The sequence below is a fragment of the Diabrotica virgifera genome, chromosome 10 (genome assembly GCF_917563875.1).
Source record: "Diabrotica virgifera virgifera chromosome 10, PGI_DIABVI_V3a".
Taxonomy (NCBI): domain Eukaryota; kingdom Metazoa; phylum Arthropoda; class Insecta; order Coleoptera; family Chrysomelidae; genus Diabrotica; species Diabrotica virgifera.
In genome coordinates this window covers 110,044,879-110,168,226 of record NC_065452.1, presented here as the reverse complement: position 1 = coordinate 110,168,226, position 123,348 = coordinate 110,044,879, and the positions used below count along the sequence as shown (strand labels likewise).

The window sequence follows — 123,348 nt, the reverse complement described above, 5'->3', positions numbered from 1 at the left end:
ACTTCACTCGTTTTTCGCCAGGCACACTAAAACGCGAGGAAATTTTAAAATGTTCCAATATTTAGTTGTCAGCAGTTTTCGATTATTAAACAATTAATTGAACAGTATTCAACATAAAATATATAATTAAACAATAGAAATAATTCCATACATCATAAAAAATGTTGTTAATTTCATATTTACATTTTAAAAAAATGTAAATAAAAGAATTTCGGTAAATTGGCATTTTATTCGCCAAATAACTGCTTGTTCCAACATATAGTTGTTAGGGCTCGTAACTTCAAATAAAAAGTATCAACTCAGATACCGCAGGTAATGACAACTTGGCTTCGAACGGACCAATCACTGGGAAGCATCCTTGTAGGCCGCGCAGTAGACATCCATGTAAAACAAACTCATTTTATTTTCAAAAGCATCGATGTAAACCTCCTGGATGGCATCGCGCTAAACCTCCACCGCGACTTACCTGCTCTGTTCGCTTTCATTCACTACAATGTGTTTGTTTTACATGGATATCGACCTCCCTGCGACCCACTTGTTCTGTTCTTACCCTTAGGCTCTTAGGGCTGTAGCACCAAGATGATGATGATGATGACATAAATACTGTACTACTACGAAATATATACGTGCAATAGATACTGAAGAAGGGGTCCTCAGTCCCGGGCGCCCTTTAAGTGGGGAGAGGGTGCTAAGAATGCCCCAGTTAGTCGTGACTGTACCAAAAGTGAAAAGGATCAGTATGTGGAACATTCGAAGCATATACCAAGCAGATCAGGCAGAAAATATTAATCATGAAACGACACGCCTGAATAGAGATATATTAGGATGCAGTTAAGTTCGATGGGAAAATTCCGAAGTAATAAATATAGATATAACACCATATCTATTATTCGGTAGATGACAGAAAAATAAACAGAAATGACGTAGCGATAATAGTATAAAAGGAAATAGATAAAACAGTGATAGGATTTACACCCATATCAGACAGAGTTATGTTATTGAAGAACTCAAGTGCCTATAATACACTAAGCATCAAAATTAACGCACCACCTTAAAAATGGGACATTTTTGATGTCTCGAATTTTCTAAACCTGTTGTCCGATTTGACTCAATTTTTTTAGTATATTATAGCTTTATTCTTCAAGAATATCGATGTAATAATATTGTTCCTAAAACACGTAAGTGTCATTGTATACCGGGTGTAACAATGATAGTGTGTTTTTTCCTCAAAGTTTGGAACACCCTGTTGAATATTCTAGCCTATATAAAATATTGAAATTAAAACTCAAGTGTAGTCTTAAGGCCGCGTCTCACCATCAAATAATTTGATCAAACAGTTTGAGCAAACTTGACGTACTTGAGGAAGTACGTCAAAGTGACGTCACAATTGCAGTTTTTTTAAAATTCTAAAAATCTGTGCTCTCACTATCAGCCTAGTTTGATCAAATTTTTTGTATTGAGTTGTCTAACTTGTTTGTACTTTATTTAAAATTAAAATTTTTCATTATTATCCACAATGAACACTCAGGATGTGACGTCACTAACTGTCACTTTCAGTTTGCTCAAACCAGTTTGATCAAATTATTTGATGGTGGGACGCGATCTTTAGGCTTTCTTAACATTTTGCTTTTTGATTCATTTGCTTATGTTGGATAATAAAAAAGGTAGGTACTTTAACAACTAGCAACGTTCTTCATCAATACAGGGTGTTTCTAAATAAGTGCGACAAGCTTTAAGGGGTAATTCTGTATGAAAAAATAATTACTGTTTGCTTTATAAACATATGTCCGCAAATGCTTCGTTTTTGAGATACGGGATGTTGAATTTTTTTCTTACAAACTGATGATTTATTTATTGCTCTAAAACCGGTTGAGATATGCAAATGAAATTTAGTAGTTTTTAAGAGGTAGTTATTGCGCATTTTTGATATATGTACAACTAAGAATTTTATATTCACCATTGGCGTGCATACGGGTCGCATTACCCGGTCATATTACCCGTATGCACGCCAATGGTAAATATAAAATTCTGAATTGTATATCAAAAATGCACAATAACTACCTCTTAAAACTTACCAAATTTCATTTGCATATCTCAACCGGTTTTAGAGCAATAAATAAATCGTCAGTTTGTAAGAAAAAATTCAACATCCCGTATCTCGGAAACGAAGCATTTGCGGACATATGTTTATAAAGCAAACAGTCATTATTTTCCATGCAGAATTACCCCCTAAAGTTTATCGCACTTGTTTAGAAACACCCTGTATTGATAAAGAACGTTGCTAGTTGTTAAAGTACCTAACTTTTTTATTATCTAACATAAGCGAATGAATCAAAAAGTAAGATGTTAAGAAAGCTTAAGGCCACAATTGAGTTGTATTTTCAATATTTTATATATGCTGAACTATTCCACAGAGTGTTCCGAACTTTGAGAAAAAAAACACAGTATGATTGTTATACCCGCTATACAATGACATCTACTTTTCCAGCAAAACTTTTACGACATCGATATTGTTAAGGAATAAGGCTATAACATATTAAAAAAATAACTAACATCGGACAACAGGTTTAGGAAATACGAGACATCAAAAATGTCAAATTTTTAAGGTGGTGCGTTAATTTTGATGCTTAGTGTATAAACATCATTTAGATGTCTACGCACCGACATCTGAATCTACTGATGAAGAAATAGAAAATTTCTATCACACTCTAAAACTGACAAAAAACATGAACTAACTATTACCATGAGCAGTTTTAACGCCAAAATAAGGCTACAGGTACAGAGTACAAGGGCTGTAGGTACAATCAACGATAAGGTACAGTCTAGAATGTTGTGGGGAGCATATGGTCTTGACATAAGAAATGAAAGAGGAGAAGAGCTGATACAATTCTTCCAAGAGATGGATATGGTTGTAACGAATACAATTTTTTAAATTACATCCAAGAAGGCTTTATACATGGAAAGCACGTGGTAGTACCCCAGGGAAACTCGTAAAAAATCAAATTGATTTTATCAACATAAACAAAAGGTTTCGTAATTGTATCACCTCAGTAAAAACATATCCAGCGCAGAGTCTTCTCGGATCACAGTCTATTAGCTGCAAATATCACATATCTTATACCCATTTCTTATAAAGGAAGAGAAAAAAGATTTTATGAGGAAAGAAAAAAGTTTAGAACTATATGTGAACTTCATAGACTTCGAGAAAGCGTTTTATCGTGTAGATCGCAAAGCCATATGGAAATTACTAGAGAAATACGGAATGCCTCCCAAGTATATCAAAATTATAAAACTGTTCTACGAAGGGTCCACAGCACGCATAGTCTACGAAGGGAAGTTAACAGAATAAATAGATATTTGTACAGGAGTAAGGCAAGGCTGTGTGCTCTCTCCGACCTTATTCCTGATAGTAATAGACTGGATCATGTCCAAGGCTAGTAGTAATAAGACTGGAATCAGATGGAATGTTTGTAACTAATTTGAGGACTTGGAATTTGCAGATGATGTATGCCTTTTAACAGAAAAAAGAGAACACATGCAACGCAGAACTGAAAAAGTAGCAGAGGCGGGGAAGAAGATTGGACTTAACATAAACGTCAGAAAAACTAAGATAATGAAAATAAATACACCAAGATAAATGGGAATATCACTGGGAGGCACGGAGTTAGAAACGGTAGAGAAATTTAACTACTTTGGCAGTATTTTGAACAACAAAGGAGGGACGGAGGAGGACGTAAAACGGAGAATAGGAATGGATCAAAACGCATTCAATATGCTAAGGAAAATGTCTTCACACGTCAGATGACAAGTAAAACCAAAATACGATTATTCAACAGCAACGTGAGGACTGTGACTATACGGAGCAGAAACTTGGAAAGTGTCAAGAAAATGTATCATACAGATGCAGGTGTTTATAAATTAAAGCCTAAGGAAGATTCGTAACATTTACTGGCCAAACCGAATATCAAATCAAGTGTTATGGACAAGAACTAACCAGGAACCTATATCTAGGACAATATGGAAATGGAGTTTGATGGGGCACATACTAAGGAGACCTGACACAGACATAACGAGGCAAGCCCTAGAATACGCACCACATGGAAAGAGAAGACCAAGTAGACCCGTAGAAACGTGGAAAAGAAGTGCCGAGAGAGAAATTAATGATATTGGGAAAACCTGGGCAGAAATAAAGATCAGTGCAAATGATCACGCAGAATGGAGGCAGATAGGGTCGCGCCGTCCATAAGGGCGGAGAGGGGCAGTGCCCCCCTGCGCCGAAGTAAAAAGGCGCCGGCAGGTGCCGAAAAAAATTTGACAATACTGAAATTACCAGAAATATTAATAATATTTTATTATTTTGTGAATTTGAAAATTTACCAATCGTAGGTAGATATATAAATACGTAGCAGTTATTACCTATTACTTTGATCCCCTAAGTCCTAAGTGTACGAACCGTTATTTCTTTCAAAGGGCAACGGAGCAAAATGAAAAACTTTTGACGCATGTCAAAATTTTCAATGTGTTTTAAATGTATTTATTTTTTTTTCGAATCCTGAGATAACTAATAAATATTTTTGAAAAATTTAAACGCAGAATGAAAAATTGCATTATTACCGAGGGCCGAAAGTTCCTAAAAATTTCTATAATGTTTATTTTAATAAATTACAGGGGTGAAAATAAAAACGAAAAATTTAGTGTGATTTTTAATTGCAAATATTTCATTAAAAAGAAACTTTTTATTTAATCTAAGGGACTTTTGGCCCTCGGTAATAAAGTAGTCTTTCATTCTGCATTTAAATTTTTCAAAAATACTTATTAGTTTTTTCAGGATTAAAAAAAAAATGAATACATTAAATTAATCGCATCGCATTTTGCTCCGTTCCCCTTAAAATTACTCCATTTACTCACGGTAAAATATTGCAAAACCTCTGAATTTTAAAGGACAGCTTGAATTAACATGAAAGGACCCCGCAGAAACCCTATGGGAGATGGCTCTCTGTCAAATGCTCTGAAACTTTGGTTTCTGGTAGTCCTTGGTGTGTAGAACAAAAGACTCAATGGGCGCGTAGCTCCAAAAAATCATGGTTTTAAAATATAAGCCTCTGAAGTTATAGGTAACAGTGAGGACGTTTGAGTTGGAATAAATTCATTTTCTCGAGAATGGGCGACTCTGGAGATAAATTACGAATTAGGTCGACTTTTATTTTTAAATTAAAATTGTTTGGCATATATATCATACTAGTGACGTCATCCATCTGGGCGTGGTACGCAATGGATGATTTTTTAAATAAGAATAGGGGTCGTGTGGTAGCTCATTTGAAGGGTTATTCAATTCTATATTCACTAATATAAACATTAACATAATTATTTATACAGGGTGCCCAAAAAATGTTTTTGAATTAAATTAATTGAGACAAAAAGAAGAATTTATATAATTTATTTGATTCGAAATACATTTTACTGTTGTCTGAAAACAAGAAAAAATGTTTATTTGATAAATAAATATTGTTTTTCGCTTAAATTTAATATTAAAGCTGCCAACCCATCTGCCTCTTAGCAGTTTGAACATTTAATTTAAGCGAAAAGCAATGTTTATTTTTCAAATTAACATTTTATTCTGTTTTCTGCCAGCAGTAAAATGTATTTCGAATTAAATAAATTCTACACATTCTTCTTTTTATCTCAATTAATTTAATTCAAATAATTTTTTAGCACCCTGTATAAATAAGTGAGTTAATATTTATATTAGTGAATAGAGAATTGTATAACCTTTCAAATGAGCTATCACACGACCCCTATTCTTATTTAAAAAATCATCGATTGCGTCATCACGCCCAAATGGATGACGTCACTAGTATGATATATATGCCAAAAAATTTTAATGTAAAAATAAAAATCGACCTGATTCGTAATTTATCTCCAGATTCGCTCATTCTCAGAGGCTTATATCTTCATATAACTTCAGAGGCTTATATCTTAAAACCATGATTTTTTGGAGCTACACGCTCATTGAGTCTGTTGTTCTACACATCAAGGACTACCAGAACCAAAAGTTTCAGAGCATTTGACAGAGAGCCATTTCCCATAAGGTTTCTGCGGGGTCCTTTGGCATACACCTAGCTAACAAGTCAAAGAAGAAAATGATATTGTGTCGACGTGTGCTTTTGCCCTAGGTGAGAGTACCATTCCTTCACGGGGGAAAAGTATAGTTAAGTTGTTCTATAAAGTTTTTATATTACTTAAGTCAATATCTACTTTTCGAGTTATTTGCGAGTGAATATGTTCATTTTTCAACAAAAAACCACGTTTTTAGACAGTTTTTCGTCTTCTACCGTTTTCCACCAACAAATTACTCAACAAGTAAGTATTTTACCGAAAATATATTCTTAGGAACAAATTAAAAAAAAAGGGATTTTCTTTAAAATTTCAAATTTTTTTTTTATTTAAAACCATTTTTTTAAATAAGCGTTTTTAAATGGTGAAACTCCCAGATCATATAAATATACATAAGTGAAGTAAATTGTAAAGCTGTAACGATTAATTTCATTTGGGATGCTAATAATTAAGCGGAGATTTTTACGATGTTTTTACTAAAAAAAAAAGGACCAACATTATTTTCAGCGTTACCGGCTTACTTTTGCTTCTAGAAACTTTTTAAAAAAATAAAAATAAAGCTTTTTCCAAAGACTTTAAAAAGTTGTAATGATTTTTGCCCGAAAAGTGATTCATTTTTTGGTTATTTCACGTTGAAATGTTCGATTTCTAATTTGACGAATAAGAACCCACTTTTCTCGAGCTACAACTCTTCCTGTACTTTATGCGTGCATAAGTTTTTTAAATTTTTTTGATAAGCTCTATTTTTGCCAAGAACATTTTTTTCAATAAAATAAACACTTTTTGTGTTATTTGCGAAAAACGGTCTAAAACCGTGGTTTTTATGTTGAAAAATGAACATAAGTACTCATGCGCAACATACTCAATCGCAAATAAATGGAAAAATGTTGACTTAGTAGAAAAAACTGTATTTATGGAACAAAAGTTGCTTAGAATTAGTCAGTGTATTCACTTCCTGACTTAATTTTAACGTATATTTTTTTCATTCCCGACGACGCAATATCAATTTTTTTCTTTGTTATAAATTAGCTATGCGCACCTATGCCAAATTTCATGTCAATCCAAGCGGTTCTTGAAAATACGGAGCAAAAACCGTGAGCAAATGGACTATAGTAATATGTAATTATATTTTTATTTGTTCTCTGATAATGTAATCGTTGTTTTTTGTAAATATTTATACCTTTTCGTAATAACTTATCAGTATATTACTTCCTGCTCTACTGAAAATCTAAGAGCAGAAGGGTTAAGGTACGATTCCGACATCGACGGTAGGCGGTAGACTACAACTGCAGACGGCAGTTGCAGCTGTCGCCGTGACAGACGTCACTACTTTGCACTATTTATTTGTATGAGACTAATTCCGACATCTAACTTCAATTGCTGTCCGGCAGAACGTCAGTTGCTAATAATTATACAAATTAATAGTGCAAAGTAAATACGTATGTCATGGTAACAACTGTAACTGCCGTTTGCAGTTGCCGCCTGCCGTCGATGTCGTAATCGTATCTTTACCCAGAGGGACATGCTAATAATCACAAGGAGACAGAATACCAAATAATATCAGGCAAAGAACAAAAATCAAAGACTTGGTAGAACATGTAGCAAAAAAGAAATGGAGATGTGCAGGTCACGTGGCAAGAACACCGAACAACAGCTAGACTAGAAGAATATTGAAATAGCGACAGCGGGTGGACAATCGGATAAACGAAGCAGAGATCGACCACCAACGCGCTGGAGTGACGATGTAAAGAGAACTGCGATAGCTGGTAGCTCAAGATAGGGAGACATGGAGAAACTTAGAGGAAACCTATATTCAGCAGTGGACGATAACGGTTAGATTATTATGATGATGATACTTTCCTAACACATAAAAAATAGTTTGTAGGTATACCGTATAACGATTCACTAAGCTACAAAAAACTACTTAATAAGGAAGGAGGAGAGGGGCGCCTAAAATTACTTGCCCGGGGCGCTTGAAAGCCTTGGCGCGGCCCTGGAGGCAGACAGTTGACGCCCTATACTCCGCATGGAGTGAAAAGGAATAAGTAAGTAAAAAGTTTAGAAACCTTTTACAGAATTCATAACTGGAAAGAAGAAGCCAGGTTATGGTATGATGTTTGGGCAGAGAAAGAGTGTTCGGAAAAAAAGAAGGCTTCATGATATATTGGCAGGAACAAATTTTTACCCAGCACTGAGAAATTATCATATTGTACTTAACCATAACCCCCACAACTTGTACCGTAGAGCGTTCATTCAGCACACTGCGTAGAGTGAAAACTTGACTGAGAAGTACCACTGGAAAGGATCATATTTCAAGCTTGTGCCTGCTAGTGTCCACAGGAGAAAAGCGAAGACACCTGACTTCGAGGACAAAGTTATTGACTTGTTCGGCAGGAAGAAAAGGAATCTACAATTTTCTTTTTCAAATAAATATTAGATTCATATATTTTGATAGTTTAAGTTGGTTTAAGGCATAATAAAATAAAGTTTAGTTTAAGAAAATAAAATAAAGTAAATTTATTGTTTTAAGGTGGTTCAGTGCAGAGTAATGGGCTATTTTTCATTGATCTTAAATGCCTTCGTCTAGTATTTGAATGTAGGAGTAAATTCTCCAATAGAGTTCAAACTAGGGTTTTTTAGATGCTTTAAACTAGATATTGTCATTTCCAAAGTATACAACATGTAATGCGCAACAGCTTCACGTCTGCCTGCTTTAAAAATTTTTATATGGGCGCCCATGCAAGGTGGTTTTAAAGTTATGGATCCAGAAAGAAATAGGCAAAATCGATCGAACTCTGTAACTCGGTTTTAAAAGTGGGTGGGGCAATAAATGTAGTGTATCTGGAACCGCCTCAATGACCTCTATTCACCATCCAAGTATTTCCGTCTCCCAATGAAACACCCTGTAGATATTCCGAAGAAGAATTGTGTACCTATGATCAATATTGCACTCTGTAGGAACTCTTAACACGTAGCTATCCTTGATATATAATACCTATATAACTTATCAAATGTATTGATATCAAAAGGTAGTAGACAAATAGAAAAATGTATTTTTTAAATAAATGTAGTATATACAATAACAATATCAGTTGAATATATTTAAATTGGATTTTACATGATAAAAATTTGTTTTATTGTAATGTCATTTTTAACAGCTCCGTGAGGTTTTCACTTTTAAGTAATAAATTTAACAAGTTTAATTTCAGCCCTCTTTACAATGAAATAGTATTTAAAATTACATATATCTTCCATTCATTTTATATTACATAAAAATGACACAAATGTATCAGAAAACTGTTAAAATTCAGAAGTACCGCAGTCATCATTTTTAAATAGACCTTAAATAATATTGTTAATAATATAAATATTGTCGTAAGTAGATTATTTGTCATATAAACTTACGTGCATAGAAATCGGCGCACTTAAAAATTTGGTCATTTTTGATGTCTCATATTTCCTAAATCTGTTGGCCGATTTAAGTGATTTTTTGAACATGTTTTAGCCTGATTCTTTAGCAATACAACTGTAATAATATTATTGCTAAACAGGTAAGTTTTCATTGTATACCGGGTGTACCAATCAAACTGTGTTTTTTTCTTAAAATTCGCATCACCCTGTGGAATATTCTAGCATTTATAAAATTCTGAAACTAGAACCCAACTATAGCCTCCGGTTTTCTTAACATTCTGTTTTTTGAATCATTCGTTTATGTTGGATAATAAAAAAGTTAGGTACTTTAACAACTAGACATGTTCTTCATCACTGTTTTTAAATAAGTGCGATTAACTTTAAGGGGTAACTCGACATGAAAAAATAATGACAGTTGGCTTTATAAACGTATGTCCGCAAATGTTTCGTTTCCGAGATACGGGATGTTAAATTTTTTCTTACAAACTGACGATTTATTTATTGCTTTAAAACCAGTTGAGATATGCAAATGAAATTTAGTAGGTTTTAAGAGCTAGTTATTGTGGATTTTTTGACATAAAACTAAGAATTTTATATTCACCATTAGCGTGCATACGGGTAATATGATCGGTCATATGATATTACACGTATGCGCGCTAATGGTGAATATTAAATTCTTAATTGTATGTCAGAAAATGTGCAATAACTACGACTTAAAACCCACCAAATTTCATTGGCATATCTCAACCGGTTTTAAAGCAATAAAATAAATCGTCAGTTTGTAAGAACAAATTCAACATCCCGTATCTCGCAAACGAAACATTTGCGGTCATACGTTTATAAAGCCTGTCATTATTTTTCATGCAGAATTATCCCTTAAAGTTTGTCGCACTTATTTAGAAACACCGTGTATTGAAGAAGAACATGTCTAGTTGTTAAAGTACCTAACTTTTTTATTATCCAACATAAACGAATGATTCAAAAAACAGAATGTTAAGAAAACCGGAGGCTATAGTTTGGTTCTAGTTTCAGAATTTTATAATTGCTAGAATATTCCACAGGGTGATGCGAACTTTAAGAAAAAAACACAGTTTGATTGGTACACCCGGTATTCGGTATACAATGAAAATTTAGCTGTTTAGCAACAATATTATTACAGTGATATTGTTATAGAATTAGGCTATAACAGGTTCAAGAAATCACTTAAATCGGCTAACAGGTTTAGGAAATATGAGACATCGAAAATGACCAAATTTTTAAGTGGGCCGATTTCTATGCACTTAAGTTTATTTATATCCTACATTCACATACATTTTTATAATAACAAATGACTCTAGCTATCATGTATCCTCTACACTAGTCTGTCCGTCGGTAAAAATACTTTCATCTGTTTGTGTTGCTTTGTCTGCAAATGTTTTAATAGTCATACTATTAGCTATTTTAATCTTTAGTTCTCTGGACCTCTGTAGACGGTAACTTTGCATGTACTTGTTGATAGGTGTCATGTCTCGTATAGTATTCCTACATCGAACATCAGTTACTTTGTACCGTTTAGCGTTGGGCATCTGATCCAAATCCTGGTCGGAAATAAATCTTTTTAAAGATCCAGGAGTAGAAGATGTACTATCAGCGAGAGTTGTTGAGAGACCGTGTAAAACATTTTTAACTAGATTTGTAACAGAAGACCAAAGCCTAGCTGGCATAGAGTTGTCAAGACTAATATCATCTTCTTTACTCTCAGTAAAGCCAAATTTGTCGTTACTATGTACGTCAGCAGAGTTCCAGTTTTCTGAGCCACCTTTTGAAGTGCTTGGTCTATTATGAAAAATATCTCTCATAGTGGGAGCTGATTTTATTGGTATAATAGAGTTGTTGGGGGTCGATGATATTTGCACTGGTCCTTCTAATCTAACATTCATTTCCTTATTTTTTACCATAGAAGAAGGTGCCACTATGTTTATTTTTTTCTTTGGAACCATTGGTGTAAAGAATTGGTTATTTGATATATGAAAGTCAAGTGAACTTTCCTCCTCAAAACTACTGCAAACTTCAGTTGTAGATATCCACACAACCTTCTCTTCTTTATGTATGATTATATTAGCTTGCTTTACAGATGGTTTTTCTTTTTCTTCTTTTTCCTTCTGTTCATGGAGAACGAGAGCACTTTTTTCGTCTTTAGTGCTTTCTTCCATAATCCCACTTTGATTTTCAGTTGCAGAAAAGTATGCACTTCCTCCTAAAAATAACATTATATAATATACAGGGTGTCCAGAAACTCTACCGACAAACGTAGACAGGAGATTCTTTAGATAATTTTAAGACAATTTAGCTCAATTTACCTAGTCCGAAAATGTCTCCCTAAGGGAGCTAGAGCTCTTTGAAGATGGCGTCTTGTAATTAGTTTTTCTTAAATACGTCCAGAACGCTTTAATTTAGAAAAACAAAAAGCGGAACATATATTTATCTTCCAGAGATAAATCGATTTCATCCATTGCCAATTTCTAGTACCGATCATAGGCGTCCGTTTTGGGTAGGGCAACGGTTATTTTATCACATAACTTTTTTGTCTTTAACTTTTAAGCATTTTTGACACTGGATTATTAAATTGTGAGGTATTCTAGTACTAAAAGGTACTCTTGGTTTAAGTCGGTAGGACACACGGTTTTCTAGAAAAATCGATTTGAAAATTTTTCGTTTTTTGAATTTGAATAAAAATTGAAAATTTTTTTCAAAAAAACGGTGTATTTTACCAACTTAAAGCAAGAGTAACTTAGAATGCCTCATAACTTAATAATCTAGAGTCAAAATGCTTAAAAATAAAAGACAAAATAGTTATGCGATAAAATAACCGTTGACGTACCCAAAACGGACGCATATGACCTGTACTAGAAATTCGCAATTAATGAAATCGATTCATCTCTGAAATATAAATAAACGTACCAGTTTTCGGATTTCTAAATAGTTTTTTTTGAAATTTCTTTTGGAAATTAAAAAAAAATGTTCAAATCGATTTTTCTAGAAAACGGTGTATCCTATCGACTTAAAACAAGAGTACCTTTTAGTTGTAGAATACCTCACAATTTATTAATCCAGAGTCAAAAATTCTTAAAAATTAAAGATAAAAAAGTTATGCGATAAAATAACTGCTGCCCTACCCAAAACGGACGCCTACGACCGGTACTAGAAATTCGCAATGCATGGAGTCAATTTATCTCTGGAAGATAAATAAGTGTACCCATTTTCGTTTTTCTCAATAGAAGCGTTCTGGAGTTATTTAAGAAAAACTAATTACAAGACGCCATCTTCAAAGAGCTCTAGCTCCCTTAGGAAGCACTTTCGGACTAGGTGAATTGGGTTAAAATATCTTAAAATCATCTGAGGAATCTCCTGTCTTCGTTTGTCGGTAGAGTTTCTGGACACTCTGTATAATCTTAACCGCAAAAGTTTTGCGTCTCCAAAAATTATGCTCATTTTAGATGATTTCTCGTGAACGGATTAACGGATTTCGCTAATTTTTTTTGTAATTTTATATTTTTTTGGTATTTACACTGTTAGGTAAATGTTTACTTAAACTTATTTTTTGAGCTTATGCCGGGTCGAATAAAAGAAATATTATTCTTATGTTAAGTTTGATGCAACCTGTAGGGAGGATAAGCTACAAGGGTGAGTATACGTCGAAATCATATTGTAATCTTAAATTTTGTGAACATTTTGTTTTTAGAACTTCCCTGATGTCCATTCCCTGACAAAGAGAATATATATGGTTTTATTCTTTAACATGTGTGTTAACTGAAACAATACTAAATTAAAAATAAAAAATAACAGTTTACAGTAACAGTAACAGTAAAAACTCTAACAGTAAAAATAAAACTTTAAAAGCAGAAAGACACATAACGTAAACAGTTCTCGTCGACACTTATAAGAGTTATTTGTCGACCAGGTGAGCGGTATGTACAGCGCAACATAAGAGAGACGAGATTGTTTAATTGAGGCTTTGTGAAGTTTTGGGGTGAAATTTCCTTGAAAGCACAAAGGATTCAATGCCTTTACGTGAAGACTTTTTAAATAGCGAAAAGTACTGTAACGAAAGAGAACTCTTGGCCGACCCCCGTATAAAGGTACACAACAAGAGAATGACGTAATCGAATCTTCGCGGCGTCGGCGATAGTTCTGGAACGTACCTCACGTAGGCGTGCTGACAGACAATGGATCGAATGGTATAGAGATGGAAGATATATCGAGATGGGCGCGGATATTTCTGGAATGTTCCATAATAACTGTATCGCATATATAAATACGCACAGATTTGTAAATAGGGTTAGTTTAAGCTAGATATTTGTAAAGAAACCATGTATAAATAAATAATAAAGTCGTAAATAAATACGAAATCGTTCGTTTTATTACAGTTGTGTCAGGTGTGGGGTAAACTTAGTGCGATATAAATAAGTGAATTAGAGAAAGACTTTTGAACTTTATTCGTCGGGAAGAATTAAAGTGCGTTAATTGTTCGGTATTCGGAAGAACTTTTAAAAGACATTGTGGAAAGTACGTGTGTGCCGACCGAAGATGTTGCTAGAAGAACTTTCCGTAAAACAGCTCCGTGAACAGTTAAAAGAGTACGAGTTAGATGCCAGTGGGTCCAAGAAAGTCCTGAGAGCATAGGCGTAACCAGGGGGTGGATTTGGGGGTTATAACCCCCCTTTTGGATGTACTTTGAGCTCTATACGCTTAACACCATTATTATTCCATACCCCCAGAGACCTTCAAGTAGATGTAACCCCCTTAGGATCATTCTGGTTACACCTCTGACTGAAAGCACGACTCGAGAAGGTCCTCAAGAAGAACGGAGATAATCCAGAGACGTTCCACTTCCAGTCAGCAGAACAAGCAATCTTATCGAAATTAAAAACTGTTTCACAAACGATTGATGAGTCTTCTCAAAAGATCAATGAAACCTCTAGAAAAAGCGATGAGAAATTCGAAAACGTTGCTACAAAATTCGACGAGACTTCTCAAATAATTAAAGACGTTTCTCAAAAGATCGATGAAACTTCTATAAAGAACAACGAAAAACTTAAAGAAGTTTGTAGACAGAACAACGAGAAACTTGAAGAAGTTTGTAGACAGAACAACGAGAAATTCGAAGAAGTTTCTAGAACATTCGATAAGATGCAGAAAAGTGTAGACGACAATAAAGAAATGCTAGAAAAGAAGATCAAAGAATTAGAGAGCATCATAACCGTTACAAAAGTACATAACCGTCAGTTAATGCAGTAGCTTTAGATCCTTTACAGTGAAAGATGAACTAACGAGAGACGAAACGTCGGATAATATGAGATTCAAATTACCACCATTTGATGGAAAGTCCTCTTGGTCCATATACCTTAGACAATTCGAAGCTATTGCGACCGCCAATCATTGGACCGAACAAGAAAAGGCTGTTTCCTTGACTGCTGCTTTGCGAGGTGATGCTGCAGATATATTAAGATCAATTCCTAAGGGTCAAGAAAAATGTTACCAGACCTTGTTCACTCGTCTAGAAAAACGCTATGGAGATGCCCATCTACAACAAGTATACAAAGCACAACTGCGAAGTAGAAGTCAACGAGCAAGTGAGAATCTACAAGAATTTGAAGCAGATGTGGCTCGTGTGGTGCAGTTGGCTTATCCAGAGGTGCCAGACAGCGTTCTAGAAGAAATTGCAGTAGACACCTTCGTCAATGGGCTGAAAGATAGTGAACTACAGAAAGCTTTACGACTAGCAAGACCGAAAGTTTTAGACGAAGCACTTGCTATTACCTTGGAACACGAAGCAGCTAGCCAAGCTTCACGAAACAATCAAGTACTAACCGTGGAAAAAGGCGATAAGAGAAAAGATGAACGTTTGGTGGAAATGGTACGGAGGGTGATTCGTGACACGATGCCGAAGAGACGCGTGAAGAGGGCTGGAAGAGTTCGTTCAAATACAGATGCTTCCTCGATACGGCCATGCGGTGAAAGTTGTAACCACCGGCTTATAGTAGAGGAACAGCTTTGCCCTGTGAGACGAACTACCGTCGTTAATGAGCAATGGCAGCCCCAACAGTTACAAGACGCCCAAGAAGATGATCCATGTATAAAAAGAGTATTGGATTGGATGCGGCAAGGTGAGAGACCTGGTTGGCAGAACATTAGTGCATGTAGTCCAGAAGTCAAGGCCTACTGGAGCGAATGGAATTGCCTGGTACTAAAAGATGATCTTCTGTACAGAACCTTTGAGAACGATGATGGTACAGAATCTAAGCTGCAGTTGATTGTACCTAAAAGTAAAGTGTCAGAAGTATTGCGTCAGTTGCATGACGGTACATCAGGTGGACACTTTGGTATTACGAAGACTCTGCAAAAGGTTCGAGAACGGTTCTATTGGGTGAACTGTAAAGATGATGTAAGAAGATGGTGCCGGAAATGTGAACTGTGTGCATCCGGTAATGGTAAAAAGAAAGCACCCATGAGACAGTACAATGTCGGCAGTTCTATGGAAAGAATAGCAATCGACATTGCAGGTCCATTTCCAGAAACCGATGCTAGAAATAAATACATCGTGGTAGCAATGGATTATTTTACGAAATGGAATGAGGCCTATGCATTACCAAATCAAGAAGCTGCTACCGTTGCAGAGGTACTTGTTAAAGAATTCTTCAGTCGATTTGGTGTTCCCTTGGAGATCCACTCCGAATAAGGGCGAAACTTTGAGTCAGCCCTTTTCCAAAACGTTTGTAAATTGATTGGTGTCAATAAGACCAGAACGACTCCCCTGCATCCTCAATTAGATGGAATGGTCGAGAGGATGAACCGAACGATGGGTAAACACTTGTCCAAAGTTGTATCTGAACATCAGCGAGATTGGGACCAACACATTCATTTATTCCTGATGGCCTACCGCTCGGCCGTAAATGAAACTACAGGTCAGACACCAACCTGCCTGACGTTGAGTCGTGAAGTTCGTTTGCCCTGCGACCTAGAGTTTGGCTGCAGGCTTTTCGAGGAACATGTTGCAGGCGAAGAATACTTCGACCACCTGAAGTTACGAATGAACAACATTCATGAACTTGCCCGAAAACAGATCCAGATAGCCAGTGACAGAATGAAAGACCAATATGATTCTCGATGCAAGAATGAAAGCTTCGAAGTAGGTGATCTTGTCTGGCTTTATAATCCACAACGTCGTCGAGGCTTGTGTCCTTAACTGCAAAGACAATGGGAAGGTCCGTATGAAGTTAAGAAGAAAATAAATGACGTAATATACAGAATTAAGAAGTTTCCAAACGGCAAACCAAAAGTTATTCACATAAATCGTCTTGCACCATATGCTGGCTCAAATGAAACAGAAGAAGCCCGAGTCCTCCGACAGGGGATGAAAGATGCCGCACAACCAAGTTTTAAGGAATTTATGTCAAATTACGCAGAGAGAAAGAGTGCTAGATTCGGCGTGACCACAGAAGTTCAGCAAGATCTGTTTAGTGTTCCAGAAAACGTCTCTCTAGCCCACTGTGTTGCCCAAGACCTCAAGATGACTAAGGGAATCTCCCGTATTCAATAGAAAATTCGGCCGCCTGGACGAGTTAAGAAATCAGCAGCCTAAAATTGGAAGAGTACTGCGATTGGAAGATGGTCCTCGATCGTTGCTGTATATGGTGACCAGGAAGTCTTATACGGACACGCCAAGCTACGAGAACATATGGCGTACTCTGGCTAATTTGAAGAAAATCGTGTGTAATTATGACATCAAAGATTTGGCTTTACCAAAAATAGGCCATGTAATAGAAAATCTCGATTGGAAGATTGTGAGAAGCATGCTTGAAGTGATCTTCAGAGAAACTGGCGTACAAATCACTGTGTGTTGCATGAACCCGAAGATGTCGTATTCTTCAAAGATCAAAGACAGTAGACTGTTATTTCTTCTTGAAGGGTGTACGAAGAGCTGGAGAGTCGTGTAGATTCCTCCATCTTGGGCCTTCATCTAGAGTTGCTGATCGGGACGCTCATATCTTAAGAGGGGAACAGTGTAACGAAAGAAAACTCTTGGCCGACCCACGTATAAAGGTACACAACAAGAGAATGACGTAATCGAATCTTCGCGGCGTCGGCGATAGTTCTGGAACGTACCTCACGTAGGCGTGCTGACAGACAATGGATCGAATGGTACAGAGATGGGAGATATGTCGAGATGGGCGCGGATATTTCTGGAATGTCCCATAATAACTGTATCGCATATATAAATACGGACAGATTTGTAAATAGGGTTAGTTTAAGCTAGATATTTGTAAAGAAAACTTGTATAAATAAATAATAAAGTCGTAAATAAATACGAAATCGCTCGTTTTATTACAGTACGTTACAGAGATTTTCTTTCTTTGAAAACTTTGTTTCTTTCGCACCTTATATGGGAACTAATTTCTTCTTAATGCATGAAAAGGCAAGGCCTCCTCGCTTATCGCGTGTCGTTACTCAATATTTAAGTGAAGTAAATATTCAAATATTGAATTGGCCCTCTGATAGTCCCGACATGAATCCTATTGACCACTTATGAGATATTGTCGGTAGACAATTAAGACTTCGTCAGCCCCTTCCTGTTTTCCTTCAAGATATAGAAACTATAGTTACTGTCTGAAACTCCATAGACCAAAATCAATTAGCCTGCTTAATATCCAGTATGCCTAGACGATGTAAATATTTTCTTATAATTAAAGGAATTACACACGATATTAGATAGTTATTGTTAATTTAATATTGTTTCAGTTAAATAAAACACATGTTAAAGAGTAAAAACGTCTATTTTCTTTGCTTTGACCTATAGGGAAATTAAAAGTAAAATCAAAAATGAATAACCATTTTAAATGTCGTTGCAAAACGAAAATACAGCCGCACCATATTCTAGTCCAATCAGAGAGTGCAGCAAGCACCTCTACCGGTTTCGGAACTTATTAGTCTCTCATCAGGAGGCACATATGCTGCTCTCTCTGATCCAACCAAAACAAACCCCGGATTGTTTTGTAAAATTCCCTCATCTTCCTTAGTCTCAGCATCCGTATGCTTGCAAATTGTAGAAGCCTCGGAGGTGTAACCAGAGAAGGTTTCCATTGTTTTCAGTCTGGTGGGATGTAGAGTAACATTATGTTGTTTTATATGCCATTCGAGTGAAAACTTAGTCTTTTGCTAGCAGTTGCCGCTAGAGCATCTATGCCGTTTCGTTCGTTGCAATCCGGGACTGCACGCCGGGGTTTGTATTGGTTTTATGAGAGAGAGCAGCATATGTGCCTCCTGATGAGAGACTAATAAATTTCGAAACCGGTAGAGGTGCTTGCTACACTCTCTGATTGGACTAGAATATGGTGCGGCTGTATTTTCGTTTTGCAACGAAATTTAAAATGGTTATTCATTTTTGATTTACATGTTTACTCTGATTGGAGTACGAAGGGAACCATTCTCGTTGGAACTTTACCACGCTGAGCAGATGGGACGTGAATTATAAATTGTAAAATTCCCTCATCTTCCTTAGTCTCAGCATCCGTATGGCTTGCAAATTGTAGAAACCTCGGAGGTGTAACCAGAGAAGGTTCCCATTGTTTTCAGTCTGGTGAGATGTAGAGTAACATTATGTTGTTTTATATGCCATTAGAGTGAAAACTTAGGTTTTTTAAGTAAAATGTTCACAAAACATGAGACTACAACATGATTTAGATGTATATCCACCTTTGTACTGTTTCCTCACTACAGAGTGTCTCAAAAAGGTAGTAAACAGACTAGAGGAAGAAATAAATAAAAGGCTAAAGAATCCAGCCAGTTAGAGAAACAAGAAATAGAAGAAGAATACAGATAACCATATAGGAAGCAGCGGAAAGTGTATAGGAACAATGCATGTAAAAAAATGTCAACACTGGTTCGATGAAGAATATAGGAATGCTTTAGCAGGAAGAAACAGGGCAAAACTACAAAGACGCAGAGAAAATACCCAAAATTCGATCGAAAATTATGTAGCTAGAAGAAGAGACATTAAAATAATTTACAGAAAAAAGAAATAAGAAGAGCTAGAAAAACATAGAAGAAGTCTGTATAAACAAAGAGGTCTAGAAGAAATAACAAAAAAATTAAACAGACGGGCTGAATACTTCGAAGATCTATTACATACAGACCAATAAGAGAAACTATATCTAATAGAGGCAAATGAGAATTGGCAAGAAGATAAGGAAGAGGAGGAACCAACTTCGAATGAAGTCAAAGAAATAATAAGAGACCTAAAAAATAAAAGCTCCTGACCTTTGTCCCAGTGGTATGCCAGATGAGATTTTTAAGGAAGGCGGCAAAATACTGAAAGAAATCATATTGCGCTTGATATTATCAGTTTGGTGAACGGAAAAAAGCCGAAACAATGGAATAGCGCTTTTGTTTTATCTATAAAAAACCCGACAAATGGGCCAAAACTATAGATATAGCACTATTAAAAGTTGTCTATAATATACTTGCAAAAATTAGTAAGAAAAGAATAATGAAATATACCAGGGAGGGTTTAGAGCAGGAAGAACAATTACCATTCAGATAAGTAGATATGTTAAAATTAATACAAAATAATAGCTACGAAGAAAACTTAGTATTACATATGTTTTTATAGATTTTAAACAGGCATACGACTCCATAAATCGAAGAATGCTATATGAAGCCATAAGCCATGAGAATAATAAAAATACCACAAAAGCTTAAAGGCTAGTGAGAATGGCGTTTTTGGGAACACGTAAATAAAGTAAAAATATAATGAAAGCTTGTCAAGGCAGTTTTCAGTGAATAGATGTTTAAAACAAATGGATCCGCTATCAACGAATTTATTCAACTGTCAACTGCCATCACTGTTTAATGCATACTCAGAAGAAATATTCAAAAAAGCATTAGAAGATGAAGTAGCAGGCATAAAAATAAATGGCCTACCCATATGTGAAATTAGATACGCCGATGACACAATACTAATAGCAGAAACTATTACAGATCTATAAAGAATTTTAAATAAGGTTGTTGCAACAAGTGAAGAATTTGGTCTCTCACTAAACATAAAGAAAACGAAATTCGCATGGTTATATCAAAGAAAAATATTAGAAACATCAATCTACACGTAAATAATAAGACGATAGAACGAATTCAGAATTATAACTATTTAGGGACGAACATTAGTGAAACAAACGATTATACCAAAGAAATCCGAATTAGAATAGAAAAGGCTAGAAGTGCATTCACTAATATGAAACAAATATTGTGTAGTAGAGACCTCAGCCTAGATCTTAGAAAGCGAGTACTAAAATGTTATGTATTTTCTGTTCTTTTGGATGGTGTGGAGACAAGGACTCTCAATAAACAATGCCTCAATAGATTGGAAGCATTTGAGATGTGGACGTATCGAAGAATGCTGAGAATCTCCTGGACAGACAGAATAACCGATGAGGAAGTACTAAGGAGAATACAGAACAGCAGGGAGATACTGGATTCCATCAAAATAAGAAAACTTCAATATTTGGGTCATACAACACGTGGTGACAGATATGAACTCCTAAAATTAATTATGCAGGGAAAGATTCAAGGAAGGCGCAGCATAGGTAGGAGAAAAATGTCCAAGCTGAGAAATCTCAGAGAATGGTTTGGATGCAGCTCAACTGAACTCTTTCGGGCTCTAGTGTCGAAAGTGAGAATAGCAATGATGATTCGCGGAGATAGCACGTAAAGAAGAAGAAGAGAACCGAAATGTTAAAATAATACTGACTGAAGGAAGTTGTCAAACAAATATGCAAGAAACATACATTTGGAAAATGTACCGATAGAAAGGGTTGATAAAACCTAGGAACCTGGATTTCAGACAATAATAATCAAACAAGAGAAATAAAGGCCAGTATACAAATAGCAATACCTAAATGGATTTGTAAAAATGAAAATAATTCTCTGCAACAAAGACCTTAGATTAGAACTGGGACTAAGAGTTCTGAGATGCTACGTGTTTTCGATACTGCAATGTAGACTAGAAAGCTGAACAACTGAACATTAAAGTAAGAACACATAATTAAGCTACAGTCCTTTGAAATGTGGTGTTACAGGAGGATGCTTAGAATAGCATGGACACAAAAGAAAACTAACACGGAAGTATTGCGGGAAATGAGCAAAAAATACGACATAAACACAATAAAAATAAGAAAGCTTACAATATCTGGGACATGTAATGAGGGGACACTGGGGACAGCGATATGAACTGCTAAGACTGATAATACAGGGAAAGATAAGAGAAGGAAGGAGTATTGGAAGGAGAGTGTCCTGGTTGAAGAATTTAAGAGACTGGTTTAAATGCAGTTCCATATAACTCTTCAGAGCAGCGGTTGGTAGAGTAAAGATAGTGATGATGATATCCAACCTCCGATTGGGAGACGGCACTCAAAGAAGAAGAAGGAGGTTGTAATGGGGAAAACAAGACGCAGAGGACGTCCAAAGAAGAAATGGTAATGACTGTATAGCTTACCTGAAAGTCCAACTGCAGTAAAAAATTGGGTGCAAATGACTCTTCCTTCTGAAAAAAGACGTCGTTAATTAACAACAATTTCTCCTATTTCAGTTTATATTAAAATAAGACAAATAACAATCAGTGCCGGTTTAACCTAACTTCGGGCGCTGGGCGCTGTAGGTTTAGGGCCCCCCCTAGTGTCAGTTTTTTAACAAGAAAACACATGCAATTAACTATAAAGGTTTCTTGTAAAATCCATAAAACATTTTTTTAAACAATCAAGAAGAATAGCAAACGTAAAAAATAATCCAAAAAATACATTTAAAAACATAAATAAAAAACAGAAAGTTCCACAAAACAACACATGACAAGCAAAAAAAAACATATTCTAAAAAATACATAAAGACAAAAATTAGATCACTTTTTTTCTTGACTTGGCATTCGCAAACTGCCATTATAATATTATCACAATTCAGTTCTTCATTCATCATTCTCTATATATACAATAGTGATAATGCATCTAGGTTTTCTTGACCCAAATTTGACCTTAAATATGTTTTTATTCTTTTTAGAGCCGAAAATGAACGCTCGCCTGACACATTAGAAATTGGTATCGTCAAATACCTAAATTTGGAAGAATCAAATTTTTCATAAACTGTATTATGTTATTCAAATTTTGGCATAACGTTACAAAATGGGTAATTTCATTATGCAAGTTCTCTTTGGTTTCATCAACATCGTTTTTATGTTTCTCGCATAAAGTATTAATTGACGTCTTAACTTCTTCTTTATCTCTAGATTAAAAAAAACATCTAAAAGATGATGTTACATCCTTGTATAATTCAATTCGCGATTCTGAAAACTGCGACTAATTTTCTAGACTATAGATTTTCTGCGACAGCGATTTTTTTGTCGCTGCGACTACAAATCACTAGTGGAGTCTAGCCTTAGAGGCCACTGTATAATGCCAAATTGCAATTTTTGTAATCGCTTTACTTTTGAATGTTTGAAAGAGTGTCTACCTATTGTTTGGATATTGGAATTTTCGAGAATAATCTATTCTTTATCTATAAATTAGATTTATTTATATCTATTTTTGTCTTTCGTTTAACTATGTATTTTAAAAGGACTTATTTTGTTCCAATTTTAAAAGAACTTATTTTAAAGCCGAAAAGTGAGATAAATTATTATTTAAGCCCCACAATTCAAAATGAAATTATTAGAAACTAAAAAACTCCGTTTGTGCGATTATTTTGGATACAATTCGAGACATGGCCAATGATTAATAACCTACACAGTTTTTAATCATTACCTGGGTAGTTTTTAATCAATGACATGGCGAAATCTGACAACTTTCTGTAGTTTTTGGAAAAGGGCCCCGCCACAAACACTTACACGGGGCCCCTGTGGGGCTAGGCTACGGCACTGTGTATATAGTCCAGGGTAATAAGGTTTTTTCCATGACACTTGAACAGCCAGGGCACTGAAGCGTTTTTTCGACAAGTAATACCTATAAGACAAATTGTAACTATTTCCTGCGTAGGATCTGGCGGCCATTTTTATTTATAAACAATTAAGTGTCAAAAAATGGCATTTTTCACTTTTTTTCAAATCAATGAAAAACAGGAAAACTTATGGTTTTTTTAGTACAAATATCTTCGAGATTATGGAAAAGCTTTAAAATGACGTATTACAAAGTTTGATATACTCATTTTTTGTTAATATAATTGCGAAAAAAGGTCGGAATTGCAAAAAAAAAATATTTTCGCAATAACTGTTGTAAAAATTAGTGTAAAGCTTTAAAATTTGTCAAATAAGGGTTCTTTGGTGCTTAATATGTGATAAAAATTTCAAAGCGATTCATTCAATTGTTTAAATTTTATCAAATTGTTTATCCCAGAGAGCCTTTTTTTTTGCAATAACGTAAGTCAGAAGAAAATGACGTTAGAACTATTCCACAGGTGTCAAATGAAATAACATGAGCTATATTTTCAACTTGGTTTAAAAAAAGTGAATAAAAAATGCATTTATTAGTAATAAATAATTATGCAAAAGTATCGTAAATCTTTCCTTATAAACTTTTTATTTTGTTATATAAGAAATTATACATATTTATTACAAATTTTTATCAATTATGATATAGATAACATTACTTGGTAGTTGTGCACTTAAAACAGGGTAAAAAAGTGAATTTTTTTGGAAAAAGTTATTCAAAAAGTTTATAAAGAAAAATTGACGATACTTTTGCATAATTATTTATTACTAATAAATGCATTTTTTATTCACTTTTTAAACCATGTTGAAAATGTAGCTCATGCTCTTTCATTTGACACCTGTGGAATGGTTCTAAGGTCATTTTTTTCTGACTTATGTTATTCCAAAAAAAATGCTCTCTGGGATAAACAATTTGAATAAAATATTTGAACAATTAAATGAATCGCTTTGAAATTTTTATCACATATTAAGCACCAAAGAACCCTCATTTGACAAAAATTTCAAAGCTGTACACTAATTTTTACAACAGTTATTGAGAAAATATTTTTTTTTTGCAATTCCGACCTCTTTTCGCAATTATATTAACAATAAATGAGTATATCAAACTTTGTAATACGTCATTTTAAAGATTTTTCCATAAATCTCGCAGATATTTGTACTAAAAAAATCATAAGTTTCACTGTTTTCCGTTGATTTAAAAAAAAGGGGGGAAATGCCATTTTTTGACAGTTAATTGTTTATAATTAAAAATGGCCGCCAGATCCTACGCAGAAAATAGTTATAATTTGTTCCTATAGGTATTACCTGTCGAAAAAACGCTTCAGTACCCTGGCTGCTGAAGTGTCACGAACAGGGCATATTTTTGTCTTATTACCCTGGCCTAATAGGCGTGAAGAGATGTAACAATAGAACAAACGCGTTTATATTTTTTTTATAATTAAAAGGAACGGGCCCCTCCGAGGCCCGGGCACCTAGGCGCCCGCCCCAAGCGCCCAGCGAATAGGGCTTTTCATTCACAGTCATTTGTTTCTAGCTTCTGTCATGTGTCACATAATATTAATATATATACGTCGTACGTTATTGGTATATACCAATGATACAAACCAAAGACGTATGACGTAGATACAGTGCGTAAATATTTCAGCTGGACATAGGGAACATACATTGTATATATTTAGATACATAAATACATACATTGTATTCTATTAAGATAATTGTGGCAACTTCGCTCTCGCAATGACAATATAGTTGTTAGTATTCAGGAACGTTAATCTTAAAATTGACAATTAATTTCAGGTGACACAAATAAACGTGAAAACATGACATTGTAGTAGAACTATTTTTGACCTAATGGGAAAACTGTGTCTGATTAATTTGGAAATTAATTTTTAAATAAAAGATATTTTAAAAATTAAAGTAAAATTATTAATTCATCAGTCATAATCTTTGTTTTTGATTTATTTATGGACTGCCTTGCATTCAAAATCACTCATTCTATTCGTTTTAACAGCTCTATTGCACCAGAAACTCATACTCGAACAGAAGTTTCAACTAACACAGGTTAGCTCAGTTGCCACAATGATCTCAATGTATATTCCCAATGTCCAGCAGAACGATTTACGTACTGTATATTAATATTATGTGACACATGACAGAAGCTCGAAACAAATGACAATCGATGAAAAGCCCTATAAACCGGCACTGATAACAATCCATTACAACACGTAAATGAAATATATTACGTCTATTCTCTGAGCACATCCTGAACTTACACAGATGGAGAACGCCTGCGCATTAGCTGTTCAGAGGTGAAAATTCGACCTTACCGTTCTGGTAATTTCAGGATGTTCTCCGCGAAGAGACCTATAATGATTTTTAAAAATTTTCGAACTAGGTGATTGTGACTAGCAGTGCAGAAGGATAAAAATAACGAACAAAGATAAGTAAAAGTAAAACCATCGTACAAATGAGTTAATTATTTTAATGAGACACTAAACATTTTTTAACGAATCGTAATAAGCAAACATTGTTAAAAGTAAGAGACTCCCTGCATAGATCATATTTATACTGTTAGGGTAATAATGGAACAATCGGTTGAATGGAACACACCCCTATACATGGTTTTTGTTGATTTTGAACGTGCCTTTGACAGCTTGTTTCATGCTGCTATATGGAAAATTTTAGGGCTAAGAAACATCCCGCATAAAATAATTTCCATTATATAAAGTCACTGTACACTGAGGCGAAAAGCAGCGTGACGCAAAATGGGATCAACAGTGACGAATTTGACGTACTTACTGGAGTCAGACAGGGATACATGCTTTCTTCGTTTCTTTTTAACATAGCTATATAGACTTTGTTATCTCCAAACTAGACTCCGACACAAGAGGGATACAATTGACGTTAACCACACGCCTAAGCGATCTAGAATACCCCAACGATATCTGCCTCCAAGATATGGCTCCAAGGAGAGTCTCCAAGATATGGCTGAGATATACATGAGAATAAATGCAAGGAACAACGCGCTATTTACTATCGACAACATGCAGATTAAAAATGTGAAAAACTTTACGTATCTTGGAAGTGTCATAACAGAAAACGGAGGTACAGAAGACGATATTCCTATGATACGAAAAGCTCAACAAGCATTGAACATGATCAACCCTGCTTGGAGGTCTGGCGAGTATACTACAAGGACAAAGATCCAAATATTCAAGTCAAATATCATGTCTGTTCTACTCTACGGATGTCAAACCTGGAAAGTGAGAAAAACCCTTACAGACAAACTGCAGTTCTTTGTTAACAAATGTCTACGAATAATTGTTCGTATTTTCTGGCCAAACATCATCAGAAACGAAGATCTACTACACCTGACCCAACAAAAGCGGGTAGAATTGTCCAGAAAGTGGGGTTGGATCGGACACACTACAGTCCGAAAAAATAGTTCCAGTATTGTAAAGACTGTAAAACTTATCTTCCCGTACAAATATGAAAAACAGACAGAAGAAGTGAAGCAATATGACAGAAAAAAACACAGAAACAAACCATATTGGTGGGATGAAGAAGTCGAATCAGAATTAGAAGAAAAGCGACGCAAATACCAGAGATACATGAGTACAAGAGATGTAGTAGACCAACTAGCTTATAAGGAAGCACAGCAAACGTGCGCAGAATGATTAGGCAGAGCAAGAACGAAAAATGAGAAAAGCAGTGTACACGAATCAATACATACATCGGAGGTAGGAAATCCACTGAGAGCTGGAGAATTCTTAGAAATCTACGTAAAGAGAAAGGAAAAGAACATATAATGGCAATATCACCGGAAGATTGGAAGGGGTATTTCACTCTGACAGAATATAAACTTACGTGCATAGAAATCGGCCTACTTAAAAATTTTGTCATTTTTGATGTCTCATATTTTCTAAACCTGTTGGCCGATTTAAGTGATTTTTTGACCATGTTATAGCCTGATTCTTTAACAATACCACTGTAATAATATTGTTGCTAAACAGGTAAATTTTCATTGTATACTCTGTTTTTTTCTCAAAGCTCGCATCACCCTGTGGAATATTCTATCATTTATAAAATACTGAAATTAAAACTTAACTATAGCCTCAGGTTTTCTTAACATTCTGTTTTTTGATTCATTCGTTTATGTTGGATAATAAAAAAGTTAGGTACTTTAACAACTAGACATGTTCTTCATCAATACACGGTGTTTCTAAATAAGTGCGACAAACTTTAAGGGGTAATTCTGCATGAAAAAATAATGACAGGTGGCTTTATAAACGTTTGTCCGCAAATGTTTCGTTTCCGAGATACGGGATGTTGAATTTTTTCTTACAAACTGACGATTTATTTATTGCTTTAAAACCAGTTGAGATATCCAAATGAAATTTGGCAGGTTTTAATAAGAGACAGTTATTGCGGATTTTTTGACACAAAATTAAGAATTTAATATTCGCTATTGGCGTACATACGGGTAATACGATCGATCATATTACCCGTATGGGCGCCAATGGTGAATATTAAATTCTTAATTTTATGTCAAAAATCCGCAATAACTATCTCTTAAAACCTACCAAAATTAATTTGCCTATCTCAACTGGTTTTAAAGCAATAAATAAATCGTCAGTTTGTAAGAAAAAATTCAACATCCCGTATCTCAGAAACGAGACATTTGCGGACAAACGTTTATAAAGCCAACTGTCATTTTTTTTCATGCAGAATTACCCCTTAAAGTTTGTTGCACTTATTTAGAAATACCGTGTATTGATGAAGAACATGTCTAGTTGTTAAAGTACCTACCTTTTTTATTATCCAACATAAACGAATAAATCAAAAAACAGAATGTTAAGAAAACCAGAGGCTACAGAAGGGTTTTAATTTCAGTATTTTATATTTACTAGAATATTCCACAGGGTGATGCGAACTTTGAGAAAAAACACAGTTTGATTGGTACACCCGGTATACAATGAAAATTTACCTGTTTAGCAACAATATTATTACAGTGGTATTGTTAAAGAATCAGACTATAATATGTTCAAGAAATCACTTAAATCGGTCGACAGGTTTAGGAAATACGAGTCATCAAAAATGACCAAATTTTTAAGTTAGCCGATTTCTATGCACGTAAGTTTATATAACTGACAGAAAAACGAAAGGAATTCGAAACATCAGAACCATCTCAGAACACAGTAGGAGTAACAGGATCTCCAATAAGGCTATCCACCAATGAAATAAAGAAAGTATGTACCGAACTAAAAAACGGTAAAGCACCAGGACCTGGGGGGATTCCAGCCAAGTTAATAAAAAACGAAACTCCAAGACTTTACGAGCACATAAAGGAAACTACTACGAAGATGCATCGACAACAAAGAAGTCCCACAAGAATGGAAATTATCGTATATGTCAGCAATAAACAAAAAAAGAGATCGAAAACAAAGTGATAACTACAGAGGTATTTCCGTTACACCAACAATCATCAAAATATACGGAAATATGTTAAAAAACCGAATAGAAGACGAATACAAGGAAATGGAGGCAGAAGAACAAGCAGGATTTAGAGCCGAAAGATCTACAATTGATTATATTTTCGCAATCATTCAAGTCATGGAAAAGAAAACAGCGGTCAACCAAGAGATTCACTTCGTCTATATTGATCCGAAAAAGGCATACGACAGTGTCATTTTGGTAAAGTTATGAGATGCAATGGAGAATACAAATATAAACATAAACATCATAAAACTAATTAAAAATTTTTATAACAACACGACCACGAGAATTAAACAAGGAAACAAACTCACTGAAGGGTTTTTGACAAATAAAGGGGTCAAACATGGATGCTGCCTCTCTCCAACACTTTTTAAAATATATTTGGAACAAGCTCTGAAAAATTGGTAACGGAAATTCAAGAACATGGGACTCTCATTGAATGACCATACACTATACTCTTTGTTTCGCAGACAAACCAAATACTAATAGCACAAAGATTACGATGATATCTGTTACATAACAAGAAAGCTAATGGAGGAATACAGGAAATGGGGACTAGAGATCAACACAGGAAAAACCAAATACATGAATATCGGTGGAACGCAGCAGGACTTGATACTAGAAGGAGGAGAAATAATCAGTATTTTACCTAAATGTAACGAATAAAAATACCTGGGTATGAAAATCACGAATGATGGAACACTGGACGGAGCCATTAAAGAACAAAATATTCAGGGCAAGAAAGCAATTAGGTACGCTTCTAAACTCATTACCCTGGGACAAGCAGATAAACAATCAAAACAAAAAAATATCTAGGGGAAAGTCGCCTATGATGGCGTATCTAATTTTAACTCAGTTTTTAAGTTTATTTAAAATTTTCTACGCATTTTTGTGGTGCCAAGTGATTCCAACTTAAGGTAGGTACATTTTAAGTTCTGCACAATATAATATTGATTTTGAACGTTTTTTTTTCACGCTTTTAATTTTTTTTTTGAATTAGCAAGTATGCCATCATAGGTGACACACGTTTCCTATGATGGCACACCATTTATTTTGAAACAAAAGAACTTAATTTTTTATGTTTTAATAGGAAAAGTGACAACGAAAATTTAAAAAATAAATGCGTAATATTCTACTATCTTAAATAAAGGATTATTAAGCAAATAATATTATTTATAAGCACAATTCCCATATAAACTGGTTTACTTTTTTCCACATCCGCTCATTATGCATGGCACCATGAATGGCATGTCTGACACCGAAATCCATATTTCTTTTGATTTAGATAGGGAGTACAGTTTATTACAATACAAACAATCGACATCAGGGTTGTCGTCTTTAAGATCATTCCAGAATTCCGCTTCTTATTCTCCTTCTTAATTGCTAGTTTTTCCACGAAAACTTTCTTCGTGACCCTTCTTGGCCGTTTTTTCTTTATTAAATTGCTTTTTCTTCTTACCTCTGTCTGAGCTCAAATCAGGTCTACAGGTTTACAATTTTACAATACTGATCCTTATTTTTTGTACAAATGAAGGTACAAACACATTAGCTTTTGGCATTTTAATTTCAGATTTCGAAGATATTTCATCATTAGTATTTTTGGAGTGAATAATGGATGCTTATAAACGCTTTCCTTCTGGACTATCTATGATGGCATACCTATGCCATCATTGGATACCCCGAAGTGTGCCATCATAGGCAAATATCGGCATTTTATTAAAAGAAGACAAAAAATATTAAATCGAAAGGTAACTTCAAAATAACGTACAAAACAAACATAATATGTCTAACAAATATATTCAAGGCGTTATTTAAGCTTTTCTTCTATTTACTGTACTTGATTCTAAATTTTAATTTTGTAAAGTAATATTACTAATGGACTTGATGAAAAATGTATAATTTTCCTGCTCTCACAAAAAGCATCAAAGCACCATAAACTTTATATGAAACTACAAACCGACTATCTAGCATATACTAATACATCAGTTTTCAGAATACACTCAAGAATTTTAGCTGCGTTCCAAAATACACTCACTATGCCATCATACGCACTATGCCATCATATGCGACTTTCCTCTATAACGCTGTAAGCTGTAGTGAAAAGCATTATAACATACACCTGCGAAGAATGGTCTATGAAGGAAAAATCAAAACGAATGTTAGAGGTCACCGAAATGGATTTCTGGAGACGAGCTGCAGGAAGATCAAGAAGAGAACGTGTCACCAATAAACGGATACGAGAAATAATGAAGGTCACATATACAATAAATGACGAAATCAACGAAATACAACTAAGATGGTTTGGTCGCGTACAAAGAATGCATGAGGACAGAATCGCAAAACAAGTACAAAACTGGAAACCGCAAGGTAGAAGAAGAGGTAGACCGAGGAAAAGTTGGCAGGCAAGAATAAACAAAGCCATGGATGAAAGAGGTCTGCAAGTAGATCAATGTGCGGACAGAGAGGAATGGCGAACGGGTATCGGACAAGAAGAGGTAGAATGGCGAACGGGTATCGGGCAAGAAGAGGTAGACCGAGGAAAAGTTGGCAGGCAGGAATAAACAAAACCATGGATGAAAGAGGTCTGCAAGTAGATCAATGTGCGGACAGAGAGGAATGGCGAACGGGTATCGGAAGACGGAGAACGTTGTAAACCGATAATATAATAAATAATTACAAAGACTGCTCTAGAGCGGAATCTCCAAGGAAAAAGAAAAAGAGGTCGCCCAGCTCAAACTTGGAGAAGATCTATCATGGACGAGATAAGAAGTCAAGGAAAGTCTTGGAATGAGGTGAAGGCCTTAGCGCAAAATAGAACCCAATGGTGCGTTTTACTGAAGCTATATATATACTCTACTTAGGAGTTCAAGAAACTTAAATAAATCACGAACAAAAATAAGTAAAACCATAGTACAAATAAGTTAAAATTAGTTATGTTACTGAGACACTAAACATTTATAACGAATCATAATAAATAAACGTTAAAAGTCAATATCCTTCAAACAGCAAAATAAATTTTCAAGTTTTATCTCTTTGCAAAAAAACAAATATTACTTTTTGTTAATGTTAATGTAACGTACCTTATTGTTTAAAAGGATGCTATATTTTTGTCCACTTATACAAAATAATTTTACACAAATGTTTTTGCGTAAGTCCTAAATTAAATTCACGTACTTATTAGTAAATATCTCTTAAAACTCAATTAATACACTATCACAAATAGTGGGACAAAAAGTAGATATATGCTTACCAAAAGCAGACGAGTTTTTTAATTTTTTGCTGAGACTTTCTGTGATTGGAGTGTCGGAAAAAGTAACCTTCCTCTTTAGACTTAGCGAATTATGTTCAACTGTATCTCCGTTTTTCTCCACAGAACAATCCACTGGAGTAATGATAACTTCCTGAATTCTTCCTAATGCTATATTTGCTTGATCCCTTTGCATTGGAGTGCTAGTAGCTAAATTAGTTAATATATTTACTTTATTTCCATAGTCCAACTTTCCTGGAATATATGGCGTGCAGGCCTTCTCTGAAATGCCAGAATTATGCGGTGTATAAGGACTTTTTTGGCTATTATTAACTAAGGGACATCTAGTATGTTGAAACAGATCATTTATTGACTCAAATAATATTTTACAAACTAAACAGTTAAGCGGCCAATGTGCAGCTTTTATGTGTTCTAAAACCACTTGAGACATAGATGAGATTCTGGTTTGGCCAAAAATGCATATATCACAATGAGGAAACACTTTGTGCACTTCAATTTCATGATTCTCTCGACAAGTTTTGCAGCAAAATACTTTTTTACACAAACGGCAGTTATTCTAAAACAATATTGGATTTATTGATATACCTATATATCTAATTATTTACTCACAGCTATAAAATCTTTCATTTTCTTATGCTTCAACTTTTTATTTGGCTCAAACACTGATTATAAAACATTCATACTTAGTTGACTATTTATTGCAAAGTAAAAGTTCGAACTAAACTCAGGATTCAAATTTGGTGCCTTTTCCCGGCAACAGTTGTAACAATCGTTTTCCCTAATTAATTTTATTATGATATCAAAGCTTTTAATGCAAAATATATACTTTTTATTTGAAATTTATATTTTTATTTACTCCTACATATTTTTACAATGTTAACAGTTCTCGTATAAAAATATATAAACTAATAAAATATGTAAAATATAATCTTGTCCATATTAGGAGTTCGTTTCGCACGTTGGTAACACTAGCGCAAATCAATGCAAAAATAAAGTTGGCGCGACAGAATTAGCCATGTTTGTTTTGTAAACAGGAATTCATCCGGCAAATTTTTACAAAAATTGTTTCTGTGTTAAGTGAAGACTGTCTAATTTAGAAGAAGTGCGAATAACTATTTGTAGTTAATTACAAAATGAGCGGTGCCGTATATGGAGGTGGTACGTTATTAAAATTTATATTAAAAATGTTTATATTTTTCATAACCTTATCTTTTCTAGATGAAGTTGGGGCTCTTGTATTCGATATTGGTCATAATACTGTTAGAGCAGGGTATGCCGGTGAAGACAGCCCTAAAGTCGATATTCCTTCGACAATTGGTGTTTGGCTAGATAGTGATGAAGATATTCCTGTGACAAGATACAATATTGGTCTTCTTGCCATCCATGTATGGAGACCAGGTAAGTGAATAATAGGTAAAATCCGCAAGGAAAAATTTTTAAAATGCTTAAAGGGCTACATCAAATCATAGAATGTTTTCAATCTAAAAAGATCACCATTGGTGTTGATATAGGTTGATCACATGCTGAACCACCAAAAATACATTGGAATAAACCCTTTAAATGTTTTAAAATTATGATAAATTTACATTATTATGTATAATTCCTAGAGATGGATAAAATATTCCTAGATTAGGCATTGCATGACTCCCCACATGACACAGGGATTGCTGATCTGAAGGATATGTGATATGTCCAGGTCCAGGCATATCCTACATTCAATTCAGTACAAAGCATTGATAAGAAAAGGATTGGAGAAATCCTACATTTCCTTAACCAAGAAAGTACTTTTTTCAGGCATTGTTGGTTTAGGGAGGCATGTTGTTAGGGGAATCCCAGATTATTTGTATTTTTTTAAGTACTGAGGACTTTACTATGCATATGCATTCTTCATTTGATTGTTGTGACAATGGGTTATTTGTGACTTTGATTTTTCATAGTTTTATTTTTATTGAACCTGCAAATAAAGGCAAAGTAAAGTAAATTATTGTGAAAGTTAGATATCAACATGACTAGTTCTAGAAAATATGAGTGGGAGCGAAAAACGAAACAGAAAAAGGGAATCTGAAGAAAAAAAACAACAAGTTATCCAAAATTAGTCAGTACTTAATAATGAAGAACTAAATGATCCAAGTAAAACAGTTCTTTCCTAGAAAAATAATAATATATTGTTTTCAAGTCTGGTGTGAAACTTTAATATTATATGGCTATCCTATTTCTTAATACTCTTAATCATCATCATGGCTTACTCACTCCTGACAGAGTGTTTGCTGCCCTTTTGGGCTCTTTTGTTGCAGTGAATCAGTCTGCTCTTGTCTTTTTATTTTTATAGCAGCATGTTGTGTGACTTGGCCCTGTCTACAATTTTCCTCCATTTTTTCTAGACCTTACACTGCTCCTTCAAATTGTAGATTCATAGCTTCTTTATATCTCCTAAGACTTGATCTCTCTTTGACTTGATCTGATTTTGTTTTGGGTCTTCTTCTTGGTCTCCGGGCAGTTATTCGCTTTAGTGTAGAATCTGGGTTAGCTCGTTCTGTGTGTCCCAGCCACCCAAACCTTTGCGCATTTCATCATCATCAGTAGCTCGACAACAGTTTTTGGGTCCTGGCTTGTTCTAGGATTTTCCTCCATTCTGTTCTGTTCTTTGCTTTGTTCTTCCAGTGGGTAATCTCAAGTGTTTTCAGATCTTGTTCCACTTGTTCCATGTATCTAAGTTTGGGTCTTCCCTATGACCTTTTCCCTACTGGTGCTTGCCTCATTATATGTTTTGGTGTTTCGGTCTCCAACATCCGTTCAACATGGCCCATCCAGCACAGACGTCCGATTTTTATGGATGTTATGACGTCGGGGTCGTTGTATGCTGCATATAGTTCAAAATTATATCTTCTGCGCCATACGTCATTTTCTTTTCCTTTGCGACTTTACGAACTTGATTATATCTTCACCCTGGATGGCTTCTTTAATTTCTACCATTTCAGTGGTTAACTTTCTAAATTAGCCTACACCTATCCTCACCGGTCCTATTATTTGTCGAATTATCTTTCTCTCTAAGATTTCTAACTTCATTTCAACTTTTTGTGTTAAGCACATCGTTTCTGAACCATAGGTGCTAACAACTGGTCTTATTGCATTGTCTTGTAAATTTTTAATTTGGTTGTCTTACTAATGTGTTTTTCTTTTAAGAATTTTTGGTAGTTCCAGTAGGTTTTATTACCCATTTATTTCATCCGTTCTATCATTTCTGCCATGATATTTCTATCCATGTCTCTAGTAACCAGTGCAATATCATCTGCATACGCTACCAGTTGAGCTGAAGATTAGGTAATAGTTCCCATAGTTTTGGCTGCTCTTACTGCACCCTCTAATACTTAAGAAGACATATTATGGAGTATTAGACAGCCTTCTATTGTTCCTTCAAGTGCCATCTCCACATCCACAATGGAGGTCGGCAATCATCATAGCTATTCAGACTTTAGAGACAGCTGCTCTGAAAAGTTCATTTGATGTACATCCATACATTCTGAAAATACAAAACATTAATGTTTGAATTGAGTCACAATTTGATTTTAAAATAAATTTATTTGAAGTTTATTTCCATTTTAATTATGTAATTCAGGGGTCAGAACTACAAAAATGTAATAGCATTAAAGATTTAGGAGTTATATTTGATTCAAAATTAACCTTTAACAACCATTGAACAGAGAGTATCCGATGCTATGAAAATGTACGGTTTTATCATCAGAAACTGTAGAAATTTTAGCGATATAAGACAGATTAAACTGCTGTATCTATTGCTGGTGCAAACAAAACTAAAATATTGTAGCTTAATTTGGTATCCTATTTATCTTTTAATTTAACTTTTAAAATATTTAGCATTTAAGGTTGATGGAGTATATCCTGCCCATGCTGCTGTGCTGAGCAAAAACGCAGCATCTGCAAAAATCTGAAAAAATGAAATTTTTACTTTTTTCTAACCCAAATGTACATCTATCTTATTTGCTTACTAAAAATGACAAGTTAGGCCAAAACACATTAAACACACCGCATCTTATGCCGTATTCTGTGTAAATGTATACGAATTCTTAAACTAAAATCGATTTTACTCGAATGTGATGTCTCTGCATATACAGCGTTTTTGCTAAGCACGGCAGCATGGTTATGATTACGATTTGTTATGTAACAGGTTTAATATTGTAAGTTTAGAGTTGAGAAGAATCATATTTTCGGTTTCATTTTTATTTAAGTTGTTACACAACTGTATTGCCTGCAGTGATATATTAGGCCAATTTAGATTTAATGTGCCACGAATAACTTCCAGGTCAACTATTGTGTTTACTTGTCTGTCCACATGCGAGAACAAACATGTTACTGAAGTCACCCATTTATGTTATGTGAGATAATTATAACAAAATATGCAACCATTGTGATATTTTCTCATGCTCAATTAATCATCTAGTATCTAGTTGATACCACATTGGTTTATGGAGTATGGAGTATTTTTTTGTATTCTTTTTTATTTCTTATTTACATAGTGATTTGTTTAATTAAATTGTTCTCACTCTTTATTTTTAACATACTGATTGTATACTAACTAAAAATGTATTTTAAATTTTTACCCTAGAAATGGGAAACTGTTATGTTATGGAAACTGAAATGGCAATAAAGCTATTATATTTATTTATTTATTTCAGAAATCTTTCTCAAAATACAAAACATTAGTGTTTTTGTATTTTGAGATGAACTTAATTATTATAGTACTACACGATGCAATAAGAGAGATTATTCATAGACATTTTTTTAAATGGTTCAACAAGTTTATAATTTTTTTGGTCATATTATCAAACGATGGAATATCTTATCTATCAAGTATTATAATGTGTGATAAAGAAAGGAAGTCTTCAACTTATTAAAAACATTGAACTCTACTAGATGGGCAGTATGTTATGATTTTATGATGCTATTTTTGCTTTAAAATTTGGATTTGTTGAAGTCCAAAAAGCTCTGATGAAAATGATTGATGTTAAATTGTAAATCAGATGAAAGAAATAAGCTATTTTACTCACGGAAGAATATTTAGAACTACAATTTTATTATGTTATTGTTTTTTCACTGCAAAATTCCACAAACTAACGACTCAACCTCAAAAGTACTTCACTCGAAACCTACCAATCAAATGCCTTAAACATTATTTGTTTGGAAGAATTGCAAAAGGTACCTACTTAAATGTGAACATTTAAAAAAGAAAGCAAATAATGTAGCAGAAAAGTGGTCCCCAACCCTGAATTTTTTAAAACTCCTCAGAGGAAGGTGAAACACCATGTTGATGAACTTTAAGAAGTCAATTAATTTATTCATGGTAATATACAAAAGTACTTATACAGTGAAACCTCGATTATCCGTCAGGGCGCCGGACCAAGGGTATGACCGATAATCGAAAAGACGGTTAAAAGAACATTAAAAAAAAATTGAAAATTGATAGTACAACTCTCAAATTTTATTTACATATATGTTTTGTTTTACAAGATAAGAGAAATTTTTGTTCGTACAATCAAATCAATTTGGTTTAAAATATTCTGAAATCATTGTTTCTTTTACTGATGCTTCACATTTTTCTTAATCCTTGTAAGCTCATGCAATCTACTTTATTGGCTTCTTCTTGTCAAGAATACCACTCGATGAATTGTTGCATGTGCGATGCAGCTTCTCTAGCTTCTTTACGCAAATCTTTGTCAGTTGCAATAACATTATCGACATTTTCAGCTTCTGAAACTGTTTCGTCCGCCTCTTTTGCCATTTCAATGATTTCATCATCTGTCAGCAATCGATAGCTGTTTGCACTCTTATCACAAATTACCAATTCGTTTATGTCATCTTAAGCCAATAAAAACAAAACAGCCATTCAGCCATAACTTCATTTGTTACCACACTGTACATTTCAGCGAATTTCGTTTGACTTATCGCAATGCTCAAACAAAATGAATTGATGACCCAATTTTTGCTTATGTAGTCAATACAACTTATGTACGGACCCTGACGGTTAACAGAGATGACGGTTAATGGAGAGACGGATAATCGAGGTTCCACTGTATACATTAAACAATAAGGAACAATTTTGGTTCACAAATATAAAAACACAAGGCATAGTATAAAATAATAATAAAGGTCTGTAGGGCGGCCTAGAAAAAGATGGAAAGATGCTGTCAAAGAAGATCTAGAGAAAATGGGAGTACGACAATGGGAATTAGTGCCACAAGACCGACAAACATAGAAGGCAATAGTAAATGTGGCAAAGACTCACGAAGAGTTGCAGCGCCATTGATGATGATGATAATGATGATGATGATAGTATAAAATAATACATACATTAGTTAATACAAACCGTATGTTCTGGGTTTCCAGGTATAAACAGAATACAATTCAACAATTTACAACCCAGTTCCAGACATTAAAGTTAAAATTTAAAAATTCATCTTCTTCATGTGCCTTGCCCGTTGTGGACATTGTGGCTATCATCATAGCAATTTTAATTTTGTTTTTGGCGTTTCTGAATAACTCAATCGATGTTAGTCAAAACCATTGATGTAACTTTCGAAGCCATGAGTGTCTTCTTTTTCCGGGTTGCTATTGATATGTTGGTTTCTATTTTACCCAGTATTATCAGTTGGGGTATATGATATTTATCATGTTTCATAATATGACTGAAGTATTCAAGTTTCCGTTTCTTAATTTGTGAAAGAGATTTCTTTTTGTTTTCCCATTCGGCGCAATACCTCTACATTGGTGGTGTGGGTCGTCCAGGATATTTTGAGGATACATGGATACACCCACATTTCGAATGCCTCCAGCTTCCTCATTAATGTTTCCGTTAGTGTCCATGCCTCTGCGCCATACAGCAAGACTGGAAAAATTCATCATTGCTGTAAAATGCCTGACTAATGAACAAATTCTTTATTGTTTTTTTAAATTATAAAATTGACAATTCAGTAATTTTAGAAGGCAGCTTGTTGTAAAATGTTATACCATAAGAGTATGGTCCATCTCTACTTCTTTGGAGGCTGGTGTAGGGCAGCATTAAGGCATGCTTATTTCTGGTTTCATATTGGTGTACATCCTCATGTCTTTGATGACAATCTATATTTTATTTTACATGAACAATACTCTCTAAAATAAATAGCGAAGGTATAGTATGTGTGCAGTGCAACAAATGCTTGCCAACATTCTTTCTGATAGGACAGGCCAGCAAAATTATCATTACTTTTCTTCTCTGAATGCGAAAGACATCTTTGGCTCCAGCATTGTGACCCCATACCAAAATTGTATAGCTGATGTGTGAATGACAGTGCAAAATAGGCCTGTTGTAAAGTGAATTGAGATACCCATTCAGAAAGTCTTCTAATCAGAAATGTTGCAGATCCTAACTTAGCAGCAAGGGACCTTGTATGAGCTTTTCAATACAGTCCTGCATCCAAGTAAACCCCCAAAAATTTTATTTGTTTGTCTGCATCTCCAGAAGGAAGCTGTCTTATTGAAAAAATCAAAGATTGGGTTTTATTGAGGTTTAGAAGCATATTTGCAGCAAACCATTGTTCTGCCTTATCTTGTGCTTGTTTTGATGCCTCTATTGCTGCTTTACGATCATGATTCTTGCAGATAATAATAGTAGTGTCATCAGAAAAAAAAGTAAATGAACTGATAAGGTCTATCTGTGGAAGATCATTAATATAGATTAGAAATAAAAGTGGTCCCAATATTGACCCTTGAGGTCAAAGGAGAAAATGAGCGTTTTCAAGGACCAGAAAGATTGTTCAAAGTGAATATAATTTGGCGAGTATTGGACATCATTATTAATCAACTGAAATCACATTTCCTTCTAATGAATTACATTGTTTCTGATTTTAGTGTTCTGCAATCTGCCACTTTGCAACATTTCTCACTGATTTACCTTCTTCTTCACATGCCATATCAGAATTATCCGACATTGGCAATCACAACTGTGAAAGCTTCTAAATTTTCTACAATATGGAATAATTGTGCTGCACTTGATATCTGAGTCCATTCACAGGGCCAATCGCATCAGGCTGCATCACAAGGGGGCGGCATAATCAGAAACTATAGAAAAAATGAAAAGTTACAGACAGTCTGGCTATGACCAAATGAAAATTACTGCTAATGAAATTGCAGAAAACGAGAAAATGAAATTCGAGCCAGGAGAAAAAAGTGTTTGTTTCATCTATATTTTAGACCTTGCCCTAAATTCTTTGATTGATCGATTTTCGCTTCTAGAAACTCATAATAAAAATTTTAAATTTTTATATCATATTTTTAAATTGAGGAAAATATATTATAAAACACTAGAAAAATATTGTATGCAACTTCATTCAATACTTTCAATAGACAAAGAATCTGATATAGAGGCAAATGATCTTCTGGAAGAATTGTGATATATCCCAAATTATGATACCATACTTGATGAAATCTTTGGAGATTTGGAACTTTTTGTGAACTTCTTATCACTGAGAATTTTATTAACACTCCCTGTCTCGGTAGCTAGTGGGGAAAGAAGTTTTTCAAAATTAAAAATTATTAAAAACTATTTACGAAGCTCCATAAGATTAGACAAACAAAACTAAGAAATTTAGCACTCATTGCAATAGAGTCCTAACTATCTGCTACTTTAGATTACACCAATCTGATTGATGAGTTTGCCAAAATTAAAGTCAGAAGGGTAAAATTGTAATTTTTTAAATGTTATTTAATGTAATGTTAATACATATTTCATTTAAGAGCGTAGGAGCAAAATTTCGGTCTAATGCTTTTCAAAAATGCATTCATTCTTTTCGAATCCTGAAAAAACTAATACATAATTTTGAAAAATTTAAACGCAGAATGAAAGACTATATTAGAATAAACAAAAGTGAAAGTCCCATAGACTCAAAACAAAAAGTTCCTTTTAATGAGATATTTAAAATTAAAAATCGACACTCAATTTTCTTTTCTTTTCACCCCTGTAACTTACTGAAATAAACATTATAGAAGTTTTCAGGGACTTCGGCCCTCAGTAATAATGTAATCTTTCATTCTACAATTAAATTTTTTAAAAACACTTATTCGTTTTCTGCGGATTCGAAAAAAATCAATGCATTTAAAAAGAATTAGCCCGAAATTTTGTGCCTGTGTAAGTATATTTTGTTTTTAAAATACAAGTTTTCGTTCATTTTGTGTATTTTCAATTAATAAAAATAAAAGTTAAGTTTCAATAATATTTAAGGGGCGGCATTTAGAAGATTTGCATCATATTTAAAAGTTGTACCGCATGGCTCTGTCCATTCATGAATGTTTTTAAACAAAAAACTTGTTTTCTTCCTACACTTCTACGACTCTCTATTTTGCCTTTAAGGATCAGTTGTATTCTATATCGATTTCCCCCCACTATATGTCCCAGATAAGGGATTCTCCGGCGTTTAACAGTCTTTAGCAGTTCTCTATCTTTGTTGATCCTCCTTCGTACTGCCTCATTAGTTTTTCTTGCGGTCCAAGATATCTTCAACATCCGTCTATGAATCCACATTTTCAATGCTTCAATTCTGATCATTGTCGATACTTTTCGTGTCCACACTTCTGCACCATACAAAAGTACAGACCAAACGTAGCACTTAGCCATTCTTTGTCTGAGTTCTAAACTGAGATGATTATTGCAAAGAAATTACTCCATTTTCATAAAAGTAGTTTTAGTCATTGCTATTCTGCGTTTTATTTGTATATCTGGATCTACACTCGGGTGCAAAAAAATTGATCCACTGAAAATTTTGTCATTTTTGATGTCTCGAATTTCCTAAACCTGTTGTCCGATTTAAGTGATTTTTTTACCATGTTATAGACTTATTCATTAACAATATCGCTGTAATAATATTGTTGCTAGACAGGTAAACTGTCATTGTATACCGGGTGTACGAATCAAACTATGTTTTTTTCTCAAAGTTCGCATCACCCTGTGGACTATTCCAGCGTCTATAGAATACTGAAATTAAACACCAACTATAGCCTCAGGTTTTCTTAACATTCTGTTTCTAGATTCATTCGCTTATGTTGGATAATAAAAAAGTTAGGTACTTTAACAACTAGCCATGTTCTAGGCGATTCTAAGGTGTTTCTAAATATGTAAGTGCGACAAACTTTAAGGGGTAATTTTGCATGAGAAAATAATGACAGTTTGCTTTATAATCATATGTCCGCAAACGCTTCGTTTCCGAGATACGGGATGTTCAATTTTTTGAAATGAAAACTTCTTTAGGGACGTTGTGCGATTTTTGGATAGGGGAAAAAGCAGCGAATTCGCGACCGTCATTGCGACCGTCATCACGACCGTCATTGCGACCGTCATCGCTTATGCTATACATATAATATTTGTATGTATATATAAATTGTATAGAAGTATTTAAATCTAAAATAAATGTAAAACCTATTTTAAGATGGGAAAAAAGGATTTATTTCGCGACCGTCATCTCTTCGGCGAAATAAATTTTGTACGTACATATTTGTATTGAAGTGAAAACTTCTTTAGAGACGTTGTGCACTTTTTGGATGGGAAAAAGTATTAAATTGGCGACCGTCATCGCTTCGACGAAATAAATTTTTGAAGTGAAAACTTCTTGAGGGTTGTTGTGCACTTTTTGGATGGGGAAAAAGTATTAAATTAGCGACCGTCATCGTGACCATCATCGCTTCGACGAAATAAATTTTTGAAGTGAAAATTTCTTTAGGGACGTTGTGCACTTTTTAGATGGGGAAAAAGTATTGAATTAGCGACCGTCATCGCTTCGACGAAATAAATTTTTGAAGTGAAAACTTCTTTAGGGACGTTGTGCACTTTTTGGATGGGAAAAAGTATTAAATTAGCGACCGTCATCGCTTCGACGAAATAAATATTTGAAGTGAAAATTTCTTTATGGACGTTATGCACTTTTTGGATGGGGGAAAAGTTGAATTAGGAACCGTCATCGCGACCGTCATCGCTTCGACGAAATAAATTTTTGAAGTGAAAACTTCTTTAGGGACGTTGTGCACTTTTTGGATGTGAAAAAGTATTAAACTAGCGACCATCATCACTTCGACGAAATAAATATTTGAAGTGAAAACTTCTTGAAGGACGTGGTGCACTTTTTGGATGGGGAAAAATATCAAATTAGCGACTGTCGTCGCTTCGACGAAATACATTTTTAAGTGAAAATTTCTTTATTAACGTTGTGTACTTCTTGGATGGGGAAAAATATTGAATTTGCGACCGTCATCACTTCGCTGAAATAAATTTTGTACGTATATTAATTATGTGTATGTATACATAAGGGAGCGTTCAAGTATTACGTAACGCAGTTTGGGGGGAGGGGGGTTTTGTAAAAGGTTACGGCGCGTTACATGGGGGGAGGGGGGTTCGAACAGCGCGTTACGTAACATTCTTTTTTAATTTAAATAAAAAAAACTACATAATTCTTTTATGTTTTACATAGACCCCTGAATTGTATTATGATTTGTCTACTGATTTTTCAGCAGACCTACTGATTTGAACTCCGATCTACTGAAAACTGTATAAAACCTACTGGTTTGAACTCCAATCTACTTATCTACTGAAAACTGTATAAAATCAACCGAAAACTCTGAAAAAAATTCATTGCTCAAATATAAACCATTTCTCATTCATATTATACAACCCAAAGCCCAACATCCAACAGCGCATAATCTTCTTTCGTTTCACTTCACCTAAATTATATTTGATGGTAAAGTTAGCGACATAGGATTTTCAGGGTAAAAATGATGTCAAGTGCCTAACCTAAGATAACAAGAGATTCTTTCATTGAGAATTGTTTTGTTTTCAAAAGACCATGTGTCATATATTATGTTTCCAATATCCGGAACTGTTCCCTCGGAGTTATTTATGGGTTTATCTGATGAATAGATAGGTAGGTACTTTATATTTTGGTAAAAATTAAATGGGTAATTTAAGTCCATAACATGCAGTATCGTTTTCAGCAGTAGGTAGGTATTCACTAATGTTTTAAATACGCAAATTTTCAAATTATTTAAAAATGTCTTTAAATAAAAAGCATTAAATACAAAACCCACTATATTGATACTTAGTTTAGAAAAGTGATAGATATTTTAAAAAATAATACCCTTATTTAAAGTGTGATTCCTGAATTATTAATTTCAAAGTTTTATGTGATTAACATCTTGACGAAAATTATACATAATTTCAAAATTTCACCTTGCCTTATTCACAATAAACCCTACATAATACACATTTTTGAGATGAGGTTGTTAGCAGCTTCTAAAAACAAAAATATACAGGGTGTTTAATTAAAATTAAAGATAATGGACTACGCTAGGCTTGCATGAATCACCCTGTACATTTAAATTTATGTTTAAAAAGCACACATTTTTATATATGAAAATCTACAAGTCCCAGCGTTTTTTAAAATTATTTAAAACAAGGACAGAAATAATTTTATTCCATAAGTGCCTTCTTATATATATACAAGGTGTTTCAGAAAAAGGTAACACGATCTCTAGGATAGATGAAAAATTAAAAAATAATTGGGGTTTGCTTACTAAATAATTTATGTAACGGCATGCGTTTTCACGATACAGGGCGTTGAAGAACAAAAAGTTTTACACATTTTTTTCACTATTTTTCCGAAACTACTGGTAACATCGTATAATATTCGTTATACAAAAATTTTTACTAAGCAAAATAAAATATTGAAATAATAAATATGTTATTTTATTTTAAGCTTTTATTAAAAAAGATAAAATAGAAGAATGCATGAGAAGAACAATAAAGAATGAAACCAAAAATGTATGTAAGGATGGGGCCAAGTAGGGAAAATGTAAATGTAAAATTAATAATAAAAGATTATTATTGTAAGTTTTGAACATATTTCATGTCATGGGACATGAAATTACGAGTGGCAGGGATAACCAGACACATGAACTGAATAGAAGAATCGTTCTTGGGTGGGCAGCATTTGGAAAACAGAGAAACTTTTAAAAGTGAGTTGCCCACATGCCTAAAGAGAAAGGTATTTGATCAGTGCGTCCTCCCAGTCTTGACGTACGGATCAGAAACACTTACTTTAACTAAAGCCTCGGCTACCAAACTAAGAGTAACGCAGAGAAGAATGGAGCGCTCAATGTTAGGAATAACTCTGCAAGACAAAATCAAAAACGAAGAAATCAGGAGAAGAACAAAGGTGACTGACGTCATCGAAAGGCTAGCCAGGTTGAAGTGGAGATGGGCAGGACATATTGCCAGAATGACAGATGGGCGATGGACAAAAAGGTTATTGGAATGGAGGTCAAGCGAAGACAAGAGAAACGTCGGTCGACCGCCTACAAGATGGACTGACGACTTAAGAAAACTAAATAAAAACTGGATGAGAGCGGCGCAGGATAGACGTGGTTGGAAACGAGGGGAGGAGGCCTATGTTCAGCAGTGGACATTTAAGGCTGAATGATGATTGTAAGTTTTTATTATTATCTCAAATGCCATTAAAATAATAACAAAGTTCTTTTACCGAGTTTCCGGTACTGTTCGCAACCTCGTTTTCCATTTAGGTTCAAATGGACACCTGGGTGTTACGTAACGTTTAGGTAGGGGGAGGGGGGTACAAAAAAACGTTACGGTGCGTTACATGGGGGGAGGTGGGGTCAAAAATCCTCAAAAATTGCGTTACGTAATACTTGAACGCTCCCTAAATAACATAGGGCATACGCTTCGCGTATATGATATAGGTATAGCACTTCTTTTTGGATGGGGAAAAAGGATTGAGCTTGTAATTTATATACTATAAGAAGTTTTCACTTCTGTCGGCACTCCCACGAGTGCCTTCAATTTTTTTTTACAAACTTACGTTTTATTTATTGCTTTAAAACCAGTTAAGATATGCAAATCAAATTTGGTGGGTTTTAGGACGTAGTTATTGCACATTTTTTGACATACAATTAAGAATTTTATATTCACCATTGGCGTGCATACGGGTAATATGATCGGTCTTAATACCCGTTTGGGCGCTAATGGTGAATATTAAACTCTTAATTGTATGTGCAATAATTACGTCTTAAAACCCACCAAATGTGATTTGCATTTCTCGAGAAATTTTTTAAAATTTTTTTAAAATAAAATGGTTTTTAATTTCAGTATTTTATAAACGCTAGAATAGTCCACAGGGTGATGCGAACTTTGAGAAAAAAATACAGTTTGATTCGTACACCCGGTATACAATGACAGTTTACCTGTCTAGCAACAATATTATTACATCGATATTGTCAATGGATAAGGCTATAACATGGTAAAAAAAATCACTTAAATCGGACAACAGGTTTAGGAAATTCAAGACATCAAAAATGACCAAATTTTCAGTGGATCGATTTTTTTGCACCCGAGTGTAGTTGGTCCATTAAGACAGTTCTCAAATATGTCATTTTGGAACTTTTTCAACTTTGACTCCATTTAACTGAAGCTCTACATCTGGATGTTAGTTACGACTAAAATCAAATTGATTTTGTTTGAGTTTATTTTAATGCCCATTTCCTCTCCTACTTTGTGAATACGACAAGCTGAATATGACGACCTTCAATATTATCTGACAGAATTAACTAATTCTCCATTAATTTTTATTTCATATAGTTGTCTCTGACTGATAAATAATTGGACCTAATAAAATTAAATTACACTGTGACAATTTTTCTTGGGGCCCCATCCTATGAATTTCCAATGGGCCTCAGATGGTACTCTAAGTATTCCAAGTTTCTAGTCATCCTAGCTGACGTGCATTTTTAATTAATTAATAAAACAAAATTTCATAACCAGTAATAAATTTTCTGGCATACAGGATTTTGTATTGTTCAGGTTAGGCTTTGTTTTATTATAAAGTGTGGGCAACTACCAAATTTCTGTTGTACACAGGATTCTAGCTTATTCAGGATTTACTATATATGTATTTAACACTACCTTTCAACTATCTTTTTTTCTTACATCAAATATTTTTTTTCTAGGAATGGAATTATCCTCTTTTTTGAAAGAAGGCATGGTGGAAAATTGGGATATGTTCGAAAATTTCTTGGATTATATCTATAACCAAGCTCTACGGGCAATTCCTAAGGACCATCCTATACTCCTTACAGAGCCTCCATGGATTACTCCAGTAAAGAGAGAAGAAATGGCAGAATTAATGTTTGAGAAATATGGAGTACCAGCATTATACTTAGCCAAGAATGCTAGTTTGGCTGCTTTTGCTAATGGAAGGCCTACCTGCCTAGTGGTGGATAGTGGAGCTACCCACACATCAGCTGTACCTGTTCATGATGGGTAATATTGCATTAATACACTTATGACTTAAATTAGATACTCAATAATACCCCGAACTGAAGAGATAGGTGAGACTGAGTGATAATCGCATAAGTTGAATTTGTGTAAGTTGGGGTATAATTTCGTTTATGTATGTATGTATATAAATTATTTTATCTAACAATAAAACACTGAAAACGTTTGTTTTCTATACTTCCACAAAATTTATTATAACTAAGTGACTACAGCTGTTTCGGCGGAGTGCCTTTCTCAAGTGACATAGTTTACAATGTGTTTGCCTTTTTAAGTCTTCAACTGAATAGGTTGAGGAGTGGGGATCTGTTCTTCTCGAGTTGGTCATTCAGAATTATATCTGTATTTTTCAGTTTATTAATTTCCATAGATTCTAAAAAAGATAGCTTAAGGCCTTTATTTTGAATATGTAGAATTTGAAACTCTTCATTGAAAGAATGATTATGATCCAGAAGGTGAAGTGCGTATGTAGAAGTGTCTGTTTTTCTATTGTTGAATGCCCTTTTGTGTTCTGCTATCCGTTTGTCAAAAGTTCTGCCAGTTTGACCGATGTATGTTTTCGGACAGTCACCACAAGTTAATTTGTACACACCACTCTGTAGTTGCTTTCTCTTTCGGCTTTTATTGTTCTTAATATATTTGCTTAAGTTGTTGTTAGTTCTGAAAGCTGGTGTTATTCCTTTCTTTTTTATGTATCTGGCTATTTTTGTTGTTATCTTGCCAGTATATGTGAGAGAGCAGAAGGTACTGGGTTCTTTCTGTGGTGGTGGATACACTAATTTCAGGGCTTTCTTATGGAGTTTTTGGTTTAAAATTTTGTTAACTGTTTGTTCGTTATAGCCGTTGTTTACTGCTATTTGTTTAATGATGTTTAGTTCTATCTCAAAGTTATTTTTTGTCATGGGAATTTCTGTCAGTCTATGTATCATGCTATGGTAGGCTGCTAATTTGTGTTGTGTAGGATGGGATGATGAATTGTGTATAGTTGTGTCAGTATGGGTAGGTTTATGATATACGGAGAACTCATGTTTGTTGTGTAGTCTGGAAATCGTTACATCTAGAAAGTTTATGGAGTTATTCTGTTCTGTTTCTATTGTAAACTCAATATTATTATGAAGTGAATTAATATATGATAGAAATTGGTCAAGTTGTCTGTTAGTTCCTGTAAAGCATACTAGTATATCATCCACGTATCTCCACCAATATAAGAACTGTTTAAACACGGGATGTTTAGAAATTGTTGTTTCAAGTTGGTTCATAAATCACAATTTCTAAACATCCCGTGTTTAAACAGTTCTTATATTGGTGGAGATACGTGGATGATATACTAGTATGCTTTACAGGAACTAACAGACAACTTGACCAATTTCTATCATATATTAATTCACTTCATAATAATATTGAGTTTACAATAGAAACAGAACAGAATAACTCCATAAACTTTCTAGATGTAACGATTTCCAGACTACACAACAAACATGAGTTCTCCGTATATCATAAACCTACCCATACTGACACAACTATACACAATTCATCATTCCATCCTACACAACACAAATTAGCAGCCTACCATAGCATGATACATAGACTGACAGAAATTCCCATGACAAAAAATAACTTCGAGATAGAACTAAACATCATTAAACAAATAGCAGTAAACAACGGCTATAACGAACAAACAGTTAACAAAATTTTAAACCAAAAACTCCATAAGAAAGCCCTGAAATTAGTGTATCCACCACCACAGAAAGAACCCAGTACCTTCTGCTCTCTCACATATACTGGCAAGATAACAACAAAAATAGCCAGATACATAAAAAAGAAAGGAATAACACCAGCTTTCAGAACTAACAACAACTTAAGCAAATATATTAAGAACAATAAAAGCCGAAAGAGAAAGCAACTACAGAGTGGTGTGTACAAATTAACTTGTGGTGACTGTCCGAAAACATACATCGGTCAAACTGGCAGAACTTTTGACAAACGGATAGCAGAACACAAAAGGGCATTCAACAATAGAAAAACAGACACTTCTACATACGCACTTCACCTTCTGGATCATAATCATTCTTTCAATGAAGAGTTTCAAATTCTACATATTAAAAATAAAGGCCTTAAGCTATCTTTTTTAGAATCTATGGAAATTAATAAACTGAAAAATACAGATATAATTCTGAATGACCAACTCGAGACAAACAGATCCCCACTCCTCAACCTATTCAGTTGAAGACTTAAAAAGGCAATCACATTGTAAACTATGTCACTTGAGAAAGGCACTCCGCCGAAACAGCTGTAGTCACTTAGTTATAATAAATTTTGTGGAAGTATAGAAAACAAACGTTTTCAGTGTTTTATTGTTAGATAAAATGAACTTCCATCAAGTAACGGTCGAATCCATCAATAAATTATTTTAATTGGGACCGGAGCTAACAAAAAATAGCTGTTTACACAAAAAAAATATTAAAACTTTAGGATATATAAATAAAAAATTGCCAATCGAAGTTAATTTGTTGTAGAATTTGGACGACTCTAAAGATTTTTTTCTTCCACAAAATTTCTTCATAGCAGGCTAAGGTTACGTTCACTAGGGAGACCATCGTATGGTATCCTAGCCTAGAGCATAGTATGCTACTCTTCATATTCGTGAATTCTCGCATATAAAATAATGCATTTATTTTACATAGCGATCGATAATATAGTTTCGATCGTCACACAGTGGTGAATTTCACCGAAAACCTGACCAAAATTTAAAAATTTAAGTTTATAGATATACCCCGAGAAATTTTCTATTAACCTTGCTCTGTAGGTTTTTGAGAATCATAAACGGCCGTTAAGGGTAGAAAAATACAAGCAGATCATGCATGGGCGCCCATATAAAAAATTTTTAGGGGAGGGGCCAGACGTGAAGATGTTGCACTAATACATTTTGTATACTTTGGATGACAATATATAGTTTAAACCAACAGAAAAGATAGGGGGGCCGTGGCCGTGCCCATGGTTATGGGCGCCTATGAGATCATATATTTATATGAGTGTAAAGTTGTAATTAAACGACAGCGGACCGAATAAAAATTAAGTGTGTTATACGGTAATATTGGGGCATTGTTTGGTTTTCATTTAGAACTACAGACGTGAATTATTTTGTTAATTTATACTGGATGCTATGTCTGGAGGTAAGTGGAGTATTTTTAGACTTTTTTTTTCGTAAAATAGACTTTTTTACAACATATTTGCAAAATATTGTCAAGAATTTTCAATCGTTTTAAGTTTTCCAAGTTTTAAAAAGGGAAAAGTAAAAAAGTCTACTTTGCTCAGCAAAGATATTTTGCTTAGTAAATAGTTCAAAATGTATGTAAATAATCCTCAAAAAATCATCTGCAGCCAGGTTAATCCGTAGCGGAATTTTTCATTTTAAAAAAATATAACATGCTGGAGAATTTCTACAGTACGAGACTTTAATGTTATATTGTCAGTTAATAAAGTAAGAACAAAATATGAAGCATCTGATCCAGTAAATTTACAGTTTTTTTACACAAGAGCCGTCGTTTTTTGTTATTTTTTTGCTTTCTTCTTCTTTTTCTTAATCAAGTCCTTTTACTCTTATGAATAATCCTATGTTTTTGCTTCCTTATTTTTATATTTTTTAATAATTTTGGTCGTGTGAACCAAAATTTTTAATTTTTTAAAAATGAAATGCATAAACGAAACTTTGTGTTAAGAAGCCACACATTAGTAGGTAATTATTATAATTAATCGGATCCATTTACAAAACAATTCAGATGTATTAAGAGTTGACCTACCTATTTTTGGCTTCTTAACATAAAGTATCGTTTATGCATTTTATTTTTAAAAAAGTCAACATTTTTGGACTCACACGACCAAAATTATTATTAAAAAATATAAAAATAAGAAAGCAAAAAAGATAGGCCTATACATAAAGGTAAAAGGACTTAAAGATTAAAAAAAAGAAGAAGAAAGCAAAAAAATAACAGAAAACGGCGGTTTTTGTGTAAAAAAAAACTGTAAATTTACTGGATCAGCTGCTTCATATTTTGTTCTTACTTTATTAACTGACCGTAATATTAAAGTCTCTTAATGTAGAAATTCTCGAGCATGTTAAAGTTTTTTAAAATGAAGAATTCCGCTAAGTTTGCAACTTGTTGCAGATGATTTCTTGGGGAATATTTCTATACATATTGAATTATTTATTAAGCAAAAAATCGTTGCTGACCAAAGCTGACTTTTTTACTTTTCCCATTTTAAAACTTGGTAAACAGAAAACGATTGAACATTCTTGCCATCATTTTGTAATTATGTTGTAAATAAAGTTTATGTTAGGAAAAATAATCTAAAAAGTATATTAAAATACTCCACTTACCTCCAGAAATAGCATCCACTATAAAATAACAAAATAATACACGTCTATAGTTTTAAACGAAAACCTAACAATGCCTCAATTGTAAACTCACTTTAATTTTATTCGGTCCGCTTTCGTTTAATTCCAACTTTACACTAATATAAATATGTGATATGCTTGTATTGTTCTACCCTCAACGGCCGTTTATGATCCTCAGAAACCTACAGAGCAAGATTCACATAAAGTTTCTCGGAATATATAAACTTAAATTTTTGCATTTTGGCCAGGTTTTCGGCAAAATTCACCACTGTGCGTCAGGTAAAATAAATGCATTATTTTATATGCGAGAGTTCACGATTATGAAGAGTAGGATACTATGTTCTAGGCTAGGATACCATGCGATGGTCTCCGTAGTGAACGTAACCTAATACTTTTTTTTATCCCTTGTTTGCTAGAAAAAATGCGCTCTTCGTTGTACTCTATGCTTTCTAAAATTTGTCATCCCTTTTCAAATAAACTGAGGCCTTTCCCAGTCATTTAATCCCCTGAACTTGATTGAACTGGATCCCAACAATCAAGTTCTTCAATGTCTTGTTCTTTATCATGCATTTCCATGAGGTCATCAACTGTTAGCTCCTGATTGTGGGAATTCATAAGTTCTTTAACCTCACCACGATCCACTTCTATATTTATTTACATGAACAACTTCTTTAATCGCATTACTAATTTTATCAGCTCTGGAATCAATTCCACTTCAGTGTCAGTGATAAAAAAAAGGACATAGTTTTTTGCAGACATCATTCAACGTTTTCATGAAACTTCATTCCAAGATTATCCAATGATTTTCACTGCTTCTAAAACGTTGAGTTGTTTCCAAAAGTCTTTACCAGAGAGCTCATTGTTTTTTCTTATAACTTCGCGCAGATGTGCAAATGATTGTCTGGTGTAAGAAGCCTTGAACTCCCTGATCCATTGGTTGAAGTAAGCTGGTTGTATTAAGTGGCAAAAATTCAACTTTTGCATGTGGGTTAAAACTAGTTAAAGTTGAAGGAGGAAGACCTGGAGCGTTGTCGATGATTAACATCACTTTAAATAGAATTTGTTTAGATTGACAATAACGTTATAGACTTCCAAATCACAGGCAAGCCAGATTTAGATTTATTTTTTAATGCTTTTGGATTTTCTGAGCGATAAACTAAGACAGGTTTTAAGTTGCAATCACCAGCTGCATTTGCGCCAACTATTACTGTCAATGGATCTTTAGCAGCCCTAAAACCTGGAAAGGTTTTCTCTTCACGTGTGATAAAAGTTCTTTTATACATCTTTATCCAGAACAGGCCAGTCTCATCTACATTGAATATGGTTTGTTTGGTGTAACTACATTCATCTATTATAGCTTTTAATTTCTGTGGATAGCAAGACGCAACCTTTTTATCAACATTTGCCGCTTCTCCGCTTTTTGCAATGCTATAATAATATCGTATGGCATTTTTGCCATGTGGTTTTTTTTGGGAGATCCTTTCTGACAAGTTCCGGCGCCATTTACATCTTTAACCCTGTTTCAATAACTAGTGTCGATTGTACACACTAGACCAGGGGGACCGACGGGTTACGCACTCTCCGAGGCACGGTGAACAGCTCGTATCATTTTTAGAAATGAAAAATGGATTGTCTGTGCCGGGGCTCGAACCCGGGCGCTGTGGCTTATGAGACCAGTATCATGCCGCTGCGCTACGGCTGTTCACTTTGCAATGCTATGCCAGTTACAGCGAATTTTCGGATGAACCAACGCATTACTAGCTTTACAACTCATATTTAGGGATCTCCTCAGCATCCTCTTTCAATCCCTCAAAAGTTAGCTTAGTTTCACAAAAAGAAAAATTGACGATACTTTTGCATAATTATTTATTACTAATAAATGCATTTTTTATTCACTTTTTCTAAACCAATTTAAAAGCTTAGTTTATGCTCTTTCATTTGACACCTGTTGAATGGTTCTAACATTATTTTTTTCTGACTTTGTTATTGCAAAAAAAAAGCTCTCTGTGATAAACAATTTGAATAAAATTTAAACAATTGAATGAATCGCTTTGAAATTTTTGTCACATATTAAGCACCAAAGAACCCTCATTTGACAAAATTTCAAAGCTCTATACTTATTTCTACAATAGTTTTTGCGAAATTAATTTTTTTGAAATTCATACCTTTTTTCTCAATTATATTAACAACAAATACGCCATTTTAAAGCTTTTCCCATTGTCTCGAAGATGTCTATACTAAAAAAAAACCATAAATCTTACTGTTTTCCATTAGTTTGAAAAAAAGGGAAAAAGGCCGTTTTTTGACACTAAATTGTTTATAAATAAAAATGGCCGCCAGATCCTACGCAGGAAATAGTTACAATTTGTTCTTATAGGTATTACCTGTCGAAAATACCCTTCAGTACCCTGGCTGTTGAAGTGCTACGAACAGGGATTTTTGTCTTATTACAGCTATTATAATTGTTCTGACCGTCGATTCCGCTACATCAAACTTCTTTGATAGTTCACAAACAAAATTTCATTTTTGTGTCAGTCTTTACTTACGTTTACATTCCAAAAATATTTTTTTATTGTTTGATACAGGTTTCTTGTTTTATTTCGTTTGGATGACATTGTTAGTCTTTCAAGTCTTCTCACTCTGTAGACAAAACACTCACTCTGTAGACAAAACTGTAGATAATAACAAAAGCTATGTGTTGATTTCGTGCGGAAAGTCCAAATATAAATATTGAATGAGCAATAGTGTGTGGACAGTAATTCTATCTCATCGATAATCAAACGATGGTATGGCGCTCAAATGACGAATCGACAAGATTTGAAATTCGCATATCAAATGATAATCGACAGTCAACAATATTTGAAAGTTGCGTAAGTCGAGGTATTACTCTATTTTTTATATATCGCCGCTTCGCAAGAACGTATGCTTAAGTCAAAATTTGACGAAATTGACTTAATGCAAATCTACTAAAAATAAAAGTATCTATCGCGTGAATAAAGACCTATGACGTTAATATTAATAGTCGCTAAGAGATGGCACCAAGTGTCCATATTTGTTTAGCGCGAAATGAGTTAAATACTTAACATTTTCGTATGAATTTCGACCCAAGTTAGTTACGCCGCAGAATAGCGCAAAATGTGAAGCAATTTGTATTTATTTCTCGTCAAGGACCACCGATCTTATACTTACGATTAGTTTTTGTGAAAATTCTCTCTAAAATAAGGACCCTTTTTTAGTTAGGTCAGCGTTTTAACAAAGTTTAAGTAAATGTTTCTGAGGAAAAAAGACTCAAATGTCACAGGGGTTAACAAAAACACTTTATAAATTTATCTAGTTCTCAAAGTTTGTATCTAGATATATTTTTAACAAAATTGTATAGGTAATTTCTTTAAAGTAACAACTTATGCGGAGTTATGCTCATAATCATATCCATAAAATTTTAAAATGCCTCTCCTCTAAAATCGTCTTTTTTTGACTTAAACCTACGTTCTTGCGAAGCGGCGATATGTGTTAATTGTGATACATCTGGTTTACTTTATTTAGCGTTAAACAAATAAATGCATTACTATTTGAAAACTTGGGTTTTTAAATCAAGTTGAGAACTGCAGATGAATCAAAGGAAATAAATATGATATTGCACTAATATTTCACCCTATAGTCAGGTGGAGTGATGATAGTGGTAGACATTCTGATATTGCAAGTATGAAATAAATAATTATAAACTGTTGATGATGTTCCTAATATTGATATTGTATGACATTTTTGCAGACAGCTTGAACAGGTTACAGCAACTAATAAACAAAGTAAATGAAGTAAGTGAAGTAAATATATCAAAAAATAAATTTATGATCATCAGCAAAAATAAAATTAGAGATGCCCAACTTCTTACCAAGAATATACCAGTGGACCGAGTAAAACAGTATACCTATCTTGGAACAATAGTAAACGAACAATGGGATCACTCACAAGAAATAAAATGTAGAATAGAGAAGGCTAGGTGCATTCAATAACATGGCCAAACTCTTTAAAAGCCGCAACCTTAATCTGGAGATAAAAGTAAGGCTCCTACGATGTTATATCTTCTCAATATTATACTACGGAGTTGAATCCTGGACACTCACTGAAGCGATGGAGAAAAAACTTGAAGCCTCCGAGATACTTACTTTACTTTCCGTGTCCGGAACACCAACAACTTTAAATTCTGTATTTCCAATGGTTGGCCACATAGATGGCCCTGTCATTTGCTATAATTAAGTCTTGTTCTGTGCAGGTCTCTCTCATCTCTGTGCATGATAGTAGATGCCGGCTGGTCTGAACCGCGCCACAGTCGCAGGTATCGTCCTCCTGGTATCCCCATTTTTTCAGGTTACTAGCACAACGTGAAACGCCGGTTCTTAGTCTGTTTAGCGCTTTCCAAGTCGGATACGGTAAATTGTGTCCAGCAGCCATTTCCTCCGAGGGAGGAAAATGTGTCGCAGTAGTTGACGCTTGCCATAGGTGTATTCGGCGCGTCTCTGGCGCTTCGGGGATGGATCTTGATGTTTTCAGGAAGCTTTTCCGAGATCTTAGTCTGCTTGGCTGAGTTTGGTGGTCATATAAGGGGTGTCTTCGGTCCGTCTCCTGCTTTTTCCGTTCTACCTCTGACGTGACCTTTCTCCTGATTGGTGGTGGAGCAATTCCAGCAATGGGGTATACCTCTTCGATAGGTGTCGGTTTCAGGCAACCCGATATTATACGGACCGTTTCATTTAGAGCCACGTCGACGTTCTTTGCGTGAGCAGAGTTTGCCCATACTGGTGCTCCAAACTCCGCGGCCGAAAAACATAATGCCAAGGCAGAAGTGCGCAGAGTGTGTGGTTGTGCTCCCCATTTTGTATTAGTTAGCTTGCGGATGATATTATTTCTGGCACTTACTTTCTTCTTAACATCTTGACAGTGGTATCGGTAAGACAGAGTTCTATCCAGACGGACGCCAAGGTATTTTGGCGTCTTGTTGTGTTCCAGCATCTGACCACGCCATTCCACCTCCAGCGACCTTCGGGCATGCTTGTTTCTCAGGTGGAAAGCACATACCTGGGTTTTTGTGGGATTGGGTTTCAGATGGTTTTTATCATAGTATAGAGCTAAGTCTCCCAGGGCATCTGTCAGCTTCACTTCGACTTCATTGAAGGTTCTTCCCTGAGCTGCCACCGCTGTATCATCAGCGTAAATAAATTGCCTTGTTTGTTGGTGTATGGGTTGGTCGTTGGTGTATATGTTGTATAGAAACGGCGCGAGGACACTTCCCTGTGGTAGCCCATTTTTTGGTCCCTCCACCGACTGTTCTTGGACTGGAGCGTTACGTAGAAGCGTCTATTCTGGAGGAGACATTTCACTAACCTTGTTAGTCGGAAGTCCTTTGTAGTTTCGTAGAGTTTTGCGAGTAGCCGTTGATGGTTAACTGTATCATAGGCGGCAGTTAGGTCTATGAACGCTACTCCTGTTATTTCCTTCCGTTCAAAACCATCTTCAATATGTTGGGTGAGATTAAGAATTTGACTGCAGCAGCACTTTCCGGGTCTGAATCCTGCTTGTTCTGGAATAATTTTAGTCTCCACATATTCTGCGATCCGGTTCAGTATCATTCTTTCAAAGGCCTTGAAAAGGTGGCACAAGAGAGATACAGGTCTAAAACTCTTTGTATCCGCCGGATCCTTCCCTGGTTTTAAGAGGGCTACCACTCTAGCTTTTCTCCAGATTTTGGGGATTTGTAATGTACGGATGCAGCAATTCATCATTTTTACGAGCCACTCTACGGTTTTTAGTCCAAAGTTCTTTATTTGCTCTGTTCGTATGTCGTCCAGGCCAGCCGCTTTATTATCTTTCATTTGATGGATCGCGCCTCTCATCTCCTCTAGACAAAAAGAGGTACCTAGAACATCTCTTTCTTCGTCGATATTCCGTTGAGCTCTCACCTTGTTCTTTCTTGATGTCGTCTTACCGTTCATTAGAAGATGATGGGCTATCTGATCGGGTGTGACTTCTGTCATGTTGACTGCCGGAGCAGCGGGATCGTTGCCAAGATTCCGAATCAGCTTCCAGGCACGTCTGCTGTTTTGTTTCATGTCCAGACTCGTGACCAGCTTGCACCACCTTTCCGTTCTGTTGGCGGATATCGCATGTAACATTTCCTCCCCAGCCTGTATTGTCGCTTCCGAGAAAGGGTCTTCTTCATATAGCTGTTCGTATCTTTTAAGTAGGGGTTTAGATTCTTCATTGAGCCCCGCTATGTACTCAGTTCGACAACCTCTAGGGATAAATTTCCGTGATACTTGCTTTACGATTTCTACAAATTTATCGTATGAATCAGGGCAAGGTTCTAGCTGGGAAACTTCTTGATCCAATGTTTCAGAGAATTTTTCCCATTTTGCTTTAGTAAAGTTGAACCTTCTCTTGAAAGGAACAATTTCGTATCTGATTGCCGCGTTGGAAAGACAAATTATTGGTCTGTGCTGTGTCTTTGGGAGAGCGCTTCCAACGATTTTTGTCACCTGGTCTCCAATTCTGTCGCTGACAAATATATTGTCTGGGTTGTAACCTCTGCGCCATCTTCCGCTGTTGAACGACGCAGGCTGCTTTGGATCGTGAATAAGTTTTAGGTTCATGCTTTCAGCCCATTTTTCTAGTTCTTCGCCATTGGAATCTGTTTCGTTGTAACCCCACGCGACACTGTGACAGTTGAAGTCACCCAGTACGAATTTGATTTGCTGTGATTGAAAGTTATTCGGTTCCTCAAAAGCAAAGTCAGCGTTTGGTGGTTTGTACATTGACGTTACTGTACAGGAGTTTATCTCCACTGTGAGGATCTCGATGTCATTTTGATCTGTTAGAGATGTGGATGCTACGTCGATATCTGGTCTGACGAAGACTGCGCTACCATATTGGTCGTGTGGTCTCTCCAGAATGAGCTTCATACCCCGAATCCTTGGTCTGCGGCTTGCAGTACCTCTATGGGTTTCTTGAACCAGTAGAACATCGACACCATGTTCTCTGCACATATTAGACAATAGGTCTTCTTTATCTCCGAGATGTGGCTATACAGGCGAATCCTAAGGATATCATGGACGGGCAAGATAACCAACGAGACCGTATTATGAATAATGGGGAAAGAAAGAGATGATGTGTACCATTAAAAGGAGAAAGTTAGAATATCTAGGACACATAATGAGAAACGGCACTAAATACAGATTACTGAAAGGTAATCCTTCAAGGCAAAGTATTCGGAAAGCAAAGAATTGGGAGAAGAAGAAAATCATGGTTAAAGAACCTGAGGAACAACAACTAATTTATTTAAAGCATCAGTTAATAAAATAATTATAGCCAGAATGATCGCCAATATTCGAAAGGAATAGGCACCAAAAGATGATGTTCCTAATTGAGGCGCTCAGGGCAACAGTGGCCTAAGCCACAAATTAAGCATTTTTAGATTAATATATCAATAAAAGCAGCACAACATTAAATCTTCGGATTAACAAGGGTCTACACAACCTACCTCTATAATTTGTAGCGCCATCCCATAAGCACAATGGAAGTACGAATGCAAAGATTGCATTTATCTCAAAACTTCGTTTTTGGAGTTAGGCCACTGTTGCTCTGAGCACCTCAATTTATCTCTAATTTGCCCTATGTCTCTATTTTTATGGATGCACATTTCTCCCAAGCATTTAGGATTAATATCAAAATTTGTTACAGATATGTCCTAACTCAAGCTGTTGTTAAATCTCCAGTTGGTGGGGATTATTTGAGTGCTCAGTCTAGATCACACTTAACTGACAGAGGTATAGAAATTGTACCTCCAAGTTTTGTTGCTGGAAAGGAAGTTGTCAAACCTGAAGAAGCGCCTATATGGAAGAAACGTATGGTTCCTCTCCATTTGACGGAATCTTGGTATAATTATATGATCAAGGTAAACAGAAATATTGGTATAATTATGTGATCAAATATCTGTCCTTACTTCCTACAGGTCAATTGACATTTCTCAAACAAGTAATTGGACTTCGTAAGTCCAAGGTTTTCACCCAAAGTAATGAAAAGTAGAACTGGAAGTCGATATTCGAACTCTTTGTGTAACTTTGCGTCGATTGATATACGATTTTACTAATTTTGAGTCATTGTTACTAAACTTTGGGTGATCATTGTTTAGAGAAATTACTTCAAAACCGGAACTAAAGATTCAAACTTTCAATACGCTTCGATTGATGTGTACTACATGTACTATTTCTGAGACTATAATGGCACTTCTGGTTAGAACTTTTTAACCGGAAATTATATAAAAACCAAAATTTTACATTTGTTCTCATCTTGCTAAGGCACGTCGAATGATGATACATCGCTTATACTATGTTGGTGACTTTAAAACTACTTACGGTTGCAATTCTAAAACCGGAAGTCCGATGTCAAATTTCTCATCTTTAATGCCATCCTTGGGTTATAAGCCTTCATTCGACACCTCATTTTTGTCATTCTATCTGTATTAATAACGGAGGAGTTGTATTCGCAGACGGACAGACAGTCATGACACCGGAAATATATATTTGTTCTCGTCTTGCGAAGACGCGTCGAATAATATATCACTTGTACTATTCCAGTGACTTTAAAACAGTACTTCTGGTCGTATTTCTAAAACCGGAAGTCCTATGTCAAATTTTTCACCTTTAGTTCCATCCTTGGATTATAAGGTTTCATTCGACGCCTCATTTTTCACTCTACCTGGTATAGTGACGGAGGAGTTATATTCGCGGTCGGACGGACAGACAGCCTAGGTCAAATTTCTCACCTTTAGTACCACCCTTGGATTATAAGCTTTCATTTGACACCTCATTTGTCATTATACCTGGTATAATAACGGAGGAGTTAGATTATAAGCTTTCATTTGACACCTAATTTGTCATTCTACCTGGTATAATGACGGAGGAGTTATATTCGCGGTCGGACAGACCGACAGACAGACAGCCCAAGTCAAATTTTTCACCTTTCGTACCATCCTTGGATTATAAGCTTTCATTTGACACCTAATTTGTCATTCTACCTGGTATAATGACGGAGGAATTATATTCGCGGTCGGAAGGACCGACGGACAGACAGCCTAGGTCAAATTTCTCACCTTTAGTACCATCCTTGGATTATAAGCTTTCATTTGACACCTAATTTGTCATTCTACCTGGTATAATGACGGAGGAGTTATATTCGCGGTCGGAAGGACCGACGGACAGACAGCCTAGGTCAAATTTCTCACCTTTAGTACCATCCTTGGATTATAAGCTTTCATTTGACACCTCATGTCATTCTTCCTAGTATAATGACGGAGGAGTTGTGATCACAGACAGACAGACGGACGGACGTGGATAATTCAAAGTTTTCACATTTTTTCAAAATTGGGTGAAAACAAAAGTTCAAATTGGAATTACTTTGAGGTTTTGGCCGCAAGTGTGGAAGCTTAAATAACAAAGTAGTTTACAATTTTGGTTAATTGTCATTCATTAGTAATTACAAAAATTAAAGTATTCCGCCTTCTTTTGACATCCTTTCATGCCGTAGTAATTTCGTATCGGGTATGTCTAGTTTAATCTTTTGCTTTCTTTATTCTATATTTAGTTGTTTTATATATCTTCCTTTCAGCTTCCCTGGTATCATTAATCGTATAAATTTTTAAATGCTTCTGCTTTAGATTCTCGTACGTCTAATTTCGCTTTTTCTGTCAACCTTGTAGTGTGAACGATCTAATTTTTTTTCATAACTTTGCCTACAATATTTTCTACCTCTTCTATTTTGAGATTTTTGTCATAACTGGTTTATCTTCTTACGATGATATCCATTTTTTTATTAAATATTCTTAGTTATACTGAATATATCAGTTAATAAACATGATCTTTTTTTTTTCGTAATTTTTATTAAATTCTATTATTATTGCAATAATAAATTGTAGGAAGTAATGCAAGATTTCCAAGCAACTGTATTACAAGTATCCGACGTGTCATATGATGAAGAAATTGTAAAAACGATGCCTGCAAATCATTATGAATTTCCTAATGGTTACCACAGAGATTTTGGAGTAGAGCGGTTCAAGATTCCAGAGCCATTGTTCAATCCGACAACAGGTGCCAAGGCTGGCATTCAACCAATCCTGGGAGTTGGTTCCTTAGTTACTACCAGTGTCGGAATGTGTGACATTGATATTAGACCGGTAAGTGTTTCATAATATGTAGTTTTTGTCATACTGCAGTCCATTTGCTTATTATACATTGTGTATATTGTGGTGTGTGCTGAGTAATTGCTTTGTTACTAAGGAAAGTCGTCTTTATAGTCTTTACAAAAAAATCGCTTAACCTTGGTGAAACGAACTTTTTACAACTACTATAGAAGAATATAAAACTGCTCTTCATAAGTAGTTTTTAAGAAACTTAGAGCCAAGGTGAGATATATCTTGAAACTAAGCAAGAAATACTCATGGAAGACCTACATTTCTTTTCTAACTCATAACACTCTCCGTACTCAAGTCTGGGAGAAAATTAATCGTTAGCATAATTGCCAAAAATTTCTATCGAAGGTTTAAAAACAAAAACGTAATTAAACAAATAAATTCTCCTATACAATTTCGTTCACACTCCTTTGCCTCTAATTAAGCAATTGTCAAAGCCAATTGCCTAACTAGATGGAATCTTTTAAGTTCTCATTCTACTTAAGGTTTTTTCTTTCTCGACTACTTAGATCATGCAAGGTTCATATACAGGGTGTTTGGCAAAGAATGGGTCATAGCTTAACCTCAGATTCCTGAGGTTAAAATAGGTTGATTTAAGCTAACTTACCTTAGTACAAAAGTTGATAATAACCGAAATACAGGGTGTAAAAAACTTTTATTTTTGAATATTTCCTGACAGGCATGGGACAACAACACGAAATTTGGTAAGTGGTGCTGGTACTGTACACACTACTAAATTATGTTAAACAAACGTTTCTGGTTACTACCAGAGGCGTACGACGGGGGAACGTGAATGGTTGACCCTTCCCAAATTCTACGCCACTGGCGGAATTGCTATTTTAGTGCAATTTTTTGATTCTCCAATACTTTCTATGTAAATAACATACTCTTCATTCGTAACGATAAAGCCATTAGTTTTCGAAATATTTCAAGCTAAAAACGAAGGAGCATAATATATTAATCAAAATAAGTGTGCCTTTTCATTTTTATTGTTCAAGCAATCTATATAGTGTAATAGGTAAGATTTGTAGCTTTGGGTAGTTCTTCTTTAAGCTAATTAGGCCGGCAGCTGGTTTTTTCTGGTAATTAAATATGTAGTTAAAAATATTTATTTATACTTAGGTAAATACCGTTAAATCAGGACAACATCGTATGTGTTAAAATTAATTTGATCAATTTTTTAATTACATTTAACCTCACAGGGACCCTCCCTCTTACCGCATGCTTGCATTAATAACTGATGTAAGATAGCTTTTATAATTAATCTTGTTATTGTTAGAATTATTGATACTAAAAGAACTTTACAAAAACACAGTTAGATCTAAAATTACTTTAGGTATACAGTTCAAAACTTTTAAAATTCAGCACAAAATGCAAGCATGTCCCCGTTCTTTTTTTATTTATTAAAAATAGAAAATCTAAAAATATTTTTTTAACCGAGTCTTTTCATTACTACACTTACACTTACTACACTTATGCTTGGAAAATGAATTGCACAACACAACAATTAAAATACTGATACACTTAACTCATTTTCTCCTTCTTCCGTATTTTCTTCGTCACTATCATCGCCCAATTCAATAATAAATTTATTTCCACCATTAATGTGGAAGTGCCCAATCTTCTTATAATATTCTTCCACTTTGATCACTTTGGCGATTCTTTTCTGCCAGTCTACTTTGGTAATATTGGCTACTTCTTTTTTAATTAGCTTTTTGTCAAATTTAGGAAATGTATTTGAACGCCTTATACTTGGTTTGAATTGTTCCCAAATTAACTCAATAGGATTGAAAACACAAAAATAGGGGGAAGTCTCAATATAGTGTGTCCATGCTTTTCGGCAATACTCTCTAGAGCGTATAATTTTCTAAATTGCTTCGTGTGTAGAACTTCAATAAGTTGTTTTTTTGTGTAAAAATCTTCGAAATACTTTTCCATTAAAAAAATTTTGCAGGTCAGCTTTCTTTGAAGATGTATTTGGTATTTTGGTGAGCTGTCGGGAATGATAGGAAGCGTTGTCAAGCACTATTACGCTGTTTTTCTCCAAGTTTGGGATCAGCGAGTTTTCAAACCAATCTTCAAAAATGTCAGCTTCCATATTCTTGTGGTAGTCAACGTTACAATCTTCCATTTTCTTCCCACATAATTTTAAAGCATTCGGAATCCATCCCTCACTTTCTCCGCAATGTACAATAATTAGCCGCGAGCCTTTATTTGCAGGCATTTCTGGTATGCACATGCTTGAACCATCTGTCCATCCTTTCTTTACTGTATCGAGGGTATCATACCAAGTTTCATTTAAATAATAAATTCTCCTATTTTCTTGCCTATATTTAGTAATTTCTTCTAGGTACATATTACGTCTGTTGACTATTCTTTGGCTTTCCATAATTATTGCTTGACGTTTATTTATTTTTTTTTGCATTTTTTTTATCCAGTTTTGAAGAGTTTTCTTACAGCAGTTCATATTTCGACCGGTTGTTTCCAATTTCTTTCTTATTATTTCTATTGTAGGTATTCCATTGCTTTTGTAACAGTCGTATATTGTGGTTTTCAATAGTTTTACAAGTGAAGGATTTAAAGGTCTTGAAAATTTGTAGTCACATCGTTTCTTGCGATGATAGGGTTCATTTTTAACTATTTTATATAGAGTAGAAAGTGGAATTTCTGTTAAACCAGAGGTGGCTTGTGCCAATAGTGTTTCATCGAAGCCGAATTTCGTACGTAGATTTTTATATACATTCAAACATACTTGCTGTGTTTCAGCATTTAAATACATTTGAATCTTCTTAACGGGCACTTTTTTTAGTAATTACATTCACACTAGCACTGGCAATTTCTACAATATCAGCGTTATCGTACTCGATATTTACATTATCCTACGGGCGCGACATCACTATTCACATTAATTAAATTACAATAATCAACACTTTACACTCTCCAAACGAAATACTAAACCAATATTCAAAATAATTACAGAAACAAAACACTCGAATCACTACACTGCTACCGAACTAAAACTACTATCGTTTTGCACGAAACTTGTGAATCGATGGAAGGTCTTGGCGTAAAAACACAGATGCGTTCAAAGGGCCGCTTCTTAAACGTTTGACCTGCTATCTTTATTTGAAGAATATCATATTTCACCGGCTTAAAGCTATTCCGCAATATGTTTTACTTGGACAATAACTTTAAATATCTCGAAAACTAATGACTTTATCGTTACGAATAAAGAGTATATTATTTACATAGAAAGTATTGGAAAATCTAAAAGTTATGCTAAAATTGCAGTTTCATCAGTGGCGTAGAATTTGGAAGGGTCAACCATTCACTTTCCTCTGTCGTACGCCTCTCGTAGTAGCCAGAAACGATTATTCCATGCTGGGTATAGAGATTTTTTTGACGAAAAGAATGACGAACTAGGGGGAAAATAAAAGAGAAGAGATTTAAGACAAAAAGAAGAGGGGCGTAGTTTAGAAGGACAAATCAAATGGGCAGAGAGACACTAAATCTCAAGTGAGTATTCGGGCAAGCTTCAATACACCGAATATTGGGTTTAGAGATATAAAAGAAAAGATTGGATAATGAAATGATATTAACTAGGAAGAAAATGAGACTTGTTAATACAAAACCTAATACAACTAGGTAAGATCACTGGAGATAGATCGAGATAAAAAGGACGATAAAGAGAGAAGAAAATGGGCGCCAACTCGAACAGCTCAACTTCTGGGGCACAGTGTTTGAAAGCTTACTCTTACTTGACTGTAGCGAAAAAGAAAAAAAAAACCTAAGTTTTGGGTCCAGAATTTGAACAGCTCGAGATTTTTGAAGTAAGGAACGACAGGAACTAAATGACACTGGTTACGACCACCTGAAATACAAAAATACTAAATACTAACCTTGTCTTGCTATATTATATACTGGTGATATAGATTGAAATAAAACATCTACCTTAATACTTACAAATATATTAATAACAAATGTTATATATAAATATACACAATTAACTTATAACGCAACTTAATAACAGTGGTAGTGGATGGTGAAAAGATCAAATAGGACCGAAAAGGCCACTTAACAAGCAAGTATCCACTATAACTGGGCGAAGCAAAGGTATTAATAGCAAAATCCAAAATCAAAAGTTCGTTAGAATAGCACAAAGTCCTTACAACTAAAAGTTAGTAATATTCCCTAAATTGAACTCGTCTAGAGTGAGATACACGACAAGAACGCTACGGTTACCAAAAAATTAAGTATCTCATCTAGCAAAAATACTAATAATTATATAATGATTTATATAAATGAGCTGGTCAGTGGTGACTCTTTATATAAAATGTAAAAACTGCCTAGACATATTCCCTATTTAAAACCCTCGACGAAATTTTACAACCCGATTCCCTATTAAATTTTAAGATACAATTATTTATAATGATTATTGAACAAGACCTGATTTTATTTATTTGAACTAACTACTACTATATTGAATCAAAGAAAAAAAAACAACGACCTAAAACCCTATCTATCACGAAAATATGTACCTATTGTAGTTTACTTCCTCGTATGCATACGAAAAGTTTACACTGTAGCAAATATATAGTGACCAAAAGTATATAAAAAGTAAACAAACTTGTCTTATCACAACAATATTTGAATGGGTTGAAAGTCCGTAGGAAATTCCCTCGTGGAACGATAAAATGGTTGGCTGCTGTGGTAAGTAAGTCCTACTGTAAGGTCCTGGGTGAAGTAGAAATCAGGTAATGGTTTTCTTCAACAAAACAGCGAACTCCATGAGGAAACCATAACAGAGTTGCTACTAGTTCAACTGGTACATATTCAAGTGAGGTAAAGTTATGTTAACTAAGTGCCTAAATGACTAAATGGCTATGTGACCAAGTAACTAAGTGGCGGAATCTAAAATAAAATTTATCAAGTTTAATTACATTCTTTATAACAGTATGTATACAGTACAAGTTCACTGCACTGGAATCCAAAACAAAAAAACTCAGGTTAGGTATACATGTCATGTCAAAATTTCTGAAGCTTACTTCAATTCAGACATCACAGGGACATGCGCATTAGATGGGCGTGACAGAAGGCTGTATAGATACTCTATACTCTAAGGCTGTATAGAATTTAAATTTGACAATAAAACTTGGCCTTGACTGACTGTTCCTTTGCAAATGAATAAAGGATAATATGAGTTATAATTTGGAATTTATATGGTAAATTAACCTAACGAAAAACCCTAACTACAATGATGCATTACAACGAAAAATAATTTACTAGTCTAATTTACTTTTATTTAATACCTATGTACATGTACGTACCTTGAAATTATCCCTTAGATTTTAAAGAATACCAACAAATCCAAAATCCATCTATGAAAATAAACTAATGCCACTCCATCTTGTCAAACACTGAGATTAAATCACAAATAGTGAATAATGGTTACTGCGCAATTCTTTTGTGGAAGAAAATCTATTTGCAAGTAACATTTCGGCATTAATGATAAAGTTTTTATTTAATAACCACAGTTACTACAGAGGGTATTTCTGAAGAATTATTTCTTGTGATTTAAAATATTTATTTGATTGCAAGAAAATTTATTGTTCACAAATATAAATATGGATTAACTTAGCATATATTCCTTATACTGCAAAATATTTGTAGTTTTCAATTTAAGAAACAAAAACTTTAGAATAAGAAAATTAAAATGTAACCATTAATGCATTTCTTAGTATTGAAGAAATTATCTGTAAGAAATTATTAAGTTGTGTTTAAAAAACTCGTTTCTTTATATGTGAAGCGGTATGTTTAAGTTAATATGATATGGTAACTTTTAAGAAATATAGCTCAAAGAAATCGGTGTTTTAGGAGAAAAGAAATTGTTCTCTCGGTGTAGTTTGAAATATCTCGAAAACTAATGGCTTTATCGTTACGAAGGAAGTGTATGTATTCACATAGAAGGTATTGGCGAATCAAAAAATTGCACTAAAATAGAAATTCCGCCAGTGGCGTAGAATTTGGGAAGGGTCAATCATTCACGTTCCCCGTCGTACGCCTCTGGTAGTAGCAAGAAACATTGGTTTAACATAATTTAGCAGGGTGTACAGTACCAGCACCACTTACCAAATTTCGTGGTGTTGTCCCATGCCTGTCAGGAAATATTCAAAAATAAATAAAATAAAAGTTTAACTTTGATACCCTGTATTTCGGTTATCATCAACTTTTGTACTAAGGTAAGTTAGCTTAAATCGACCTATTTTAACCTTAGGAATCTAAGGTTAAGCTATGGGCCATTCTTTATCAAACACCCTCTATATGTCAGCATCAAAATATCCAAGAACTCTTGAAATTATTCAGAATACAGCATTACGAATATGCCTTGGAAGCCTTCAGATCCAGTCCTGCAGAAAGCCTTCGTTGTGAGACCCCCTGTTGTTTAGCAAATAACTGCTTCTGACAGACTTTTCTAGGGTATTTTCGAATCGAAACAACTCTGTAAGTGAGCTAATTGCTAATCCGTGCGGTTCAGGATTTCACGAAGAATCAAGAAAATACTTGTCGAAACATGATTACCACACTCGAAAACATTGAAGAATATTTGCAGTATACCGTAGATTATAGATAATACTTAAGAACTTTTCATGAAGGGTTTAAGTACATTCCGAGTACTCAACACATTCACGGACACGACTACATATGAAGTCACTTACTCCATAAAAAAACGTGTCTACATCTGAAGCGTGTCCGCGAATGTGTGTACATTTCGAGTACTTAAGGACATTTCGAGTACTTTAGTACTTTTAGAGTACTTGAGTATTTTTTATTTTTTTAAATTGCAAGTAAAAATATACTTAAAACAAATTTAAGTACTAAGTACAAGTACATATTTGTCGGAATACTTTAAAGTTCAAGTACCAGTACACGAACTTTTGGAGTACTTAGAGTAAAGTACTTAAGTACATTTTTTAAGTACTGTCGGTAATCAGTACCGCAGCTCTGTCGAGTAGCCCCTCTGATGAGGTCTGGGGAGACTGAAACGTACGTAAGGGGATGATTGATCATCCGACATGAAACATTAGCTGTCTTTCATTTTCTCAGTTTACTCAGTTTGTGAGTACACAAACTGAGTACACAATTTGGAATTTTTCCCAGAAGAGTATGTAAACGGAATATGACCGCATATTGTAGAGTTCCTTTCGTTTCCTTTATTCGTCGTCTTATTGCCTTATAAATTGTAATAGGCAGAGATAAAAGATGTAACCAGAAATTGGTTCCACGAAATTTTTTAGTTTTACGGATCTGTGACTTCGCATTTATTTATTAATATCGGTTAATTAAGATAATAATATTTATCATTATTTTTATTTTAGGCTATGTATGGTAGTGTTGTTGTCACTGGTGGCAATTCCAGTCTACAAGGCTTTACAGAACGTCTTAATAGAGATTTAGCTGCTAAAACTCCCCCAGTAAGTATATTTTGTGTAATTAGTTTGTTTTATGCATTTATATGATACTTAGTTAAAATATTGTGTTTAAATCATTTCAGATTTCAGTGTGAAGAGACCGAGCCAAAATGAGCCCTTTCATTCTCTTTGCGTTTATCCCCTATACAGCTTGTCATTTCAATTGTGCACGAATCTCTTCCAGATCTTTTGATCTTGTCTCATAACGTTTGCTTCTCTCCATGTAACTTCTTTTTTGTCAAGTTGTTTTGCTATTACCACGTTCCAAGACTCACAGCTTTTTGACCAGTATTTAATTTTTTAGTCGCTGCAGATGACCTCACCAACTTCTATTTTTCAACTAAATCTGCCATCGACTCTAATATTTTTAATTCCTCCTTATAACATTTTCTCTTACGCGATATCTCCTAGTTACTCCAAGTAGCCTTCGTAAATATATAGAATGCTTTTCTTTCATTTCGTAACATATTTCGTACCTTTTAAAATCAACCATGTAATGTTTAGTCTCCATATTTTGGTTTCATTTCGCTTCTTACTTTAACGTCCAGTTCCAGCAACTTAGATTGTTAGCTTAAAGTCACAAAATGTTATCTGGCACTCCATTCACGTATACAGGGCGTTTGGTAAAGAATGGGCCATAGCTTAACCTTAGATTCCTGAGGTTAAAATAGGTCGATTTAAGCTAACTTACCTTAGTACAAAAGTTGATAATCGAGATACAGGGTGTCGAAAGTTAAACTTTTATTTTATTTATTTTTGAATATTTCCTGACAGGCATGGGACAACAACACGAAATTTGGTAAGTGGTGCTAGTATTGTACAATCTACTAAATTATGTTAAACGTTTCTGGCTACTACCAGAGGCGTACGACGGGGGAACGTGAATGGTTGACCCTTCCCAAATTCTACGCCACTGTCGAAATTGCTATTTTAGTGCAATTTTTTGATTATCCAATACTTTCTATGTAAAAAAGATACTATTCATTCGTAACGATAAAACCATTAGTTTTCGAGATATTTCAAGCTAAAAACGAATGAGCATAATACATTAATCAAAGTAAGTGTGCCTTTTCATTTTTAACTTCAAATATCTCGAAAACTAATGACTTAATCGTAACGAAGAAGAGTATATTATTTGCATAGAAAGTATTGGAGAATATCAAAATTATGCTAAAATAGCAGTTTCTTCAGTGGCGAAGAATTTGAGAAGGGTCAACCATTCACTTTCCCCTGTCGTACGCCTCTGGTATTAACCACAAACGATTATTTAACATAATTTAGTAGGGTGTACAGTACATACACTTTCTGCCAAGTACCATAAGGATATGTCAAATAGTTTTATAATACCGGGCACACATAGTTCTTAAAGTTTTAAATAAAGAATAAATTAAAATAAAAATGTATACCACCAGGAAAGTGTACCAATAAGTTTTCAATTTAAAAATCTTTTAGTAATATTTTTAATATTTTCAATATTAATAATTTACTATTAGGATTGAAAACTACTTCGTCCTACTTCGTCAAAGAATAAATTATTAAAAAAAAAAGAATACTTTAAAATAATTTGACATATCCGTGTGATACTTGGCAGACATTGTAGGCACTGTACATCCTACTAAATTATGTTAAATAATCGTTTCTGGCTACTACCAGAGGCGTACAACAGGGGAAAGTGAATGGTTGACCCTTCTCAAATTCTACGCCACTGATGAAACTGCTATTTTAGCATAATTTTGAGATTCTCCAATACTTTCTATGCACATAATATACTCTTCATTCGTAACGATAAAGTCATTAGTTTTCGAGATATTTGAAGTTAAAAATGAAAAGGCACACTTATTTTGATTAATGTCTCCTTCGTTTTTAGCTTCAAATATCTAGAAAACTAGTGGCTTTATCGTTACGAATGAAGAGTATATTTTTTATATAGAAAGTATTGGAGAATAAAAAAAATTGTACTAAAATAGCAATTCCTCCAGTGGTGTAGAATTTGGGAAGGGTCAACCATTCACGTTCCCCCGTCGTACGCCTCTGGTAGTAGCCAGAAACGTTTGTTTAACACAATTTAGTAGATTGTACAATACCAGCACCACTTACCAAATTTCGTGTTGTTGTCCCATCCTGTCAGGAAATATTCAAAAATAAATAAAATAAAATTCTAACTTTGACACCCTGTATTTAGGTTATTATCAACTTTTGTACTAAGGTAAGTTAGCTTAAATCGACCTATATTAAGGTCAGGAATCTAGGTTAAGCTATGGCCCATTCTTTACCAAACACCCTGTATATCTTCTTTTCTTGTGATAAAGTAATATATTTAACACTGTTTGTCCACTTCTGTACGTGATGAGTTAGTTCTTTGTCTTCTGGAATAACGTATTTACAATCGCCATATTCTCAGATACTGCTAGTTCAAGCATATATGACCGCCAGGATAATATATCGTTACAAAATTGTGTCGCCCATATTCTAGGGCGGTCAGATAAGTTCCAAATTGGGCTCCAAAATTGGCGATTTCTTTTTCAATATTGTCTCCTTTTAGCTCGATACACTTGACTTGTTTAACGCAGTAAGAGCAATGCTCCAACTTGTTTAACCCATCTGAAAAACACGTTTTCTTAAGGTCTGCAAAGTAGGCTTCCATGGGGACGATGAACTCCTCATTCGACTTAAATTTCTGTCCGAAAAGTGACTTTTTCAAGTTTGGAAACAAAAAGTAGTCGTACAGTGCCAAATCTGAAAAATACGGTTGACGGAACAGCAGTTTGTAGCCCAAATCGATCAGTTTGGCCATGGCGACGGCGGAGGTCGCCTCGTCTCACACCTCCGCCGTCGCCATGGCCAAACTGCTGTTCCATCCACCGTATTTTTCAGATTTGGCCATGTACGACTACTTTTTGTTTCCAAACTTGAAAAAGACGGTGCGTTTTCATGGTGGAAGAGACTTTTTTCTTCCCCAATCGGGGCTATTTTTTTTGCAAGTCGGCGTCGAATCGATCCAACAATGCGGCATAGTAAAGCCCCGTGACCGTTTTGCCCTTGTTCAGGAAGCTGATATAGATCACATTTTGTGAATCCCAGAAAACGGTGGCCATCCCCTTATCGACTGCTCCTTTGTTTATGGCGAGTACCGGTGGATCCAAATTTCGTCGACAGTTATGAAGCAATATTAAGGATGGGAAAAACCTACCGGTTATAACCTAAAACCGGTTGTTTACTCCGCAATAATTGGTTTTACCGGTTGTTTTTTGTCCCGGTTATAACCGGTTTTTTCATTTTAAAGTAATAACCGGTGAAAACCGGATAAGTGAAAAAAAATAATGATTTCAGAAAAAAATGGGAAAATTTTTACCCCCTCACGTACGAATGAGAAATTTTAAGCTGACCGAAACCGATTTGACAACATTGATGACTGATTTCTATACCGATATGGATTGACATCGATTAGAATGGAGTATCGCAAACTAAAGCTCAATATAACCTCTTTAGCCCCAAGAAAAAAGTTTTTATTACAATTTTAATAATATTTTCTATTTTCTCTCCTCATTTGTGAAAACAATAAACGAAAATCTATAAAAACTATAAAAAAATCATTTGACACACATAATATGACAGGTCCAGCATAATGGACATCAGGACTTAGCTTTCATATAATTTAAGTATGAAACTGAAAAAACATTCTGGTTCAGGAGAAATACACATGTGCATTTTGTACAAAAGAATCTCGTCTTCTTAGTGCATCCAAGAGGTTTAGGCAACGCGATAAGAATTTCTATTGCTGACAGAGCATATTGGCAAATGGTCATTACTGGTTTTTCTTACATCTATAGGCAGTTACTGGAAAACTGTAGACTTTTTACAGGAATTATGGGCACTTCATCTTCAGATGTCTCTGGTTATCTTGGAATAGACGCACTAGCTTGTCTCCCACTTGCAGGCTTTAAGCTAATACCACCTAAAGCTAGTGACCTTCCAACATACATCTTAAATTCCTGTAAATCCATTTCCTTTGATCATTATCGCTATCTTCACTGACTAAAAAATCGTTATCTGTCAAAATAGCCTCCAATTCACGTTCCATCAATATCCTTTTACTATTTGTAACTAAACTTAAAAAACGTGAGTATGGTAACATATTTTGCTAAGTCCCAATGTCCAAAATGCTGGACAAAAAGTTTAGCGGATCCCTGACGTGTCCAGTTGTAATTATTTTCAAATATATTAATGTGATATTCAAAGATCGGTGTGCTCAAAGCACTTGATTAGATAATTAACTAATTAATTAAATTTAATTTTAATGATGCACTTATGATTTAATCACACTATTTAATGCTCTAATCTCAGGGTTTTATATTCTCGTGCTTCAATATCTCCTTTGCTTTACATATGATAAATAAGGTCAAAGATTAACGGAATAAAACACATATATGGTACAAAAGCATCTATTGAAATAAATTCACCCTCAAAATATCCTCTAAAAATAATATCTCCTATTCTGATTATTGAAATAACCCTACCACTATCTAAAGTACTTATTGAAATTTGCGTTATGAATAATTCTACAAAAAAAATAAAACTGTCTCTCGGATGATGAGTTGTCCAAATTCTTGTCTCTGGTCGCCTACAATTTACTCTTAGCAGCCCCCTATGTAGTCAGCAATCTCGCAACAAATTATTGCAAGCCTATTGTCATTAATGACCCCCTACAGATGCACGTATCTTTCAAAAAACAATGCTAGCCTTTTCTCCTCTCGATAAACTGAATCTATTTCTCGTTCCGGCATGCAACGGTGACTCTTGGAATATAAGTAGAACAATATAACTTACAATGCTTTACGTGATGAGCTTCCGTCAGGACACTTATTTCAACAAACTCACAACTATTCACTTATCTGCCTTACTACTTCAGGAGACTCTTAGAGATCACCACTAGTCGACTTAACGATCATTTAACAACTGACTCTTCTTCCACCCTCTAACATTTCGCTAAACTCCCATTCTTCATACCTAGCCCCTCCTTTTTCCTTCTTCACCAATCCGAGTTCCTCAATTTTATCCCCATCTAGCTTTCAGATAACAAACACCAATTTTCCCTACCATTAGAAATTTCCTAAAACTAATTACATGCCAATCGGTTTTTTTTTCCTTTCTTAATATCTAAACAAAGATTACATTCATTTAAATTTCTAAATACAATTATTCCCTCGCCGCAAAAGTCCATTTGGGAAACCCGGTCTCATTGTCCAAACACATAACCACTTTCTTATCATACTAACTGTACAAAGAAAATACTTAATCCCTATTTAAATTTTGTTTACCTACGGCCATCCAAAGATAATTGACTTTCATTTCTTCGAAATGAATTTTGGTATATTTTTATTATATGTTTTAACTTTTCTAAAATATTAAGATCGAAACCATATTAATTCAAATTTTACATATCTTAACAACTCCCCGCCATTTGATTTGCCGAAAAAATTCTGTTATTTATTTAAATGACACAAGTTTTTTTTTAGGATCAAATTATTCCATTATGTTACCAAACTCTACTCATGATACTTATAAATGTCGTGAATGTTAAAAATACCCCGTATCTTGCCTGTCTCTATATGCGCTAATTCATAACTATTTACCCCATTTTCCGTATTGACCCTATATGGACCTTCAAATACCGGCATCAATTTAGCACAAATACCATTTTGTAAATTGGACACCCTCAGTGCCCTCACTAAAACTTTATCCCCTTTCTGGAATGTAACCGGCCTTCTTCTTCGGGTCCTCTCTTGCCTTTGGAGATATTTCTCTCCACTTCGTCTCAATCTTCGTTGAACCACCTCGATCACTTCTTCGTATTGTCTGGGGGCGGTGTCTTCCCACGGTCTCGTAGGCATTGTTCCTTTCATTACATATAAAGGCGTCTCCTTGGTAACCGTATTTGGTGCACAGTTCAAATACGTCTCTATTTCAAACACTTTTCTGTCCCAATGTCGATGATGTTCTTCCGCAGCAATTCTTAGAAATTTTGTGACTTCTTGTATAAAACGCTCTGATGGGTTGCTCTGTGGATGTCGGATGCTTACAAATTTTGTATTTATGCCTCTCTCTCTTAATTCCCCTTTAAAACGGTCATTCCTAAAGTATGTCGCATTGTCCAACAAAATATTGTCTGGTCTTCCCACTGTTTCGATAAAATCGTCTATCTTCCGAAGTATTTCAGCTCCTTTCGTGGTTCTACATGGGTACAGTTTTAAATACTTTGAGAAAACATCCACCATAACTAATATGTGTTTATTCCTCTGTGTTGTTGTTATTAAATCGCTCAACATATCAATGGCGACAATATCCAGTTTCTTCCGAGCTATGACGTTTTTTGTGATGTTTTCGTTTTTGAAATTCTTACTTTTACACTTTTGGCATGTCTCGCAATTTCGAGTCATCTCTTTGGCTATTGTATAGTCCTGTCGACAAATGTAGTTCTCCCTGAACATAAGCCACACCTTCCTGCTTCCAATGTGTCCGTTGTCACAGTGTAATTTTGCTAAAACTTCTTTTGCCATCTGTTCCGTGATTACATATAGTTCTTTACCATCGACCCTCTTAAAATATAAGTTATCTTCTTGTTCGGCCCTTTGCTTTTCTCTTTCATCCAGTTGTTCCTGATTTTCCCTGATCTGAGCCAAAGAAAATAAGCCTGCTTCTTCTCTCATTATGTTCATGCCAACGTGGAGAGTTTTGTGGTCCTCTTTGCGGAATTGTTCATCTCTCGTCAACGCATCAGCCAAGATATTGTCAGTTCCTTTGATATATTTAAATTCAAAATCATACTCTTGAAGTAAAAGAATGCCCCTATGAATTCTATTATTTACCAGCCTATTTTTCATTATATGTACCAAAGCTGCATGGTCTGTTTCAACGGTGAATTTTGCCCCTAGTAGGTAAAACCGTAATTTATTTACACAAAATAACACACTGGCGAACTCTAATTCAGTAACGCTGTACTTTCTCTCATATGTTTTGGTTACACGGGAGACAAAACAGATTGGCACCTCTACATCGTCTTGGATCTGTGATAACACCCCTGCGAATTTTGTTATGGAAGCATCGGTCCGGAGAATGAAAGGTTGATCATATCTTGGGTGGTGTACTCTTACAGCTGTGGAGAAAGCTCCTTTTAAATTTTTGAAAGCCATTTCTTGTTCCGTTCCCCATTTCCACCTAACATTTTTCTTAAGTAATGCTATCAACGGTATTTCTTTTGTGCTGATGTCTGGTATTAGTTTTTTGAAATAGTTTACCATTCCCAAAAATCCCCGCAATGTTTTTAAATTGGTTGGCCTAGCGTAGTTATTTATAATTTCGATTCTATCTTCTGCAAGACTAATCCCTTTTGTGTCTAATTTGAATCCTAAATACAGTATTTCCTTTTGGAAAAACTGACACTTTTGAATATTTAATTTCAATCCCGCTTGATCCAGTTCTTCTAGCACAGTGTGAATATGTCGTAGATGGCTTGTTATATCCGGTGAGAAAATTAATAAATCATCTATGTAATGTACAACAAATTCTTCATGCCTATTTAAGATTGTGTTCAATGCGCGAACCAAAGCAGCGCATGCACTCTGTAGGCCAAATGGTACCACCCTAAATCGGTATACCACTCCGTCGATCGAAAAAGCGGTATAATTTCGACATTTCTCTGCCAAAGGTATTAACCAAAAACTATGTTTCAAATCGATTTTGGAAAAAATGTGTGACCCTGTGATTCGTCCAAATATGGCTTCGATGTTCAAAGGCGCTTCGTATTGCGCGATTGTGTGTGAATTAATGTTTCTTGCATCTAAACATAATCGCAAATCACCACTCGATTTTTTAACGCATACTATCGGGTTGATATATGGAGAGTCACATCTTTCTATCACCTTGTCTTCGATCATTTTTTCAATTTCCTGTCCGACGCTTTGCCTGTATTTATACGGGATTGGATATGTCTTGGATTTAAAATTTTCTAAGTTTTTAACTTTAAAAGAATGTTCATAATTTTTAGCCACTCGGCTTTCTTCATTAATCAAATCTCCATAATTTTCTAGAATCTTCTCTACTTCCTCTACTTCCACATTTTAATTTTCTTTCATCCTCATTTTGTTCGCATGTGTTCACTGTCCATAATATTTCTTCATAAAATTCTGGATTCTCGTCCATTATTGCCATTTCTTCTCTGTCCTCATCCTTTATTTCTTCTTCTGTTTTTTTTTTATCTTCAATTTCCATTTGGTATCCCGAGCACCATGTTTCTACTGCTTTCATTTCTCTTATGAGAACTTCCTTTTCTTCCTGCTTCCTTTCTGTTTTATCGTCGATTGCCGACAATTCTTCCGTATCTTCGATTTCCTGTCTTTCTCTTGTATCCACCGTGTTTTCCTTCTTTCTTTTTGAACTCTTCTTCTTTTTCTTCCTTCTTTTTTTTTCTGGTTGATTTTTTTCTTGTACTTTCGGTTTTTCCTCTACAGTCATATTGATTTCTTTATGTTTTTCCTGTTCATTTATCTTTTCAACAATTATTTTCCTCTCTATTTCCGTTTCTTCTTCTATGTTGTCTGGTTCTGCTCTGATTTCCAGTTTATTCTCCGAAAAATTTATGGTGATGTGTTTTTCACTCAATTCATCAATTCCCGCTATCATATCATGGTTTTATTTTTTATTTAGCGTATGGCTTAAGTATATCACAGAATATAGTTAGATTTATGCATTATACAATGCATCACAAACAGATGTCCAATTTTTTTATATATTCGATTGACCCTTCGGTTGCCATTACAAAGTCTATAGGGTCGCCTGTGTATGCTCTGCGTGGGCAGTCCTGAACAATGTGACTGATCGTCTGTCTTGCAGCGCCGCAGTCACAAGAAGGCGAGGGGAGTTTACCCCATATGTGGAGGGAGTCGGCGCATCTTCCACAGTTTGTTCGAATTCGATTAAGGGCTGCCCAAATCTTACGGGGACGTTCAAATTCGCCAGGTTTCCCTATGATGTCCGGTAGACTATGGTAATGCGGATCTGTCCTACTTTCCCAATCTTCTCTCCATCGGGTATTTAAGTCAAAGTTGGATTGCTGCAGCGCTTGAGCAGATTGTAGAGGGGGTAACCTGGATCGGAGACGGTTTCCAAGAATATCGGGGATGTCGTTGTGAACTAGAAGCTGGCGACTGTCCATTATTTTGTTATATTCTTTAACCAATGCATGTTCGCGGCGTAGGTTGGGTGGTGCTATATTACTAAGGGTAGGTAGCCACATTGTAGGGGTGGGCTTAATTGTGCCTGTTATCATACGCATAGTACGGTTTAGTTGGGTGTCGACCAGGTGGGTATGCCTGCTATTTAGCCACACTGGAGCACAGTATTCTGCCACCGGATATATCAGGCCAAGAGCAGAGGATCTTAATGTTGATGCTGTGGACCCCCATGTAGTGCCGCAGAGTCTCTGTATTATATTGTTGCGTGTTTTCAATTTTGCTGCTGTTTTCGTCAGGTGTTCTCTGAATGTGAGCGTTCTGTCTAGAGTAACCCCAAGGTATTTCGGGTATTTATTGTGTTTTAACAGCTTGTTATTAAAATACACTCGCAATTCTCTGTTTGCCAACTTGTTGTTTAGATGAAAAGCTGATACTTCAGTTTTTGTAGTACTTGGCTGTAGTCTCCATTTCTTAAGGTATTCGCTGAGGATGGATAAGTCATTCGTGAGAGTGATTTCTGTAGTTTCTAAAGATTGGTGGCTTGTTGCAAGGGTCCAGTCGTCAGCATATCCAAACTTCCGAGATTCGGTTTCAGGCATGTCAGCAATATAGAGGCTGAAAAGTAAAGGGGCAAGGACAGAACCCTGTGGAAGACCATTGTTAAGTTTCATCTGTCTACTCGTCTCCTTTCCCATTATAACCTGGAAGGCTCTGTTGGTCAGCATGTTGTCAATGAGGTTAATTATCTTTCTGCAGGGGATAATGCGGGCCAGTTTATATATTAATCCCTGTCTCCAAACAGTATCATATGCTGCTGTTAGATCTATAAATACTGTTGCTGTCTTTTGTTTCTTTTGAAAACTAGCTTCTATAAAAGTTGTTAATGACAGCACTTGGTCCGTACAGCTTCGATGAGGGCGGAAGCCAGCTTGTTCAATGGGGACATTTTCTAGTATCCTGTGACTAATTCTGTTGAGGAGAAGCTTTTCTAATAGTTTATATACCATGCTGAGTAGAGCTATGGGGCGGTAGTTTTCTGGCTTATCGTTTGATTTGCCCGGTTTCGGAATTGCAATTATCTTTGTTCGTTTAAGTGAGAAAGGAATGTTACCTGACTGAAGTATATCATTAAAGAACATTGCAAGCCACTGTTTCGTGTATGCACCACTGTGTATCAAGAACTCTGGATGGATACCATCAAACCCAGGTGCTTTACCTGATTTCATTTCTTTCAGCGCATGTGTGATTTCAGAAATAAGTATTCTTGCTGAATATTCGGAGTTCGTTCTGTTCATTTGTTTTAATGCCCTTAAGTCTCTTTTCACGTTGGTAGTATGTGTTCGATCTCGTGGAGCTCTGGATAGAGATACTATATGGGAGGCAACCTTGTTAGGAGACATTTTAGACTCTCTGGATTCCAGCTGGTTAGCTCCTCCAATTTTCCGCAACAAGGACCATGCCTGCCGGCTTGATTTTTTGAAGTCAAGGTTTTCGACAGTCTTTATCCATTTTTGGCGTCTAGCTGTATCGATGTTGTGTAAAAGCTCATCGGCTATTTCTCGGTCACCACTTTCGAGAAACTTCGTGTATAAGTCTTCACATGTTTCAGTCCATCCAGGCACATATTCTTTGCGATACCCCCTAGGGATGGTTTTCTTGGCAGTGCTTATTACTGCGCCCACAAACCTCTCATAATGTTTGCTGGTTGGAGGGACCCAGCTCAAGGTCCGGTCTAGTTGTTCAGAGAATTTCTTCCAGTTTGCTTTTCTAAGATTCCACCTGGGTCGAGGATATGATCTAATTATTGGAATTGATATTCCGATGGTGATAAGCACCGGACGATGTTGAGTATGTGGGAAGTCTGCAAGGACACTTCTCGCAGTTGTTAGTGGTCTGTCATTGGTATCTTTTGAGACAAAACATAGGTCTGGGTTATATTCTTTTCTCCATGCAGCTGATTTAAATGTTCCTCTGTCTTTGGCATCAAAAACTAGGTATGTGTTTTGCTCTTCGGACCATTCTACTAGTGCCTCCCCATTTTCATCATTCGTGGTGTACTTCCACATTTCGTGGTGGCTGTTGAAGTCGCCGATGTATATAGTAGGATGTGGATGAGTCTTTAGCACTTCTGGGTTCCATGTAGTGGCTGGAGGTTTGTATATGTTAACTACGGTAATATCTCCAATCTTGGTGACTACTTCATGTATATTATTTTCATTGGAAGCAGAAAGTAGGAAACCATTTTCTATATTGCAGCGAATGTAGGTTGCGACGCCGTAATGTTTATCATAGGTGGCTCCCAGTAAATCGTAGCCAGGTATCTTTCCCCTTAAATCAAGCTGGACTTTGTCTTCAGTATGGGTCTCTTGTATGGCAACCAGGTCAATGTCGTTATCGTGTAGGATTTTTTGCAACACTTGGCATTTTGCCTGGCTTATGCCCTCGATGTTAAGGTGACAGACTCGGATACACGGTCCGAGATCTCTAGTCAGTTGGTTCTGAGAAGAACCTTTATTTGTTCCCATCGTATGTTTACGTATAGATAAGATTTCTGTTTGTGATCTGTGATGTTGGCAGGATATTGTTTTTGTTTTTCGTTCGTCTGCCGCCAAATTTTTACTAGTTCATTTAGCGTTACCCAGGGTGCACCACATGGAGGCGAACTAGCATTACACCCCATATCATGGTTTAAATCTTCGATCACCACACATTGCATAATATAGTATTTGTCTCCCACTCTGATCCGCACTCCCAAACCTTCATTTACTGTCGTCAATTTTTTGTTGTTTGCACCCACTAAAACAACCCTAGGAATTTTGTACACAAATCTGTCCAAATTTAATTCTTTTACTAGTTTCTTATTGATTAACGATATCTCCGATCCAGAATCAATCAAAATTTTAATCGCTTTATGTTTTATAAATGCATCTAAGAATATTAAATTGGAATTAGAACTTTGTCTTTCATTTCCCGCCAACTGTATAAACTCTCTCGGATGACAAAATATACCGGAGAGTTGTTTATGTTTGTTCAGTGGATGCTTTATTGAAAATCCTGTCTGGATTCATTGCATATATCTTCTTCCTCGTTTTCTATTGTTACATGATTCATCTCCCTTCTATTTTGTCGTTGGAAATTCTGATTGTTTCTACCGTCCCTTTGTTCGTTCGTATTCCTAGTCGGAGGATTTTGTGCATCTCTGTTTCTGTTGTGATTTTCATATGTTCTATTTTTTGCGTGATTCCTGTTATCATAATTTTGTTGTCTATTGTAATTTTGGTATTCTCTCGGCCTATCTTCGTTTGTTGATTGGGCATGTCGGTTTCTCTGGTCATAATTTGATTGATACCTTCTTGCCGGTCCATTATATTGTTCATGTTGTCTTCTGTTTCGCATTTCTCTTCGTTTTGCTTCCCTTACTTGAAGGAATTGGCACAAACTATCAATATCTTGATAGTTTCTCAAAATCACGTGGTCCTCCAGCGTTTCTTCGAAATGTCTGCTTATCATTTCTACCAGTTGTTCGGTAGAGTATTTGTAGTCTAGATATTTGGAATTGTTATATATCTGCAAAGCATATCTTTCCTCCGATATTCCCATTTTCTCGTGATATCTTCCATTCTGTAGCTCTTGGTTGATTTCCCTCTGTTTAACTTTCCCCCAGAAATAGTTGAGAAATTTATTTTCGAAATCTGTCCAATTTTCAAACTCATCTTCTTTACTTTCATACCATAACGCTGCTCCTTCTTTCAGATGGTTTCTAATTGTTTCTTTGCAGTCGTCAAAATATCTAATATGTTGCAATTTGGTTCTCAAATTTTTAACAAATGGTACTGGGTGTGTTTTTCTAATATCCCCGCCAAATTGTATTTTCGCGTCGCTTGTACCATGGATAATCATTTCCCTTCTTTCTCCACAATTCTGTTGATTCTTGAGTTCCGCAATTTGTTTTTCGTTTTGCTTAAATTTTTCTTCTATTTCTCGCCTGTCTTCTTGTATTGCATTTTCAAATTTGCTTTCTAACTGTTCTAATTCCATCTTCTGCACATTCTTAATATCCTTCATTTTAGTTTCTATTTCTTCTCGTTGCATCTCCAGTTTCCTTTCTGTTTCTTCTCTAACTTTTTCTAAACAGGCTTTCATTTCATTTTCATATTTTTCCAAACGCTTTTTCAATTTGCCATCATTCTCTTCCAATTTCTGTTCTATTCTCTGTGATATTTCTCTTTGTGTTTCTTCCATGGCTCGTTTTGATTCCTGTTGATTTTCTTGCATTGTCCTTTTTGTTTCCTGTTGATTTCTATCCATTTGTTGTGACTGGAGTTGCATCAGTTGCAATAGTTTCTCTATTCCTGTTAATTCCTGTTCTTTTCTCTCCATAATCGTTGTATCTCCTTCATTATCCAATCCTTCTTCAACAATTTTTTCCTCTTCTCTGTTTTCTTGCATTTTGCTTTGCCTCCTTGTGGTCGACATGTTGTTTCTTTTCGTTACTGTTTTCTTTGTCCCCGCCAAATGTGAAATTTTACAACACTCTATAAGTTGCAGAACACGACAAATATTTCTCCCCAAATTTAATAAATTTTCGCCACAAATATCAAATATGCAATCAGTAAATTTCAAAATAAATATCAAATGTACGATTGGTAAAAAAAAATCAAATAATTCAATGGCAGTAAATATCCAATACCTACGATCAATCCATAAATCAAAATTATTTTTACACCTGGAAAAATTGTCAAATTATCTCTGGATCACCTGTAGTTATTCCTTATCTCTTTCCCTACCATCAAATGCAAAGCTGCGATATTTTTAAGCCACCACGTTCTGGGCTCCAGTTAATGTGATATTCAAAGATCGGTGTGCTCAAAGCACTTGATTAGATAATTAACTAATTAATTAAATTTAATTTTAATGATGCACTTATGATTTAATCACACTATTTAATGCTCTAATCTCAGGGTTTTATATTCTCGTGCTTCAATATCTCCTTTGCTTTACATATGATAAATAAGGTCAAAGATTAACGGAATAAAACACATATATGGTACAAAAGCATCTATTGAAATAAATTCACCCTCAAAATATCCTCTAAAAATAATATCTCCTATTCTGATTATTGAAATAACCCTACCACTATCTAAAGTACTTATTGAAATTTGCGTTATGAATAATTCTACAAAAAAAATAAAACTGTCTCTCGGATGATGAGTTGTCCAAATTCTTGTCTCTGGTCGCCTACAATTTACTCTTAGCAGCCCCCTATGTAGTCAGCAATCTCGCAACAAATTATTGCAAGCCTATTGTCATTAATGACCCCCTACAGATGCACGTATCTTTCAAAAAACAATGATAGCCTTTTCTCCTCTCGATAAACTGAATCTATTTCTCGTTCCGGCATGCAACGGTGACTCTTGGAATATAAGTAGAACAATATAACTTACAATGCTTTACGTGATGAGCTTCCGTCAGGACACTTATTTCAACAAACTCACAACTATTCACTTATCTGCCTTACTACTTCAGGAGACTCTTAGAGATCACCACTAGTCGACTTAACGATCATTTAACAACTGACTCTTCTTCCACCCTCTAACATTTCGCTAAACTCCCATTCTTCATACCTAGCCCCTCCTTTTTCCTTCTTCACCAATCCGAGTTCCTCAATTTTATCCCCATCTACCTTTCAGATAACAAACACCAATTTTCCCTACCATTAGAAATTTCCTAAAACTAATTACATGCCAATCGGTTTTTTTTTCCTTTCTTAATATCTAAACAAAGATTACATTCATTTAAATTTCTAAATACAATTATTCCCTCGCCGCAAAAGTCCATTTGGGAAACCCGGTCTCATTGTCCAAACACATAACCACTTTCTTATCATACTAACTGTACAAAGAAAATACTTAATCCCTATTTAAATTTTGTTTACCTACGGCCATCCAAAGATAATTGACTTTCATTTCTTCGAAATGAATTTTGGTATATTTTTATTATATGTTTTAACTTTTCTAAAATATTAAGATCGAAACCATATTAATTCAAATTTTACATATCTTAACAATATATTTAAAACAAATACGTCCAGTCATCAAGTAACATACATTAAAAACAATCAATATTGTAATGTACAGAAAAACACTACAACTTACTGTATTTTTGTGGAGCCATCATCATAACTTAAAAAATTTCACCACATGTAACAACAAACTACCGAGGTAGACGCTATTGTCAAATTTTTCAAACGAGTAAATTTGACTGATAAATAGGAAGTTCAATATGCTGTAATATAGGACGCAGCGATGCCCAACCCGAATAGTCACCGTGTAATAAATTAGTAAACATTGTCCAGCTGGCTGGACCTATGGACTTAGGAGGTTATAATATAACATACATTTAATGTAACCGATTGGCTATTGACTAAAAGACCGAAAACCGGTCTATTTGGAATAACCGGACATTTGGAATAACCGATTTTTTTGACCGGTTATAACCGCCAGGTTAAACCGTAGGTGAAAAAAACCGGTGATTTGTCAACAACCGCATCCCTAATATAGAAACTTCTTCAGATTACGCTTAAACGGCCTTAGTCATTGCTCTGAAGTAGTCTCATGGTGGCACTTGTTGGTCAGTGTGCCAGTGTTTCGGCCAGGAGTGCAAAAACGCGGCACCCATCGCGCCGACAGCTTTCTCATGCCCAAAATTTCATGCACGATATGACTCACGCAATCTTTTGAGATGTCTACTGTCTCAGCTATCTCGCGAATCTCCATGTGACGGTCTGCCAATAGACGATCTTGGTTTTTTTTCCTATCCAGGTGGCACGACACGACACCTGGACGTGACTTATCAAAAATTGACGTGTGGCCACGTTGAAACTGGATAAACCAATTTTTGTCGGTCGCCATCGAAGGAGAAGAGTCACCGTACATAGCATTTAAGCGTTCCTTGATTTCACTGTGCGGTTCCCCTTCCAAAAACAACAATCGAATCACCGGCCGATATTGCTCTTGTTCTAATTTGTTCTAATTTATTTATTATTTATTAAGCTCAACAGGCCTTGAAGACCTAGGACTGAAAGATTTAATTTTTTTTCGTACAATTACTATTACATTATATATTTATAACACTATATTCTATACTACTATACTATATACAATAAAACATTCATTTATATAAAACACTTAATATTCCCTATAGTCTTTCCATACATTTCTTGACCACTTCCTTCCATTGTTTTCTGTCCAAAGCTTTTTCTTTCCAGTTCACAATATTACTCTTTTGTAAGTCTTCATATATGCTCTCTATCCATCTCCTTCTTGGTCTACCTATTCTTTTTTGGATTGGCTTACGTGATAGTACCATTTTTGGCATTCTTTCCCTTCCCATTCTTTCAATGTGTCCTAAATATCGGATTCTCTGTGCTTTAATTGCCGTCGTTATTTTTGGTTCGTATAGAGTTCTTCAAGTTCCTTATTATTTCTTCTTCTCCATTGAACATCTATTTTCACGCCTCCATATATTGCTCTTTGTATTTTTCGTTCCCATCTTTCTAAAAGGTCTATTTCTGATTTTTTAAGCACCCGTGTTTCACATGCATATGTAGCTGTAGGTCTGATGACGGTTTTGTAGATTCTTATTTTTGTTTTTCTTGGGACACATTTTGATTTCATTAATGATCGCAGTGCCCCATACTTTTTGTTTCCTTTTGCTATTCTTGCTTTTATCTCGCCTTCCCCATGTCCCTTTTCATCTATTTTTACACCCAGATAAGTAAATTCTGAAACTCTTAAACGAGCATGAATTTTCTCCTTCTATCTCCAATGTGAAATTGTCCTCTTTTTCTTTATCTGTTTCTCCCATTATCATGTATTTTGTCTTTTCCATATTTATGAGGAGATCAAACTTTTTTGCTTCTTTTATTATATTTCTCATTAATTTTTTTAGCTCTGTCTTACTTGTCGTTAATAGTGTTAGATCGTCTGCGAATGCTATACATTGATGACCATTTTTAAAAATCGTTTCCTGTGTGTTTATTTTACTTTTTCTAATTATTCCTTCCAGTATTACATTAAAAAGAGTCGTTGATAGTGGGTCTCCTTGTCTTAAACCTTCCTTTGTTTCAAAATTATTTGATTTATGCCCCTTCCAGGCTATTTCGTTTGTGGTGTTATCCATAGTCATTTTTACCATCCTGACGATTTTACTTGGTATGCCCATCTCTTTCATTAATTCGTACATTTGTTGCCGCTTTACCGTATCGTAGGCCTGTTTAAAGTCAACGAACAGAACGTATACTGCTATTTTATGTTCGTAGCACGTAGTCTGAATTTCTTTTAATGCAAATATTTGGTCTGTCGTCGACCTATTGCCTCTAAATCCTGCCTGATATTCGCCCAATATCTTTTCCGTGTATTGATTTAGCTTTTTTCTTATGATGTTTGTCAAGATTTTGTAAATGACTTCTAACAGCGCGATACCTCTATAATTTTCACATCTCATTGTGTCACCTTTTTTATGTATGGGGCATATCCTTGCTATGGCCCACTCTCCTGGCATTCTTTCTGTTTCCCATACGCTTTTTATCAGGTTATGTAATTCTTTGTGTAGTCTTTTTCCTCCTGCCTTTATCATTTCCGCCGACATTTCTGATATTCCTGGGCTTTTATTGTTTTTTAGTCCCCTTATTTCATTTTCTATTTCTTCCCTCGTAGGTGTTTCTATTACTCTATGGTCATCTTCAATTTCCTGAATTGTTCCCCCTTCTTCTTCGTTTTTATTTAGAAGATGTGTAAAGTAATTTTGCCAATTTCTCATTATTTCCCCTGGTTCATTTATTAATATTCCTTCCTCATTTTTCATATTATATGGGTTAGGTTTCTTATATCCTCTTTCCATTTTTCTTGTTTCCTGGTAAAAGGATCTTATTTCCTTTTTTTTGGAATTTCTCCTCTATCACTTTGAGTTTTTCTTCGTTGTATTTTCTTTTTTTATTTCTGCATGTTCTCTTCATCATTCTCCTCAATTCTCTATATTGTTGTGTGCTAATATCACTATTATGTGTTAGGATTTTTATTCTTATTTTTCTAATTTCTTCTGCTCTTTTCTGACATTCCTCATCATACAATTCTTTTGCTTTTTGTTTTCTATTAGCTTTAATTAATGTTTCTTTACTGGCGTTTAAAACTACTTCTTTTATGCTTTCCCACTTTTCTTCGGGTATTGTGTTTCTGGTTCTTCGTTTAGTCTGTTGGATATTCATTCTTCGTACTTCTTCTGTGTCGTACTATCTTTTAGTAATGCTGTGTTGAATTGTTTTTTGATTTCTCTATCCGTTTGATTGTCTTTCTTTATATTCGCATTCATTTTATAACCTCTTACCAAAAAGTGATCTGAGTCACATTCCGCTCCTCTCATGCTTTTTATATTTATTATATTTTGGGCGTGCTTCCTCTCTATTAATATGTGGTCTATTTGATTTATTGTCTTTTTATCCGGGGAAATCCATGTTCCTTTATATATATCTTTTTTGTGTTGTTGTGTGCTTTTTATAACCATTTGTCTTTCCGATGCAAAACCTATAATTCTTTGACCGTTATCATTTGATATATCGTGTTTACTGTATTTTCCTGTTACATTTTCATATATATCCTCTTTTCCCACTTTAGCATTGCAGTCTCTCATTACTATTTTGATATCAAATCCTGGTAATTTGTCATATTCTCTCTCTAGTTGTTCATAGTATGCATCTTTATCTTCTTCTGTGGCGTCTTCTGTTGGTGCATGTACATTTATTATGCTTATGTTTCGTTGGTTCCCTTTTAACCTGATTGTGCACATTCTATATGATATCGGCTTGAAATTCATCACTCTGGTTTTCCAGTTTTTCTGTATGATAAAGCCTGTTCCTAACATTCTGTTATTCCCCCCACTTTTAAAAAAATACTATATCCTCTATTTCTACTATTTCTGTGTCTAACTGTTTTGTTTCTTGTAAAGCTAATATGTCTATTTTATATTTTTTATTTCTCTGATTAATTCTTTAAGTTTTCCTGTTTCATAAGTACCTCTCTTACGTTCCATGTTCCCAAGTTAGTTTTCATTTTCTTGTCTTTAATCCAAATCGTCCCCTTGTTCATTGTCGTTGTTGCTACCGTTTCCTTTCCGTCGTTTAGTTTTTTTGGTTTCCTCTTTGCTGTTCCATTTTTTCTAGTTGCTCTACGTGTTTATTCCATATCCATACATCGTCTTTTATTTTGATTCTTTGAAAGCCTACTTTGACATTTTTTCCTTGTGCTTTGGCTTCTTTAGCCCTTATTCTGATTTTTCCTTGGATCGCCCGTTCCGCTTTGTCCATATCATCGTTAATATATATCCGTTTTTCTCTAATCTCTTTCAGCTTACTTTTGTTTTTCATTACTGTCTCTTTATCCGTTCCATTAAAGAGCTCAATTAGGCAGTTTTTGTTTCCAATTTTCTTGGCATTCTTTACCTTTGTTTTAATTTTTAGGGTGTCTTGAAAAAATCTTCTACATTACTCTTTATTACATTTTGGTCTTCTGTTTTTATTTCTATTCCTTGTAGTATTATGTTATTTCGTCTTTTATCTTTTTCCATTTTATCTATTTTCATTTCCAACTCTTCCATTTTTTGTTTGGTTTCTTTGCTTTCTTGCTTCAGCTTCTCATTTTCTTGTCTCAGCTCCTTGATTTCAGCTCTGTACTCTTTTTGACCTTCTCGTAGTTCTTTAATTTCCATTGTTAACATATTTAGACCCTCTAGTATTTTTTCTGGTTTGTTATCATCGTGGTTGGGTGGCCTGTGTATTTTTTTACTTTTGTTGAATGCCCATTCTTCCGTATCACGTCCATTCTTATTTTTCAAAAGTATACTTATTTTTATTTTCTGTAGATTGTTCTTTTTATTTTAAATCCGGCAACACTGTTTAAAATTCAAGCAGAACTTCGCCTCTGGTATACTGGTTTTCTTATCTGCTTGACCACTTAGCTTTTTGTAGTGTTACAATGTTTATTATGTATTTATCAACCACAATAGTTACCTTATAAAAAACGCTGTTCTGTTTATGTTTGTCTATTTCCGCTTTTTTTGTCACAATAAAACGTCTTCACTTTTATAATTTACGTTTCGCACTTGCTTTGTATTTAAATTTCTCTACACCACGCGATATTCGGGGAAAATGCAGGAGTAAATTTAAACACTTTATTTGCGTTCCAATGCCACGTTGCCGAATCCTCTAATTTATTTGTTTGTTCTAATTTTTCTGAAATCCCCAGACACGCTCGCTTCCACGAGCGGTCAAAAGAAAATTAAGCGTAAGTCCAGACACGCGATAATTTACGGCGCCGTAATAGCAGGAATCGCTGTAAAAAGCATGGCCAGATGGGGATGTAAATTACGGCGCGTGTCGCGAGGGGTAAATACAACGTTTTGGTCGTTGATGTGGCGAGATGAGCTACAAATTTGGACCAGATCCATTTGTTTTCGACACGACCCCAAAGATGGGTCCGTTCGATGTTGCTGCGCGATATTTTACAGTTCAGTCTGGCCATCCACTACTCTCACCGTGGTGGGACCCATTTTCGCTATTCATTTTACGGCTCTTACGGCGCCGTAAATTGTCGCGTATCTGGCCTTAGCCTAAGAATCTGATTCGGCCGGGATTTTAACGTAGGCCGTCTACAAGAATGTATTATACAGTAAAACCTGTCAATAACGGCTACTAAAAATGAAAGAACATTGGCCGATATAGAAAGGTGGTCGCTATTGTCAGGATTTGTAGTCCACAAATACATAAAAGATAATTGGAACTTTGTTTATTTTATTAATGGCAGCAAATATAATTCTATACATAAACGGAAACTAATAAAACTACTTTAATATACCTACTATTATAAAACAAAATTACATTAGGTATTATACTACGAACGAAACAGATGTTAAGCTTTTTTAAAGAATTTTTCAACTCACTTTTATTGTTATATATAATATCGTGTGATAATTTGAGTTTTTACAACCCCACATTTTTCGGCCAACTTTTCTAACTTAAACCATACTTTTCACTTTCTCAGCGATTGTATTTATTTTGTCTCTCAGCGACAAACGTTTTTTCTTTTACGACATAATATGGTTATAGAACTTTAATAACCTTGTGACGACCGACCATAATTATGCAGGTTATTTAATCCCTTTGTAACCTCGGAAACCTTTTTTGGATGGTGCTAGAAAGGTCACCAGTGGAGACACTGCGACGGCAGCCAGATGGTAGGTGGAAAGCGAGTCGTGGGTTCGAAACTAGCTTTTGGAACGTGGAAGGGAGTCAATAGAAGAAATAGGTAAAGATAAGACAAGAGAAGGTAGATTAGAGAAGAGAGAGAAACAGATAAAAAGATAGATAGGTAAAATTACCTAAGATAAGAGAAGAGATACAGGGCGCTTAACTTTTTGGGGTTGCAAGGGGAAAATTAAGAAACCTTAGAAACGAAAACAGGTAGGTAAGGAAAGATAATGAGGTTCTGAGACCAAATACAAGAAAATATATAGACAGTTAATTAGTAAATATTTAGCGGTAATTTCTTATCAGGGAATTTATTATGAGTAGACAAATAAAACTAGTGAAATAAATAAAAAACAATATATTAAACACATGGCTCACCAGAAGGGCGAGTCAAAAAAAAAACACAAGAAATAAAGAGAAAACAATATACACCAATCAAAACTGCACCAACAATTAATGTGTTGTGTACAGTTAGAAATAAACAATAATTATGATAGGATAAATAAAAGTATCATATTGTAACAAAACATGCACAATTAAAAACACAGTAAAGAGAGCCTGGTTATGAATTAAAAAAACAAATCAAGCATCTATAATGAGAAATCTCTCTTTACTGGTTTAGGGCTTATCTCGAGATAACTGATATGGTAAACTTAATGATTGATAGAAAATATAAAGTACAAAGATATAATAAAATTAAATGCCAAGCATACAAAGTTAACAAACGTTTACTGTTAAAAAATCAAAAACCACCCCGCACTTGGTTTTATAAACAAAAAGCCAATCGCACAGCTATTAATGAATTAGTGAATGTTTGTACTTAGTTTTGATAATGAAAAGTTTTATTAATGAATAAAAGATTGATTCTATTGATGAAATCGCTGATGAGATTCATCGGAGGTTAGCCTTAACCACAGATGAAGATATGTTTGAGGTAGATAGCCCATAGATTGCTCTATTTTTGGAAATAGTTGTAGGTAGTATAATTAAGACACTTACAGTTACTCTGCCTCTTAATTTGCACTGAATTTACTTTAACTAGTAAGCAAGCACTGAAGTTATTTGGTAATAATCTAATCGGATGTTAGATCCAATTACAGATACGATAAGAGAGTGAATATCACTCAGATAAGATATATTGTAGATAAGGTAGATGGTAGATAAGATATACGGTACTCTAGAGACACACGTCTATACTTCCAGCCATTCAGCCGCCAAGTCTCTTTCGCAATCTTTGCGATGCTTTTTCTCTAAAAAAAGGTGGGAGTATGTCCCCTCTCAAAAAAAGTTAGATTTCTCAAAAAGAACTGACCTATTTGCCTTTTTAGGTAAAGTAACCGCACATCATACAGATACCGCAAAATGAAGTCAAAATACCTAACGGTTGTTTTCAGAAGGGAAAGTTATTCAGCCAAGAGGGCTCCTTTGAAATATAACTAAAACGGAAAGTGACCATAAAACATTGCAATACCATACTGCTTTGAATAGGATGGAATACCTAACGGAATTTTAGTAGTGAACTCCTTGGGAGGTTTATATACGAAACAGATAACAATAGCGAGAACCATATAAAATAAGGGACTTTGGGTTTATTTCCAAAACATTGTGTTTTGGTAAAGCTGTAATAAAAAAATGGTCCCGTTTATATTAATAGACTCAGTTATTTGCGTTTGTCATACCGACAACAAATTTGCCAGTACCGTTATGATAGTAAATTTAGCCAAGGGTAGTTATTTACTGAAACGGCCATAGGCGTATCCGTAATGAGTACTAGTGGTAAATTAATTATTAACTAATCGTATTATATAAAAAATGTTACACCTTTTAGGCAGATACGATAGGTAATAAATAGTAAGTATTAAGTATTTCCATCAACAATTAGACAAAAATATTGTGGCCGATAATAACAGGTAAACTTCTATGAAATGGGGTTTAAAAATATATGATTATTTGGCCACGACCGTTTTATACAGGTGGCCGTAAATACCAGGTCAATAATAAGGGTATCTACATATAATTGGTTTAGGGAATTTTGAAAATTGCCGTTATTACAGATGGCCGATTTTGACAGGTGGTCGGTAAAGATTTTACTGTACAATAAATTTCTCTTACGATAGTGGCGCCATCGGGTGGAGAGGCTAAGTACTTATGGGGCCACCCATGTAGCACTCTTTTGATTTGACCTACGAATTAACTAGATTTTAAAGTAAAGTAAATATAGCTGGCTGAAAAACTCACTTGTTAAGACTATTAAATAAAGAGCTCCCTTTATTTTCAGAGTATGCGGCTGAAAATAATCAGTGCTCCTGGAGCCTCAGAACGCAGGTTTGGAGCTTGGACTGGGGGGTCGATTCTCAGTTCATTGGGATCATTCCAACAACTATGGGTTTCCAAACAAGAGTATGATGAAAGTGGAAAAATCATTGTTCAATCTAAATGTTTGTAAATGTGTCATGGTTACTTACATTATTAAAAGTATTAGGTGCTTCCTATCTTGGAAATACTCGTATCATTGGACTGATTTGTTTAAATACTATTTTCAATAGTAATATTTGTTTTTTATGTTAAGTACTAATATGTTCGTTCTAACCTATTTAAAATTAAAGAGTATTATGCTGAAAAGTTTGAAATATCGAGCATTTAAAGAAATTCGTAAACTTTCTTTAAATAATCAATATCCAACAATTGCAGTTGTCAACTCTTTATCTTTTATGTGTTTAAATGTTTTTTGAACACGTTTATTTTATTAGCCCTACCTTCTAATATGTTCTTGTAAATTAGATTATAGTTGATTGTAAGTACGAAAATACGAAACTAAAGCCATACTAAATCTTAAAATTATAATAAAAATCCGTTCAAGACATGTAGTGATTAACAGTAAAATAATTATATGAATGTAGATATGAATTATTCTTAAGTGGTATAAATATTAGAAAACTGGCCAGTATTTGCATCACTACGTCAAGACTTTCTTCATGTTTTATCGTGATTTTTTAGTTTTATATTAACCATAATATATATTTTTGCTACGTAAAATGTCTTACGTATATTCTTTAGATTTTTAAACATTTTCAGCATGATCCTTATTAATTCAATTTTAGTTCCTCAAATAAAATTTAAATAAGTTTTCTAACATCATTCCAAATTTAGGGATTAATGTGCAATTATTTGTTTTAAATATTTTACGCTTTTACTAAATATATGTATGGGTTAATGGATCAACAGGCTTGATTCTAAGTTCATTTTTAACTAGTTAATTTTACCTATTATAATATAACATTATTATTAACTTTAACTTTTATGCCCTCCTTGTGGTTAAATTGTTATTTTTAATCCTATATCCTTCATCCTTATATACCGCTTAAGAAACAGTTCCTTATACAGTGTGGGCCAAAGAAAAGAGTCCACCCCGATATTTGGCAGTATTATATTTTAAGGAAATGAAGAAACAGGTCGATTTTTGATCTAAGGGGGACACATTTTTACGGTACATAGATCTGTCATTTGTCAACCCCCACCCTTCCACATCCCCCACTCCTTATTTTTAAATAGGGAATAGGAGTCGTATGCTAGCTTATTTGAAAGGTTATTTAATTCTTTATTTAGTAATATTAACATTGACATAATTATTTGTACAGGGTGTCCAAGAAAAATGATTTTGAATTAAATTAATTGACACAAAAAGAAGAATGTAGAGGAAAGTCGCCAATTATGGAATACCATTTTGTTTTGGGGATATAAAATAATACCTTTATAGAAATGAAAACAATTTAATGTTATGACACATCAGTCATACATTTTTATGTAGTAATTAAAAGCCTTCTATTAACTATCTTAATTAACAAAAAAAATCGAACAAAAAAACAAAATCCCAAATGATTAACCAAATATGGAATAGGTACCCATATATGGAATATAGGCATAAACCAACATATCAATAACAAAAATAGACAGAAACATCTGAGATCTAATAAATTTAAATAAGAAAATCGTGAAAAATGAAAGAAGTAGCTTAATTCACTTGCAGACATCACAGATCCATGCATGAAACTCTGGACCAGCACAATCATAATGAGCCCACTTACACTTAATCCACTATTCCATAATTAGGCACCAACGACTGTCCATATTTGGATTTGTACATTAGTTCAAACTAGTATCAACATTTTTTCAAGTCGTAATGTTTTAATTACAGAAGGTCATAAAATATCAAAATAAAGGTACTAATGATATATGCAATAGCATAACAAGTCTGTATTCATGCATAATAACCAATAATACTCGTTTAATATATTAACCTTTGAAATTTTCTGCGAGACGATAAATCAAAACGCGCCTATCAGACACGTATCGTTCGCGCATCTGACAGAGGTGTGAATACGATAATAAAGAGAGCGACTGAAATAGAGGATGGTCTTATAATGCGCTTCCAACTTATATTTTTGGAGAAATCAAAGAATTCCATATTAGGGCACTATTCCATATTTTGTTACTTTCCTCTATGTAATTTATTTAACTCAGACTACATTCTACTGTTGACAGAAAATAGAAAAAAAATGTTTATTTCATAAATAAACATTGTTTGTTGATTAAATTCAATATTCAACCTACCAAGAGGCAAATGGGTGGCAGCTTGAACATTGAAATTAAGCGAAAAGGAAGGTTTATTTATCAAAAAACTTTTTTCTGTTTTGTGACAGCAGTAGAATATATTTTAAATTAAATAAATTACATACATTCTTCTTTTTGTGTCAATTAATTTAATTCAAAATAATTTTTCTTGGACGCCCTGTACAAATAATTATGTCAATGTTAATATTACTGAATAGAGAATTGAATAACCTTTCAAATGAGCTAGCACACGATCCCTATTCCCTATGTAAAAATAAGGGGTGGGGGAAGTGGAAGGGAGGGCGTTGACAAATGACAGATTATGTACCGCAAAAATGTGTCCCCTTAGATCAAAAATCGACCTGTTTCGTCATTTCCCTAAAATCTAATAAATACTGACAAATATCGAGGTGGACTCTTTTATGCGGCCCACTCTGTATATTTATTTCTTTCTTCACGTTCCCATTAATCATTTCAAATGTCTCTTTCTCCATCTTCATTGTCTCTTGTTTTGTGCTTCATTTACTCTTTTTATCCTAATAATATGTGCATATAAATTCAGTAGTGTCCTTAAATTATATTCTCAGAATTTTGTATACTACGTGTAGCAATGTAATTGGTCTATAATTCTGGTATTACTTCTTTTCTCGTTCCTCCGGCATTTGCTCCTTGGTCCATATTAATGAACCTTTATTGCATTTAGTTTCATTTTGTTCATTTTCATTGTCTGCATTTAGGTTGTCTTCGAAGTATTCTTTCCATCTCCTTATAAATTTTTACTTCTCTGTTAGTAGTTCTCCGTCGTTATCTTTGCATATCATCAATTTTGGTCTAAATGACTGTGTGCTTTCTTTTATAAAATTTACCAGATAGTTACCAAATGTCTAGTTGTTTTAATGTTTTAAAAAACTATTCAGCTTTTCTTTGCTTTAAACCTCTGAAGGGTACAGTAGTTATTTTTTAATTACGAAACATTTCAATTTCTCTGCATTAAATGTGATCATTTTATTCAACTGTATGTGTTTGATGCATTAGCCCTATAGTTTAGATAATAACTATTTTTTATATGTATGTGTTCCTAGTTAACAAGAGCTTTTCCAAAGGAAAAGCAAAAGAAAGTACTTAAACCTAAGGTTTTCAAAAATATGTTTTTATTTTTTTACCAGTATTATTTCCAAGGCTGTTTTTTTAGATTGTAGTCACTAAATTAACCAATATTAGACATCAAAATTGTCAAGTAAACTAGATTTTTAGGCAACTTTTGTAAATTCTAGTCACTGAGAATAATTTCAATGAACCAAAATGATTTATTGATAACCAAAACAAAGTTTTACTCGAAAAGTATTTTTTGTAGTCATAATATCACTAATTTTAGATTTTTTTTATAAACGTTTTTTCGATCTCTACAAATTTAGCTTTAGTTTTTATGTTGAATATTGTAAAATGGCCATTTCATGAATAAACATTGATAAAAAATTGACAAAATTTATTGAAATCTCTTGTGTAGTTTAAGCGAAAGGTAGTTAAATAGGTGGAGGTATTCAATACTTCTATCAAATACATAGGCATCCATCTATCTAACGACGGAAAGGCTATAGAAGCATTTACTAATATCATTTTTAGATCGATGTGTATCAGCTCTACAGGCCAGTAGTCCCCTGACTTCCTTTCCCTCATTTAGTATTCATTAGACATTTCTTTTTCATAGAATTCGTATAGGGTATCCCAGCAATCTAGCTCTTTCAGCTTACATTTTCGCTGTAATCTTTGGATTTCTTTGCATATTAATTACTTACATATTCGCCTCTTCCAAGTGTTCTCTGTTGTTATTTCTATAACTTCCTTGTTATGTTCTTGCAAAAACAAATATCTTTAAAAGCTGAGTTGACTAGAGCTACGTTTCAGACTACGAGGAATTTTTTGCAATATAGAAATTCGTAGAAGCCACTGTTTTGCCAATTAGGATCAAAGAACAATCTGAAACAAAAAAAAATAAAGGAAAGATGAAAATTTGGGAATAGGTAGTTGAAATTGTTTATTATTATATAAGAAAACGTTTACAATTCTACATCCCCTCCATTTTGCAAAAATGGCGGAGAATACCCCTTCTCGGGGGTGAAATAATATACATTCAAAATAAGTCCGGAATTGGATAAAATGACTAATTCTAAGCAACTTTTGTTTAGAGTTTTTTCACTAAGTTAATATTTTTCGAGTGAATATGTTCATTTTCAATAAAAAAAACATGTTTTTGGACGGTTTTTCGCAAATAACTCGAAAGTATTTTATCGAAAAAAATATTCTTAGTAAAAATATAGCTTATAAAAAAGCAAAAAAAAATTGTGTATGCATGAAGTCTGTATACTCACTAGACTAGAAGCGGAGTTGTAGGTAATAAAAAGTAGGTTCTTATTTGTCCAATTCCAAATCGAATATTTCAACGTGAAATTACCAAAAAACGGAGTACTTTCCGGGTAAAACTCATTATAACGTTTTTAAAGTGTTTAAAAAAAGGTTTATTTTTGTTTTTTAAAAAAACTTCCAACATTAAAAGTAAGTTACGTTCAAAATATTTTTGGTTGCTTTTATTTTTTGGTAAAAAAATCACGAAAATCACCCCGTAATTAGCATCCCAAATAAAATTAATCGTTGCCGCTTCACAAGTTACTTTGCTTATGTATTCTTTATATGATCTGTAAGTTTCATTGGCTCAACGTGCTCGTTTTTGAAAAAAAAATTAAAGCACTCATGGGAGTGCCGACAGAAGTGAAAACTTCTTGTATATAAATTACGAGCTCAATGTGTTTTCCCCATCCAAAAAGAAGTGCCATACCTATATTATATTATATACGCGTTGCGTACGTTCTTTGCTATTTATGTATACATACACATAATATACATATACAGTGAGCACGTAAAGGTTGGAATAAATTCATTTTCTCGAGAATGGACGACTTTGGAAAAAATCCCGAAACAGGTCAATTTTTATTTTTAAATTGTGACTTTTTGGCATATATATCCTACTAGTGACGTCACCCATCTGGGAGTGATGACGTCATCTACGATTTTTTTAAATGAGAATAGGGGTCGTGTGATAGCTCATTTGAAAGGAATTAAATTCTCTATTCAGTAATATAAACAATAACATAATTACTTATACAGGGTGTCCAAAAAAATTTTTTTTAATTAATTTATTGACAAAAAGAAGAATGTGTGTAATTTATTTAACTCAAAATACATTTTAATCCTGTCAGAAAACAGGAAATAATGATTATTTGACAAATAAATATTTGTTTTTGTAATGGTATACAGCCAACTACAGGAAATTTTTCCTCGTGGATTTATAAATAAATATTGTTTTTTGCTTAAATTCAGTATTAAAGCAGCCACCCACCTCCTCTTGACAGTTTGAACATTTAATTTTAGCGAAAAGCAATGATTATTTTTCAAATAAACATTTTTTTCTGTTTTATGAGAGCAGTAAAATGTATTTTGAATTAAATAAATTACTTGCATTCTTCTTTTTATATCAGTAAATTTGATCCTTGGACACCCTATATAAATGAATATGTTAAGGGTTATATTACTGAATAGAGAATTGAATTACCTTTTAAATGAGCCATCGCACGACCCCTATTCCCATTTAAAAAAATCATCGATGACGGCATCACGTCCAGATGGGTGACATCACTAGTATGACATATATGCCAAAAAGTCATAATTTAAAAATAAAAATTGACCTGTTTCGGTTTTTTTTTTCAAAATCGTCCATTCTCGAGAAAATGAATTTATTCCAACCTTTACGGGCTCACTGTATATACGTACGAAATTTAGTTCGGCAAAGTGGTGACGGTCGCAAACTCAATACTTTTTCCCCATCTAAAAAGTACACAACGTCCTTAAAGAAGTTTTCACTTAAAAAATTTATTTCGTCAAAGCAATGGTGGTCGCTAATTCAATACTTTTTCTCCATCTAAAAAGGGCACAACGTCCCTAATGAAGTTTTCACTTCAAAAAGTTATTTCGTCAAAGCAATGACGGTCGCTAATTTAATACTTTTTCCCCATCTAAAAACGGCACAAATTCCCTAAAGAAGTTTTCACTTCAAAAATTATTTCGTCGAAGCAATGACGGTCGCTAATTCAATACTTTTCCCCCATCTAAAAAGGGCACAAAGTCCCTAAAGAAGTTTTCACTTCAAAAATTATTTCGTCGAAGCAATGACGGTCGCTAATTCAATACTTTTACCCCATCTAAAAAGGGCAAAACGTCCCTAAAGAAGTTCTCACTTCAAAAATTTATTTCGTCGAAGCAATGACGGTCGCTAATTCAATACTTTTTCCCCATCCAAAAAGTGCACAACGTCCCTACAGAAGTTTTCAATTCAAAATTTTATTTCGTCGAAGCAATGACGGTCGCTAATTCAATACTTTTTCCCACCTAAAAAGGGCATAACGTTTCTACAGAAGTTTTCACTTCAAAAATTTATTTCGCCGAAGCGATGACGGTCGCTAACTAAATACTTTTTCCCCATCTAAAAAGTGCACAACGTCCTTAAAGAAGTGGTCATTTCTATAATGTATTTCGTCGGAGCAATGACGGTCTCTAATTCAATACTTTTTCCCCATCTAAAAAGTGCACAATGTCCCTAAAGAAGTTTTCACTTCAATAATATTATTATTATACGTAGATTATAATATACGTACAACATTTATTTCGTCGAAGCGATGACGGTCGAGAAATCAATCCTTTTCCCCACCCCAAAATAGATTTTACATTTATTTTAAATTTAAATACTTCTACACAATTTATATATACATACACATAACAAATATACGTACAAAATTTATTTCGCCGAAGAGATGACGGTCGCGAAATAATTCCTTTTTCCCCATCCAAAAATAAGTTTTACATTTATTTTAAATTTAAATACTTCTATACAATTTATGTATACATACACATAATATAGTACCTACAAAATTTATTTCGTCGAGGAGATGACGGTCGCGAAATAAATCCTTTTTCCCCATCCTAAAATAAGTTTTACATTTATTTTAAATTTAAATACTTCTATACAATTTATGTATACATACACATAATATAGTACCTACAAAATTTATTTCGCCGAAGAGATGACGGTCGCGAAATAAATCCTTTTTACCCATCTTAAAATAGGTTTTACATTTATTTTAAATTTAAATACCTCTACACAATGTATATATACATACACATAATATATAGCATAAGCGATGACGGTCGCGAATTCAGTGCTTTTTCCACTATCCAAAAAACGTCCCTAAAGAAATTTTCACTTCAAAAATTGGTTTTATAATAAAACATTTTTTCTAATTTTGAAAAAAATTCCATTTTTTTTTCTTCAAATTAACTTAAAAATTATTAGTATGTAATACCAAAAAGCTCAAAGAGTAATAAAATGTACGTTTTGCTTTTCTGAATATTTTGGATTTTTTGTTTTCCTGGTAGACAAAAATTAATTATGCTATGACTGTTCAAAATGTGTATACACTCGTGATTAGTGACTCGTTCAAGCCATTTTAGTTACAGCCTTTTCAAAAACAAGCACTTTAAAACGATGAAACTTACAGATCATATATAAACAATACGTAAGCAAAGTAACTTGTGAGGCGGTAACGATTAAATTTATTTGGGATGCAAATTAGGGGGGCGATTTTCGCGATTTTTTTACCAAAAAATAAAAACGACTAATATTTTGAGCGTAACTCACTTACTTTTAATGTTAGAAGTTAATAAAAAAAACAACAATAAACCTTTTTTTAAACACTTTAAAAAAGTTTAATGAGTTTTCCCCGAAAAGTGCTCCGTTTTTTGGTTATTTCACGTTGAAATATTCGATTTGAAATTTGACGAAGAAGAACCTACTTCTTTCAGTGAGAACTGAAAGTCCGTGGTGTACAGACGTGTTTACAATTGCTCTCTAAAATATATAGTTTCGTGCCATTGATTGTTTTTAATTAATCAAACAGTAAGTCTTTTTTGGATCTACTACATACATTAGTTTAATTAACAACTTCAAAAAAAACATAAACCTGCACCTCATTAGAAGAATGTCTTTAAAATCTCTGTGCTTATATTGCAATAATTTGTTAATGGAGATCGATAGCCAGGTCTCTTGTCTAAGTTGCAACAAATTATGCCATAAAAGATGTGCTCGATCAGAATTAAATGGTTGCAATGAAACATCCGTATCATTTGAGAACTGGCATTGTAATACCTGTAGAGCCTCTCCGAATAACATTACTCTTCAGAATGAGCCATCTATGTCTTCAGCCTCGCTACTCAGCAACCATCAGTTTGATTTACTTATGGACAAATTATCCATTCTCACAAATTCTGTGACAGAATTAAATAACAAGTTTTCTACACAATCACAAATGCTTGAAAACTGCATGAAGGATGTATCCGCTCTTCGTGATGAAAATAATCTTCTTCGTGAAAAAGTTAGTTCCTTGGAAAAACTAGTGAACTCTACAACTCCGTCACAAGATGATATATATTACGAAACTACTCAGCGTTTGAAGCGGGAAAAGAACGTCCTACTCCTAGGAATTCCTGAAAGATCACCCGAAGATGACGCTCGCATAATTAAAGAAGTAATTACGCACTTATCTCCGAATTCTGCGAATTGTATCCAGTCCGGCTATCGTCTTGGAAAAAATACTAATAATAACAAACCTCGTCTTTATCGTGTTATTTTTGGGACTCCTAAGGCTGCATTGGACGTTTTGAGAAACAAGAAGAATATTTCTCGTAATTTATATCCTTCAGTTAAGATAATCTCTGATATGACACCTAAACAGCGTCAACATCTAAATGATTTACGTGCAGAACTAGAGTTACGATTAAAAACTGAAACAAATCTCACTATTAAATATGTTTATGGAGTTCCGCAAATCGTTCAAATACTATCCAACAAAAGAGTTCGCGAGGAAGAGTCTTCACCTAATCGAGAGTCTGGCCTAAAAGTTGTAAAACCTGCCTCCTCGAAATCTGAATAGCAATCAGTACACATTGTTTTTTGGAACTCACAAGGAATTAATAGTGTTAATGACTTTTTAAGTGATTTCAATGATATACCCATTCTTTGTTTATCGGAAACATGGGTTATTACCGAAAATATAAAATTTTCAAATTATTTATCTACTTACTCATGTGCCAGTTCAGTTGCCATAAAAGAAAAATCCTTGGGTAGGGCTAGCGGTGGTCTATCAATTTTTTGTAATCCCAACCTTTCTTCTGTTTGTATTGATAAATCACCTTGGTGGATCTTTTGTTTAATATCTAGCAATAATTATAAATTTGTAGTCTGTAACGTTTATTTTAAACCTAGTCTAAGTATTGAATATTTATTGTCACTATTTCAGGAGGTGTTATCTAATATTTTAGAGAAATTTAATGATACACCTATAATTATTGGAGGAGACTTTAACTCCCGTGTTTCAGACAATGACGTATCCCCTCCTGAAATATTTGAAAACACAAATTTTTTTGACGAGAGACAAAGTTTAGATACTATAATTAATGCAAAAGGTAGATGCCTTCTTGATTTCATGAATTTTAACGGGTTCTGTCTGTTAAATGGTAGGTGTATTTCTGATCGGCCTGCAAAATTTACTTTCGTCGGCCCTATGGGCAAGAGTACAATAGATTTAGTCTGGGTAAATAACTCACATTTGCACTTTGTTAATGATGTTTACGTAAATACAACGTGTACTTTATCAGACCACTTTCCTGTTTCATGCTTTATAACTCAAACGTATCTTTCACCTATGAAAGAAACTATAATAAAAAATAAAACTATTTTTAAGTTAAATGAATCTTTAGTTTTGTCTTATAAACTAAACATGCAAAATTCGGCGGGGGTGCACATAATTCATGATGTCGAAATGGCAAACAAAAACCTGTTGGATAATATTTATAAAACAGCTGATAATCTTGGGCTGTCAAAAAGTATAATCGCTCCTAACAGACCTAATAAACACAAACCGTGGTATGATTGTCAATGTAGAGATCTAAAGAAATCAGTTAAAAGTAAACTCAAAATTTGTCAACAAAACAATTTCTCAAATCAAACTAAAAACGAATACTTAATTATTAAAGCAGAGTATAAAAAATTATTAAAAGTAAAAAAAACTGAATTTCAACAAAATATTATTGGTAATATTTCCAACTCTACTGATTCAAAAACTTTTTGGTTTCATATTAAAAGAGCTCGAAATATTTCAAATAGTTACATATCTTTACCTGCTGCAACATGGGAAACATTCTACTCTGAAATTATGGGAGCCGGGATAGTGGACACAACCCTCTATTTCGATGCGAGGAATCCGTATTTTGATAATCCTATTACCACCAATGAAATTTACTTAGCTTTAAATTCCTGTCAAAACAACAAAGCTCCAGGATCTGATAATATTCCCTATGAGTTTTACAAATACTTACCAAATAACTGGATCTTATACCTTAACTCATTTTTCAATACTATCTTCAACACTTCCACTTTTCCTAATAGTTGGTCGAAAATTACTCTAAAAATGCTCCACAAAAAAGGTCCCTCTAACGATCCTTCCAATTACAGGGGAATTGCTTTAGTAAACTGCATTACTAAAGTATTCATGCAAATTATTTTGAACCGTTTAGTCAATTGGGTAGAATCGTTTAATATACTTCCCGAATCCCAATCTGGTTTTCGTAAAGAACGTGGTTGTTACGATAATGTCTATACTCTTACATCCATCATTCAATTTCGTCTCCGATTTAAAAAGCGCAAGCTATTTGTATTGTTTGTTGACTTTAAGCGGGCTTTTGATTGCATTAACCACGCGTTGCTCTGGTCTAAACTTTTTGCTTTAGGTATTAGCTCTAAAATTGTACTTCTACTTAAATCTTTCTATTCTAATGCTACCTTTAGGGTTAATGCTGACGAGCAATATACTAAATCGTTTAACATTTGTGAGGGCGTGTTACAGGGAGAAGTCCTCAGTCCCTTGTTATTTGCGTTATTTCTTGCAGACATCGAAGATTTTTTTAAAAGCCGCGGAGCAGAAGGCATCAATGTTAATAACGTAAATGAAATTCTTATGCTTTTATACGCTGACGATTTGGTAATATTAGGTCACTCGGAGATCGATATATCAAAAAAATTAAAAATGTTGGAGGATTACTGCAAACAAAACAAACTTACTGTCAATACTGCTAAAACTAAAATTATGTGTTTCTCTAGGGGTCCTTATAACTTAAAAAATAATATTAAATTCACTTTCAATCAATATCCCATTCTATTAACTAACACCTATAATTACCTTGGAGTGACTTTTGCCTCTTCGTCTCTATTCCGTGAAATGGCAGATGTGAGTAATGCGAAAGCTAAACAAGCAACTGGAGCACTTATACCTGTTCTAGCTAAACTTAAAATTGACTGCATGCAAACGAGGCTACAACTTTTTGATGCATTAGTAACAAGTACAATCTCCAATTGTATTTCTGTATGGGCACTCCGTTATGTAGATGTTCTCGAACAAGTTCAAGTACAATTCCTAAAACGAATTCTTATGCTTCCCATATCCACACCCGGTTACATAGTCAGAGTAGAATGCGGCAGAGTCAAACTCTTGTATAATATATTCAAGTGGACACTAAACTGGTTAAAGAAAATTTATATGATGGACGATTCCCGTTACCCCAAAATGTGCTTTTTTCGTCAACTACAACTGATGGAGACCGATAGCAGGTATAACTGGGCAGCGCAGGTAAAATCACTTTTTACTTTTATTGATGCTGAACCTATTTGGAATAATCTCTCCCTTCATTCCCTACAACTGAATAGAAAAGCCTTGTTAATCAAATTTAAAAATAAGCTCTCAGAATTAGATATTTCTCTTTGTCAGCAATCCAATTTTCTCCCCTTATATAAACACCTAGCTCTTTCCGAATTAAGTCAAAAATACTTATGCCTAAAAATGCCCATCCAGATTACAAGAACTATTGCACAGCTTCGATTATGTAATTCATTCTGCTTAACGTTCACTTATAAGGATTCTACATATAAAATTAATCCTAATGAAATCTGTACTATTTGTAACAATAAGGAGTTAGAAACAATTGAACATATACTTTTTGATTGTCCAATATATTCTTGTATGAAACAATCATCCATTAATTATATAGCCGATATTGATACTGTAACTCATACCTTAAATAACATTACAGTATATTCAGCTAAAATAATAGCTAGCTATATCTGGAATGTTCTAAAACTTAGGTCTTTCATCATAAATGAATAGTTAAATACGTAAATTATACTTTGTATCTTTAATTAATTCTTATATAACTCGTTGTTTTTTTTTTTTTTTTTTTTTTATTTATTTCTTTCTTTTGTTTATCCCTAAAATAAACATATTGTGTGTTTCTTGGGATGAAAAAAAGGAACGAAATATTTGTTCTCACCCTTTCCATAAAATTGTAAAATTTTAAAAGGAAATAAATGTATCTATCTATCTATCTATCTACTTCCCATTAGCTACAACTCTGCTTCAACTGGGCCAACAGACTTCGGGCATACACCATTTATTTCACTTTTTTATGAGCTTTATTTTCACTAAGATTTTTTTTCGATAAAATACTTTTTCAGTTATTTGCGAAAAGAGGTCCAAAATCATGTTTTTTTTGTTAAAAATGAACAAATTCACTCACAAATAACTCGAAAAGTATTGACTTAGTGAAAAAACTCTATAGAACAAAAGTTGCTTAGAATTAGTCATTTTATCCAATTCCGGACTTATTTTGAATGTATATTTTCACCCCAGAGAAGAAGGATGTAGAATTGTAAACTTTTTCTTATATTATTGACAATTTCAACTACCTATTCCCACAACTACCGACCCAAATTTTCATCCTTCCTTTATTTTTTTTTTGAGCTTTTCGTAAAGTTTTGTGTTCCTTGATCGGGCTAAATATTGAATACATTTTTGGAAAACACCTATTCTATCGTTGCCGTTGTTAATACCCACCAGGTAAAGTCAAAATTGTATTGAAAAATATTATCCTAAGATTTTATCTTCCTCCTCTTCTCCGATTATTTCTTAAAAATTTCAATTCATATAATATTATAATATAGGGTATCCCAAAAGTAGCGGGACTGTCGAATATCTCGAGAAATATACATCGGATCAAAAAACTGAAAAATACGTTTTCAATATTTTTCAAAAATCTATCGAATGTCACCAAACACGACACAGCCTGGAGGTGGGATGTGGGTAACTTTAAAATCTCAAATAGGAACCCACATTTTTTATTATACGGATACGGATTGCTTACGCAAAAATAAGTAACTTTTATTCGAGACATTTTTTGAATTGTGGATAGATGGCGTTATAATCGGAAAAAAAATATTTATCCTGATACCCTAGGTAAATTAAAGAAATGGTCTAATATCTCAAGAAATACACGTCCAACTCAATTCAAAAACCTATAGAATAACACTAAACATACCCCCCTCCTCTTTATCCCGTGGAGGGGGGATGGGGGCAACTTTAAAATCTTAAATAGGAACACCCCCATCTTTTTTTTGCAGATTTGAATACCTCATAAAAAACTAAGTAACATTCGAGACATGATAGATGGCGCTAATAAATCGTATTTTTCCAATTACAGCGCCATCTATCAACAATTCTAAAAAATGTCTCGAATAAATATTCCTTATTTTTTCATGAGGAATCCAAATCTGCAATAAAAACGGGGGTTCCTATTTAAGATTTTAAAGTTACACCCACCCTACCTCCATAGGATGGAGTTTAGTGTAGATAGGTCATGTTTAGTGTTATTCGATAGGTTTTTGAAAAATATTAAACACGTGTTTTTTGTTTTTTCATTTGGAAGTGCATTTCTCGAGATATTAGACCGTTTCTATAATGTAGTTAGTGTATCAGGATAAATCGTTTTTTCCGATTATAGCGCCATCTATCCACAATTCGAAAAAATGTTTTGAATAAAAGTTACTTATTTGTATGTAAGTAATCCTAATCTGCAATAAAAAATGGGTATTCCTATTTAAGATTTTAAAGTTATCCCCCACACCACCTCCAGAGGGTGGAGTGGGGACCGTGTTTGGTATCATTCGATAGATTTTTGAAAAAAATTGAACATGTATTTTTCAGTTTTTCGATCGGATGTTCATTTTGCGAAATATTCGACCCTCCCGCTACTTTTGGAACACCCTGCATCATAAAATGCTCTCTCATTTTTCTGAAGGTGGTTCTTCTTCTTCTTTGAGTGTCTCTCCTATCGGAGATTGGATATGATTAGGGCGATTCTAATTTTATTTACTGCTGTTTTGAACAATTCGTTAGTGGTACAGCCAAACCACTCTCTCAAATTTCTCATCCAGGACATTCTTCTACGGCCTGGATTTCTTTGTCCTTGGATTTTCCTTGAAGGTTGAACTTGAAGGTTGTTAAAAGAGTGTAATGTATTAAAAAGTTTGATTTTGTTGTATTTGGGTGTTAGATAAGCAGGAGATTCAGATAATTCAGTCAAAAATTGTGAGAACATTTTGTACGAATATTTGAATATTATTTTATAGGAATATTTTTCTCATCTAGTCTAAACCCTGAAATTACATTTCGTCGTCATAATCTGTAAACTGCGTAACTCCATAATTCTCTGAAAATGAGTTATTACTGCCATCTGTTTCAAGAAGTCCCTTATCGTTTAAAAAAGAATACACGTGCATATTTTTACCAGATGAGTAAATAGCGATCTCTTCGTATACACCGTATCTCCCTTGCCACCAAATTTAGCACGAAAAATACGTAACTACCTAGCTTGTTGTAGCACACGACGTCTGACTGACACTGTTTAGAAACTGATATTTTCAAGAAAAAGTTGGTGGTAAGTAATATTAAGTACTTATTACACAATATACAAATAATGTTAGTGATATGTGTATCCATAAAATATTTCCGTTTTACCACCCTATCTCTTAAAATGGGAGATACGTAGTATTCGCGTTAGTCATATTTAGAGACATAGTTTTTTGTGTCTCCTGTAAAATTTGGATAAATATAGTTACGTAGCTTATATATTAGATCGACGATTTGGAGTATCTCGGCAAAAAATCTCATTAAAAATAAACTACTTAATACGGTTTAGTTAAATTAGACCTAATTTTTGTTTTTTAACGCTCTCTTTTAAAGTGAGATTCATAACTAATTTTATTTGTGAACAAGTTAAAAGGCTGGATTTTGCGTTAAAAAAATAGTTAATGTGATTATCTACATTCTATCGTGCCAATAAATGTAATAACATAATAAAATGTGTTTTATTTCCTTGAACGCTTAACTATGATCAAAGTCTAAGAAGCCTGAATCTTGCCAAGTTGCTCACAACTACAGCTCTTTTTTGGTTTTATGTACTAGGGGTATTATATACCGGTATTGTCTGGTTACAGATAAATGAAAAATTTAAAGAGATAGACCAATTGGTGTATTTACCACTTTAAATACACCAATTGGTCTATCTCTTTTAAATTTATCATTTATCTGTAACCGGCCAATACAGATAAATGAAAAATTTAAAGAGATAGACCAATTGCTGTATTTAAAGTAGTAAAACACCAATTGGTCTATCTCTTTAAATTTCTCATTTATCTATAACCGGGCAATACCAGGTATCTAAGAGATTCATTAATATTCAGTTCAGCGGGTTGCTATTGTTGGAGGTTTGAAATTACATAAACAAGGGATCATTTCATAAAAAAGGTAGATCCCTTGTTTATGGAATTCCACACCTCCATCAATACCACCCAGCTGAGCTGAATATTAATAAGTGTCTTGGATAAAAAAAATATAAGATCCTTTGTAAAAGTTATATTTAAAAGGCCCCAATAAGGGTTACATCACAAAACAAAACGTTTTCGGATTAATAGGTAATCCATCATCAGTGTTAAGCCCTAAAATAGTAAGTATAACCTAATTAATAATAGATAATGTTATAAAAGTTTACTAAGGTTAAGAATTGACAGAGACCATACTTACAATAGCATGCATGCGTGAGCCACCAAAAAGTTATGGGTGAGAACCCTTTAATAGTTTTAAGATCTTAGATGATACTACATATTTTTAATAAAACAGAAGAATGTTGCAAATATTGCTGGATATAATCCAGGGCAACACAGGATTCTAACCCACGTGGATGTGATATGCAAGGAATTAACCTCACATATTGAAAATTGAGTGTCAACTGGGCCCGGATTACGAACACTCGATACGAATCGTATCCGCCATGTTTTCCCATAAGGCGCTACGGTAAAACATGGCGGATACGATGCGTATCGAGTGTACGTAATCCGGGCCCTGAACTGAAAGGTGAAAGAACTTTAGAAGTATGCCAGTGACAGATTGTCAATGTGACGTTATGAACTATTTTGTTACTTCAGCCAACGAATTTAAAGTTTATGTCAGGGGCGGCCCGTCGGGGTAGGCAAGGTAGGCGCCGCCTACCCTCTTCAAATGTAGTACAATAATATAAATTATTAATATAAATTACTTATTTCAAAATTGTAATTTATAAATTTTGACACAATATCTACAATAAAATAGCAAACATTATCCAAATTATTTTTAAGAATATCCAAAAAATTTTCTCCGTAGTTATAATTATTGTACGCTCCTTGTAGTATCAGTAGTACTGTATAGATTCTATATTCTCCTTGGTCAGGCACTCGGGAACGTAGCCTGAAATAGAACGACGCCAACACCGAATTGACGTGCGATCTCTCTCTGTTTACGCGAGCAGGCCTGCTGCAGGTCTGCTCGTAGCGACCGTATTCTACGATTTTGAACGGGCGGATAGGCACAGAGTCTTATAGCCGGACCTACAAAATTTTATCAGTTGCTTCTCTTGTGTCTTGTGAAACTGTTTTAAAATAATTGTTTTTTGATTTTGGCTGTTATTAGTAGGTTAAGTATTGAATAAAACTAGGTAGGACAATTTAAATTTGTTTATGAAAACTGAATAATGTGTTATTAGATTATATAGATAATTAAAAATTTAAAGCGAGGTTAATTGTTAACTTATCAATTTATTCGAATAGTAAATTATTATTTGATATTGCTTAGCCACACCATGAAAATATGGGAAAGAGTAATTGATAGACGGATACGTGAAGAGACCGAAATATCCGAGAATCAATTTGGCTTTATGCAGGGTAGATCAACAACAGATGCAATTTTCACTATAAGGCAGTTGATGGAAAAATACAGGAGTAAAGAAACAAACGCTCATATGGTATTCATTGATCTTGAGAAAGCATATGATAGAGTTCCTCGAGAGATTCTGTGGTGGGCACTCAATAAGAAAGGAGTCCCTGGTGAATATGTAAAGATTGTGAGGGATATGTATGAGGGAGTAACGACTAGTGTTAGGACAGGTGTGGGAGAGACTGATAAATTTCATGTGAAAGTAGGATTGCATCAAGGTTCTGTGCTTAGTCCGTATTTATTCTCATTAGTTTTGGACCAGATAACAGCGAAAATACAGGGTAACATTCCATGGTGCTTAATGTATGCTGATGATGTCGTGTTAGTAGGAAATAGTGAAAGAGACTTAGAACAAAAACTGGAACAGTGGAGACAAGCTCTGGAGGAAAAAGGTTTAAAACTTAGTAGGACAAAAACAGAGTATTTGGAATGTTCATTTAAAGATGGAGCTACTACAAATAAAATGGTATCTTTGGATGGTGAAATGATTGTAAAAAGCAATAGTTTTAAGTACCTAGGATCGGTATTACAGAGTAATGGAGAAATAGATGGAGATGCATGCAGTAGAATTAGGGCTGGATGGATGAAGTGGAAAGAAGCGAGTGGTGTGTTGTGTGACAGAAAAATTCCAATGAAGCTGAAGGGAAAATTCTATAAAACAGCCATAAGACCAGCTATGATGTACGGAACTGAATGTTGGGCAGTGAAAAAGAAAGAGGAACAGCGAATGCATGTGGCGGAAATGAGAATGCTTAGATGGATGAGTGGAGTGACAAAGAAGGATAAAATTAGAAATGAGTATATTAGGGGAAGTCTAGGTGTGGCACCAATTGATGCCAAAATGAGAGAGCATAGGTTAAGATGGTATGGTCATGTTCAACGTCGAGACGTTAACCACCCAATACGAAGAATAGCTGAAGTGCAGATTCCTGGAAGGAGTAGGAGAGGAAGACCAAAGAAGACCTGGGGGGAGACGATAAGGCAGGACATGTTGGTAAAGGGGATTAACATTGATATGGCCCAAGATAGAATTGTGTGGAGAAATGCAATTAGGGAAGCCGACCCCGCATAGGGATAAGGCAAAGAGAATGATGATGATGATGAAGTAAATTATTATTTGATACATAAATAAAATAAGTAATATTTGACGTTGTTGAAACGTAGGTGTGTTAGTTTTATTGGTGGAAAAACTTTAGTCATCGAATATGAATATTTTAAACGATGTAATATGCAGTTTGATCGAGACGCCTTTTTGAAGGCGCCAAAATCAAGAAAGATTAGTAATTATTTCAATGGGCCGGCCTTTACAAAATTTAACAATTTTATCCACAGATAAGACAAAAGACAATCAACCATTTTCGAGATCGTTTAAAACAATATGGTATGAAAATCATAAATGGCTAAGCGGAAGTTATTTTAAAAACTTTTCTGTTGGCCTTGTCTGTTGCTCTCAAATTTGAAGCAAAATGTTTGGGTGAGTCAGGGATATTCAGATTTGAAAAATTTATCAGCTAGTGTAAAAAAACATGAATCTTCGAAAGAACATTTAAACAATTGCTTAGATTTGAAACGGTTAGAAAAAAATAAACAAACTACTGACAGTGCTTTCTCTGGACATATTTCTCTATCTAATAAGATATATAATGAAGAAGTTGAAAAAGATTGAAGAAGTTGAAGAAATTGATGTTACAATTCTTTTAGCAAAACAAGAACTTACATTTCGCGGTCGTGATGAGAGCCATAATTCTTCAAACATGGGTAATTTTAAAGAAATTTTTAATTTAGTAGTTAAACGCGATCAGGAAATCCAGGATCATGTTAAAAAATAGAAGGGGTGTTCACGGGTTTGTCAAAAACAATACAAAATGATTTAATAGGTAGATTGTCTTGCCGATTACGTAAAAAATGAAATTTCAACAGAAATTAATGAAAGTCAATTTTTTTCTATACTAGCTGACGATACTACTGATATAACCGAAAAATCACAGTGTACTTTAACAATCCGTTTTGTTAACAAAGTTGGTCAGGTAACAGAAAGATTTTTAGGGTTTTTTGATATTAGCGATAATAGATCTGCAGACGCTCTATATAGTTTAATTTCAAACGTGCTTGAGCCATATGATTACAAAAATAAATTAATTGCTCAATTTTACGATGGTGCAAGTGTAATGGCTGGCTCGTTAAACGGATTACAATCAAAAATTAAAGTAGATGCTCCAAAAGCAATTTTTACACATTGTTGCGCTCATAGATTACATTTAGTATTGCAAGACGGCTCAAAATGTATTACAAACTGTAGGATATTTTTTGTCGCCTACCCGAAGTATATGTGTAGCCTACCCGCATACTGAGGTCACGAGCCGCCACTGGTTTATGTTGATGTTGAAAATAAAACATTATCAAATATCCTATACTAGGTATTTTATTTTCAACATCAACATAAACTTTAAATTCGTTGGCTGAAGTAATAAAATAGTTCATAACGTCACATTTACAAACTGTCACTGGCATACTTCTAAAGTTCTTTCACCTTTCAGTTCAGTTGACACTCAATTTTCAATATGTGAGGTTCATTCCTTGCATATCACATCTACGTGGGTTAGAGCCCTGTGTTGCCCTGGGTTATATCCAGGAATATTTGCAACATCCTTGTGTTTTATTAAAAATATGTAGTATCATTTAAGATCTTGAAACTTTTAAAGGGCTCTTACCCATAACTTTTTGGTGGCTCACGCATGCATGCTATTGTAAGTATGGCCTCTGTCAATTCTTAACCTTAGTCAACTTTTATAACATTATCTATTATTAATTAGGTTATACTTACTATTTTAGGGCTTAACACTGATGATGGATTACCTATTAATCCGAAAACGTTTTGTTTTGTGATGTAACCCTTATTGGGGCCTTTTAAATAGGTATACCTTTTACAAATGATCTTGTATTTTTTGTGATTTTTGGTATACAGCCAGTTGCAGGAATTTTATTTTCCTCGTGGGTGTCTTAGATAACTGGTATAATAATAATATCGTATGGCATTTTTGCCGGGGAGATCCTTTCGGATAGTTCCGGCGCCATTTACATCTTTAACCCTGTTTTAAGTAACTAGTGTCTATGTACACTAGCCCAGGAGGACCGACGGCTTTACGTGCTATCCGAGGCAAGGTGAGACGGCTCGTGTCATTATTGGAAAATGAAAATGGTTTGTCTTTGGCAGGGCTCGAACCCACGTCTACTGGCGTATGAGGCCAGCGTTTATGCCGTTACTCCACGGCCGTTCACTAGATAGATAACTGGTATTACTTTAGTATTCGATGAACTGTCTGAAGATAAACAAGTATGCGTGACTGTGTCCTGGAGTGATGCGAATAAGCCGGTAGAGAAACATCGTCATAAGCTACACGGAGAAGTAAGCGGTTAATTTAATTGTATTTAGAATATTGGCAGAATAAAATAAACAACACAAGTTGAGAAGGGGTGTGTCTCCGAAGATTTGATATGGATAGGACTGATATATTGTTGTTTTTTATCGCTCGTGCTATAAAAATAAAATAATTAAGCCAGGCTTTAGACAGTAATTAGTTAAACCGACATAAAGAGTTTTGCAGAGACCTGGAAACATTATTGTTCGGGATTATACAAAGACACTTTGATAATTTTACGGACAGAAGTAGAGAAGGCTCTCGCCAACTAAGAAACAAAAACCCAGGAATCGATGGCATACCAGCTAATAGCATAATAGATCTAATAGCAATGGGTGAAATTGGCGTAGGCGTAATACTGGAAATGTGCAACATAATCTGGATCACAGGTGGATGGCCTGATGAGTGGTGCGAATCAACCTTTTTCACTATCCATAAAAAATATCACTAACCGTATGCAGCAATTACAGAACCATTGCCCTTACTCCTCGTGCAAGCAAAATCGTGCTACATAATATATATACAGGGTGGTTCATCTTAATCACCTCGGTGTCTGTACGGAAAATCACTTAATATTTTAAAACAATTTCTTCACAGAAATATACAGGGCCATTAATACTACAATCTAAAAATAATATAAATTATACAGGGTGCTCCAAAAAAGAGTGGTATATCAAAGTTATATTTTTTCTTATGGAATGCCCTATATCTGATGACATTATTGAATTGACCTAAAAAAATAAACTATACTTTCATAAGGGTTCCCTATACCTAAATACAGGGTGTTTGGATTTATTTCGATTTTTATAAAAATCTAATGTTTTAGAAAAAAATAAATATCTACGAATCTAAGAATCAGTAACAAATTATTTCTTGGATTTTAATAATAGACTATTTAGAATACTTAAACAGATGCTTATTGCAACAAAGTTTCTTACAGGGTGGTCAAAATATTAGAGTGTTCTATTAACAAATTCAAGCTGTAATAACTTACTTATTTTAAATGGAACACCCTGTATCTTACTAGTCTATCGCGTAGAAAATTTACGAAGCTTTCAATTTGTGTTAGGCTTCCCATACCTTTCTTTTTACAGGGTGGTCAAAATTTTAGATTGCTTTATTAACAAATTCAAGCTATAATAATTTACTTATTTTAAATGGAACACCCTGTATCTTACTACTTTATCGCGTAGAAAATTTATTTAGCTTTCAATACCTATTAGGGTTTCCTATACCTATCTCCCTTAATTTTTTAAATATTTAAAGATTTCCTAATTTGTAAGCTTTAAAAATTAGAATTAAGTACCTATGTCGTGGTTATGTACAACACATCACCAACACCGGCAATATACTTAGACAAGATACTGCCATTAATAAAATTTTCATTGTTATCATGTAATCACACAGAGTGTATTATTTTAGTTGATTTTGGCCTACATGTGACATTGAATAAACTGTTTATATTAAACTGCATACCCTATATTAGATGCCGTATTCTGGAAGATATTTAAATTATATTTCATTCCGTATAAGTATTTTCCATATCTTAAACCGACGGTTATTAAGTAAATTTAAGAACACCACTTTTTGTTTGAATCTTTGAATCGCAATTACAAACAATTAAATGCAATGGCTACTATGACGAAAACGAGCCTATTGTACAAAAATATGTAAAAATGGATATTTACAGAATAACATGGGAATTTATATTTACAGAATAACATGTGTATTGAGAATGTTTACATGGGATTGAAGAGATTTTAAATATCTTACATTATAAAGAATAGAATATCGAGTATGTCATTTAAAATAAGAACACTATGTGTGATTAAATGATAAAAATGTGAATTTTATTAACGACAGTATCTTGACTAAGATATTTAAGTATATTGCCTTTGTTAATGATGTGTTGTACATAACCACGACATAGGTACTTAATTCTAATTTTTAAAGCTTACAAATTAGGAAATCTTTAAATATTTGAAAAATGAAGGAAGATAGATATAGGAAATTCTAACAAGAATTGAAAGCTAAGTAAATTTTCTACGCGATAAACTAGTAAGATACAGGGTGTTCTATTTAAAATAAGTAAGTTATTACAGCTTGAATTTGTTAATAGAACAATCTAATATTTTGACCACCCTGTAAAAAGATAGGTATAGCAAACCCTAATATAACTTGAAAGCTAAGTAAATTTTCTACGCGATAGACTAGTAAGATACAGGGTGTTCCATTTAAAATAAGTAAGTTATTACAGCTTGAATTTGTTAATAGAACAATTTCATATTTTGACCACCCTGTAAGAAATTCTGTTGCAGTAAGCATCTGTTTAAGTATGCTAAATAGTCTATTATTAAGATCCAAGAAAGAATTTGTTACTGATCCGTAGTTTCGTAGATATTTATTTTTCTCTAAAACCTTACATTTTCATAAAAATCGAAATAAATCAAAACACCGTGTATTTAGGTATAGAGAACCCTTATGAAAGTATAGCTTATTTTTTAAGGTTAATTCTTTAATGCCATCAGATATAGGGCATTCCATAAGAAAAAATAAAACTTTGATATACCACTCTTTTTTGGAACACCCTGTATAATTCACATTATTTTTAGATAGCAGTATTAAAGGCCCTGTATATTTCTGTGAAGAATTTTTTCTTAAATATCAAGTGGTTTTCCGTACAGAGACCGAGGCGAATAAGATGAACCACCTTGTATAATCAATGAACATCTAAAGAACTTTCTAATTCCTGAGATAGCGGAAGAACAATGCTGATTTGTACCAGGGAAAGGATCCGTGAACAGATATTGAACAACAGACATTATAATAGAAAATGCGAGGGAAAACAATATAACAATGTTGCTTTGTTTCGTAGATTACACAAAAGCTTTTGATTCAGTAAAATTGGATCCACTCTAGAGTATAATAGAAAATCCGGCGGTACTTAACCACCTAGTTAACCTAAGAAGTCTGTATGATGAAAACTCAGTCAAAGTTAAAATACACGGAATATATTTACGTAATGCAAAGCAAAGAAAGAAACTAGACATGGCTGCATACTATCACCATTATTATAAAACATAATTCTCAATATATGATGAGGGAAGTACCTACTAGACAAATGGGATGGAGAAATCGCTATAGGAGGCAGACAAATCAGTAACCTACATTACGCAAATGACACACTTATAATAGCAGTGAATTAAGTCGAAATGATTACCACCACCGAACGACTAAGCCGAATAAGCAAAGAATTCGGAGTTGAGATTAACACCGGAAAAACAAAAGTAATGATCATGGATAGGGCAAATAATAATCCACTGTACATACACCAAGTAGCGAATTTCAAAGTAGTAGCCAGATTGATATACTTGGGCTCCCTGATAATAACCAACAATGACGATTGCTTTTCAGAAATTAGGCGTAGACTAGCAATGGCCGAACCGCAACAGATAAATTAATTAAAATGCGGAAAGATCGAACAATAACAAGGAATGCTAACCTCAGGTTGACGTATGCCCTCATTTTTCACATTGCTACATACGCAACTGAAACATGGACCGTCAAAAAAATCGATAGAAGTAAGATCGAAATCTTCGAAATGTGGGTGTACAGAAAAATTGTACATATGTCCTGGACAGAACATACAACCAACCTGTCAATTCTGGAAGAGATTTATATAAAAGACACCCTAATAAAAAAGTAAATCGATCATACCAAATTTATTATATATGTTAAATCACTAACTTCTTAATTGACTTTTTAAAAAAGATTTATTTCACAAATTACACTTATACTTTGTTCTATGATAAATTGAAGTAAATAAAATTATATAATGCAAATATGTTACTAGCGAGAAACTAAAATGACGAGTGATACAATAATGTTAAAGTACTAAATTTATAATCTTCCTACAAACTGTGGTGTCGGCATTTCCCACGAAAGGCCAGCTTTGGTCAGAGGTTGACGTCCATGCATGGTCAGCTATCTCTATGGGAACGCTTGCTGGAAGGATGATGAAATAGGAACTTATATTGCGAAACCAAAGAGTCGGTAACCCTTGAGTGGTTCAAGGTGACTATTTTCACATATAACAGCTCCCCTCATTAGTGAAAAGTCGATGCCTTGCTTCGACTTTTAAAGTTCAATTGGGGTTTCTGATATTTCTTCATTTTCTGGGCTTACATCTGGTCTTCTTTTAAAGGTTAATCCTTTAAGTTTTTCTTTAATGGAACTGCTGCGATGTGGTGAAGGTGGAGGTGAGTCCTGCGGATAGTTCATGGCAAGTCTTGGAAATCTTTTGCGTCTACATTTGCAGAAGATGTATGCAAAAACTAGAATGATAATTAATGATAAAGACAATATAGTGAACCAAGGCAAATGTTCTTCGATGAATGGTTGGTTCATGATTCGGTCGAGTTCTTCTGAATATTGGTCCAGCTTGTGTTGTGCAATGTTTAAATCGTCTGTATTGATCTTATTGAGTTTTAATGGTTTCAAATTTGGTATGTGGTTTCTTCCTTCGAAATGGTCACAACATCTGTATGGGACATTAACTGGATGACTTCTGTAGGTTATATTTGGATATTTATCGATTTGATCTCTGGCGTGAACTCTGGTACTTCCAATAAATGCTGTACATTCGGGTAGTAATCTTAGAATTGTGTTTACTCTGATTGTCTGTGTACTGATGTCTTTTCTTGCACACTTAATCGTAATTGGTAATGGATCGGATACTGTTATTAACCATAAATTTCGGTCAATTTCCTGCACATTGTAATCTTGTGCTAAAAACGTTGACATCTGACAAGTTTTTGGTAGGACGCTAACTGGTTTCAATAACTGGGCTTCACAGATAGTATCGCTGTCTATTGGATAGGGAAGAATATCTGTGCACATTTTTTGGTTTGGACTAATTGATTTGCATTCTTCTGTGTTTCGGGGTAATACATACGAAATTGAATCATCATCTCGCGCTATGTACTTATGTATTGTAGAAAGTGTATGAAAAAGACCAGTTTGATTATCTAATATTGGTATCGAATATAAGTGGTATAAGGTATAGATTTCGGGGTCGACTAGTGGGATTTCTAGGACGAATACAATTTTTGAATCCAGTTGATATGCTTGAAGCTTTATTATATCAATATACTGGGCTATATTTGAGGTATAGATGGGCAATGGTAATACATTATTTTGTAAAGATTGTGAGATAATCTTCAATGAATCTAGTAAATCATTGGGAGAAATAATTGAACTGTGTAAAATTTGCAATCGAGAAAAAGTGATGGCATTCAAAATGTCATTGAGATAATTTTCTAAAAATATGTAGCTTTCCATTAACGATTCACACAAATTTAAGGTTTGTAATTGTGCACGGTAAAATGAGATGTCGTCAGTGTAATAATGAAAACCTTGAGAATTAAAGGTTTTAATAAACTAAAATTGTACATACATTATGATTGACAAACTGTGATATAATGATATGACAATGACATGACATTGACATGAGTGAATGACATAATGACAATAATAACAATAATAGTTATGCAGAAAGGAACACCACATTCATCCACGCTGTTAGTTTCTGACATAATCTTGTAAATGGGAAGGAGGCTTTCTTATTCGCTTTTGCAATATCAGTTCTGGGGGAACTGAAGTTGAAGTAGTTGGACCGTCACCAGGAGCAGAAAAAGGTTGTTGAAGTTGACTATCTATGGTATTAATTTCTTCTACACTGTTCAATGGTTCCATGTTTTGATTTATCATGGGGGACTGGTTTTCTACATGTTTTTCATTATCTTCAATAGTTGCCTCATCTACTGCCAAAAGGGAAGTATTTCCTCTCGGAGCTAAGTGTCGGACCGATACTGTGGTTTCATTTCCATTTGGTAATCTGACATGTGCATAGTCTGAATTTGCTTCTAGGAGTTGGACTTCTTCCACCAGAGGTTCATATTTCGAATTTCTAACATGTTTCTTGAGGAAAACAGTTCCAGGAGTACTAAGCCAAGTTGGAATAGATGTACCATTTGTTGATCTTCTGGGATGATTAAACATACGTTCGTGTGGAGTACAGTTAGTAGAGGTACACAGTAAAGATCTAATTGAATGTAAAGAATCAGGTAGTACATCTTGCCATTGGTTTATGTGAAGATTTCTAGATTTAATTGCTAGTTGAACTGTTTTCCAAATGATACCATTATATCTTTCACATTGTCCATTTCCTTGAGGGTTGTATGGAGTTGTATGACTGGAAGCAACACCATGACTTGTTAGGAATGATTTTACCTCAGCAGACAAGAATGAAGATCCTCTATCGCTGTGAATATATGCAGGAGTTCCGAAAGTAGTAAACAACTCAGTTAAACAACTGATGACTGTTGAAGATGATAAATTTGAGCATGGGAATGCAAATGGAAACCTTGAATATTCATCTACAATATTCAGCAGATATTTATTTTGATTGTTAGATGGTAAAGGTCCTTTAAAGTCTATATTCAGTCTGTCAAAAGGTGCTGTAGCCTTAATCAAAGTGCTTTTGTTTTTGTAAAATGTTGGTTTAATTTCAGCACAGATTGGACAAGAAGAGATAGTTCGTTTGACATCTTCTAAAGAATAAGGTAGATTTTTACATCGTATCCAGTGATAGAATCTGGTTATTCCAGGATGACACATTGTGTTATGTAAATTGAATAAATTTTTATCTGACATAGTGGGGTGAATAGCAGCAGATATTCTTGAAAGAGTATCCGCAACAATGTTTTGATTCCCAGGTCTGTAAATAATTTCAAATTTATAGCAGGACAGTTCTATACGCCAACGCATTATTTTCTCATTTTTAATTTTAGATGTTGATTTTAAGTCAAACATAAAAGCAACTGACCTTTGGTCTGTAATAATTTTAAAGTGTCGGCCCATAAGATAGTGTCTCCATTTTCTTATGGATTCCACAATTGCATAAGCTTCTTTTTCAACACTTGAATGATTATGTTCTGTTTTTGAAAGTGTTCTTGAATAAAATGCTACTGGTTTTCCTTGTTGTGTAAGTTGAGCTCCAATGGCAAATTCGGAGGCATCTGTTTCAACTGTAAATATTTCATTTTCATCAACAGAAGTGACTACTGCTTCTACAATGTCCTGTTTCAGCTTTTCAAAGGCATATATTTGAGTTTGATTTAAGGGAAATTCTTTGATATTGACAATAGGATGTATCTTTTCCGAAAATTTGTGTATGAATTTTGAATAGTGGGCGAACATTCCTTGAATTCTTCTTAATGAAGTGATATTTGTTGGTACTGGTAAATTGATAAGGGGTTGCAGTCTTTCAGCATCTGGTTTTATAGTTTTCTTTTCAATAGTATATCCAAGTATATTAATTTGAGTCATGCAGAATTTCGATTTTTCATCGTTTAAAATTAATTTATATTTCCTTGCGATTTCCATAAAGTTTTGTAGATTCTTGTCATGTTGTTCTTTTGTTGTTCCACAAATAGTGACATCATCTAGGAATGCAAATGTATCTGTTAATCTTTCATTCTCTATTATGTTGTTAATCGTTCTTTGAAAACATGCTACTCCATTGGTGACACCAAATGGAATTCTTGTAAACTGATAGAGGTTGCCACATGCTTCAAATCCAGTATAGATTTTCTCATGTTCTAGTATGGGAATTTGATGATAAGCACTTCGTAAATCGATTGAACTAAAGTATTCATATTGAGAAATTTTATTTACTAAAATTTCGAGATTTGGTAAAGGGTAGGCATCTAGTTCAGTAAATTTATTAATAGTTAAAGAATAATCGACAACCATACGTTTTTTATGATTTGTATTACTAGTAACTAGTACTTGTGCTCTCCATGGAGAATTGCTTGCTTCAATAATATTTTCTTTCAATAATTTTTGAATTTCAGTGTCTATGAATTTGGAATCTTCAAAGGAATAGCGTCTTGATTTTACGGCGATAGGTTTGCAGTTTCCTGTTAAATGGGCAAACAGTGGGTATGGTTTTACAATTGCTGTTGTTAGATTACAGATTGAAATTGGAGGTTTCTTACCATCAAAATTGAACTGCACTCCAGAATGTTTATTAAGGATATCATGACCAATTATGACATCTGAGCATAGGTTTTCTAGAACATAAAGTTTAAAATTTTTATAGGTATGTTCAGATATTTTTAGGTTAACAATGCAAAAGCCGCAAACTGGAGAGTTTAAAGATGAGGAAGCCATTTGTACATTTAAATTTGTAGGGAATATTTGTAGTTGATTTTGAATGGCAATACTATTTGAAATGTAACTGTCTGTACTACCAGTATCTACTAGAGCTTCAACCTCAGAATTATTTACATGAATTTTTATTATAGCTTTTGATAAACAGGACGGAGAAGCAGCAGATAGCATTCCAACTAAAGCAGCAGATGTTTTGTTATGAACATGTGATTTTTGTTTTTGATTCTTACTTTTACAGACTTGCTCAAAATGTCCGAATTTACCACAAGAGCATTGGTGATTTTTAGCAGGACATCTATCTCTAGTATGGCGACTTTTTCCACAAAACCAGCATTTTGAAAAGGTAGCTGCGCTAGTCGAGTTGTTTTGATCAGTTTCGTGTGCAGTATTCTGAAGGGTGTTATCAGTAGTAATAGAATTTACAATAGAATTTGACATAATATATGAATCTGATTGTTGTTGGGCCATTTCTAAAGCTCTGGCTGAATTATAT

General features: G+C 34.4%; 2 protein-coding genes across 2 annotated transcripts; one reads left to right on the top strand and one right to left on the bottom strand.

Annotated features, from left to right (window-relative positions):
• Nucleotides 1–10,520: 10,520 nt before the first annotated feature.
• On the bottom strand, nucleotides 10,521–33,077 carry LOC126893313 (uncharacterized). The gene is made up of 4 exons (XM_050663352.1): nucleotides 32,901–33,077; nucleotides 32,274–32,847; nucleotides 22,052–22,099; nucleotides 10,521–11,761 (listed from the first exon to the last, which is right to left on the bottom strand). Exons 1-4 carry the CDS (start codon nucleotides 32,916–32,918, stop codon nucleotides 10,866–10,868), a joined length of 1,536 nt encoding a protein of 511 aa, XP_050519309.1. The 5' UTR covers nucleotides 32,919–33,077; the 3' UTR covers nucleotides 10,521–10,865.
• A 183-nt stretch (nucleotides 33,078–33,260) lies between these two features.
• LOC126893315 (actin-like protein 6B) lies at nucleotides 33,261–95,073 on the top strand. The gene is made up of 7 exons (XM_050663356.1): nucleotides 33,261–33,449; nucleotides 33,510–33,689; nucleotides 47,340–47,652; nucleotides 59,792–60,005; nucleotides 62,025–62,282; nucleotides 69,674–69,769; nucleotides 93,573–95,073. The coding sequence occupies exons 1-7, from the start codon at nucleotides 33,425–33,427 to the stop codon at nucleotides 93,738–93,740; spliced, it is 1,254 nt and encodes a 417-aa protein (XP_050519313.1). The 5' UTR covers nucleotides 33,261–33,424; the 3' UTR covers nucleotides 93,741–95,073.
• Nucleotides 95,074–123,348: the final 28,275 nt, after the last annotated feature.

Coding starts and splice junctions, on each gene's coding strand:
- LOC126893313 (XM_050663352.1), bottom strand. Junction 22,100..32,273: donor AAAAAACTCGTCTGCTTTTG/GTAAGCATATAT, acceptor GTCTTTTTTCAG/AAGGAAGAGTCATTTGCACC. Junction 11,762..22,051: donor TACTGCAGTTGGACTTTCAG/GTAAGCTATACA, acceptor TGTTATTTTTAG/GAGGAAGTGCATACTTTTCT.
- LOC126893315 (XM_050663356.1), top strand. CDS start 33,425: ATGAGCGGTGCCGTATATGGAGGTG. Junction 47,653..59,791: donor GCTGTACCTGTTCATGATGG/GTAATATTGCAT, acceptor AATTTGTTACAG/ATATGTCCTAACTCAAGCTG. Junction 69,770..93,572: donor TAGCTGCTAAAACTCCCCCA/GTAAGTATATTT, acceptor CTTTATTTTCAG/AGTATGCGGCTGAAAATAAT.